Source organism: Zalophus californianus, chromosome 5 (assembly GCF_009762305.2).
Source record: "Zalophus californianus isolate mZalCal1 chromosome 5, mZalCal1.pri.v2, whole genome shotgun sequence".
Lineage (NCBI taxonomy): Eukaryota > Metazoa > Chordata > Mammalia > Carnivora > Otariidae > Zalophus > Zalophus californianus.
The window spans coordinates 79,263,896-79,404,074 of record NC_045599.1 but is presented as its reverse complement, the minus strand read 5'-3'; the positions used below and the strand labels follow the sequence as shown (position 1 = coordinate 79,404,074).

At 35.7% G+C, this 140,179-nt stretch overlaps 1 protein-coding gene and 1 pseudogene across 4 annotated transcripts; one reads left to right on the top strand and one right to left on the bottom strand.

Moving 5' to 3' along the window:
* The first annotated feature begins 26,907 nt into the window (after positions 1-26,907).
* On the top strand, positions 26,908-137,760 carry SLCO6A1 (solute carrier organic anion transporter family member 6A1). Of its 4 annotated transcripts, none has more exons than XM_027606060.1 (13): positions 26,908-27,429; positions 35,811-36,071; positions 38,997-39,182; positions 41,231-41,327; positions 47,945-48,066; positions 48,908-49,017; positions 61,566-61,710; positions 75,210-75,405; positions 97,269-97,422; positions 109,417-109,604; positions 132,108-132,172; positions 134,488-134,625; positions 137,516-137,760. In XM_027606060.1, the coding sequence occupies exons 1-13, from the start codon at positions 27,114-27,116 to the stop codon at positions 137,650-137,652; spliced, it is 2,115 nt and encodes a 704-aa protein (XP_027461861.1). In that variant the 5' UTR covers positions 26,908-27,113; the 3' UTR covers positions 137,653-137,760. The 4 variants fall into 4 exon arrangements, 3 of the variants coding, with proteins under 3 accessions (XP_027461861.1, XP_027461862.1, XP_027461863.1); XM_027606061.1 differs by having other exon boundaries at positions 134,488-134,615; positions 137,516-137,742; XR_003522151.1 differs by lacking the exon at positions 132,108-132,172 and having other exon boundaries at positions 137,516-137,639.
* Positions 88,027-92,439, bottom strand: LOC113929179 (annotated as a pseudogene).
* Positions 137,761-140,179: the final 2,419 nt, after the last annotated feature.

Genomic DNA, 140,179 nt, shown 5'->3' with positions numbered 1-140,179 from the left:
CCTGGGTGTGGAGCCTGCGTAAGATTCTTTCTCTCCCTCTCCCTCTGTCCTTCCCCTCCACCTCCCTCCCTCCTTCCCTGGCCTGCCCCATTCACTATCTCTCTCTCAAAACAAAACAAAACAAAAAAACGATTTTGAGTAGTTAAAAAATAAAAACTATCTGAATGTAAGTAATTACATTTGCAAGTCTTATAGGCAAATGGCATTGAAGGAAAAGTATGCTAATTTCAGTGAACTGACTTGAGTGGCAGAAACATATACATAAAGTTGTCATAACAGAAGGTTATTGATGCTGATTGTGTGTTACAGCATACTCATGTTCAACATACAAAGCAATGTGCTGTCATGATAGTGTGAGGGTGCATAAAATGAAGGTAAGTCCCCAGAGCAGCAATTCTCCTTTAAAATTTGTATCTGGCTAACTTAAAGCAATACTTATTTTAATACTTTATAAATATAAATAATATAAATACTTTATACAGATTTTTAAACCTGTGCTTCTATCTGTATATAGGGAGATTTGACATATCTTTGAGGTATAGATGTTCTAACCTTTAACTATGTAATATTTAAGAAACAATTGATTAAACCTTTTCAGAGAAGATTTTATACCTTGGTCATATACAACATGTGGGGTTACCAGTTCATGTATTTGATATTCTTAGGAGCTGTTCCTAATCCTCAACTGTTGAAAAAGGTGATTTCTAGCAGTGTTATCTAGTAGTTAACAATTTTAAGAAATTCAGGGCCATCTTTGCACAAAGTTTGCTGATATTAAAAGACATACACATTAGTGAACTGGAGGGAAAATAAATATTAAGATTCACCTGAGATTTAAAAATAATAGTTAAAAAATGTAACTTTTTCGAAAGTCTAGGAAGAACATTCTTCCTCCCCTGGATAACTAATTCTAATTTGGAAAACTAATTTGTGAGTTAAGAGAAAAAGTGAAGTATACTTACCACCTGTCACCATACAAAATTATGACAGGCATTGTGCAATGTATAGAATTGTTGAATCACTGTGTCATACACCTGAAACTAACATAACATTGTCTGCCAACTATAATTCAATAAAAAAAAGAGAGAGAAAGTGACAGAGAGGAAAGCTGGCTTTCTTTTTTACTCTCCTCAGTCCATGAAAAAAAATTAAGTGAAACTGACAGCTGCATAACCTCATATTTTGTTTCTCTTTTGATGTGGATTTATAGAAACCACCTAGAATTTCACATTTATAATAAATACTAGTTCTTTTAAAGTCTATATATTTCCTTATGAAGAAACTCTTCAGATACATAAATGTGCTTTTGCAGTCACATGGACCTTTAAAATTATTTTATTTTGGGTGATGCTTCTAGATCCATCTAACTTAAATAAATTTCTTAAATATTCATGATTAATCTATTGAACTAGAAATTATTTTCTCCCAATAACTTTGTGAGATCTTATCAGATTACTTTGGTTCCTTGGTAGCTACAAAAAAAGGAAAATGAAAATTTTAAAAAAAGTATATTCCATATACTCTTCAATGATAACACTGATAATGTAGTAAAATCTATTTTAAGATTATATAAAATATAATTAGATTGTTTATTAACTCACTGAAATAAGTCTTTCCTTTTCTTTTTTTTTAAGATTTTATTTATTTGTCAGAGAGAGAGAGAGCACAAGCAGGGGGAGTGGGAGACGGAGAAGCAGGCTCCCTGCTGAGCAGGGAGCCCGATGCGGGACTCGATCCCAGGATCCTGGGATCATGACCTGAGCCCAAGGTAGACGCTTAACTAACTGAGCCACCCAGGCATCCCTGAAATAAGTCTTTCTAATCAATAAATTAAATTATCAGGTTACATGAATATTGTATTCAACAAATATTTATTGGGCTCCTATTTTGTGGTAGGTGCTATTGATGTGCTGGGATCACAGTCCTGAGAAATCTGTTGTTGCGGATTTTACTTTTCCAGATGACAGATAAATGGATAAATAAGATACTTTCAAATGATGATAAGTGCTATACAGACGATCAAACTGAGTAATGGGATAATGTGTGCTCATGTTTGAACCTCAAATCCTAAGCTAAGGAAATGAGATGACTTTAGATTGGGATAGGTCATTCAGAAAGGCCTTTCCAAAGCATTAACACCATCAGGAATCACATAATTTACTCTTTCATTAGTATTTTGGAAAGTATAATGTCTATATCCAAAGAGGAGATCAGAAATGTAGTTAAAGATTTACCACTGAAAAAATCAGCAGGCCTCGATGAGGTGGTGATAAGGCTCAGTTCTGTTTATAGTGAAAAATGACCCTGCCGACAGCTAGTTTGTGACAGTAGAACCGAGAACTGAAACAGAAACACAACTTCTTGAAGGATATTGCACCGTGCCTTGCAAAGCAGATAAGTTTTGCTTATAAGTGAAACCATGATGTCCAATATAGATACAAAACCAGTTTTTTCAGACCCATACATTTCAAGGTAAGGCCACAAACTGATCCAGTAGTAACTCCTCAGGGATTCTCTAAAGAGACCGCTGACTGCTTTAGTAGTTTCTAGTTTCCGACTTGACCAATCCTGCTTACACCATCCTATTTCTGATGCCAGTCTCCCATCCTGTAAAATTCTTTCCCAACTCCCTCCTTTTGATAGATCCATTTCCGCACGGTAGGCAGTCTTCCTTGCTGTGACGATAAACCTACCTGTGCTGAATATAGGTGATTTTTGACAGTTGGGTATTGACAAAAGGTAATTCCTATATTGTTAAAACTATCCCAGATCATATACCATCTTTCTTTAGAAAGTAGATGTTCAATAGGTGGAAAGTGGTTAGAATATCTCAAAGAATTTCCTTCTGTTAACCACATCCCTGAAGAAATTAGAAAGGATATACTTTTTCATTTCAGTTTTCTGAAACAATAAACAAGTACATATGATAGTGGAAATACTGCACTACCATCGTGTATGTGAAATGTTCAAGATTCTGCAGAAATTACATTAAAACTTGAGGAATTATACCATGATTATCTTATATCACAGGCCTACCATTTACCAAATTAACAACTCATGGAATCAATTAATGTGCATTAGATAATTATAGAGATGTAGAAACTTCAACTTTTAGAACATAGCCCTTTGTTTTGAGAAACCCAGGTGTTGAAACTATATGATCTCCCCCTTTATCATGATTTTTGTATTTAGGAGACTTATCCCTAGTATCCAGTTTATTCTGAGGAATACCAGCTGACTGCTTTAGGTGGCACTGGAAATTGGTAGAATGCTTGTTTGATGAGTAAAGCAAGGTTGCAAGCCATTTGATCTCCTGTAAGTGAAGCAGTGCCCATCTCTGTGAAGCCCCTCTGGGACCAAGGCTGAGCAACTGCTGGTGTGTTGCACGGAGCAGCAAAGAGGGCAGGAGCTCTGCAGAGTGTTTAGCTCCTCACATCTACTTGCAGAGCAAAGCTGAGTCACCCGGAATGTTACTTTTCTTAGAAAAGCCAAGCCGTACAAACGTACAAACGTATGTGAAATGTCTAGTTCTTACAACAGGCCTTAGGACGATGGTTCTCAACCTTGGCTGCACACTGGACATATCTGGGATCTTTAAAAATTCCTGATGCCCAGGGTGCCTGGGTGGCTTGTGGGTTAAGCCTTCAGCTCTTGATTTTGGCTCTGGTCATGATCTCAGGGTGGTGAGAGCCAGCCTGGCATCAGGCTTTGTGCTGCTTAAGATTCTCTCTCTCTCTCCCCCGGCCCCTCTCCCTGCAACCCCTGCTCACTCTCTCTCTCTCTCTCTCAAAAAAAAAAAAAAAAAAAAAAAAAATTCCCCAATGCCCAGATCACACCCCACACCAATTAAATCACAATCTCCAAGGATGGGACCCAGGCATTTATTGAAGTTCCCTAGACGATTACAGTATGTGGTCACAGTTGAGAACCACTGCTTTAGGAATAAACTGAGTTACGTACAGTAGTATGTCACTTAGAAAAACAATAAGGATTCCAGAAATGGATAGTACATACAAATACAGCCCCCCTTTCCCACCCCCCCCCTCCCCCCCAGCAAACAGGCAAGCAGCTTCCTATAGCTTTGTATTAAATAGCGTATTTCTGTGTGGTGGTGCTAAAGGTGAAACCATCCTATTAGTCAAGATTATGTTTAATGCCCCACCAGTTCTACATTTGCCCTTTTCTCTCTGCCAGAAACAGTTAATTTTGAGCTTGAAATTTTGTGAAATTTCTAACATACGAAACATCGACATTGATTAAGCATGTTGAGTAATCAGTATTTATTGATTTATTTTGAATTTTTCTTATTTGAGTATAATTGACACACTATGTAACATTGGTGTCAGGTGCACAACCTAGGGATTTAACAGTTGATACGTTATGCTGTGCTCACCACTGGTGGAGCTGCCGTGTGTCCTCTTACATTGCTATCATAATGTCATTGACTGCATTCCTTATGCTGTGTCTTTATTCCCAGGACTTATTCGTTCCAGAACTGGAAGCCTGTTTCCCCTTCACCCATTTCCTTTTCTTCCATTTTGCCAAACCTCCCACCGCCCTCCCCTCTGGCAACCATCAGTTTGTTCTCTTATATTTATAGTTCTGATTCTGCTTTTTATTTGTTTCTTCATTCTTTTTTTTTTTAGATTGCACTTGTGAGTGAAATCATATGGTATTTGTCTTTCTGAATCTGTCTTATGTCACTTAGTATAATACCCTCTAGGTCCCATCTATGTTGTCTCAAATGGCAGATCCCATCCTTTTTATGGCTGCATAATATTCCTCTGTGTGTGTGTGTGTGTGTGTGTGTGTGTGTGTGTGTGTGTGTGTGTATCACATTTTCCTTATCCATTAATCTATAGACAGACACTTAGGTTGCCCACATCTTGGCTATTGTAAAGGATGCTACAATAAATATAGGGGTGCATAGATCTTTTCAAATTAGTGGGGTAAATACTCAATAGTGGAATTATTGGATGATATGGTATTTCTATTCTTAATTTTTTGAGGAACCTCAATACTATTTTTACAGTGGCTTTACCAGTTAACATTCCTACCAACAGTGCATGAGCATTCCTTTTTCTCCACTTAATAATCAGTATTTATTAAAGAACAGAATTTCTGATTAATTTGACAGGATTTTCAGCTTATATTATTAGAATGCTCTTCTAGTGGTTATCACTGAGTCCTTTTTCATTAGAACTTGTGTTAAGTCTTTAACCAACTAGTAACTTAGTGATATTTATAAGTATCCATTTGATTAATAGCTTGGGTGTTTGTGTCAGACCTGTTTGAATTCTGGCTAGCTGTGTCCTTAGTAAATTAGGTACTTCTCTTGCCTCCTTTTCTCTGTATCTGTAAAATTGGGATATGTGTGCCTAATTCATAGAATATAGAATTAAATGATAAGCACGTGAAAAGTGCTTTGCCAAGTGCTTGACAAATAATAAGTACAAGTAATGGCTATTGTTATTTAATTTTAGTAATACTGTGCACATTGCTATAATCGGGAGTAACTAAAGGTTCTCATTTCTCTATATCAAAGAGAGGACTGAATATTTATTACATATTTTGAGTAACTAGAATATATAAAACTTTGGGCCAAGAGGCTTATATAGATTTCTCATTTAGTCCTCTTTGTGTGAAGTAGATCTTATCATCCCAGCTTTACAAATGGAACCCTGATGGCAAGGGAGATTAACAGAGCATCCTAATTTTATTTTCGTGAGCACGTTTATTGATAGTAGCATCCACCTTAATAATGAATCCCCACAAACCCTTGCCTTCATGATAATTTAAACAATAGAAAATAGGAACAATAGAAAATAGATGGTGTGGAATATTTCTTATGGTTCTCTTTGTGATTATTTAACCTTGGAGCCTAAGACAAAGAAAGTCCAGCAAATGTGGGAATATCTCCATGAGCAGCATTAAGGTGTTTTCCCCCTTAGGAAAACAGTGGGGAAAGTGATATGGGGGACGTTCAGAATTCAGGAAGAAATAGACCTGAAGGAAGTAACACTGTGTTGGCCAAAATGACCTAATCAGAGAAACAGTTTGATTTCTCACTTGGTCAACTTTTTTCCTAAGAAAAGTAATCCAATGGACAACTGGGTCTTAAACGAGCAGAGAAACACCAGTCCCTTTGTACCCTGGCTCCATTTCTCCCCACTCTGCCTCAGGGGCGATGCATCCCAAGCAGGTGTATTTTAATTAATGGGAGTTGGGAGACTGAGTATGTGCAGGGGCAGCACTATGTGAGTCTAGAGGTGGTGGAGCAGGTATAGAGAATATTTTGCTTGGATCTAATTATGCTTTGAGGCCCTACTTGTATGCCAGGAGAGTATTCTCTGTACAAACAAAATAAATCATTAATATGGAAGCCCAGTGGAGACTGGGTTTTGCCTAAGAGGCTCATAAACGCAATGTTCATCACTATCCCATCCATCCTGAGTCAGAATATCCAGATGGTGAAATTCATTCTCCTGTGACGAGAACTGTGAGTATTTTCTGCCAGTTCTTTTTATTTAAAACACCTAAAATAATAAGGCTCTTTTTTTTTTTATTAGTGCCTGATATTAGTGTTCTTAATTTGGTTGAAACTTGATCTTCTAATAATTCTTCAGTTAATCCATATCTTAATCTGAGATCTTCTAAAAAGCATAGTGTAAAAAAAGGATTTGTGTGTCAGTGGTTATTTGGGAAGCAGAATGATAGCAGCAAGGGTGATATCAAACAGGGAGGCCGGGGAAGCCAAGACAGAGCTAAGCTGGTGAGAACGTCACTGCTACAGGTCACAAGGGCTCCATCCTTTCAGGGAAGTGTAGAATACCTCAGCACTGTCTATCTGAAGGCGCACAGGATAAAGCATTTTTCCCTTTGCTCTCCCATTGATTGATTGACTGATTGAGAGTTATCCGGTGTTATGACTCCCCAGCTACACTTGGGTGTGTGCTGGATGGAATCCTGCAGGACTCTCAGGGCACAGAATTGGAAGGCCCTGAGGCAGTTGCTTGAGGCAAGATGTTGTCAACATGAGTGAGTCAAAGCAAACCCTTAACTGATCCCTAGAGCCAAGGCTGCAATCAGAGGTGAGGCCTGAGGAAAGTGAGAAAGGGCATCTGGATTAGGCAAATAAACTTTTATGACAGTTCAAACTGGATTTGAATCTGGACTCCATAACTTGCTCTGTGAGTCATTTGGATCCATTATCATTATTATGTCTCAGTTTACTTATTGTAAAATAGAAATAGGTTACGTGTTTCTTAGCAAGGAGCTGCTTATTAGCACCACTGTTGGAAGTGTTTGATGACTATTGCCTGGAAGATTCTAAGTCATGTAGAAGAGGTGGTTTGCAATCACATCACATATCTTTAAAAAGGCCGATCAAAATTATTTCTGTTGATCCATACAGGAATCCTTGCCTTGAGTAGGGAAAGTATTATATTTATTTCATGAGGCTTTTGAGACACAGAGAAGTTATATGATTTAACTAAAATCTCTTACCTAATAAGGGACAATGCTGGTTTTCTGCCTCTTCTTCTAAGTGTTTAGTTGTTTTTTAAATTTTTAGTGAATATTAAAATTGCTAAGTTGATCTGCAATTTGCAGATTATAATTTACTTACAAATACAAGTTATGGATCAAGGCTTAATTGCAGTGGACTAATATCTGTTTACTTACTGAACTTAGTGAGTAGCTCCTTCCCTGTCATTGATTTTACTGTTGAGAATTGGGCAGGGCCTTGCCAAATCATTTTCCCTGTCAGAGTTCACTATGGAAGGACTGGTGTAATTACCTCCACTGACTTCTGGGTCTTAATTGAATTAGTGATTACTGTAGTCTGCCTTAAATGAAGTTCTTAGGAAACAATTTAGTTGTCAAATGATTCAGATTAAGTATGCACATTTGGACGTTAATTTTTTTGAATACCTCAGTAACTAAAATGTATACAAAACAGGTTATAATTGAAAGAGAAACAGTTATAGAAACTTCATTAGTCCAAAATTCGCCATTTAACAGAAACGTTAGTGAACACAATTAATTTTATGAAGATTATTCTTCCTATTCATTTCTTTAATACAAAAATGTATTGCAGTTCTATACCACAGCTTAAAAAGATGATGCTACCATCATCTTCTTTCTAAACATTATATGTTTATTATATGCCCAGTCTTGCTCTAAGACTCTTACATTTACCAACCTATTTAATCTTTATAATAGCTTTATGAGAAAGGAATAATTATTTTTTTTTTTTGAGAGAGAAAGAGAAGGGGGAGGGGCACAGGGAGAGGGAGAGAATCTCAAGCAGACTCCCTGCTGAGCATGGGACCCCCCCCCCCCCAACCAGGGGCTTGATCTCACAACCCTGAGATCATGACCTGAGCTGAAATTGAGACAGATGCTTAACTGACTGAACCACCCAGGTGCCCTGAGATAGGAACAATTATTATACCCATTTTATGAAAGAGGAAACTGAGGCACAAAGAGTTTAAGTGACTTGGTGAAGGTCACATAGCTTTGAAGTGGCAAAACTTTGTGGTAGGGATTTAAAATCTATTCCCTTAATCACCTTGCCTGTTTCCTCAGGTGATTCTTGGAAGAAAAAAAATCAGAGTTTCTATTGAGTTTACTAAGCACAGGTGATTCTAATTAGGGATGGGGCTTTTTGTTTGTTGATTCTCCCAAGACCCTTTTAAGTAAACATATGTAGTAAAACTTTTTATTGAAATGTTTAACAAGATACATGAGATGGACCACCACAGATAAAATATGGTGAGATGCCTGTGTTTCTTTTATTTTTATCTATTCAGTTGTCCTGATCACAATTTTCTTTTTTTTTTTTAAAGATTTATTTATTTATTTTGAGAAAGTGAGAATGAGAGAGATAGAGAGAGAGCGCACATGAGACGGGGGAGGGCCAGAGGGAGAAGCAGGCTCCTCGCTGGAGCAGGGAGCCTGATGCGGGACTCGATCCCGGGACTCCAGGATCATGACCTGAGCCGAAGGCAGTCACTTAACCAACTGAGCCACCCAGGTGCCCCCCCTGATCACAATTTTCATATTCTAGATCATCTATGTCATCTGTGGGTTGCTATGGCCAGAAGTTCCATTAACTTGGTTTAACAAGAAATGAAATTTATTGGCAAATTTAACCGATAATCCTAATGGTTAGTGCTTGTTTAGGACTTGATTCTGTGCAGGGCATCTTTTTCTTTTTCTTTCTCCATCTCTTGGCTCTGTCTCTATTTTTCCTTTCAGGCAGGGCTTTTTTTTTTTAAGATTTTATTTGTTTATTTTAGAGAGAGAGAGAGAGAGAGAGAGAGAACACGAGCGGGGTAAGGGGCAGAGGGAGAAGCAGACTCCCTGCTGAGCTAGGAGCCCGATGATGAGCCCAGGACTCAATCCTGGGACGTCAAGATCATGACCTGAGCCGGAGGCAGATGCTTAACCAACTGAGTCACCCAGGCACCCCAGGCAGGCTTTCAACATGTGATGTCAATGTTGACCCTGGAGATACCAGAGGTATATAATCAGGAGGAGAGCTCCTATCATCCAGAGTTCATATTAATTTACAGAAAAGAACTGATTGGCTCTACTTGGGTCAAGTGTCGGTTCCTGCAATAGTCATTAATTCCAGAGGCATGTGGTGCTTGCTCGACCAACCTGGGTGGGTTGGGATTGACACATTGTTGGAATCACATCAAATAGGTGACATGCAATTCCCCAAAGAAACAGAGGATTATTTGCCAGAGGAGGAAAACCATCTGTGTCGCTCCTAAGTCATAGTTGTTTGCAATTCCAAAATCTTCAGGTCCTTTCCAGCTATTTCGTGACAGCGGCAACTGTAATAGACATTGTTGGACCCTGTTTCCTTTTTTTCCCAGAAGGCAAGATAGTGAAGAGGAACAATAGATACTCTGCTCCTTATTTATCATCTTCATTAAAAGGACAAAATAAAAACATGCTTTTTGTTATTTATGATTGGTCTTAATTTGCTTCCGGTGATCAATAAAAGTAAGCCATGTAAAGTTCAAGTAGTATAAAGCTCTCACTGTATATCGGCATGCGTTTATGTGCTGCTCTCTTACTGAAATGCCAGCCCTTATCTGCCAAACATACTCTTGATTCTAAGGAAATCTACCCAGGCCACAGCCCTTACAGCCTTGCATTGACCTAACTGCTATTCTTATTCCCTCCTGGACTGTTCCAGCAATAGCTTTTTTAGACAAGGGAGAATGCATGTCTCAATTAATACAGCAACCTCCCTATGAGAGTGTAGTATTGTTAACCTTAAATTACATTTAAGGAAACCGAGGCGCTGAAACATTGCAGAGTTGGTTATTGATGGAGTCAAGACACAAATTCAGGTAGCTTAGTGTCAAAACCCATATTTTAATCACTATATTCCCTCTCATTCAGGACGCTTATTGAGTGGATGGATTAATGGTTATTGAAAACCAGCCCTAATACTATGCCATGACTGACTAGAAAAATTAAGAGTTAAAATTTTTTTTAAAAAGGAAAAAAAAAAGGGGGGGTGCCCGGGTGGCTCAGTTGGTTGAGCGGCTGCCTTCGGCTCAGGTCATGATCCCACAGGGTTCTGGGATCCAGCCCCATGTCGGGCTCCCTGCTCAGAGGAGAGCCTGCTTCTCCCTCTCCCTCTGCCTGCCTCACGGCCTACTTGTGCTCTCTCTCTCTCTGTCAAGTAAATAAAATCTTAAAAACAAACAAAACTGCTATTAGGTTCACTTAAAAAGGAAACAGAGAAGCCAATCCTCCCACATTTTGTGAATGCAATGTTGATTGATCAAAGCTTTTAGAATAATGTGAGGTATTTTTATAGTTTCTAGGAGAAAATTTTGATCTATTAGAACCAAAGCGTTTGATTTAAAACACACATGCACACACACACACACACCTTCCTAGTATGATCTATAAATTCAATATATACATTTAATATATGTAATTTTTTCCTTGAGGCAAGAGTCAAGCTTATGGTAACGTACATATGATTACTTTTTCTTTCACAAAATGTCACTTAATGTTTGTCCTTTGACATTTCAGGAGCAAAGGCTTCTGATAGTGCTCCTGAATCAGTGACTGCTTTGGTTGGAAATTCAGCTGTGTTTAGTGAGTTGTGATACATAGCTAACTGCTGAAAACCGGCAGTGTATGGTTACTTTTGCCCGAATAGCAAAAGGCAAACACTTTGAATATACTGGAAAATAATAAGATAGGGAATGGAAGTAAAGAAGAGTTGATGGATTCATGCAAAACCAAATCAAACCTACAAAACCGAACAATTCTTAAAAGCAATCATATAGTCTCTGCAGGAGCAGAATTTCTTTCCAAAAATTAATAAGTTTTGACCACAAATAGCAGAATAGTCTCACCATATTCCATATCCAGGAGAACCTTCTTGGATACCCATTTAACAAGTATCTTTATAGAATTCCAAATTTAATCTCCTCTTTTAAAAGATCATTATTAATTCTAATTTATTGGTCTCTCCCTAGATAATACTAAATGTTCCTATTTTTATCTGAACGCTGCCAATTACCTGATGAATCTTTGACTGTCACTTCAATTCTATTATTCACTACCAAGAATTTCATTGCCTTTCCTTTATTCTTTAAGTAAATCACTGGTTTTGCCTTTTCATATTATATATTTGAGGATCAAATATATTGCAAATAAGTAGTCACAGAAAAATAATTTTACTTTTTTTAAAATTAGGTACTTTTTCACCATCTTGATAAAATACGTAACAGTAGGTTTTTAGAATCACGTTTCTAAATCCTTAACATGTTAAAATTCCTAAACATTTAAGCTTTCTTCAATTTGTTCACTTTACAGAAAATACAGAGTAATGAGAAAGACCCATGGAGAATTGTCTTCCAACACTTGGGACTCTTTTCTCCAGCGAATCCCCTATTATTTTGACTAGTTCACCCCACTGAAAAAATAAACTAGTATTGGCTGTCTGCGGTATACTCACACCCATATTCCTACTTTAGTGGACTTTGCTCTCAGCTCTTTAAAACTGTCTGTCACAATTCTGCCCACCACCTGGCTTTTATTTACTGGACTACTCTTAAACCTTGCCTTAATCACATCATCATTCCTATCTTTATAGTGAGGGATGTAGCCCCGCTTCTGGTGATCTGCGCATGCACAAGAATGCGCGTAGGAGGGAATTGGCAAGGTGGGAGAGTAAAACTACCTTTCTTTCCTTCACAAAAGAAAGATGCTTTCCTACACATGTGTTCATGTGCGATATAGCCTATGCATCCAGCTTGAATAACTGGAACAAGAAGTACTCTGCCTATGGAATAATAATAACACCTTATGAATTACAACGTTTTGTGTTATGTACTGCATGAGGTACTTTGCCGATGAATTTCGAGTTGACCCTAGTAATGACCATCGTTTTCATCATTTACCAAGTACCTACAGTGTGTTTGCACTGCAGTAGGTTTTAATACACTTAATTTTAATTTATACCTAGGACAGAATCAGGTATTATTCTCCACATTTTACAGATAAGGAAAGGGAGGTTCACGGATATTAAATATTTACGTTAGCAGGGCAGGAATTTTGACTGACAAGATTAATGCTGTAGCAATCTAGGACAAAGTTATAAACATAAAAAGACAAAAAAAGAAATTCAATAAATAGAAGTTTCTGTTTAAACTGTAGTCAAAGAGATTTATTGCCCTTTAGGATATATTAGTGAGCAATACTACCTCAAATCTGAAAGTAATAATGAGCCTAATTCTTTTTACATGTAACTTACTAAACTTTTAACAATGTTTTCCTACTTCCAGCTCAAAATGTTTCTGTTTCCCACCTTCCTTCCCTCCTTTTGTCCAAGCATGGACATGGCCTGAAATGTCAGGAGAACAGGCAGAATGTACGAGCAATCCCACGTGCTCTGTGGCTCATGCCATTACTGTACATTTCCCACCCATCATTTCAGACAAGTGGGTCTATACTGGAACTCTAAGTGAGAACTGATTTCTAACAAAATTTTGCAATAGCCTGTTGAATTACTATTGAAATGCAATGGACTGTGGCTAAATCTACTGTTCCTGAGATTGTAGAAAATGGAGTTTCCTGAAGCTCAAGGTTAATATTACTTGCAGTAAGAAGATTTCCCCAGAGGTGCTTTTTCACTGTGGAATACCCTAGATTTATGGCATGGTTTCAGGCAAGGTTCTGGTTTCTTTCTATCAACACCCTCTTAAAATTTCATGAATCAAGGGCACCTGGGTGGCTCAGTTGGTTAAGTGACTGCCTTCCGCTCAGGTCATGATCCTGGACTCCAGGATCCAGTCCTGCATCAGGCTCCCTGCTCGGCAGGGAGTCTGCTTCTCCCTCTGACTCTCCCCCCTCTCATGCTCTCTCTCACTCATTCTGTCTCTCAATAAGTAAATAAAATCTTTAAAAACATTCATGAATCAAAACAAAGATTCAGAAATTAATGGAAGCATGAACCTTAAAATCACAATTCCAAAAGCCAGCTTGGCTTTTATTGTCATGCCGGAAAAAAATACTTTCCTTAAGAACTTAGTTTAATTAACTACACAAATATTCTATTCTAAGGATTATTGACACTTTAAATGGATTCTTTCTGAAGTAGTTAACAAAAACTTTTGTTGGGAGATTGTTAAGACAAAGCAATAAATTAGAGCTGGTGAAGTGTAAGTAATTTGGTTATTCCTTATTTGAGGGAAATAAATGGCAAGGAGCTGATCCATTCCTTTTCTTGTGAGCAAAAGAGAAAAAAAAATCTTCCAAGATCTGCAGTAACATTGATTCAGGGATTTGTATCTCCCAAAGACACTAATTGCACACTTTCTTTATCTCTGCTCTTGAGACAGTGGAACAAATGAGATTTTAGAGCAAGAACTAGAAAAGAGAAATGCTGATTGGTGTTTATGTTTTCCTTCCTGACTGCTTCTTCCTAATACCAGGAAGATTTTAGCAAGTAGATAAACTGTAGGATCTAAAAATTATTACAGAATGGTAACGCTAGATAAACAGAAAATGAAACCAAATGATGTAATTCTTCCATTGGTTATAAGTTTCTAGGAATTAAATATTAAATACATAGTATTAGACATTTAGAACAAAGTAATCTTTGAGGGCATAAGTAATTTCCTTTATTCTCATTTAACATTTACTTCCTTATTGTTTTTTTCTGATATGGGACTTCAAAGTAAGATGGTGTATATATGTTTATATTTGAATTTACAGTATGTATAAGAGGGTATACAGGATAGTGCCTAAGACTGTGGGCTTTAGAGACAACTTGGATATGAATTCCGATTGTGCTGGTTGGTAAGTCTAACCTTGGACAAGTGATATTACATCCCTTTGTCCAAATATTCTCCTGTATAAATGGGTCAATAGTAGCTACTTCATCATGTTGTTCTAAGAATAAAATGAGTTAATATGGTGGCCTAAACCAGGTACATGAACACTTTAAAGGGTAGGGAGAGTTTTAAGGGAATCCCCTTCTAGATCCTGAAGTCCACATGCATTCTCCCTGAGAACTGGGGAAGGGATCATGTCGGAGAGGTCATGCCTATTTTCTCCTCTCTTTTCATCATTCTTTTTCCCCAAACTTTACAGTAAGGTGCACCTCTTACCCAACCAGAATCTTACTCTGCTGCTTTCGCTTAATGTAGAAATTCTTTAGTGCCAAATAAAGGGACTGTCTGAAATAGGGTTGTCAGTGTTGAGATGGGGAGTGACACTAATGAGTTGAATTATGTTTTTCTGCAAGTCTGGTGATTTCTAATTCTTTACTTTCAACAAAATTGAAGGAGGACGTAGCTGAGTTTTCAGCTGATAGATCATTAGAAATAACTAAGGATGATAAGAAGAGAGGATTCTGCCTCTATTGCTATCTACCTCTGTATGTGAACAAGTTTTTCTTTTAACTTATGTGTCCCTGGTCACAATTTAAAAATTATTCATATATGTATGATATATACGTATATTTATTGTTTGCTTGTTTTTGTTTTTGTGCTGGGGAGTAGGTATAAAATTATGACCTAGTATCAGAAGGCAGAAGGCATTACTTTGGTTGTATTTCCAGGCCCACTCACGTTCAAGGGGAAGACACAAAGACCCCACCTCTTGGTGGAGAGCTACCAATGACATATTGTGAGAGTTTGCTGGGTGGGAAGCATTATTGCAACCATCTTTGAAAAATATAAAATACTCTACGTTATAAGAAGGGAAAATACTACAATTTTAAATTTGCAAGCAGGTTTTTGTTTCTATAAGTGGGGAAGCTTGAATTTGCCTTTAGGATCAGCTATTTCTTTTGTTTTAGGAAAGAAATCTAAACAGTTTAGTAGGGCTTATCCTGTGGTAAGCCAATATTGCATTCTGAAATGAAGGGATATAGTATAGTGAGGAGTGAAATTACACTGCATTCTAAAGAAAAGTTTTTCCAACCAAGAAATGGAGCCATATCTCTGAAATTTGTTCCCTTTCAAAATTAAAAACTCTCCACTTTCTCCTCTAATGGAGTCCTTGAGGGAGTCCTGGTCCTGAATTCTGAGCAGGACGGTCATGCTGAAGGACACTCATATGTGTAGGAGCTAAATGTAACATGGCAGGATCCTGGGAACTAAGGGTAGACATGTTCACAAGCAGTTATGTTGGAATGGTTTGGCCAGGGGATTCTTGGAGTGATTATGTGTAACGTCCAGTTTTGAGAGTTTTTTACTTTTATTTTTATTTTTGGTAATGCTGTCTTCTAATATGCTGGAGACTTCAGTAGAATTTTGGTTTACATTACATTAGATTGTCTTTTTTTTTTCTTTGTGAAATTAAGGAATGGGCTTTTGTTAGGATAACCAACTTGTCCTGGTTTGCCCAGAATTTCCTGGTTCTACTACTGCTGAAGGTTCTATATTCCAGGAAATCTCTCTGACCCAGGAGAACCTGGTTTGTTGGTCACTGAAGTTGAATTCAACACTGGAGGTGAACTTGTTGGGAGAGGAGGGTGACAGCTTGGGGAAAGCTGGTTTCAGGTCAGTTAGTGGCAACCTTCAGAAGAGATTGGCCATCCTTGAATCAGGAATCAGTTCAGATTTCAAGCAAATATTAAGAAAAGGTATCCAAATCTTAGAAATAGGCAAAAGAGATTACTGGCCATCATTTCAGTGTCATGCTAGATACTGAAGTTCACAGAAACATTATGTAATTCTCTAGGGGTGAGTACCTTTACTTGACTTACTGTTTTAATAATGATTATGAAATCTTATATCTCTGTAAAGGTTGTTATTAACTTGTAGAAGCTGATGCTCATAATTATTTTCTGATAGCAGTACAAATGAATTTTTTTCAAGAGATGAAATGATTTCTGTCCCATAAAAAGAAATGAACCACGGAGGTTGTAGTTTTAGTGCTTTGCGGCATATTAACAAGTTTTATATTTTAATTAGTATTCTTATTCTACTACCCTTTCTTTAAGCCACTGTAAATACTTTGATTTTTGCACCATCTTACTGGTTTCCCTCATTACTGAGATAAATATTTGATGCTGCTAACTTTGTTCGGGTGAGTGATATTTTCATCTTGTTGAAAATCATATTTTGACATTAGAGATTTGTGGAATGTACTAATGTTTCCTCAGAAACAGCCCAGAAATTCTTGGAGGGAGAGAACCTCCAAGTAAAAAGTAAAAGTCTGGGTTTCCTACATCCTCTCTCTCTGCCAGAGCTGGGGAGACAACATGAGATAATAAAGAAGAGATTAGGTGTTCCTCGAGTGAGGAAGTGTTCCCGTTTCTCCTTCATCCTCAGTGCCAGTGCCCCCCAGGACTTCATATTTCTCCCCACCTGCAAGTCCCCCCTCTAGAGGATTCTAGGTGGAGTCTGGGGTGGAGCACGTTCTTCTGAGCACACAAACCAAAGCAAGTGTATGTCAAAACTTTCTATCATTATGGACCTCTTCTTAAAGATTAATTATACCACATCACATAATGATCCTAAAAGAATCTGTGTTGCTTTCCTCAGTCTTGCCAAAGATCCTTTCCTAGGAAGGTGTTGGAGATGGAATCAGAATCAGACTAAAATTATATGGACACATATAAGCATATGTGTGTGTTGTGTATATTGTCAGGGTCCTAAGAGGAACACACAAACCAGGGACCACTCTACATGTTTTTAAAAATGAAGTTAATACCAGGAATTGGTTAAATAGATAACAGAAAGACTGAAAAACCAAGTAGGGGACAGAGAGGCACTCCAGAATTAGCAAGAGCAGGAAACTGCTCCACCCCTCCTGCTGGATGGCAGAGAAAAAGAAGGCAGTGTTCCTGAAACTGACTGGCTGGTGTTGAATGGCAGGAACTGGATCCATGGGGAAGATGGAGCTGTTGGTAGAAAAACTGCCATGGCAGAGAAAGGGGACAGAAGCACTCTGATTTCTTCCTTCTTTCCACCTTCCCACTGGCCAGGCTAACAGGGAGGGGTTGATTACAAAGCCTGGGAACTGCAGTCTACAGGGCCAGCCCCTTTGCTCGGAGAAATGAAGAGCAGAAGGGGGAAGAAGACTAAAAGGTGCGCCCAGCATACGTGCATTATTTAGTGGGACACATAGTAGATCAATAAATCTTAAATTCCCATTTCTTCCCGTTTCCAATTTCATTGGCCATTTAGATTCTTTATCTGATTACTAGGGATGTAAAGAAATCTTCCCCCCCCACAAAGATTTATTTATTTATTTGAGAGAGAGAGTGCGTGCTTGCTTGCCTGCAAGATTGCAGGATTGCATGCCAGCTAGCACGCATCCATGTGTGGGGAGGGGCAGAGGGAGAGAATCTCTAGCAAAACGCCTGCTGAGCCAGGATCAACCGGGGCTTGATCTTACAACCCCTGAGATCATGACCTGAGCTGAAACCAAGAGCAGGAGGCTTAACCAACTGAGCCACCCAGGCGCCCCCCCAAAGTCCTTTTATATTATACCCCAGGACCTTGACTTAGTCGAAACTTTCTATGGAGACGAAGGGCTGTCCTGCTTTGAATTTCTTGAAACTACCCCCCTTTGAAGATAATCAGCTTGGTCAAGCTCAGTAAGCAGTCACTCTCTCAGCTCCGGTACTTCAATACTTTTTCGGTATCTCTCTCTTTTGCCTGGCCTCCCAAAGATCTTCCCTCCCGGTTTATGATGCATCCCTAAATCCCACAAAAAACCCCCCAGATCTTTCACTGTTTATTTTACTTCTAATTCAATTGCTGTCCTGCTTCACACATACATATACAAAATACCGGAGTTCGTGGTGGTCCTAATTATACCTCTTTTTTTGCTTTGCGTTCTGAAAACATTTACAAAGTAGCCACAGAAGGGAGGTAAGGAGTAAAACATCAGCCTACTGCTGGAAAAGCTAGATCAAAGAGCTTAGCTGGCACTTGAAGGTGAAATACACATTTCCTCCCACTGAATCAAATTTACCACTTTGTCAGAGGGAAAGAGAACTGATAACTTGCAGGTCCGGGTCCTGCATGCTCAATCCTGACCCACTTTCGCCAATTTGATAAATCAGTCCTTCTTCCTGGGGTCTGTTCAAATAATGAGGTAGAGGGCGGGACCATCAGAAATCATCCCCATTGTTCCTTTCTGGGTAATATAGGAGAAGGCCTTTTTCCTTGCAGAAATGAGAGAAGTAGATGTCTCCCTCAAGCAAACTACTACATATGTAAAATGTCAATCAATTTGCTAAAACCTAACTATGGGCCAGTTTAACCCCTTTGGTTACCAATTTGTGTGTAATCAATCCTGCCCTCAAAAATTCGCGAATCAGGCATTCCTGATTCCTAATTAAGAAAATTTTAAAATCTGGGCGCCTGGGTGGCTCAGTTGGTTAAGCGACTGCCTTCGGCTCAGGTCATGATCCTGGAGTCCGGGGATCGAGTCCGGCATCGGACTCCCTGCTCAGTGGGGAGTCGGCTTCTCCCTCTGACCCTCTTCCTTCTCGTACTCTCTGTCTCTCATTCTCTCTTTCTCAAATAAATAGGTAAAATCTTTAAAAGAAAAGAAAATTTTAAAATCTGATTAAAAGTTTAAAATTTTAAAACTTCTGTGTTGAAACTTGTTTTATAAATATATTGTGCGCTGTTTTAAAAGTTAGCACATCATAAAAAATTATACACTATTGCGCACCGAATATAGTCAGTGACTCCAACTCTCACAGAGTAGTGGAAGCCTAAATAATTCTGTATTTGATAATAACTGAAAATATTTTCCTGAAAGAAAATGTAACAAATGTAACAGCGTATGAACTCTATTTTTAAAATGTCTAAATATATTTCTTTTAGATTTAATATAAAAATGAAAGTATATGCCCACTAGATGGCGGCAAATTAAATCTTATAAAACTACCTCTGATGAAGCAGGGCCTGGTCATTAAGTTGGAAGACGGGAACTAGGAATTTAGACAAAAACCATGATTTGCAAAATACACTGGCAAATCATAAAAACTATCAACCAAATTGTGAGTACAGACTATCTACATTGGCTTCCTAATGTCAAACTCTTTCAACACCAATTCCTTTGGACTCGTATGTTCTAAGATCACACCACAGATAAACTGATTCAACATTAACTCCTCACAGTCTGATGAGTTCTGAAAATACCATCGTTGACTGTGACAGAGACTGGCCTAATTTACAAATTCTGACCAGTCTTTGCCAAGACCACCCTGTGACTAAGTCTAGCACCGAACCCTTTCAGTACCCTTCCTTCCCTGACTTCCTCCTATGGTATTCATCTGTCTTGCTGGAGGTGTTAGACTCATAAAAGTATTGGACTTGTAGAGGTGTTCCTAGTTGTGTTGATTGTGAGCTTCAATACACCAATGAAACATTCTGTTTTCAAACTCATTAAGGGATTATCTTCAAATTTCCCTACAATATTAAAATAGATTTATTTTAGGGGAACCTGGGTGGCTCTGTCAGTTAAGTGTCCAACTCTTGATCTCAGCTCAGGTCTTGATCTCAGGATTGTGAGTTCAAGCCCTATGCTGGGCCCACACCTGGCATGGATCCTACTTAAAAAAAAATAAAATACAATAGATTTATTTTAGGTAGTGTAAGTCAAGTGTTATCAACAGTACAGAAGCAAAGCATCAAATATCCTGACAAAGACTTTCTTCTTGATCAAACTTTAGACAGACCCCCCTCGAGCCCTCTTTTCAGCTGGTCTAAACCAGTCTTAGCAAAGAATCCAGCTAAGGCATCATCCCCCTATCCTTGATACCGGGTCACCTTTAGTATCTGATCAAGTTCCTCGTCCCCACCTTCGATCTCTAAGTCCTTGGTTTGATTTTAGCAAGAGTCCTGTTAGCAAGAATCCCCTCATGCTTGATGTCTCCTCTTAGTACTTTTCTATCTGCTGACCCCCTCAGTCTGCTCTTTAGCTATAAATCCCCACTTGCTTTGCTGTATTTGGAGTTGAGCACAATTTCTCACCCTTATTGCATTCTTTTTTTTTTTTTAATTTTAAAGATTTACTTACTTATTTGAGAGATACAGAAAGCAGGAGTGGGAGGGGCAGAAGGAGAGGGAGAGAGAATCCCAAGCAGATTCTGTGCCAAGCATGGAGCCCATTGCAGGAGTCATTATCATAACCTGAGCCAAAACCAAGAGTTAGTTGCCCAACCAACTGTGCCATCCAGGCATCCCACAAAGTCTTGAATAAAGTCCTCCTTTTCATTTTAATAATTTCTGTTTATCTTTTTAATGTTTTACTTGTTTTTAAAACATTAACATGTAATCCAGCAATCATTCTGAATGGCTTTAAATTTGGAGTTATTTATTAAAATGCATTATCTCTAACAGGAATTCATTGCTAAAGGTCTTCTTCACCATCCATCTTCTTATTCAGCTGCTTATTACTTCATTGATTGACCTAAATAATCTACTGTCTCCAACTCCAATACACTCAACCATTTTGCACACTGAATTCCTAGGCTTCACTAGCTAATGAGTAAAAATTACTTTATGTTTATTTCAACATCATACATTCTTTTTATTTTAAGTTAGTGGGGTTAGGGTCTATTCTTATTGTTTTCTTCCTCTTCTTTTTAAAATATTTTATTTATTTATTTGTCAGAGAGAGGGAGAAAGAGAACGCACAAGAAGGAGCATAAGGAGAGGAAGAAGCAGGCTCCCTGCTGAGCAGGGAGCCCAGTGCGGGACTCGATCCCAGGACCCTGGGATCATGACCTGAGCTGAAGGCAGACGCCCAACTCCTGAGCCACCCAGGTACCCCAATGGAGGGTCTAACATATAGAGGGCTATGCATAGTAGGTATTTTTTCATATATAGGTTTATGATTGTAATAATTTGATAAGTAATTATCTTTGTTTAAGTATCTACTATATACCAGGAACTGTGCTAGACACTCTTAGCATATTACTTCTAACCCTCACAATAATCTTTCAAATGAGTTACCATTATTTTCATTTTACAAATGAAGAACCAAGGGTGAGAATGTTTAAAAGAATTCTCCAAAATCACATAATAACTAAGCAGAAGAGCTGGATCCAAAGTCTAGGATCTAGATCCAAAGTCTAGGTTGAAGTCATCCACGTGTTAAACTACATTACAGTGATTTGTACTATCATGTTGTTTTTCTGCTTTATTGATGCATTTGCCAAAAAGAGTTATATCAAATACACTCAATAGGTTAACTTTAGTGAATTTTTCTTCCTACATACATGTTTAGAGGTTTTAGCTGAAATGGATATCATATGGAGGATATTTAACAGCACCTCATAAACCTTAATTGTTTAATTCAAGCTCGTCTCTTGAAATGCCTTAAGCTCTTGAATTGCCTAATTTCTTAGGGACTGCTTTAGTTGATAGCTATATTCACTGCCCACATTGAAATTTTATGTGATAGTCACTTGTTAACTTCCGGAAAACATGCAAAATTATTTTAATATCCATGCTTACAGATTCAAAGACAGTTTTTTTCTACATTTAGTATTTCCAAAATTGGGATGTGTTTTATAACTTTGTTTACATTTTCTATGAAAAGTTTTAAGTTCTTTTTTTTTAAGATTTTATTTATTTATTTGACAGAGAGAGAGGGTGATAGAGGGAACACAAGCAGGGGGGAGTGGGAGAGGGAGAAGCAGGCTGCCTGCTGAGCAGGGAGCCCGATGCGGGGCTCGATCCCAGGACCCTGGGATCATGACCTGAGCCGAAGGCAGACGCTTAACGACTGAGCCACCCAGGCGCCCTTCTATGAAAAGTTCTTTTAAATCAGTGACCCATCTTTCAGAAAAATACTCTACCTATGAAGATGTCCATTTCTGTATTGTCAAAGTCAAAACTGGAAACAAGCCATACCATCAATAGGGGAGTGGCTAAATTATAGCAAATCCATACAGTGGGATTTTATGCAAACCTTGTACCATCAAATAAAGATAGCCTACATGGATTGTTCAGTGTGATGTTTACTAAGGTTAAACGTGCAAGGCAAACAAAGGTCTGTTATTTCTTCTTAAATACTTAGTCTACAATCCTTGTGGTGGGATGGCAATACCCTCTATTATATCATAAAAACCTTGTAGTTAGACATTTCTCCACTCAAATAAATGCTATTATTAAAAAAAAAAGACACAATGAAACCATTTAGCTAGCTTTAAAAAATTATTATAAAAATGGGAAAACATGATTTTATTATAAAATAGAGTAAAAGAATTGCTATTAATTCTGTGATTTAAACACATTTTAGCCCCCAAATAACTTATAAACTTTTTCAAACTGAAAAGGAGCCTCTATAATCACACTCTTCATTATGGTAGCCACTGGCCCCATATGGCAATCAAGCATTTGAAATGTGGCCAGTCTGAACTGAGATGTCCTGTAAGTATAAAATACAAACTAATACTAAAGACTTACTGGAAATAAAAGAATATAAAATAGTCCATTAGTAATTAATGATTTCAAACATAATAATTATATGTTGAAATGCTAATATTTAGGATATATTAGGTTAAATAAAATATACTACTCAAATTAATTTTGCCTGTTTTTAATTTTTTTTGTGGTGGGGACTAGAAAATTTTAAATTATGTATGTGCTGACATTTTATTTCTATTGTACAGTACTCCTCTATAACTTTGGTTTCTTACAGACTCTAAAACTTCAAAGGTCTAATTTCTGGCTAAAACTGAAAAGAAATTAGTGAGGCACCACTTATGATTTCATTTTCACTCTCCTTTGGGCTTTAAAAATTATTTTTGTGATCAAAACAACAACCATAAAAAAAAAAGAGCCGAATTTTTACATGGGCAGAACTTCCTTTAGGACCTCATCTTTTTATCAGCAGGGAATTATATTAGTAAACAACACCACAGGTGTGGTTGCCCTGATCTTTTAGCTCATACTCTTTGTTACAGTGAAAAGGACATATCTTTTCATGACTGTCACTTGCTGCTTCCAGTGGTGATTTCCAGACTTACTTTCTTAAAGGACTAAATCATCTTTTTTCTCCATGGGTATTTTTTTTTTAAGATTATTTATTTATTTATTTATTGAGAGTGAGAATGGTAGAGAGAGAGCATGAGAGGGAAGAAGGTCAGAGGGAGAAGCAGACTCCCCGCTGAGCAGGGAGCCCGATGCGGGACTCGATGCCGGGACTCCAGGATCATGACCTGAGCTGAAGGCAGTCGCTTACCCGAGTGAGCCACCCAGGCGCCCCTCTCCATGGGTATTTTAAACATTGGCTACTGGCTACTGAAAATATGACTATACTTTCATACAGTTGTTTCTTATATAAAGGATTACTCAAATAACCCTGGAAGCAAGTCAGAGGTCAATAGGTATGATACTATTTATCAGTTTGTGGTAGTTCCCTTGTATTCTTAATTGCTTGTGTGTTTTTACCATGAAAAGGTGATGAATATTTTCAAATGCTTTTTCTGCATCTATTAAAATGATCAGGTAAATTTTGCCTTTTGTTAATCTCATGTATTACATTAAATGATCTTCAAATGTTAAACCAACTTTGTATTCCTGGAATAAATTCCACTTGATCATGGAATATAGTTCTTTTTCATATGTTGTTGGGTTTGACTTGCTAATATTTTGTGGGTTTTTTTTTATTTTTTTTACAGTTCCTGACATCTTTTTGAAAGATATTTTGATGGATAAAGAATTTTTGGTTGGTGACTTCTCTTTTATATTTTAAAGATAGAGTTTTATTATATCCTGGACTGCATAGTTTCTGATAGTATAATTCACTATTACTTATTTAATTTTTAAAGTTTTTATTTATTTATTTTTACATAATTTACTTTTAAAATTTGTTTATCAAAAATTATATTTCTCTTTTCTCTGACTTCCTTCAAACTTCTCTCATTAGGCTTGATTTTTAGCAACTTGACTATGATATGTTTAATGTGATATGTTTTCCTTTGTATTTATCTTGCTTGGGATTTTCTGAGATTATTGATTATGTGGTTCTACATCTTTCATTAGTGTTGTAAAATTTGTGACAATTGAATCTTCAAATATTTCTTCTACCTCATTATCTCTCTCTTGTACCTCAATTATACATGTGTTAGACCGCTAACTACTAATTTTCAGACATTGTATATGAATGTGTATTGCAGACCAGTGTATTTACACCTGGAAGTGATGATTCTTCTGTCTGACTGTTATTGTAGGTTTGTCAATGTTGACAGGGGTAGAGATGGATTTGGGTTTTGTTTTTGCTCTATTTATCTTTAGTGCACCACAGGCTTAAAATTCTTCTAATGGGGATTGAAACTTCCTTATGCTTGGTCTGAAACCTGGGGTGCTTGAGAGTCTTTTGTCAGTGTTACTACTCTACTCTCAGCCTTCAGTAGGGCTAGTATGCCTGCACCACAGAGGGGTTCTCCCTCAGGGTTCTCCCTCTGCTCTCTTGACCCACCTGTATTGGTACAGTGCAAAGCTCACAGTGGACACAGGACACAGGGCATAGGTTCCCCTGGACCAGCCCCAATCTTGGGCCCTGAGTGTCTAAGCCTCAAGGGTTGGACTTTGCTTGTTTTGGTGGCAGGTCTTGGGAAGGAACAATGTTCTTCCCTCTTTGTCAGATGATTTGTATTTCTACCCTTCCCTCTGGTGGTAGCCAAACTTTGGGGGAACCACAGAACAGGATGTTTTCCTGACTCTCTTTCAATGACAAATGGCTTTTGCTCTGTTCCTCTTGCTTTGCAAGTGGTTAGGGGGCAGGAGAGTTTCCTGCCTCAATCTCAGAGGCAGAACTGCTTTGGCTTTGCTTGTTAAAAGGCTTGGGAACATAACACTTTAGAGTAGGAAGTTAAGCAAGAGTCCCTGCTTCTCCCTCAGTATCAGCCCACTGCCACCAAATGCATTCCTCATTAAGGAGGGCTCTCTTGCTCTGTCAAATGGCAGAGATCTGATATGTGGGTGTGGATTCCCCTTTGTTTCTGAGGTTCCCAGGGTTTCTAAACTATTATGCTACCCCTCACTTGTCCTTTAAGAATTAAGATTTCAAATGTTTTCTTTTTATCTTCTTTTATGGTTGCTATCTCCTCCTTCTGAGAAAAGTGAAAGAGTTTGTGTTGTCTCATCCTTCTTCCTAGGGGTTTGCTTTCCTCTGGAAGCAATTCCCCTGGTTGCTTTGCAAATGTAGCTCTCCAATGGGCTTAAAAAGTGATAATTTTTTAAGATATCCAGGTTTTTTTTTTTCTTTTGGTTATTGTTGTTAGAGTCAGGTAACATTCTGTTTGGCTCTCTATATTCTGAGTAGAAGCAAAAATCTTAGAATAATTTCTCTTGAACAGAACCATCTTTTTCTCCCTGCTCTCATGCACTGCCCAGTTGGGTACCGAAGCACAAGAATGAGTCCCCCCACTTTCCTCTGTCCTATGCATCCTGTTTCCTTTATGCTTATTAATGTCATGAAGCAATGTGAGGGGATACCCTAGTTGAGTATGATGAATATGGAAAAACTAGGGCATTTTTTCTTCTTATGTAGTGAGCATATATTTGACAAACTGGGTCTCTTAAGAAAGGCAAAATAACATTTCTACCTACTGATTTGTATATAGTAAGGCAAGCTGAGGGTTCAGGTTGGAGGTATGTGATACCCTCCTTCACAGCTCTTCTCAGTGGTTTTTCTTCTGGTCTACCAGCTGTAGCACTTGCTGGCTGCACAAAATTTTGTTAAAGACCTGGGTTGTTTTTAGTAACATACCTCCCTTCTATTGGAAGGAAGATAGTTTCATTTCTCCTGTAAAGTCATCCAGCCTATTTATATGGAAAGCCAATAAGGTGAATTTTTACCATAAAAATATTCAAGTTTCATATTCTACTACTGTTCTCCTATATTCTTTCTTTTCAGTAAACTTTTTATACCTGAGAAAGTAAAACACACCCTGGGTCCCATCCCCCTTGTTAGGGAGGAAAATAATAATCCTTTCTATTCTTGGTTAAGGATAGTTTCTAGGACAATAATTTCTATGTGTAAAACACTTAAGAACATTCATTGGGGTATTGTTTTGTGATCTTTGCTGGTTTCTCTAAATATGGTAGAAGTGTCGTTTTCATGTCTCTGATTTCTCCTGGTCCTTCAACAATTTTCAGGTTGTTTATAGTGAGATCATCCAGTTCAAAAAACATTACAATAAGGTAAGTCTCGCCTCACTGCACATTTCTTCCTTGCTTTCTAAGAAAAAGTATTAAATCTAGCATCTTTTGACTTCCATTAGAGTTACTCTGGTGCCCCCGGCTTGTGTTAGCAATGTCAGAATCTAGTAGTACTAGCTTCCTTCCCTCCCCACCCCCCACTCCTCTTCCCCACGTGGAAGCAGAGAAGGAAACAGCCTTGGAAGTTCTCCCTGGGCAACTGTCAACCTTTCAGGGACGTTTGCTTTCTGCTCAAGGAGAAACGTTCGCTCTGGAGGCTTGGGCTGGAGGCGCCTCTGGTCCAGGCCGGCTGGCCTTTCAGTAGAGCTGGTAGAGGAGGAAGCCCCTGGAAACAACAGGGCACGCCTCCTCTGGCTCAGTGCCGCCCACCCTCTGTGAACCGAGACCCCAGCCTCCGCAGGCCATCAACCGGCCATGCCAGACGCCCTAGCGGAAGTGGAGCCAAAGGCTGCCCAGCTCCAGGTTGCTGAAAATACTTTGACTACCGAGGCGGAGAAGGGCAAGAAAAAACCCCGGTTTATGAAGACGGTTCCCCTTAGCCTGATCAAGTTCCACACTTTTCAAAAAACAGAAAAAGGTCAGGCTGGGGCCACACCCCCCGTCGTGAAGAAGACAAAAGAAAATTTGGAGGGGCCCTGGGGCTTGGGCCGTATAGTTTTTCCCGGGTGTCAGCGGCTCAACAACATCCATTGCTTCCTGGTTTTCTACTGCCTCCTGATCACCTCTCAAGGTGAGCCTGAGAGGGGGTGGAGGTCATTCTGGGGAGTGCAGCCCCGGGGCACGGTGGCGTTGCTGACGTGGCAGAGGCGGGAAAGGGACAGGCGTGAGTGGGGGACTCCCTGGGGTGACCCAGCTTGAAGCAGCTGTTGTCTCTCACGTTCTCAAGGTCTGTCTGGAATCAAAACAGGTTAAACGGGCCGTTACCTTGGGTGTGTGCTCCTGTCATTGCTTCACCTCAGCAGGCCCGTGAGTGACACAGTCCACCTTACACAGTGTTGGTGATAGGGGCCTGACCTCCAGATAAGAAGGTGCTGCAGAGTCATTTAATGTTGTTTGGTCATGAATCCTGGGAAGTTCAGGGTTGAATTATTTGGGGGGATTAAGATAAAATGGAATCCGATGTCTGTGATCACCAGTTTGTTTCTGCTTCTGCTCACAATTTTGAGACTGGCTGGCCAAGCTGCTCCCTGCCTGGATTTGGTGTCCTCATGTGTGAATTGAGGAGGTGAAGTGGGACCTCAAACAACCTATATCAGAGAACCCAAATTGGCAAGTGTTTATCTTTGCCCACACAGTTAAACAAAGAATGTGAATTTGAATGCCTTTAGAGCGGGTATGCATTCTTTACTTGGATTGGCACTCACTACTCCCCTTATGCTTCAGATTCTTTACTATCCTGTTTATACTGATGGCATTGAAGTTTGTCAGACATGATCTCTCTTTTTGCTCTAAAATGTTTTTTCTAAATAAGTACAATAAAAAGGCTGTATGTGATAAGAATCACATGAGAGGAACACATAAATAATGATCATTTTATCTTGATTTTATCAAAGAAGTTTCTTGGGGAAGAGGCATTTGAATTATGCCCTGATAAATAGGGTACAGTTGTGATAGCTGGAATGTAGCTAAGGAGTATTTATTGTATAAGGAAATGAATGAATGAATGAATGAATGAATGAATGAATGAATGAATGTTTGGATAAATAAACACTCAGAAACAGGAAAGCCTTGTTCCAGAATGGTGAGTGATGAGTTTGGCTTGGATGATGGTTTCACCTAAGCACCAAGAGGAGTAATTATATTTGTTTTATTCATTAATTATAGTGACTAAGATAGAAAAGACACTCATTAAGCATGTATTGGATGCATAAATGAATAGGAAAAGAAGGAAAAGACAATTTTATGAAGGTCTTTAAGTGCCAGACTGAAAATTTTGAGAGGATACTAAAAGTTGTTCACTTCCTACTAATGTACTGGGTGATGAGTAAGGTCCTTTACAGGCATTGTCTCACTGATCTAATCTCCTTACTAGGTTGGTAATGAGCCATTGAAAGTTTTTAAACGAGTGATTCGCAGTCTATGTTTTCAGCTCCACTACTTTTTAACTGACTTCATATAGATCATTAGCTTATCTTGGGTATAACATTGGGTCTTCCATTCATAAAAATGATTTATCCATGTATTTATCAGCTGATCTATTTATTTGTTGTTACATTTTAAACAATTTTGAAATAATTTCAAACATACAGAAAGGGTGCAAAGCTGATACAAATAATTCCTGCATCCCCTCACCCACATTCTCCGGTTGTTTATATTTTACCACATTTGTTCCTTCACCTTTTCTTAATACATGCAGACATTTTCAGACATGGTGCCCCATTACTGCTAAAGGCTCCAGTGTGCGTTCTTCCAAAGTGAGGACACTTTCCTACCTAACCATTATACACCCTTCTCAGTCAGGAATATCGGTGCAACACTACCATCAAATTAGGAATTGGTGGCCCCACTCAGATATTGCCAACTGCCTCAATATTGTCTCCTTTTCCTTTCTGGTCCCAAATTCTATCCAGGAACACACAATGGATTTAGTTGTCATGTTTTAGACTTCTTTAATCCGCAGCCGTTTCCCCACTTTCTCCTTGTTTCTTATGTCCATGCAAGTCTTTAGGCATATGGGTCTTTCATTCTGTATGTTGAATTTCAACCTGGGTATATTTGATGTGTCCTTATGACCAGACTCAGGTCATGCCTGCCTGATTGGATTCAGAGTATTATGAAATTGGTCTCAAGCATAGTCCCAGAAGATATATCCATAAAGATGGGATTTTAGTGGGAGATGGGCAATCATTTTTGGCATGTAGTGGCATCATAATGAATCAAGCTATCACTTGTGTTTGATCAGGATGAAATACCAAGTCTTAAAAGCCCAAGTGGCTCTACACTTTACCTGATGGTAGTGATAATGACTATAAGAGGGATTTGATATATGACCTTATGACCGGACTCAGGTCATGCCTGCCTGATTGGATTCAGAGTATTATGGAATCTTTTGAGTGCCCTTAAGCACTTAGGAAAAGAAAATGACAAATTCAGTTCTCTTAACTCTCAGCTCAAGTCCTGTCTGAAAATTCTGGAGCTCCCATCACAGCCCTAAAAGAAATTCTCATTTCTTTTAACTGTAGATCTTATATTTTTGGAAATCAAACACAAAATTTAAGTGTATGGGTTGATGAGTTGTAATGGCAGTTGAATGCACCGTCTCATAAAGTTTGTCCTGCATCTTCTCTTCTGTTACGTATCCAAAAAGAGTTGTTAATTTTTTAGTCTGTTAAGTTTGTTACTTGTTAGGACAGAATGGTGACTTCCAAGCTCCTTACATGTAGAACTGGAATGGTATATAAGTTTTTGTATGGACACATACTTTCATTTCTCTGGTTTTATACCCAGAAGTGGAATTGCTGGGTCCTATAGTAGCTTTATGATTCACTTTTTAAGTATTGCTGTAGGTTTTTCATACATGTTTTATCAGTTTGAGGAAGTTGCCTTCTATTCCTAGTTCACTGAGTATTTTTACTAAGTGTGTTGGGTTTTGTTAAATGCTTTTTCTGGGGGTGCCTGGATGGCTCAGTGGGTTAAACGTCTGCCTTCAGCTCAGGGTCTGATCCCAGGGTCCTGGGATGGAGCCCCGCATTGGGCTCCCTGCTCAGCGGGAAGTCTGCTTCTCCCTCTCCCTCTGTCTGCTGCTCCCCCTGCTTGTGCTCTCTCACTCTCTATCAAATAAATAAATAAAATCTTTTAAAAAATTAAAAATATGCTTTTTCTGATTTTTTTTGTGTGTGTTTGTGTGGTTTTTGCCCATTATTATATTAATATAATGAATTACATTGATTCACTTTCATATTTTGGTATGAAATTAAGAAGTCCCATGGCTTTGCACATTTGAATTTGGTGAAACATTCAAAATAATCATAAACAGAAACAACTTATTTGAAGAGTTTTGTCTTATAAGGTATTTGTCAAAAATTATCTGAATGGAGTATTTTGGCTGAAATATTTCAATAGAAAAAAAAGAACTTCATACATTATTTAGTAGCATTTTCCTTGGGCTTACTAGATATTTATGCACCTGTAGAGAGTGTTTTCTCAATTAAAATGTGACCTACAGTGGAGACTCATTTGGAGGCTTCACATTTATTAACTATTACGTTGGAGGTCCCTAAGACCTCATTCAGGCTGTATGATTCACTAGGAGGATGTGGGACTCAGAGAAAGATGTTATATTCATGGTTATGAATCATTATAATAAAAGGATACAGATTAAAATAAGTAAAGAGAAAAGGCACATGGGACAAAATCCAGAAGAAACCAGGTCCAAGCTTCCATGTATCCTTTCCCAGTGGAATTGCATGGACATGCTTAATTTTCCCCCCAACAATGGGTGATAACACATGTAAACAGTTGCCAGACAAGCTTATGTGAGCCTTGGTGTCTGGGTTTTTTTGGGGTGATCAGTCATGTAAGCACGCAGCATCTCTGTGACTGACCTTAGCTACTCAGACTCCATTACCCCACTCCTACATGCACAACAAAATACACGTTTAGCAGAAATGATGTTGTTAGCATAAATTATCTGATCAAACTGATACATGGCCCAAGGCCTTAGGCATATAACAGATGTTCACCTTAAACCTTGTTTAATATAAACTGTTAGATCAGACTGGTTCTGTGTGGTCCATGGCCTCAGGCAGAATATTCCAAGGGCTCAGAGTCATCTTCCAGGAGCCAACCAAAAGCTAGTCTTGAAGATAGGCATTTTTTAAGCAACCAAGGCCTGCTGAGTTAACACTTCACTGCAAAACTATACAAAGCAACATGGATCAATTGCAGCTAATTTCATGGGAACAATTAGGAAAAAAGATCATACTAAAAATCTATTCTTCAGAAAAAATATGAATAACATTTTATTAGAAGTAAGTATGGCTAAGAAATTAAAGTATGTGAGTGCATATCAAGAATCGTAATCTTTTATTTTTTCAAAGTTATGATATATAATATAAAGGTGTTTGAAAAGTTTTTGAATAAGCTTTTAGCTTCACCAGTGTAGTAAAACTTGTCTATAAATGACAAAAATCTTAGGATTTTTTTTACATACTACTCCATTACCAGGCACTGAACCAGGAAAAAAAGAAAGCATCAAAGATGGAATCTGAAGTTGGTTATCTGACCTGATTGGGCTTGAAAGCAATGAAAACAACAATATTTGTGCCTGTGGAAAATAGTATACTGGATGTTTTTGTCATGTAGTGATGTTATTTAAAATGTTACCTAAAATCAAGTTCTCATTGAAGGCACGACTTTGGGAGATGGATGGCTTCTCCAGCTGACTCCTATGGTAGAACTTTCAACTAGGAAGATTTTGGTGTTGATCAGTTGCTTCTGATTGTTCTGGAAAGTTTACAGAAAGAAAATAAGAAGTTTAAGGCATGATTAGGAGAACGTGTGAGCTTCTCTGATGGTTCTATGAGAATCTCATCACTTTTAGCTGCACACTGCGTATTTTGAACAGTTCCAACTCAGAATTACAACGTAAGTTCAATGCACAGATTCACCAGATCACTTTTGTTAGAGTTGAGGTATTGAGTGGAGAAGAGTGGAACCTTAAGAATTGGGATGAAGGCATTTGGCTAGAATTCAGTGAATCTGAGGACCATAAATCCCAAAATCCTAAACCTCCTTTCCCAGTAAGAGCAACTATATCTCCTATGTCAGAAGAAAAAGCAATTTCTTTTTTGAAGACACTGAACTTCTTCACTGAAGTTAAGGGAATGCTGATTGCCCTTATGATCCACGCTACTACCCCTTATTGCTGCCAGACTCATAACTACAATTAGATCCCAGCCTTCCCAGAATGACTAACATAAAGTCTACCCTGGGAGATACGATACACCACAAATTTGCCTGCCACTGCACTGATGTCTCTAGAGAACAGCTGGTTTGGAGTGTGAGGGCTACCTCTTCTAAAATGAAGGAAAAGTTTCTTCACTTGTTCCATGCACAATTAAGAGACATAATCTTCAGTGAGCTTGTGTTTTTTTTGTTTTTTGAAGATGGAAGTATGTTATGATAGCACTATAGCTCCCCTCACGGGGGGCCCTGAAAAAATAGAGGAAAAAGGAAATCTTTCCATTGGGCAGACCATTGAGCAATACATCTGATGATCCATATTGCCTAGATACCATGCTGCCGTTGCCTAATGGTTTGACCATTTGGTGACTAGAAGAGCTGGGTAAGTGGCATGTCTCTTTGAATGGGCAGAGTTATCCCGTGTGGATGTTCACCAAAAGAAATCCATTGCAGAGGAAGCTTTCAGTAATGAGATAGGTAACCATCCTGTGAAAATTCCCCAGTCATTATATGTCTTGTTCAATGGGCTCATGTTTATAGTGACAGTTGCCTCAAGAATAGAGGTTATGCAAGAGCTGAATGCATGGATTTATCTCTACCAGCGCTGATGTGGTTATTGCTCTTATTGAATGCCTTATACACCATCATGATCATCTTATTCATTATCACATTGCTTTAAATGAAGGAACTCCTTTTATAGGAGAAGAAGAATATCAGGAAATTCATGTTCATGAAATTCACTAATCTTACTACGTATTTCAGTGCCCAGAAACTCTTGGCCTTATAGATAATTATAATGTCCTATTGAAGACTCAGGTAAGGTCCAGCTAGGAGACAACAATTAAAAAAATGGGGGTGCTGTCCTGTAAGGTGAGGGATATGCTTGGAGATAGCAACCTACATATGTTATGTGTGATCAAGAAGTAGAAGAGGGAGTGAATAATTGAAGAAAGAAGTTATCAACTGTGTTTGCATAACCATTTAGAGAAATAGAAACTGCAGCAACTATGCATTTTTTTCTTATTTGTTTTATGTGTACACACACACACACACACACACACACACATAAACATATGTGTATGTGTGTGTATTCTGATTTTTTTTCTCATTTTCCCTTACTATTTTATAAAAGAGTACTGTGGGAGGTCATGTTACAAATTCATCTCTGGGTTGCAGAATATCCCTGAGGAGGGGAATTAATACCCCAACCCCAGAGCTTGACCTATTTAGTGACGTTTCTTTCCTTGGCCATTATCCTCTTTGGCCACATCTAAAATGAGAGTTGAAGAGAACTCTTCTCTTTGATGCAACAAAGTTTTTATATCTTGTTTCCTGCTGGTCTTGGTCTGTTAAACTGCTGTTGCTCCAAGTCTGACTTACAGCTTATTTTTCAGTACAGTTCCCTCACAAAATTAGTTAGGTCTATTTATACCTTTCATACCTTTTTATACCATTTATACCTCTGCAATTTACTTTTTTTTTATTAAGAAAATCCATTTAGGTTTATGATTGAACTAGAAGATGGAGTAAAATTACCTTGTGATGGATATGCTGACTGGTTGAACTCTGTCTCTGTGTTTTGTTTTTTTTTTTAAAGAGTAAGAACATCTTTGTAAGAATGATAATTGCAGAATGTTAGGCAGAAGCATGATGATGTTGCTCTTACTTTGGTATGCTAGTTTAAATAGAGGAAGAAGGGTGAAAATGAATCCTGAGTAGTCTAAAAGGTGAACTCTGCAAGTTACTTTTCTGTTGGCCATAGACTTCATTATTTGTGGTCTAGACTCACGCCTATTTAGAGGGGCCTAGGAGCCTGTAAACTACATTTCCAAGCCTTTCTTTCTCACTGGCTTCCTCTTAGGTGTTGCCAATGAGAGGCTATGGCAGTAGATTTGAAAAAGGGGCAGAGGAAAGCCTCTTTTTTTTTTTCCCTCTCTGTGGTGGTATTTTTGGCAATAGCAGCGATACTGGGTGAATAAGAACTCCTGGATTTATGCTTAGGCATCACTGCAGCTCCATCAGCAGCCAACAGTGGGTGCTCCAGCAGCCAATGCTTATGGCTCTGGCTCTGGCTCTGCAAATGCAAGAGCCGCAGAAGCAGTGGATGGCTATGAGTCGGCTCTCAAAGCATTAGCAGTAGTGTAGGTCCTGGCCTCCTGCAAAAGAGAGAGCAGAGCGATTGCAGTTCCAGGGGCAGCAGCCCATGCTCCAGCAACTTCTGCCTCATAGGTATCATGAGTTTTGATTGGTAACTCTTTCCCTTTTCACTCCAACAAATGTATTACTTTTTTAACCAACCTCTGTATTAATTTCTTTATGTTTCAAATATTTAGTACAATTGTTTTTTTCCTAGTTGGATACTAAGGGATAGAAATGCACCTATATGATACCCTTTACTTAATGTTTAGGAACATGACAATTCTCTGTATTGTTCAAGGATATACACATTGTCAAAAAAGAAGTGTTTAAAAGAGTCAGAAATTATAAACTTCAAATATAGGATATGGGTATGGAGAGAGAGAGAAGAATGCGTTTAGGGAGTTCATGCTGGGCTTCAGATATTTTGACGTTTTATTTCCTGTTCTGGGTGGTAGATAAATATTCATTAGATTGTTATTTATTCATTTTTTAAAAAAGATTTTATTTATTTGAGAGCGAGAGAGAGGAAAAACAGAGAGAGAGAGAGACCATGAGCAGGGGGGAGAGGCAGACTCCCTGCTGAGCAAGGAGCCCGATGTGTGCAGGGCTTGATCCCAGGACCCTGGGATCATGACCTGAGCCAAGGGCAGATGCTTAACCGACTGAGCCACCCAGGTGCTCCTGTTATTTATTCATTTTTATAATTGATCAGTACTAAGAATAAAATCTTAGTAAAGTAAAACTTCACTAGTTTTGCTAGTAAAACTTAGTAAAACTAAAGAAAAAAATCTTTAAAGATCAGTACTAAGATGACTAAAAAAGATCAGTATTCTCCAGTTAAATAGGTACAGAATAGGTATAAAAATTCAATTAGCAAATATTTTCATAGAGGTTAAGGCCTATTAGTATATTAGAAAACAAATCATGTGCTTATGGATCTTAAACAGTCAGAATAATGTAAAATTTAAATCAATGTAAATTGTTTTTGTTTGTAATGATTATAATGATGTTCTATTTTGTCTCTTAAAATGCATATTATCGCTTTCTTTTTTTCTTTTTACATTTTAGGTGTTGTGTTTGGTCTCATAGATCTGAGCATTGACACTTTTGGGAAGGACAATCATCTGAACGACGTGGGGAATTTATTGTTGTCTTTGACTTATGATATTTCATCTTGCCTGATAGTAGTGTTTATATCATACTATGGAGGGAAAGGAAACATACCAAGATGGATTACATTTTCCTCCTTTTTAGTAGGATTTGGATCACTTTTATTTGCTTTTCCATACTTTAGTGGTGGAGATCATAAAGCAAGTGTAGTCACTGGAGGTAAGATTATAAAAGGTGCATCAAATTATTATTCATTTAAATATTGGCTTTAGGAACTTAAAATAGACTGTAATACTTGTCTGTACATCCATCCATCTGTTTCTGTGTATATTACCAAGTTTATTAAGCTAATTAATTGTAGCTCCTTACTAACATATATATGCCATTCTCTTATTTTCTCATGATCATATATCCTTTCATGTAAGAGATAGGCATGGGAAGAAAAAGGAATATTTTGGGATCATTATTTTATGAAATTGTTTCTCTTTTGTCAGTTTTCGTATGTATTATAAATCTCTTGAGAACTTTGGTAATTCCTTATGTCTTCCACAATATGCTTTCCTTAATCCTTTATTCTGACCTCAACACACATATACAAAAGCACAGATAAATACATAAATAAACACACAGAAAAAGAAAGATCAGACTCCTACCATTTCAAAATGGGAGCTGCCCTTTGGCATAGGACTTGGAATCTAAAAAGATTAGTGGCTTCTTCACTTTGTCATTTTTAGAAAGATTTATTCTGGGCGCCTGGGTGGCTCAATCGGTTCAGTGTCTGCCTTCAGCTCAGGTCATGATCTCAGGGTCCTGGGATCGAGCCCTGCATTGGGCTCCCTGCTCAGCGGGGAAGCCTGCTTCTCCCCCTCCTTCTGCCTCCCCCTGTCTGTGCTCTCTTTTTCTCTCTCTGTCAAATAAATAAATAAATAAATAAATAAAATCTTAAAAGATTTATTCCACAACCTTTTTGCTATTGCCTGTAGATAAAGGCTATTTTGAAGTTTCACAGCACTATTCCGGGCACTATTGTGTTGGGTACTATTTTGCTGTGCATAGGTCATAGCAGTGTTAAAATGGATTTACCCATTTTGGCAACTTTAAACTGGACTTTAGTGAGACTTTGTGGAAAAAGCTATGAGGATGTCTCCATGTGTGTATGTATGTGTATATACATGCTTATGATATTTAAAAGTATGTTTATGATGTGTGCTCACAATTCAAAAAATATTTCATATTAAATACAATTTATATAACATTTATTATTGAATAATATGTTGATATATATCCTCAATATATGAACTATATAATATTCACATATATTTATACTATTTTATTCTCTTGGTGGAAAACATTTATTTTCAGATGTTGGAGAGCAGAAATCTCAGGACCATGATCCCTAGGAGAAGGGAAACAAACAAATTGAATTTTACAGGAGAAGGCAGGAGTAGCAGACTATGGACGTATTTGATTATCAGGAGGCTGAATGACCTCCTTGAGTTTAATAATTATGAATTCAAAGTGAGATTTGCATGGTTGTGTGTTTTCTCCCATCCATATTCAGCTTTACAACTATAAGAGCAGAGTAGGGAGAAGAGTTTAATTTGATGAAGTTTGCAATTTTACCAAGGGATTGCTTGATAAGAGAGCAAGGGATTTAAAAGTGCTAAAATGACAATGGGAGAAGTGAAGGACATGAGGTTATTGGGATGGCGAAAGGAGCAGTATCAAAATCATAGTGGGTTTTAAGGATTGTTGTAATTGGATTACTAGAAGTGAGCTGGAAAGATAGGGATGTTTTGAATGTGGAATGCTTGAAATTGCAACTAAGAAAGGTTTGTAGTTATTGTTTTTGAAAGTTTAAAATTAATTAAGTGGGGTACAAGTACATGGGAGGAGAAAAATTCAAAGGACTAAGAGATCAGGGTATTTAAAATATCACATTGATACTGATGTCACCACAAGTTAACATATCTGATATAATTGAATCATCAGTATTTTGAATCACAATTCCAAAGACCTCCTCCCACTTGACATGGAGTCAACTAGCATTTGATATGGATACTGACCCGGATGAAAATTTCCATTAGTGTACTATATTGCAATCTGCACTCTAGCCAGTTTTCCACAAAAATACTTTAAGAGCGTTTGTTAAATTCCCATCAAAATGGACACAATCAGAACGATCTAATAGCATTGCCTGGATCTACCAATCTAATAACAAATGCGATTCCAAGAAACATTTACTTACTATTGTTTTACAACCATGTGAATAAAAAAAGTATAAGAAATAGACGGCCACCTAAAGGAATTTAAAATCTAGTGGCTTGCCATATAATGACTAACTTTAATGGAAATAAATTTTTATTGTATAATGCCTCCTCTTTATGAGAAGAAATTAGTGGGTCTAAAAAGAGAAATTATTAATTAATTAATTAATTAATTATTTTTAAAAAGATTTTATTTATTTGAGAGAGAGTGAGAGAGAGGGAAAGAGAGCATGAGCAGAGGAGAGGGAGAAGCAGACTCCCCACTGAGCAGGGAGCCCGATGCGGGACTCGATCCCAGGACCCTGGCTGGGATCATCACCTGAGCCGAAGGCAGACACTTAACCGACTGAGCCACCCAGGTGCCCTAAAAAGGGAAATTATTTAAACAGAGTGACACAAAGTTAATGTGAAGATTGCTGATGAAGTAGATATAGAACTAAACTCAGAAAATAATCTGATAATACAGATAATCTAGAACATTAGAAATACTTTTTCCTGGGCGTCAAAATCAGGGATACCAGTTGCCAAATTTAAGAGGAACATATGTATGTTGTGTATGTGTGTGTATGTATATACACCTATGCACACATAATTGTGTATATACTTGTTATTGTGCATACACATTTATATTTGGTTTATAATATATGCATCTTTTCCAGTATTCCCACAAAATTCCTTTTATAATTACACTTTTATGAGCATATAATGACTGATTTTAGAACTGCTACCTTCAGTGTAAATGAAATGTTTGTGGAAAAAAAGGCACACTGGTGCAAATAACTTTGTAAAAGGTGAAATATTTCATGAGAGATACTGCATATTTGTTGTGTGTTTAATTTTTGATTCGTTTAACAAAAAATAATTATCTTTCCAAAAGATATTTGCCAAGAAATGAAGACTAACAAGGTTTGCAATAAAGCGGTACCATCATTCCAAACAAAATTTATATCTTCCTTCATCCTGGGGCAGATTCTGCAGGGAGTAGCAGGAATGCCTCTTTATATCCTTGGAGCAGTCTTTATTGACAACAGTGTTACCACACACTCAGCTGGTATTTATCTAGGCAAGTTTGTTTTCCTCTCTCATATGGTCGACTCGTTTTGAATTTTTATTGAGCGTTTACATCTTGGTGTGCATATCTAAACTGATACTGAGTGCTAATTATTGGCCCTTATAATAACATTGTAATAAGTTGATAAGTGGTATGTTTGATTTCAAAATCACATTGAGCTGCCTAATTCTGAGGAATTGCTTAAGATTTGAAATCGTAGACAAGTCATCTGAAAGTCATCAAAAAGATAAAGAGAAATAGGGCGTCTGGGTGGCTCAGATGGTTAAGTGTCTGCCTTCAGCTCAGGTCATGATCCCCGGGTCCTGGGATCGAGTCCCGCATCGGGCTCCCTGCTCCTTGGGAGCCTGCTTCTCCCTCTGCTTCTCTCTCTCTCTCTCTCCCTCTGTCTCTCATGAATAAATAAATAAAATATTAAAAAAAGAATTAAAAAAAGATAAAGAGAAATAGGAAAAGGACATACTTTCTTAAGTAATAAAAACTATACTCTTTCTAAGTATTATGTCTAATACATATAATACGTATAACATTGATATATATGTTGTATCAAACTATGTAGATTGCATTTCATTTCTCTAGGAAAAAGTCTCAAATTATTAGATTTAATTGTTTGAATAGTTGTATGTTTAAACTTTGGGGACATAGGGGAGAAGTTGCTGCCATCATGTTCATAAGGGAACAAAAAATTTGTTTCCTGCCTCCTCCGTACTTGATTCAGTGTGGTGATGAAATCATCACCATCATTGTCCTAAACTCTTTACATGCATTAACTTACTTCACCTTTTGTGGGGCTCAGATATTTTGAAGTTAATGAAAATATAATCTTGTTCATCCTACCAAGGAGAGAAGTGATATGCTATTTAATTGACTACAATGTAGTACCTTCTATTTCTAATCTTTTATGCCATGGCACCCTACAGTAAGTGACCAAGGGTATATCTCATGATAAAGCTATATTTCTTTATGTTGCAATAGCTATGGTCTTGGTAGATCATCTATCTGTACAGAGTTATCTATCATATTTTTTTTTAATTTAAAAAAAATTTAAAGTGTTGTGAAGGTGACTTTATCGAACATAGCATTTTGCACCAAAATAATTATTTTTTCCACCAGAGGTAAGGAAAATTATGTCAATAAATTAAAATAGATGATATTCATATTTATGTCTGCTTTTAGAAAAAAAATTGCAGTGATTTACTAGTGTTGGCTGAGAGTGGCAACGAATCTGTTTGTTTTATATTTGGTTCTACCGAATGGTAATTAAAATGCACATCTACACACTGCAAAAAGTTGCCACCTCCTGCCACCATGGCAGCTAAGGTGAAGTATACAAAGCTACCACAAAGTGTAATCAGGTATATTGAATTTATATTTATATTAAATGGTATTATATTTATATTAAATATATAGGTGAAACAAGATACAGTAAATTATATAATTACCTTATCAAAGTTTCTTTAATATATGCATTGGATGATATATGTATATACATGATGGTTAATTTTATGTGTCAGCTTTGCTAGATTTGTTTGGTCAAACATCAGTCTAGATGTTTCTGCTATATTTTTTAGATGTGAGTAATACAGTCAGTAGACTGAGTAAAGCGGATTACTCTCCTCTATGTGGGTGAGCCTTATTTAATCAGTCGAAGGCTTTCATAGCAAAACTTAGGTTTCCCAAAAAAGAAACAATTCTTTCTCCAGACTGCTAGATAGAAACTCTGCCTGAGTTTTTCCAGCTTCCTGACCTACCCTGTGGGTTTTAAGCTTAAGTATGGACTCAAAACTGTAATATTAACTCTTACCTGGATTACCAGCCTGCTGGCCTGCCCTACAAATTTGGACTTGCCAGGCCTTATAACTGTATGAGGCATTGCCTTAAAAATCTCTCTCTCAATATCCTATGGGTTCTGTTTCTCAGGAGGACCCTGACTAATGAAGTATGACATGAGGCTTTCAGAAGTAATCTATTTCAGTGATATAATTTTTATCATGACAGAGCTCGCTTATATAGTTGTTTGATGTTCAGTATTCATTTTATAGGCATAGTGGAAGCTTCAGTAGTACTCGGATATTCTTTGAGTTATGTGATAGCAGCAACCCTTATTAAGGGCTCTGAGAACAGAACTTCTGGAACTAGGTAAGCTGTTTTATTTCCTTGTTTGTTGTTTACATTGTGTAAAATATTTATTGGATAGATACTGTAGACTGTAAACATATATATTTAATTTGTAATAACCATATTTTTAGGAAAAACGTATGTAAATGTGACTGATATGCACATATATGTACATATAAATCTAGAATATATACTTTTATCTTTACTGTTTGAAATGTAATTTTAAAAACACTATTTATAATGACAACCTTATTACTAATTCTACATGTAGTTTTTTGAAAAATTGTGGAGAAAACACATAACATAAGATTTACGATCTCAACCATTTTTATGTGTATAGTACAGTAGTGTTAACCATGTGCACATTGTTGTATAACAGATCACTGGAACTTTTTATCTCGCAAAGCTAAAACTCTATATCCATCACACAATAACTTCCATTTACCCACTTCTCCCCAGCCCCTGAAAACCACCATTCTACTTTCTACAATTTTCACTACATTTTATACTTCATATAAGTGGAATCACGCATTTGTCTTTTTTGTGACTGGCTTTTTCACTTAGCTTAATGTCCCCAAGTTTAATCCATATGCTATAGCATATGCTACTATTTTCTTCCTTTTTAAGGCTAAATAATATTCCATTGCATGTAAATACCATACTTCTTTATCCATGTACCTGTCTATGGGCACTTAGCTTATTGTGTCCACCCCTTGGCTGCTGTGAATAATGCTGCAGTTAACATGGATAAGCAAATAACTCTTTGAAATTCTATTTTCAATTCTTTTGGATATATACTCAGAAGTGGGATTACTAAATCATATGGTAATTCTATTTTTAATATTTTTGAGGAACTTCCATTCTATTTTCAATAGAGGCTCTACCATTTACATTCCCACTAGTAGTACATAAGGGTTCCAATTTCTCAACATCCGTGCTAGCACTTGTTATTCTCTTTCTTCTTCTTCCTCCTCCTCCACCTTTTCTTTCTTCTTTCTTCTCTTTCTCCTTCTCCTTCTTCTTCTAATAGCCATCCTGACAGTTATCAGATAATAGCTCATTGCAGTTTTGATTTTCTTTTCCCTAATGATTAGTGATGTTGAGCACCATTTCATTTACTTGTTGCCTATTTGTCTATCTTCTTTGGAAAAATGTCTAAGCATTTCGTCTGTAACATCTGCGTATAGTGCTTCTTCTAGCAACACCATTCAAAGACTTAGAGATGCTATATTCATCCCTGTGGTTTCTCACACAATACTGCCTCTGACAAGGGAGCATCTGATAAGACAAAAAAGTGTGACAGTATGGCAACTACAGATCTCACTGGTCTTACTCTGTAACCCATTATCCAATAATAGCTAACTTGATAGAATGGTGTCATGGCTTGGTACCCTCAACAGTTTTTTGGTGGAATCTTTAAGTTTTCTATATTTAGGATCATGTCATCTTCAGAGACAGTTTTACTCATTCCTTTCTGATTTGAATGCCCGTCTTTATTTTTCTTGACCAACTGATCTGGCTAGTACACCCAGCGCTGTGCTGATTAAATGTGGGCATCCTGCTCCTGCTCCTGATCTTACTTTGTCATATATTCTTGGTGTCCTCTTCAATTTCTTTCATGAGTGTTCTATGGTCTTCTGAGTACAGCTCCTTTGCCGCGTTGGTTAGGATTATTCCTAGGTATCTTACAGTTTTTGGTGCAATTGTGAATGGGATCGACTCCTTAATTTCTCTTCTGTTTCATTGACAGTGTTTAAAAATGCAACTGATTTCTCTGATTTTATGTCCTGCCACTTCGCTGAATTCCTATATGAGTTCTAGAATTGGTGGAGTCTTTGTTTTTTCCACATAACGTATCGTGTCATCTGTGAAGAGTGAGCATTTGACTTCTTTGCTGATTCAGATGTCTTTTATTTCTTTTTGTTGTCTGATTGCTGAGGCTAGGATTTATAGTACTACGTTGAACAACAGTGGTGAGAGTGGACATCCCTGCTGTGTTCCTGCCCTTAGGGGGAAAGCTCTCAGTTTTTCCCCATTGAGAATGATATTTGCTGTAGGCTTTTTGCATATGACTTTTATGATATTGAGGTATGTTCCCTCTCTCCCTATTCTCTGAAGATTTTTAATCAAGAAAGGATGTGTACACTGTCAAATGTTTTTTCCGCATCTGTTGAGGGGATCATACAGTTGTTGTCCTTTCTTTTATTAATGTAGTGTATCACATTGATTGATTTGCAGATGTTGAACTATCCTTGCAGCCCAGGAATAAATCCCATTTGGTCATGGTGAATAAGACTTTTAATGAGCTATACTATTGGCTAGTATCTTGGTGAGAATTTTTATATCCATGTTCATCAGGGATATTGGTCTATAATTCTTTTTTTTGGTGGGGGTCTTTGTCTGGTTTTACGATCAAGGCAATGCTGGCCTCATAGAAAGACTTTGGAAGTTTTCCTTCCGTTTCTATTTTTTGAAACAGCTTCAGAAAAGTAAGTATTAAGTCTTCTTTAAATCTTTGGTAGAATTCCCCTGGGAGGCCATCCATCCCTGGACTCTGGTTTGTTGGGATATTTTGTTTTAAAAGATTTTATTTTTTTGCTCATGCATGAGAGAGAGAAAGCACAAGCAGGGGGAGCTGCAGGCAGAGGGAGAAGCAGGCTCCCTGCTGAGTGAGGAGCCCAATTCGGGACTCGATCCCAGGACCCTGAGATCATGACCTGAGCCAAAGTTAGATGCTTAAATGACTGAGCCAGCCAGGTGTCCCTGTTGGGAGATTTTTGATTACTGCTTCAATTTCCTTGCTGGTGATGGATCTGTTCATATTTTCTAATTATTCCTGTTTCAGTTTTGATAGTTTATATGTTTCTAGGAATGCATCCATTTCTTCCAGATTGCCTAATTTGTTGCCATATTGTTGCTCATACTATGTTCTTTTTTTAAAGATTTTATTGATTTATTTGACAGAGAGAGAGACAGTGAGAGAGGGAATACCAACAGGGAGAGCGGGAGAAGGAGAAGCAGGTTTCCTGCAGGGAGCCCGACACGGAGCTTGAGCCCAGAACCCTGGGATCATGACCTGAGCCGAAGGCAGACGCTTAACAACTGAGCCACCCAGGCGCCCCCATAATATGTTCTTATAATTGTTTGTATTTCTTCAGTGTTGGTTGTGATCTCTTCTCTTTCATTCATGATTTTATTTATTTGGGTCCTTTCTCTTTTCTTTTTGATAAGTCTGGCTGGGGGTTTATCCATCTTATCAATTCTTTCAAAGAACCAGCTCCTAATTTCATTGATCTGTTCTACTATTTTTTTTTTTTTGTTTCTACTTCATTGATTTCTGCTCTAATCTTTATTAATTCTCTTCTCCTGCTGGGTTTAGGCTTTATTTGCTATTCCTTCTCCAGCTCCTTTAGGTATGAGTTTAGGTGGCGTATTTGAGCCCTTTCTTGTTTCTTGAGAAAGGCTTATATTGCTATATACTTCCTTCTTAGGACCGCCTTTGCTACATCGCAAAGGATTTGAATAGTTGAGTTTTCATTTTCATTTGTTTCCATGAATTTTTTTAATTCTCCTTTAATTTCCTGGTTGACCCCTTGATTCTTTGGTAGGATGTTCTTTAACCTCCATGTATTTGAGTTCTTTCCAAATTTCTTCTTGTGATTGAGTTGAAATTTCAAAGCACGGTGGTCTGAAAATATGCAAGGAATGATCACAAACTTTTGGTACTGGTTGAGACCTGATTTGTGATCCAGTATGTGATCTATTCTGGAGAATATTCCATGTGCAGTTGAGAAGAATGTGTATTATGTTTCTTTAGGATGGAATGCTCTAAAAATATCTGTGAAGTCCATCTGGTCCAATGTGTCATTCAAAGTCCTTGTTTCCTTGTTGATCTTTTGCTTAGATGATTTGTCCATTGCAGTGGGTGGAGTGTTATAGTACCTTACTATTATTGTATTATCATCAATATGTTTCTTTAATTTTGTTATTGATTGGTTTATATAATTGGCTGCTCCCGTGTTAGGGGCATAAATATTTACAATTGTTAGATCTTCTTGTTGGATAGACTTCTTTACTTATGATCTAGTGTCCTTCCTCATCTCTTATTACAGTCTTTGGTTTAAAATCTAATTTGTCTGATATAAGGATTGCCACTCAGCCTTCTTTTGATGTCCATTAGCATGGTAAATGGTTTTCCACCCCTTCACTTTCAATCTGGAGGTGTCTTTGGGTCTAAAATGAGTCTCTTGCAGGAAACATATCTATGGGTCTTGCTTTCTTATCCATCTGATACCCTCTGTCTTTTGATTGGGGCTTTTAGCCCATTTTACATTCAGAATAACTACTGAAAGATATGAATTTAGTGCCATTGTATTACCTGTAAACTCACTGTTTCTGTATATTCTCTCTGTTCCTTTCTGGTCTATGTTACTTTTGTACCCTCTCTTTGGTTAAAGGATCCCCTTTAATGTTTCTTGCAGGGCTGGTTTAGTGACCACAAATTCTTTTAGTTTCTGTTTGTTCTGGAAGCTTTTTACCTTCCTTCTATTTTGAATGACAGCCTTGCTGGATAAAGTATTCTTGGCTGCATATTTTTCTCACTTAGCATCCTGAATATATCACGCCAATCCTTTCTGGCCTGCTAGGTCTCTTTGGATAGCTGTTCTGCCAGTCTCATGTTTCTACCCTTGTAGACCTCTTGTCCTGAGCTGCTTTCAGGATTTTTTCTTTGTCTCTGAGATTTGCAAGCTTCACTGTTATATGTTGAGGTGTTGACCTATTTTTATTGATTTTGACGGGGGTTCTCTGTGCCTCCTGGACTTGAATATTTGTTTCCTTCCTCAGATTAATTATGTTCTCAGCTATAATTTGCTCAAATATACCTTCTGCCCCCACCCTTTCCTCTTCTTCTAGGATCCCAATTATTCTAATATTGTTTCTCTTTATGGTATCACTTATCTCTCAAATTCTCCCCTCATGATCCAGTAGTTGAGTTTCTCTCTTTTTCTCACTTCCTTATTCTCCATCATTTTTCTTCTATATCACAAATTTCTCTCTTCTGCTTCATTTATCCTAACAGTTAGTACCTCCAATTTTTATTGCATCTCATTAATACCCTTTTTTATTTTGACTTGATTAAATTTTAGTTCTTTTATTTCTCCAGAAAGGGATTCTCCTTGTGAAAATATTCCACTAAGATTATTCCTAGTAATTTAAAGTATTTTTGTTAGTATTGTGCATGGAATCTTTATATTATTAGATTTCTTAATTATTTCTAGTAGGAGAAAAATCTATTGATATATAGGGCATTGTATTTAATTCCGCTTATACTTTGTTTTTTCTTTGTTCTTTGCTTACACTTTTAGTTAATTTCCTCAGTCTTCTTGGTTATCAATTATTTACACTTATGTAATAATGCAGCATAAAGCACATGGTTACAATACATAGCTGGATTCAAAAGCAAAAGGAGAAAAAAAGAAAATTTCTAAATATTATAGTCAGTGAGGGAACATGTAGCCCTAGTGACAATCCAGTTGAAACTCCTTGTGCATAACATGTTCAGATGTATATACCTATTGGATAATGGAACTCAAGATTGCAACCTTGTAGCATTGCAAGTTGGAATTTGTACCCCTGAATAATGCAGTAATGGATAAAGAGTTGTCCCATTAATGAATAAAATGGAATATTCTCCACATTCTATGAAAGGCAAGGTCTATATGCAAGCTCCTCACCAGGTCTCTGTTGACAACAGAATTTCCTGTGAGAAACCAGCACCTTCAAAACTGTGGTTCTTGAGTATGTAGGTATTTTTCCCACAACAGATGGTTGGACAAGGTGTTAGATATCTGTGGAACCGAAGACAGTGGTAGCTGTATGGTAATGAACACCCCAAATCTTCTCCCTAAATGATACAAAATAACTTCACAACTATGAAAATTTTCCCAAGATCATGGCCTTAGCATGACTGAAGACAAAGAATGCTGAAACTGCAAAATGAACAGTGAGTAAAAAGAGACCCAGCAGAGGATCTTTCATATTCCCATCCCACCCTGCTTACAGCAAAGTCTGAAAAGGCAGACCAAGAAAAACTGCAGGAGGAGGAAAGACAAAGCCTAACAAAGGGTCCTATGGGTGATTAGATATGATCACTAGAAGGGTAATTAACACTCGATCTGAGTTGAGTCCGAGAAGGAACTATAAGAAAGAGATTTCCACGTATAGGTGATTTAAAGGGTCGGATACCAGATAAAGGGTTAGTTATGTACCTTAAAGGGCCAGGCTTGCCCTAAAGGGTGTGCATGATTTAAAGGGGCAGGAATGATTTTGAAGGAGAGGTGAGATTTAAAGGGATAGTCTTCCAAACACATGGCTTCTGCTGGAGAAGAAAGGTTAAACAGAACAAAGAATTACTTTTGCCACCTGAGTGGACATGGTAAAAGAAAGAAAAGGGAAAAATTTAGAATCCTGCAGGATAAAAGAAAACTACATAATTGGAGGACTCACAATCAGCAAAACAAAACAATAGGAACAAATTAACAGAAAATGTTCCATCTCTCTCTTTCTTTCTTTCTGATTATGGCATTGTTGTAATGAAATACACAAGGTTAAAATTTTTAATTTTTTCTCTGTTAAAGTGTTGAAGACAGTGATGTGATTCAAAGCTGGCTGCAGCATTGGTGGATTTATTTTGGTTTGGTTTCACTTATTGCATGGTCTACATTAATACCATTGTCATGCTTCCCACACAGTGTACGAGGTGACTATAAAAATATAATTCATTTAATTAAAAGACAATAGATTCCTTGCCCCCACCCCCATCTCCCAATGTCAGAATATGGCTGAACTACATTTCTTTTTGTCATGGAGTTATGGTGACATATGCTAGTGTTATTTGAGCAAATGAAGCTGGATCTGGCCAGATATTATGTTATTTATGTGCCAGACTTTCATTAGTACGTATTTCTGCTTTTTGTCATTTTTATAAAATGCTAGAGTTCATAACTTTCTTTAAAAAGAAACATGTTTAAATCTATTTACCTAGCATTATTTAATACATGTACTACCTGAAATAATTATTGTAAGATAAAATAATAAGTACTAAATTTCTTTTGAAAACACTGAAAAATAACATGTAACATTAGAGAAATCAAATACTTTCCTAACGGTAGTACATTTTATTGTCACAAAATATTTTTAGCAATGTCAAATATTACTCTTTTACATTTTAGGGCTGTGCCGTCAAATACTATAGTCACTTGCCACATGTGGCTATTTAAATTTCAAATTAAATTAAAATTAGAAACGCATTTACTCAGTCACAGGAGCTACATTTCTAGTATTAATAGCTACATATAGCTCATGGCTACAGTATTGGACAGTACAGATATGGAAAATTTTCATTATCATAGAATGTTCTTTATGAGAGCACTATTTTAGGAGAATGTGCTTTTTACTTAATTAGATTGACTTTAGCTTGTTCACAAATAGCTCACTTGTCATTTCAAGAAAAACTGGGTTTATTAAGATGTGTGCATATATTTGTATATGTTTTAATTATTCAAACATGTCATAAGATTCTTTTACTTGTCATCATATAGGTACAGCAAAGATAAAAGCTGAGAAGCGTAAACATCCTCATCCATTTGATGGAAAGATTAAAGATCAGGAATTTGGAATTAGTATCAAGGATTTATTTGCTACTATTTGGGTAAAGTAAAATATTTTACATGAACAAGCCAAATAAATTGACCTGTAGTGGATTTAAGAAAATAACGATAAAGTGTTCATCTTAAATCTGAGTGGGACTTTCGAAGTCTTAATTAACTTAGTCATTTTATAGATAATGGAAAATAGGACCCACCTTACCTAAGTGGCATTTGCAGGAACATGGCTTGTATCAGAGGATGGTACTAGTATTTTCCTTCTATTTCTTTTAATTTTACTTTTGTGTTACTTTTGTTTGTTCTTTCCATGAAGAAATAAATAAGACATTTAATGAAATGACTTATAAGTATTAACATCTTTTTGTTATGTTTAAATGACTTAGCAGAGAACTCCAAAATTTAGCAAATATTCTTGCAAACATATTTTATGGAAAATATCTCAATGTCAAATGGAGAAGAAACCTTTGCTTCTCTAGGTGAGAAACAAGGCCTACAATACGGAGTGGGGTTTAAAAACCCAACTTCTTTTAAAAAAATTTTTAAGATTTTATTTATTTATTTGAGAAAGAAAGAGAGAGTGTGTGAGTACAAGCAGGGGGAGGAGCAGAGGGGGGTAGAGAGGAAAAGAATCTTAAGCCTACTCCACGCTCAGTGTGGAGGGGACCATGGAGCTTGATCCCACGACCCTGAGATTATTACCGAAGCTGAAACCAAGAATCAGATGCTCAAATGACTGAGCCACCCTGGTGCCCTGAAAAAAACCCAGCTTCTAAATAGTGATTCTATATTCAATTTGCTTCCTCTTCTCTTTTTCATAATTTTATCCTTTATGTTGTGGGCAGAATCGCATTGAAGATATAATACTAACACCCATGCCTTTATGGAGCTATGTTCTTGTGTGGATCTCGTATCTTAAAAAAATACAGATTAACAATGAATCATGGATCACTACATCAAAAACTAATGATGTATTGTATGGTGACTAACATAACATAATAAAATAAAATAAAATAAAAAATACAGATTAAAAACAAGTGATTAACAAATGTGTAGAGAAAATTCCATGTAAAATGTACTTTAGATATGGGTCAAAGTAGACTTCACCAAACAGCGAGCATTTAAATGGAAAACCCTAAAGCAAGAGAAGGAATTATGAATGGTCATTAAGAAAATTCCAGGCATAAGAGACACATGTGGAAACACCTTGAGGCAGCAAAGTTTTAGCTATATTCAGTTTAGAAAATACTTGTATGTTTAAAGCATAGTTGCTTGGTGGGGAGAGTGAAAGAATATACGAGGTTGGAGAGATAAGCGGAGGCTAGCTCTTGAAGGTCATTGTGGGACCTGGTGAGAACTTTAGATTTTGTTTTTAATGCAATAAGAAGTCACTAATATAAGTAAGGGAATAATGTTTTAAGAGCTTTAAAACATGATCTTTTTGTGTAAAAAACGGATTAGAGTGGGGTAAGAATTGAAAAGACAGTATGATTTGGGTGTTGTTACAGGAAGTTTTCTCTTGGTATTATAAATGGTTATTTTTTTCTTCAGCTGTAGTATATGAGACCCAGTTGCAAGAACCAATTAAATAATTACTTGGCATTTATAAATTCAGGGCTGTTGACAATGATTTGTATAAGAAGAAAAAAGTAAACCTTTCACATTACAATATGATTTGAGCTTCTGGAGCCTTAAAAAAAAAGAAAATAAATTAAAACCTAAAATTTGGGGAAGCAAATATTCTAAAGTCTACATATAGACATGTAATATTAAGATCCAACAGAAAGCTTATGTATCTAGGCTCTTGCCTTTAACCATGTACCAGGCTGAGTTCAGAAAGAAAACAGGGATAATGGGCCATACTTTAGGGAGCCAACTACATTAGAAAAATTCCAACTCTTTGCCTTGTTTCATGGTTTAGCACCTGCCAAAGCTGAGTTTCTCAGTAAAATGTATCTATTGAGCCATGTTGGTGAAATTATTTTATTTTTCATTTTGGTGAAATTTAAGTAGGGCATTTCTTATCTGATCCTAAGGGAGTCAGCCAGTGTTTTCTATTAGGTTGGTGGTTACTTGTGAGTCGTTTAAGCCATGCAGGTTATTAAATTCATGCAAGGAAGAGTGGAGTTGAGCAGTGGGTAATGGTTATAATCCCTCATCAGGTAAGGGCTAGAGATGCTATGACATTCTGGGAATGAGTAAAAAGTGAACGAAAGGTAAGTGATTGCTTCTCTTTGGTAGATCTCATAGGCAGAGAGATTTTCTTTGTTACGGTCTGTTACTTTTCACTTAAGCCCAAAAGTCAGATTGCATGCTAGAGACTCTGACCACCCAAGAGTAGCATCCTATTCTTCCTTGGTAAAGTTTTAGAGAGAGTAAGTTGTAGCCTTCTCTTTGTGCTCTGTGGTTATCCAAGGGGTAAAAGGCAAATGATGCATCAGATCTCTCTTTATCCACAGGTTCTGATTTGTTAGCAGGCCTAACTACTAGTAGGACTACACATCGGGGACATTATATAACACTCACTACTGGTGATACCTTATGCAAATTTCCATATTTCTTTGATTCTGAGACATACTTTTTTCATTCACATTTTAACATCTTTAAACTTGGGTTAGTATTAAATTGATGAAGTCTTGGAATAACTGTAAAGCAGGATGTAATTGTGACATAGTACCTGAGTATGGGTAAACTTGGTCATGGCTGTTCATATTATCATTACCTTAACTGAGTTATATACTTTAGTGATGCTTTCCATATTGAGTGAGACTGCTGGGTTAAGTTTTCACCCAAAAAGATGATGCAGTATTTAAGCATGGGATTATAAAGTTATTATATAAGTATAATATATATGCAAATATTTGGTGTTGAAGGAATTTTCTTGCAAAATAACATCCAATTATTTTATGAAATTTAAGTAAAGGAGTCCCACAAGTAGAGATAGCTTTATTGTTCTTTTATTGAGATACCTGCAAAAGGACTGACTAGACTACATGCCAAGCTGTGCAACTGAGTCAGGAAAAACTGGCAAGTCCTTCTTAATAGATCTAATATATTTCAAAAACTGGTAAGAGTAAAATCTGCATAGTATAGGACCTTCCTTAAAGCATTGTATCATTATGTCAGTGGCAGTGATTTTGTTTTTCTTAGTGGTACATAGAATAATGGTATTTCTTACTGTTGATAGCATTTTAGATTCAATAAAATATAGTATTTTAACCTTTCTGAGTCTCACTTTCTTCAACTGAGAAATTGGTACACTAATGGTACCTTCCGCAGAAGAATGCAGGGTATATAGATTACTGCATAGCCCATAACAAAAACTCAAATACATAATTAATATGAATGCCTACTTGAGATATCTCTGATTTTAGATTAGGGAAGGAAAGTGCACCAAAAAAAATAGGAGAAAATGTCATAAGATTTTCCTTTCATCTTGATAAGAAGAGTGGGTTATCAACCGAAAATAAATTTAAAAGACTAGTGTGAGGAATTTGATTGACTAAAGATCTATTGTCTTCCCACACTACTAACCCTATAGTTCAGTACCTCCTAGTTCATGACACTTAATTGGTGTTGTTTGCTTGAAGTTCAATGTCTGATTACAAGCTCCTGTTTTAAGGACTGACATAAAATCATTCCAGCAAGCAAATTATTCCAGTCAGTAAAATGTATCACCATCATTATAAAACTTATTGACTAATAACTAGTTAAAAAACACATCTCCTGATTTTTTAGACATGGATTTTTTTTTTAAATGTCTTCTTCTTCTTCTTCTTTTTTTTTATTAAAAGGAGCCAGAGAAGTATCTCTTTTTAGGAGCCAGAGAACTATCTCTTTTTAGAATCTCTACTATTACCATATTTCTTGCTGGTCCTTACTTATATATTTTAGAAAGTTCATCAGTTAAGGAAAGAAAGAGTTATTCAAATGCCAGTAAAGATAATTTTAATTTTAAAATAGATAAAATGGACATAAATAAAAGATAAAAAGCCAGAACAGAGGCAAAATATTTAACATATTAGTAAGTTATGATATCCATTGCAAATCCTTAACAAGATATTAGCAAATCAGATCCAACAGCACATTAAAAGAATCATTCGTGGGGCACCTGGGTGGCTCAGTCATTAAGCATCTGCCTTCAGCTCAGGTCATGATCCCCAGGTCCTGGGACTGAGCCCTGCATCGGTCTCCCTGTTCAGCGGGAAGCCTGCTTCTCCCTCTCCCACCCCCCCTGCTTGTGTTCCCTCTCTCGCTGTGTCTCTCTCTGTCAAATAAATAAATAAAATCTTAAAAAAAAAAGAATTATTCACCATGATCGAGTGGGATTTATTCCTGGGCTGCAGGGGTGGTTCAATATTTGTAAAACAATCAACATGATATATTACATTAATAAAAAAAAGATAAGAACCATATAGTCCTCTCAATAGGTGCAGAAAAAGCATTTGACAAAATACAGTGTCCATTTTTGATAAAACCCTCAACAAAATAGATATAGATGGAACATACCTCAACATTTTAAAGGCCATGTATAAAAGACCCACAACTAATATCATCCTCATTGGGGAAAAGCTGAGAGCTTTCCTCTAAGGTCAGGAACAAGACAGAGATGTCTTTTCTCACCATTACTATTTAACATAGTACTAGAAGTCTTAGCCTTGGCAATCAGACAACAAAAAGAAATAAAAGGCATCTAATTTGATAAGGAAGAAGTAAACTTTCACTACTTGCTGAGGACATGACACTTTATGTAGAAAACCCAAAAGACTCCACCAAAAAATTGCTAGAACAAATAACATGAATTCAGCAAAGTTGGAGGATACAAAATCAATGTACAGAAATCTGTTGCATTTCTATACACCAATAATGAAGCAGAAGAAAGAGAAATCAAGGAATTGATCCCATTTACAACTGCACCAAAAACCATAAGATAGGAATAAACCTAACCAAAGAGGTAAAAGATCTGCACTCTGAAAACTATAGAACACTTATAAAATAAATTGAAGATGACACAAAGAAATAGACATTCCATGCTCATAGATTGGAAGAACAAATATTATTAAAATATCTGTCCTACCCAAAGCAATCTACACATTTAACACAATTCCTATCAAAATACCACCAGCATTTTTCACAGCGCTAAAACAAACAATCCTAAAATGTGTATGGAACCACAAAGCCCCCGAATAACTAAAGCAATCTTGAAAAAGAAAAGCAAAGCTGGAGGCATCACAATTCCAGACTTCAAACTATATTACAAAGCTGTAGTCATCAAGACAGTATGGTGCTGGCACAAAAACAGACACATAGATCAATAGAACAGAACAGAAAACCCCCAAATGGATCTACAACTATAGGGGCAACTAATCTTCAAAAAAGCAGGAAAAAATATCCAATGGGAAAAAGATAGTCTCTTCAACAAATGTTGTTGGGAAAACTGGACAGCAACATGCAGAAGAACGAAATTGGACCACTTCCTACATCACACACAAAAGTAAATTCAAAATGGATGAAAGACCTAAATGTGAGACAGGAATTCATCAGAATCCTAGAGAACACAGGCAGCCACCTCTTTGACATCAATGGCAGCAACTTCTTACTGGACACTTAAGGCAAGGGAAACAAAAACAGAAATGAACTATTGGTATTTTGTCAACATAAAAAGCTTCTGCACAGCAAAGGAAACAATAAACAAAACTAAAAGCCTATAGAATGGGAGAAGATATTTGCAAATGACATATCTGATAAAGCATTAGTATCCAAAATCTATGAAGAACTTAACAAACTCAACACCCAAAAACCAAATAATCCAGTTAAGAAATGGGCAGAAGACATGAATAGATATTTTTTCTAAAGAAGACATCCAGATAGCTAATAGACACATGAAAATATGCTCAACATCACTCATCATCAGGGAAATGCATATCAAAACCAGGACGGGATGCCACCTCACACCTGTCAGAAGGGCTGAAACTAACAACACAAGAAACAGAAGATGTTGGTGAGGATGTGGAGAAAGGGGAAGCCTCTTCCACTGTTGGTGGGAATGCAAACTGGTGCAGTCACTCTGGAAAACAGTATGGAGGTTCCTCAAAAAGTTAAAAATAGGGGTGCCTGGGTGTCTCAGTCAGTTAAGCGTCTGACTCTTGATTTTGGCTCAGGTCATGATCTTAGGGTCTTGGGATTGAGCCCCACATTGGGCTCCCCACTTAGGGGAAGTCTGTTGTCTCCCTCTCCTGCTTGTTCTCTCTGTCTCTCTCTCTCTCTCAAATAAATAAATAAATCTTAAAAAAAAAAGTTAAGAAGAGAACTACCCTATAACCCAGCAATTGCACTACTAGGTATTACCCAAGGGATAAAAAAATACAGCTTCAAAAGGGCACATGCACTTCGATGTTTATAGCAGCATTATCATCAATAGCCAAAATATGGAAAGAGGCCAAATGTCCATCAGCTAATGAATGGTAAAGAAAATGTGGTGTGTACACACACACACACACACACACCCACGCTCAGGAGTATTACTCAGCTATCAAAAAGAATGACACATTGCCATTTGCAATCACGTGGATGGTGCTAAAGTGTTTTATGTGATGTGAAATAAGTCAGGCAGAGAAAGACAAATGCCATATGTGGAATTTAAGAAACAAAATAGATGAACATATGGGAAAGGGAAAAAGGGGAGAGAGAGAGAGAGAAAAAAACAAATCATAAGAGACTCTTAATGATAGAGAACAGACTGACGATTGATGGCGGGAAGTGGGGAGGGGATGAGTTAGATGGGTGATGGGTATTAAGGAGGGCACTTGTTATGATGAGCACTGATTGTTGTATGTAAGTGATGAATCACTGAATTCTACTCCTGAACAAATATTGCACTATATGTTAACTAACTAGAATTTAAAGAAAAATGTGAAGAAAAAAAATAAACAAGTAAAAAAAAAGTTCCATGAGGTAAAAAGTTATAAATAAAAAGTCAATGGGTTTAAGCTTAAGAACAGAAAGTTGAACAAAGAATAAGAACAATAACCCTCCATAGCTCTCAGAATACAAGGGGTTAAAAATATATTTTAAAAGAATATAAATAGAACGCTTGGAAATTAGGGAAATAAATCAGGGAAAAGAAAATAAAACAATGAAATTAAGACTGGCTAGAAGCAGGCAAGGAATAAGATTTTATAGGAGAAAATGTATGCAGCAGAGATATCAACACTTTTACCTTCTTTTTCTTCATCTCATGCTTAAGTCTCATACCTTATAAACAGAGAAGGCATTTATATACTAGAACCCCAGTGAACAAAGAATTGTCAATGAATATTATGTTATGAAAGAACTTTTTTTTAATAGATTCTATTTATTTATTTGACAGAGAGAGAGAGAGAAAGTGGAAGCAGGGGGAGTGGGAGAGGGAGAAGCAGGGTCCCTGCTTGAGCAGGGAGCCCAAAGCAGGGCTCGATCCCAGGACGCTGGGATCATGAGCCGAGCCGGAGGCAGACGGTTAACGACTGAGCCACCCAGGCGCCCCAAAAGAACTTTTTGAACTATAAAGGACCAATTGAATTTAAAGTGTTATTCATTACTTGTGTCACTAGAAATGGACGACAGAATATATCAAAGGAAGCTAGTGTCTAAATTATTTAGATATTATACCATTGGTAGTCAAAATACTGAATTGTCTTTGAAAGCAGGTGAATTACTGTCATAGAAATTAGAATCAATATACATTTGACAGAAGGAATATGATTTTTTAAAATATATTTATTTCTAGTATTTATGTCAGGACATCATGTACTATTTTCAATCTCTGAGTTGTCTACTAGGTGTGATGAAATATATTGGTGTTTGTAGAAGCAGAGTAAGTGAGATTTCAGAATAGAGGCCTGAAACATTTTTAAACTTGAAAAAGCAGCACTTTCTAGGTGGAATATTTTACTCTTACTGACAGATTTAATAAAGATAACCATCACTTATTTTCTATGGCTGATTATAGACGTTCTTCACGAGGAACCAAGACCAGAGCAAGGGAGAAGTTATATGATCAAGTAAAACACTTGAGAAATTAGAAGAAGTTTATCGATATCCTCTTCAACTTATGTTTTCCTCCTATTTGTCTGTAGACACCAAGGCCTTTTACTGCCAGGATCATTGTCTCCTGTCATGCTACCTTGATTAGGGTAGGAAGTAGATTAATGCTTCTACCACATGAAAGAAAAAGTTCCATAATGGATTGGGACACTACACACCCCATCTTCAATGAATCTTGGCTGGGTGTTTAGGAGCTCTTTCCTTCCTGCAACATTCCTCTGCATCAGTTTCCTCATTAACATTTGTTTCCCACTGCTACTTGAACCCTGTCCTGTATCTTAGTCTACTTGTCTATGTCCACTATACTCTTACTTTATATTTTGCTGATCCTGTCCTTGTTTCAGACTCCTACTAAGTAAGTATATGTTGGAATACAAATGGTTGGTTACCATTTGAACCAACCGTACCTCCCAGACCAGCACGAACCTCCTCTGGTATGGTAAAGACAATGATTTTAGATAAAATCTGTGATGGAGTAGGGCTGAAAGCCACAGTGCTACAAGAAATGGCTGTTGCATGAAATTATCTGCTACTGTGCAGAACTAATTTGATTTCTCCTTTTCTTTTTCAACACCTACCATAATTAAGCCTGGTTTTATTACGTAAAATCCCTTGAATACTGATTTTATGTCTGGCCTTTTTCTTTGCCTCCCATATTTACATTTAAGGAAAAAAATAGATTTTTTTTTTAAAAAGAGGTTTTGCCTAGACATTTTTCCGGAAAGGTCTGTTGTACTCTGAGTGTTTGCTATGCTCACAGTTTCTAAGTAAAGTACCCATAGCCCTTTCTGAATAAAGTGCCCAGGAGTGTTTCTTTGTGCATGAGTTGACATGCCCTATAGGATATAGTTCAAATGTCCTAGTTAAAACTAGATCTGGGATCAGAACTTGAACCTAAGATAGCAATCCTTAGATTTCCCAAAAACCTATTAAATAGCTTGAGAAAATATCCAATAGGGAGACCTGCTATAAACTGACTAATTTCTCTTTCTTGGGAGAGTATATATAGGAGAAAGCCTGGGAAACTTAAATGACACAGCTTTAATAAACTGACATAGAGAAAATGAGTGTGCAAAGGCCATTGAGATAGAGAAGCAAATGGAGAGACAATATAGTGAGTAGCTATAATAGAAGTAGATAATAGGCCCAGTAAGCTGACAGAAAGAAGCTGACTATCTGGGCCTTTGTAGTAATTAAGACAAAGCAATGGAAGGCCCACTAGTGAGCAGACCAGATAAGCTGCCATTTGCTTCTGAATCTTTTTCTGTTTCTTTATGAGTGCTGAATTATTCAACTACTTAGAAAGTGTTTTTGGCTTTCTTACTTTACTGTGTAACATTATAATAAGTTCATCAACTGGATTAACCTATGAGTCTGTTCATTTTAATTCTAAAGAGTCCATACACAAAAATTATCTAGTGCAGTGGTTCTTAGTGTAGCTCCTAGGCCATCATCATCATCATCATCATCATCATTGCCTGGGAATTTGTTAAAAATGCAAATTCTTTGGCCCTGCTCTAAACCTACCAAATCAGAAACTCTGAAAGTAGGACCTGGCAATCTGTGTTTTCCACCATCCAAATGAGTCAAAGCACACTATAATTTGCAAACAACAAATCTCATAATCTAGTGTGACTCTCTTATTTTATCAATTATGAAAATGATGTGTATTCTTTCCTGGGTACCTTCTAGATGCCAGAAATTAAATTATTACATATATTCCATTCTCATGATCACCTGGAGATATAGATATTATCATTTCTATTTTATAGATCATGAACCAGTAATTTAAAGAGGATGAGTTATTTTTCCAAAGACATATATATCTTTGGAGAGACACACACACACACACACACACACACACACACACACACGTAGCTGAATTGAGGCTAAGAATATAAAAATATCTCATGTGCCTGACTCTAACACCATTACTGCATCTACTATTATATAATACTCCCTAAAAATAGGATATGTGGAGATATGATTTGCTAATTGTTGTTCCAAAAATCAGTTGCAGAGCCAAGATAAAAAAGCTAGGTTTTTGTTCCTTATTCTGCCTGTTATATCTAATACAGATTGCCATTTCCTATAAAATCATGGTATAGACCGGTGAAACAGAAGACAGAACTCAGCAACAGATTAATATATATATAAACTTGCTATATGATAGGGGAGGCACTACCAAGATAATTGTTATGTAAATGTGATAACAAATTTGGTTCTCTGTATGCTGAGATGAAGTTGGACCTCTACTTCGTATGATATGCAAAGGTATTTCTAGGTTAATAAAATGTGACTAGAAAAAAAACCCCAGCACAGTTAATGCTAAACCATGAAAGAAGTATCTCATGACATAGACGTAGGAAAGGTTAAACAAGTTTGTAATAGTGTAAAATACAAAGTAAAAATGAGTGGATTAAATTATGACAAAGATTTCTGTTCTATGAAAGAAACTAAGACAATGTTAAAAGATGAGTAACAGATCTCTCAGTCTAACAGGAGATTGGTATTTAGAATAAACAAGGAGTTCTTGGAAAATCTATACAGGAATTTCAGGATGCCTAATAAAAATATGAATAAGCAGTTCACACATAATAACCAAGCCTAAATAGCCATGAATTACATGACGAAATGTTCGGTTGGATTTGAATTTAGAAAAGTACCGTTATAAAGCGTTGGTGTGTGGTATGACTTTACATCCATCAGCGTGGCAAAATTTTAAAAGCCAGCTAATAATATCAAGTATTTGTGATTATGTGGGGTATAGCAGTTATCTACTGCTATGTGACAAACCACCCCAAAACGTAGTGGCTTAAAATAATAGAACATGATTTTGCTCATTAATCTGCAGCTTTGTCAGGGTTTACTCTGCTCAGCTCTACTTGTCAACTAAAGTGAAGTCTGGGGGATAAAATCCTCTGAAGGCTTGTTTACTCAACTATGGGCTCTTGATACTGGCTGTTTGCTGGAACACCCACACATGGCCTCTCCATCTGGCCTTGACTTTCTCACAACATGGTGAAAGAGTCCCAAAGCCAGAGTCCTGAGAGAGTGAGCATATACAGAAGTCCTATTGTCATTTTATGATCCAACCTCAGAAGTCATGCAGCATCTCTTGCTTTGTTGAGACAGTCATAAAGGACTTTCCCAGTTCAATGCCTCCTGATGGGAGAATGGCAAAGTTCTGGAAGGGTACGTGGAACTGAAAATATTGCTGTGATGAATTTTATAAGGAATAAGTTGCTACATGAAGAAAATAGGACTCTCTTACATTATGATGGGATTGTAAACTGATACATTTTGGGAAAATTTTAGAGGAATAATGGAATGAAGTATAGTACATCTTAATGCCCTAGCAATCCTGTTCTGGGATATATACTTCCAAAGACATTCTACCCTAGTCCTTAAGGGTGCATGCACAGGGATGTTTATTTTTTTTTTTTAAAGATTTTATTTATTTATTTGAGAGAGAGAATGAGAGAGAGAGAGAGAGAGAGAGAGGGAGAGAGCACATGAGAGGGGGGAGGGGCAGAAGGAGAAGCAGACTCCCTGCTCAGCAGGGAGCCCGAGGCGGGACTCGGTCCTTGGATTCCAGGATCATGACCTTAGCCAAAGGCAGTCGCTTAACCAACTGAGCCACCCAGGCGTCCAGGGATGTTTAATATAGCCTTGCTTGTGACAGTGGGAGTTGAAGTGAGCCTAATTTGTGGGAGTGGATGAATATGGTAGAATCACACTATGTAAATCTAGATAGCACTCAAAAGATGAATTAGATTAATATAGAAAATACATTTAGATTTTCAAAAATGGTGTTTAGAACTAGAAAAAAATTAAGTTAATTTAACAATGTACAAACATAAAACACCACTGAAGTTTTCAAAGATAAATACATATATAGGAAATACAGAAATCAGTTTAAAAGTTGATATTTTAATGTTAATTATTGTCATGTTAATTACTACGTATAGTGTAATAGTATAATAGTAAACCATCACTATACATTCTCGTAAGGCTTCTGAATAAGTTCAAAATATTGACTAAAATGCAGCATTTAAGTGACTTCACTGTATGTGGAATTCCCAGGAGTAAAATACAGAATCTTAACAGTAATACTATTGATTTTCCTTGTGTGTTGCTTAAATTATCTTCGCTTTGTTTTTTAGTTAAGTAAAAAGATTTAAGGAAAGAAATAGACTAAGATAAAGGGACATTCGAGACACCTGGTTAATGATATCTATTTTTCCTTAAGTTTTCTAGAAAACTGCCAGACTCACAAATAAAAATTATAGGTGGTATGGAGGTCAAATAAAAATGGTTCAATCACTACATGTCTTTAATACTATTTGTATATTGGTGAATTGCAAATTTTGATATATTTATATATATATTCACTTTAGATTGGGAAAGGTAAAATTTTTGCTGATTGGTCATTAATGTGTGAGTCAATAAATCTATTCTTATTTACCTAACAAAATAAAATAATTTGTGTGTAACATTTCTGTTTCAGGTTCTGTTGAAGAATCCAATATTTACATGCCTAGCTCTGACCAAAGCTTCAGAATCTTTAGTTTTTATTGGAGCTTCTGAATATTTGCCTATATATATAGAAAATCAGTTTTTATTAACACACGCTACAGCAACTAAAATTGCAGGTAGACCTTTTCTGCTTATTGTACTCATTTTGAAGTTTTTTATATAAAGTTTTCTTACATGTATTTATGAAATATTTCATAAATTTAAATTAGGAGTAATAGCATTTGCTCAAGTTTCATTTATCTTGTTTTATTTTATTATTTTTCAATGATTCTATACATTACTCAGTGCTCATCACAGTAAGTGTGCTCTTAATCTTCTTTATTTTACCTACCCCCACCACCATACATACATACACCATACATACACCACCATAAATACAGCTTGTTATCTGTATTTAGAGTCTGGGTTTTTGTTTGTCCCTCATTTTCTTTGTTCATTTGTTTTGTTTCTTAAATTCCACATATGAGTGAAATCATATGGTATTTGTTTTCTCTGACTGACTTATTTCGCTCAGCATTATACCCTCTAGGACCATCCATACTGTTGTGAATGGCAAGATTGCATTATTTTATTCCATTGTATATATATTCCACACTGTCTTTATCCATTAATCTATCAGTGGACACTTTGGCTGCTTCTATAATTTGGCTTTGTAAATAAAGCAAAAAGCATAAGGAGGCATATATCCCTCTGAATTAGTGTTTCTATATTCTTTGGAAAAATTCCTGGTAGAGGAATAACTTGATCACAAAGTAATTCTATTTTTAATTTTTTGAGGACCTCCATACTGTTTTCCACAGTGGCTGTACCAGTTTATATTCTCACCAACAGCGTACAAGGGTTCCTTTTTCTCCACATCTTTGCCAACACTTGTTTCTTGTGTTTTTAATTCTAGCCATTCTGACAGGTGTGAGGTGATATCTGATTATTGTTTCAATTTGCATTTCCCTGATGATGAGTGATGTTGAACATCTTTTCATGTGTCTGAAATGTGTCTCTTGTAGGCAGCATATAAATGCTATTTTATTTATTTATTTGAGAAGGGGGGAGAGAGAGAGGTGGGGGGAGGGGCAGAAGGGGAGAGAGAGAATCTTAAGCAGGCTCCATGCCCAGTGTGGAGCCTGATGTAGGCTTGATCTCGTGACCCTGAGATCATGATCTGAGCCCAAATCAAGAGTTGGACACTTAATCAACTGAGTCACCCAGGTGCCCCCCCCTTTTTTTTAGAGAGAGAGAGATACATGCTATTTTTAATCCATTCAGTCACACTGTGTCTTTTGATGGGAACATTTAGACCATTTACATTTAAAGTAATTATTGATAGGTACATACTTATTACCATTGAGTTTATTGTTTTCTGGTTATTTTTGTAATTCTCTGTTTCTTTCTTTTGTAATTGATGACTTTCTTTAGTGTTATGTTTGTATTGCTTTCACTTTGTCTTTTATATGTCATTATAGGTTTTTGGTTTGTGGTTACCATGAGGTTTATATTAACATCCTAAGTATGCGACAGTCAGTGTTTGGTTGATGATTACTTTGGTTTGAACACATTTTAAAAGCTCTATATTTTTACTCTCTACCCTCCATGCTTTATATATATATATGCTTTTGCATTTTTAAATTTTATGAAACCCTTAACTAATTTTTTGTCCTTTAACCTTCATACAACTTTGTAAGTGATCTACTAGTTTTGCTATATATTTGCTTTTACCAGTGAAATTTTTCCTTTCATAATTCCTTACTTCTAGTTATGGCTTTTTATTTTTCACTAAAGAAGTCCTTTTAACATTTCTTATAAGGCTAGTTTGGTGGTGATGAATTCATAACTTCTGGGAAATTATTTTTCTTGTCATCAATTCTGGATGATAATCTTTCTGGGTAGAGTATTTTTGGTTGTAGTTTTTTCTTTCAACACTTTGAATATTTATGCTACTCCCTTCTGGCCTGCAAATTTTCTGCTGAAAAATCAGCAAATAGCCTTACAGGGTTCCCCTTGTATGTCATTAGTTGCTTTTTCTTGCTGCTTTTGATTCTTTATTGTTAATTTTTGACATTTTAATTATTATGTCGTGGTGTGCACTTTCTTGGATTCATCTTGTTTTTGACTTCTGCTCTGCTCCCTGTCCTACCTCTCTTCCTTTCCCTTTATGGAGAGCCACTATTCTAAAGTTAGAGTGCATTCTTCCCAAACATGTTTGTGTATTTTTGCTGTTTGTAGGCCTGAGTAATCTGTTTCTAAAATTCACATATCATTTTGTTTATATTCTTCTGCTACTTTCATCTGAAATTATATCCATCAGATTCATGTTATTATCTATCTATTTAATGCTATGGAATTCTATTTTATGAATATACCACTGTTTATTTGTCTATTATCATACTAATGGACATGAAGTTGCCTCTAACTTTTCACTCTTCCAAACAATGCCATAATGAATAGGCTCATACCTGTCTACTTGCATACATTTGTAAAAGTTGGTCTAGGTTTAGACATTAAAAGTGAATTGCTATTGTGCATCTCTTCAGTTTTACTAGATACTAAGAATTGGCTCTCCAAAACAGGTAGCAATTATTATTAAATGTTTTAAGGTTCTGGCATTAATGGGAAAGTTGTAAATATTATCACTTATTTTATGTTGTAAAAAGTCAAGGATGCATGCAGTAACTTTTAGGGTAACCAGTAATAGTAAAAAAAATAGTAAAAGAATATATTAATTTGAAAATTTTGGTTAATAATTTTAAAAAACAAGAAAGGAAGGAAATAACATAAAACATGTGGGACAAATAAAAAACAAATGTTGAGATATGCAAAAATTTTGGCCATCAACCTATTATGGAGCAAACTTTATGAAACAGGGCACACCATTGTCAGACTGCAAATAGTCCAAAGTAAAAAAATATGGCAGTTTTAAGGGCCATAATGACAATGTTTTTCCATGAGTCCACCATGTTGTTTGCCATTCTGATAAATCTAACCAAGAGATTGAGGCTAAATTCATTCAATTTGTTTAATTATAGTGTTTATTTATTTATTTATTTTTTAGATTTTATTTATTTATCTGACAGAGACACAGAGAGGGAACACAAGCAGGGGGAGTAGGAGAGGGAGAAGCAGAATTCCCGCTGAGCAGGGAGCCCGATGCAGGGCTGGATCCCAGGACGCTGAGATCATGATGTGAGCTGAAGGCAGACGCTTAATGACTGAACCATCCAGGCGCCCCTAATTACAGTGTTTAATTAAAGGATAATATCAGCAAAACTCCAAGCAACAGGGTAAGGCCACATGCAGTATTGGCGTCAACCATGCTGGCAACGTCTTGTACCCAACCAGCTAAATAAATACCTTGGCCCTCATGGTCTACCTTAGAAAGCAAGATGGCTTTCTCCTTAAGTTTCTGTATTAACCTTTTTACTTAGCCTGAATTATTAATCCAGATATAACAGGAAGTATTAGCAATTGCATATATTCTACCTTGGCCTACAAGGATGAAGTTTTGGGCAATTCTATCTGAAATAGTGCTGATCAGTGGCAGAGGCTGATCAGAATGCTTTCTGAGGAAGAGGTGTGGTGTCACTGATTATTTCAACTAAAGTCAGGAACAAATTTTGTACCACCTTTTCTGAGTGTATTACTCTTATTATAGTGATAACTGCCTTCAGGGTGCACATAAATGTGTCAATAATCCCTCCAGGAAGCTCCTCTGAGAAAGATTTCCACAGTCTTTGGTGGGCTATTTGATCTACTAATGGTGTTTCTTTAAACACTTGAAGATCTCTTATGAATATCCCTATGGCCTGAATATACCATTTTCACTTGACAAGTAAGGCTTGTCAGATAGTTGTGAATGGGATTTGGTGTATCCCAAAGTGAGAATATCAGTCCGCAGTGTCACAAAGCCTCCTTTGGGTCAGGGCTTCAGTTTTGACAAAGGCCAGTAGTAAGCTAAGAGTTGTTTTTCAAAACTAGCTTTTTAGGGAGTCAGTGAGTCCAAACCCCAAGGGATGCTTCTGAATGGAGGCTGGCTCCCTCTTCCAGAATGCTCCAGTACACAAAATCATCAGTTATAGAGACTTGTAGCTCAAATGGGTCATTAGGTGTGTGCTGCCTCAAAGCAGGAAGTATGCCATAGCCTGTTGCTTAGCTTCAAATGTAGATCTGGATTACACCCATTGTGGGTTAGCTAATCACAAAGACCACTAAAACCGAATATCTATATGAGTCATCTACTGTCTGTAATCTCAGAGTCCAAACTGATGCTACGCGGCCTCTTGGTCAGGGGGAAGAGGGACAACAATTTGTCCTTAATTTCCAGAGGGGTTGAGCATTGTGAATCTGTCTGCATAGTTCCCCCAAAACTTGATGAGCAGGCTTCTGGATTTTGGTGGGCAGTCTTCTGGATTTTGTTGGGCTTTATCAGTCATCTTTGCTGATGAAGGTGTGGTTACACCAAAGTCAGAGCCTTTGAGTCTGAGACTTCTGACCCTCCAACCAACTGAATATTTATCATTGAAAGCTTTTGGCATCAGTGGGTAATGGTACTCACAATAAATCCTGATCTACGCCCTAGTAGTAGTAAATGTCAGGGGAGTTTAGGAAATACTTCAAATGTATATTTGTGGACTTGCAGCATGAATGAGAATTGGTCTTTGTCTTTGGTTGCTAATAGGATACCAAAGAAGATTTTGGCAATATCCAAGACAGCATCTCAAGTGCCATTCATGTGTGCCATAAATTTAGTTACTTCACAATGTCTGGGACTTCAAGGGACATAGAAGCAATAACTAAATTTAATTGGTGGTTAATCTGCTATAAATCTCAATTCCCTGATAACTGTTTTCACTGGGCATAAGGCCTGTTGAATTGGGTTATTGCACAATTCTTATTCTCTTACTACCCCTGCTTCCTTTAAGTCCATAATCAAGGCTGGGATTTTCCTTTCTCCTCCCAGGAGTCTATGTTATTTCTGTTGGACCATAAAAGAGGAGACAGGGACACAGGTTTGGATATTGCCCTCTTCTTTTTTTTTTTTTTTAAAGATTTTATTTATTTATTTGACACAGAGACAGTGAGAGAGGGAACACAAGCAGGGGGAGTGGGAGAGGGAGAAGCAGGCTTCCTGTTGAGCAGGGAACCTGACGCAGGGCTCAATTCCAGGACTGTAGGATCATGACCTGAGCCAAAGGCAGATGCTTAATGACTGAGCCACTCAGGCGCCCCTGGGTATTTCAATTTATGCATTTCATCTTTACTTTTGGAGTTCAGGAGCATATGTATTACAAGTTTTTAAGTATAATTACCAATTATACATTTTGGAATTTAATATACAATTGAAAGCCACAGCATTAGTATATTGAAGCCACAACAAAAGTACGTTGAAGTTGTCCAAAGCCTCACCCACAAGGTCATTTTATCACCTTTTGTGAGGCAGTTTGGTCCAAATTCTATTCAGTGCCTCATCTATGGTTTTACACAGGAAAATGTCTTTTTTTTTTTTTAAAGATTTTATTTATTTGACAGAGAGAGACACAGCGAGAGAGGGAACACAAGCAGTGGGAGAGGGAGAAGCAGTCTTCCTGCCGAGCAGGGAGCCCAATGCGGGGCTCAGTCCCAGGACCCTGGGATCATGACCTGAGCCAAAGGCAGACGCTTAACAACTAAGCCACCCAGGCGCCCCAAGAAAATGTCTTTCTTAGGGAAATCTTCCTGAGAAGGTCACAATATTATAGCAAAACAACTCTGAGACATTTTACTTTTGTCTTAGAATGGATCCAAGGTTAGCATAACAGACTGTAGGAGGAACTAGGCCCTCAGACAGCCCAGTTATGACCAATTTACATTAACAAATAAATGTGCATTCTGCTGTCTCATCAACAAACCAAATCAGATCAACTTATTGATTCACTGGTTTCTGTCCATAGTGGTTTTAAATTTCCCTCTTTTCTCATGCATTATAGTTGTACACCTCTATAACTGTTGTTTGAAATCAAGAGGAATCCTCTGTCTAACCAGTATGAGTTGTAATAATAGTTGTTACAGTGGGGCAGACCTGGGATTTTTTATGGTTTCAGACCTCACATTTAGGTCCTTAATCCATTTTGAGGTTATTTTTGTACAGTGTAAGAAAGTGGCCCAGTTTCATTTTTTGCATGTCAATGTCCAGTTTTCCCAACACCATTTGTTGAAAAGACTGTCTTTTTCCCTATTGCATATTCTTTGGTGCTTTGTTGAAGATTAATTGACTATGTAGTTTTGGGTTTATTTCTGGGTTTTCTATTCTCTTCTGTTGATCTCTGTATCTGTTTTTGTGCCAGTATCACTGTTTATGTAAAACTTTGTAATATACCTTGAAGTCAGGAATTGTGATGCCTCCAGCTTTCCTTTTCTTTTTTAAGTTTGCTTTGGCTATTTGGGATCTTTTGTGGTGACATACAAATTTTAGGATTATTTGTTCTAGCTCTGTGAAAAATACGATTGGTATTTTGACAGGGATTGCATTAAATTTGTAGATTGCTTTTGGTAGTATAGACATTTTAACAATATTTGTTCTTCCAATCCATAAACATGGTATGTTTTTCCATTTCCTTGTGCCATCTTCAATTTCTTAAATTAGTGTTTTACAGTTTTCAGAGTACAGGTCTTTTACCTCTTTGTTTAAGTTTATTCCTAGGTATTTTATTATTTTTGATGCAATTGTAAATGGCATTATTTTCTTAATTTCTCTTTCTGCTGCTTTGTTATTATTGTATAGAAATGCAACAGATTTCTATAGATTGATTTTGTGTCCTGTGACTTTACTGAATTTATTTATTATTTCCAATGATATACTTGGATTATTTTCTCTTTATTTTTGCATATTAGTGGTTTTTGATTTGTGGCTACCATTAGGTTTGTATATAGCATCTTCTTCATATAGCAATCTATATTAAGTTGATGGTCACTTAAGTTTGAGCCTATTCTTTACTTTTCACCCCTCCCCCTATGTTTTTAGGATATGGTGTCATAGTTTATGTCCTTTTATTTTGTGAGTTCCTTGACTGATTTTTTACAGATACACTTATTTTCACTGCTTTTTACACTTCCTATTTTTCTTACTCTTACTTATTTTTTTTCCCTCACAGAGTCCCCTTTAACATTACTTGTAGGGCTAGTTTAGTGGTTATGAACTCTTTTAGCTGTTGTTTGTATGGGAAACTCTATCTCTCCTTCTATTCTCAATGTTAGCCTTGCTGGATAGAATATTCTTGGCTGTAGATTTTCTTCTGGCCTGCAAAATTTCTGCTGAGAAATCTGCTGATAGCCTTATGGTGTTTTCCTTGTATGTAACTGTCTTCTTGTCTCTTACTGCTTTTAAAATTCTCTCTTTATCACTGCTTCTTTCCTTTTCAGTTACTGTGTGTCTTGATGTGGACATCTTGGGTTGATTTTGTTGGGAGATGTCCGTGTCTCCTGGATCTGGATAACTGATTCCTTCCCCAGATTAGGGAATATTCAACTATTCTTTCTTCTTCTGGGATCACTATAATGTGAATGTTATTATGCTTGATGGAGTCACTGAGTACCGTAAGTCTATTCTCATTTTGCATAATTTTTCCCCTCACCTGCTCAGCTTGATTTATTCCCATTACTCTGTTCTCCAAATCTCTAATTTGTTCCTCCACTTCCTGTAGCCTGCTATTTATTCCATCTAGTGTATTTTTAATTTCATTTGTTGTGTTCTTGGTCTCTGATTGGTTCTTTTTTGTGTTTTCTATCTCCTTTTTAAGGGTCTCATTGATACTCTCCACTCTTTTCTTAAGTCCAGTGAGTATCCTTATGATCATTACTGTGAATTCTCCATCAGGCATACTACTTAGATCTGTTTCACTTAGATCTCTTGCTGTTTTTTTTTTTTTTTTTTGTCCTGTTATTTCATTTGGGATGCATTCCTCTGTCTCCTCATTTTGTCTAACCCTCTGTGTCTGTATCTCTTTGTTAGGGAGGTCAGCTATGTCTCCTACCTTTGAAAGTATGGCCTTATGAAGAAGAGGCCCTGTAGTGCTCTGCAGTGCAGAATCCTCTGTTCACCAGAACCTGATACTTCAGGGGTGTCTCCTATGTATGTTGCTTGTGCCCAGCTCTTGTGTCCTGGCTGCTTTTTCCTTCAGTCCTTTCAACTGAAAAGGCTCTCTTTACCTGTTGTGGGCAGTATTGAGTCCCCAGCTGGGGTGGGGCACACAGTTTTAACGAGGTACACCTCAGGCTCCCACAGGGCCCACTCCTGCTGCTGCTGCCACTGAGGCCCTTAAAACATGTGAGTTGGGAGGTTTGGTGTTGGCAAGGTTGCAACAGTCTTCTGGGGGAAGACTTCTGCAGCACTGGGACTGAGGTAAATGTGACTGGGAAGGGTGGATCCATCAAAATCTGAGGGTCCAGGGCACAGTGTAAGCAAGTTAGGTAGTGAATGTGGGCACAACTCTGGGGGAACATAAATCTTATAATAGACAGTAATCAACTGTCTAAAGATAAATTCTATGTAGCGTATTTCTATTGAAAAATTGTCTGATCTGAAATTTAAGAACTTCTGTTCATCAAATGTCAGCATAAATCTTACCTTTTGATCCAGTAGAAGACATTATCTTTATTACACTGGACAGGAAATGTATCTTCTCTTAGTTCCAGGAAAGACACAATCTCTGTTTTACAAAACTGTAAGCAAACTTGCCGTCTGTTCTTGAGGAGAACACTATCTCTATTATCCAAGGTTGTTTGTTCACTATACAAATATCCTTGAAGAGATAGAACAAAAACCAGTCAGTGATTCTGCTGGCTAGATATGCAGAAACATGAGATACATGGAGAATTGCTGCCCAATAAATATGATAGTAATTTTATTACATATACATAAAGATTATCAGATTGAGCACACACTCTAGTATGTTACTTGCAAGAGGCACTCCTAAAATATGAGGACATGAAAAGGTTGAAAGTCAAAGGATAGAAAAAGTTCTCTGTGAATGCTAACCAGAACAAAAGATGGTATAAGTATAGTAATTTTAAGTATTGTATTCTTCAAAGCAAGAGGCATTACTTGTTATGAAGAGATCATTTACAATGACAGCAGAATCAGGCAGTGAGGTAGATAAAACAATTATACGTGGGCATGCCCTCAACAATGTAGCTTTAAAACAAATAGTTGGGTCAATTAGATATTGGTGATATTGAGTCAATTAGATATCCTTATGAAAAAGGTAAATCTTGACCTCTACCTTACTATGTACCCAACTACTAATTCTAGATATATTGTAGATCTAAATGCGAATGGTAAAATTATAAAGCTTTTTAGAATAAAACATAGGAAAATATTTGATGGCCTTAGTGAAGGAAGACAGATTTTTTTACATAGGACAGAAACCACATAACCATAAAGGAAAAAATAAATGGTATTACATTAAAATTTAAGAACTTCTGTTCATCAAATGTCAGCATAAAGAGTAAAAATGAGGGCAATCTTTTTTTTTTTTAAGATTTTATTTATTCGACAGAGAGAGACACAGTGAGAGAGGGAACACAAGCAGGGGGAATGGGAGAGGGAGAAGCAGGCTTCCCGCGGAGCAGGGACCCTGATGCGGGGCTCGATCCCAGGACTCTGGGATCATGACCCGAGCTGAAGGCAGGCGCTTAATGACTGAGCCACCAGGGCGCCCCAAGGCAGACAATCTTTTCAATAGAAATATTCTACAAAGAATTTATGTCTAGCATATGTAAAAATAGGGGCACCTGGGTTGCTCAGCCACCCATGGACGTGGAGTGGTAGCATTTCATCCCCTACTGGTGAAAGTGTAAATTGGTTTAACCATTTTATGAATCTGTTTAACAGTATCATGAAAATCTGAACATATACATATTCTCGTTCAGGAATTCCACTCCATGTTACATCCTCTTTTAAGAATATACCTAGAGGAAGTGCAAATGTTTACAAAAGGACATGTACATGAATTTTTAAAGTTGCACCACAATTCACAATATCACAGTGAGTAAGTTGTGGTGTGTGTGTATTCTAGAATGCTATTCAGCAATGAGAAGGCATCATCTATTGTCATATATAAAAACGTGGGTGAATTTTTCAAACATCATACAAAACAAAAAAAGCCTTAATATATACATACTTTATGATCCATATTTTATAAAATCCTATAAGTGCATGAAAGAGCCTTTGATCTTCTGGCAATGTTGGATTTTTGATCTGGGTGGTAGATTCATAGGAACAGTTACTTTGAAAAGTCATCAGTATGTACAAATGTGATTTGTGTACTTTTCTGTACACCAATGAAATCTTTACATAAAAAGTTGATTGGAAGTTCTGTGCATTGGTTGGATTTTCAACTGTTTTGTTTCCTTTTGGTGTAGCCTTCAAAGAGCTAGCCATTTAATTGTTGAACTCCCTGTGCCCACTGTTTTCTTATTGCCTAGGGCAATAGCCTGACAGCCAATATTTTCCTACCTGAGTTAGGTTCTCTGTTTTTGCTCACAAATGTTTGTGGTTTTCTGAAATCTGTAGTTGTTGGGTTCAAGCTGAATAAACCAAGGGCCTTTTCCTGGGTCAGTTATATGGCACAGGGATGGGGATAGACTCGGAGCTCAAACATTTTATATAGATTGCCATCCATTCCCCTTGTTTTTACCTTTATCTCACTCCTGCTTTTAGTGGTACCTATTGCCCTTCATTTCTGAGATTCTGGGGTAAAATGTGGTTTGCCTCTTCTCAACTTCCTTACCTTCAGGCTTACTTCTCACCCTCTGAAGTCTCCTGATTCAGTTCCAATTGCCACAATTTTCTTGATAAATATTGCCCCCACTCTATTTATTTGTACTGGTTTTGCTTTTTAATGAATTTGTTTGTGAATGTCTACCTTTTTTCAAACATTCATATGTTTACTTTGTGCCCAGACACTTTTCTAAGCAATTAAATATTGACTCATGTATTTCTTATAACAACCTTATCTTGGTGGTACAATTATTTATAGATTTTCCTTAGTAGTATCTCATACATTTAGTTGTAATTTTCATTATTTTTCTGTTCTAAGTGTTTTTTAATCATGATTCTCATTATATTTTTATTTAAGTCATGTCTTATTGAGAAAAGATTTTTATTTTTAAATATATGGTTTTGTTTCTCTTTTTAAATAACTGTTCACATCGAATAATACTTTCCATATCTTTAGTAATGTTGTAAGCTAAGTCTCTGTTTATGAGAAAGCAGAGTCAAAATACTTTGCTTATGGATTTTTAATTTCCTGGGCAATTTTAACATAATTTATTTTATACAATGTCATTAGGTATATACCTGTTTATGAACTACATTTCATGGCACATTTTTTTTAGTACTTTATTTTCAGACTTTCCTTTAAAAAATACCCAATTTGATAATCTTTTTAATAGTTAAGCTTTATCCATTTACCATTATTGTGGATTCTGACATTTTTAAGTAACTTTTAACTTCTTACTTACATTTCTTCGTTTATTACCCTTCAATTTGCTTCTTTTCCCCCCTACTATCCTGTCTTCTCTCAATGGACTCATTTTTTTTTTTTTTTCATTTTATCCCCTTTGTTTTGTTCAGGAGATTTCAACTACCCACTGTTAGTTCACTAGCCCTACTCTTCAAGAGTGAGTGCATGTATTCTTGTCTAGTCTAGATTATTAATTTTATCATTTTATGAATTAGCTAAATTATCATTCTTTTGCAAGTAAGATGCCATTTGGCAGATTTTACAATTTTTCTTTATTTTTGATGATATGAAGTTTTCTTACCTTATTTCTGTATGTCTTAGGATAGATTCAATTATTTATTCTTAATCCTTCTCTGTAGTTGGAGTGTTCTTTTATTCCCAGAACTAATTTTTTTTTAATGATGGAAATTTCTCATTCTCAGTTTCAATATTTCATGTATTATTTTTCTGGAATTTATTTCATTATACTTCTCACAAGTGCTGTAAAACATTTTGTAGTGCCTCTTATTCTGTTCCCACTGTGTTTTTCTTAGAGTTACTTTCTGATTAATTTTAAATTTACAGAAAAAATTTGAAGATAGTACAGACAGCTCCCATACACTGCATACCTGGTTTCCCCTTTTATTAACATCTTACATTAGTGTGGTAGTTTTGTTATAATTAATGAACCAATATCAATACTAACTAAAGTCAATATTTTATTCTTATTTCCTTTGCTTTTACATAAGGTCCTTTTTTTTTTTTTCTATCCCAGGATCTCATTCAGGATACATTATATTTAGTTGTCATATCTCTTAGGTTTCTATTGAGTTTGACAGCTTCTAAATCTTCCATTGTTTTTTATGACCTTGACAGTTTTGAGGAGTGCTGGTCAGGTATTTTTAGAATTTTCTTTAATTGGGAATTGTCTGATTCCCGCTCCCCCCCACCGTGATTAGACAGGAGTTATGGGTTTTAGAGGGAGGATTACAGAAGTAAAGTGGCATTTTCTTCAAATCATATCAAGGGCGCATACTATCACCATGGCTTACTACTTTTGAATTTGACCTTGTTCAACTGGGTAATGTTTATCATATTTCTCCACTGTACTCATTGTCTTTTAACTACTTTTCTTGGTTATTCTCCTTTCACTCTCTCTTTTTTTTTATTGCATACTGCATGATTTACACAATTCTCTTTTCCAATTTATTAACTTTTCAAATGTCTCTGGCCTGGGACTTCAGTTTTTCTTTTAGCAATTATATTTTTAAATGTCCAGGTTTATTATTTTTTTATTCATCTGCTCTTATTTAATTCCTTTATCTTTTTATTTTATTTCTTTTTTTGGAAGTTAAACTTTCATTTATTTTTTTGAGCATTCTAAAATTACTTATTTACAAGTCTCCCACAGACCCTCAATGATATAAATTTAATCTGATGTTAATGGGACTTTTTTTTTGCCTCATATTTCTCTTGTATATTTCTATCTAAATCTGCCACTTCTTTATGTTTGGAGCAAAGGAGATTACATCAATGTATGCATTTAATGTGCTACTTTCATATGACTGGGTACTTTCTAATTATGTTTCCTCTTCTTTCTCCTGCTTGCCTTTATCTAATCCTTTATGCTTGATTGAAAAGAAAACTATTTCTCATAATGACTATTCTGAAATCCCACTTTGTTGTGAGATTGTTGATATTGCACACCCATTCACAGAACCAGTGGGTGACTTAGTTTAATTTTTGGTAATGAATCTCTGTTTCTGCACTCTTGTCGTGGGCATGTCTCTTGCTGTAAAGTATAGATCCAGGCAACTATGCTCTGAATAAGACGGTTCTCATCTTCTGTTTTGAATGGATTAAGTTCTGGGTTTATCTTAGATGCCATTACCACATAGGAACAAAACTTCTCCATCATTCCATTAGGCCTATAGCTTTAGCCCTACTCCCAAATTTGTACTTCTCTTAAGTTTCAGGTTTGTTGAGATGTTTATCATGCCTTTAAATTTTCACTGTCTTTTTATTTAAATCTATGTTTGCTGTATGTTTAGAGCAGGGGGATTGCAGCAATGTATGAATTTTCTGTACTATCTTCAGCTGACTATTTTTTTTAACTGTTTTCTCCTCCTCCTCCTTTCTTTTAGGATTTGTTTTGCTTCCAGGAGGTGGACTTGGCCAGCTTCTGGGAGGTGTCATTGTTTCCACGTTACACATGTCTTGTAAAGCCCTTATGAGATTTATAATGGTTACATCTGTTATATCACTTATATTCTTTGGGTTTGTAATTTTTGTACACTGTGATCCAGTACCACTTGCTGGGATCAATGAAGATTATGACGGGTAAATATTATTTTGTATATTGGATTTTTACATTCGAACCAACAATGTATTTCTCAGTCAGTTACTAATTTTCTAGTAACCCTATAAGTTTATACCATTCTTGGAATTATTCAACATGTAAAATAAATATAATGCGTACTTTCATCTTTCATATTAAGGACAGAAATACCATGATGGTAGCTTGTGACATGGCTGCTTATGCATAAAGTATTAAAGAAAAAAAGGCATTGAAATGATTCAGAACCAAGAAATAATATTCTGTATTAAAGTGGCTAACAACTAAGACAGTACTGTCTATACGAAGGCTTACCTTGTGTTCCTGAATTGGTATATCTGCCTTTTTATAGACGTCAAAGAATAGAACTGAAGTACATCTGGAAGTATGTATAAGTAACGTCTCCTTTAAGCTAAACATGTGAAAATTCAAAGAACTTGGCAGAGATTGATACTAAACACAGGGGAACAGAATTTGAATAGAAAACCTAAGGACTGCGCAAGTAAAATAAGTAAAAAATAAGAGTTGCACTTCTACCTACAATGGAGTAGCTTGTGGCAGATCAATGCTCCCACTGAGAACAACTATAAAAAACTGAATCAAGTTTAAAAAATTTATCTCAAGGCATCAGTGGATTGTTTAGGCAAATAGAAATTCCCAAAGCCCAAAATTCTGGAATAAGGCAGACCCTTAAGAAGAGAAGGAACTTTTTGCAGTTGGACACTTTAGAGATATTTGCTAATTCTCGACATTGTCAAGAAGCTGAGAATTTTGGCAAAGGTCTGGGTAGAAAGCATCTAGTTAGATGACAAGAAATCAGCACATATTTGTGACAGATGCATCAACCTAAAGAGACAAAAATAGGGCTGGGCAGGATATCAGAGAAAAGAGAGAGAGAGAAAAATGAGACAACACTCTGTTGGGTTTTCACTCGGTACATTTGTTGAACTATGAATGTAAGAGGCTGAAATCAAGCAGGAATCTCATAAAAAGTAGAGGAAAAGTCTAGCAGTACTGTGAAACTCTGTAGATAAGAGTGAGTTTAGAATACCCTGGGGAGAGGAACTGTGATGAACACTACATGTTCTCTGATATCTCTGTAAGTCTACGACCTAAGAGTGAGGGCCTTCCAGAAGTACTGGAGCCTAGCCAGGAGTTAATTTGGTCTCTAATGGATTAATTTGGTCATCCAGCCCTCTAACTGGCAGCAGAAAAAACCAACACTCTAAAAAAAAGATAATACCAAAAATTATGAGAAAAAACCGACAATAGGACAGACCACAGGGGATCCAGATATCATCATTATCAAATAAGAGTGTTAAAACAATACTGATAAGAGCAATAATACAAATGACTATGAATTTCTCTTCAGAAACCATGGGTTCAGAAGAGAGTAAAACGATATCTTTAGAATCCTGAAAGACAAAAACAAACAAAACAAAAAAAAAAACAAAAAACAAAACCAAAACTGTCGACTCATAAATCATTATCCAGTGAAAATACCCTTCAAGAATGAGAATGAAGTAAAGGTATTCTCGGGTGAAGGATGACTCATAAAATTTGTTATTAGCTCTAGAAGAAATTATTAAGAATTTTTTCAGTCTGAAGCAAAATACTCCTAGAGGAAAACTTGAAGGATAAAGGAAGAGTAAAAGAAATGATAAATAGACTAGTAAGTAGACTAATTTTTCATCTTAAGTTTAAAATATATATAACTATTGAAAGAGAAGTATAACATTGTCTGGTGTAGTTTTTCAAAGGTTGTAGATATTATACATATGACAATTATAAAGGGGGAGAAGAAAAGGACCTCTGTGTTTATAAGACTTACACATTTTAAATATTGTGGTAAAATATCAACTTGAAGTAGAAAAGTAAGTATATATCCATATAGTTTAGGTATCTGTATTTCTTGTCTTTGTATGGTCTGCACACTAAGATGGTTTTTATATTAGTAAGTGTCATGAAAAACAATAAAGAACAATAGGACTTACGGTTTCTACTCCAGTATGTAAAGAGCTTGTAAGTCATCACTCCCATCCTCACATTAAGAGAAGGGTTGAACAAATAAAAAAATCAACAGCAGAGGGCAGACTGGGCAAACTGCTGCCACCAAAAGTGAAGAGATAGGCAAATAGAATTGTAGTTTACTGGGAGCAGAAGCCATTGGAATTGAATATTAAATGGCACTTGACTAATTGCTGGAGGTGGAATACGGAATAACTTGAGAGTTAAAATCTCCTGGGGACCCAGTTGTAGGAGGACCCCACACACTTTCATGACTAAACATCCAGGTGCTCTACCAGGTTCTCACAGTGGAAACTGAGAGAAAAATCCTCTTGTGTTTTGGGCAGAAGGAGAGGGAAAACAACCATTTGAAATATGCCCAAGAGAAGTCCGCTGTCTGCAACAGAAGCCTACCCTGTCAGAAACCGCTTTACCAGAGTTTCCCCTGCCAAACTTTAAAAAGGAGGACAATCAGACAAGTCAGTCCTTCTCCAACCTTCCTGTCTAACATAAGGGAAGGGAGAAAAAAAGCTAAGAAAAACTTCTGAAGGTCACAGCTTAGAGACTCGGGTGCACTGGGGTGGAAAGAGACACAAAATCTAAGATTTAATTGTAAGATTATAGAATGATTTCCCCCAACAATATCTTACCACCACACCAATAGATACCGAGGGTTGTAACAGAGAAGTGCAGCTGAGAGAGGTGCAAGGCACGCTCTATTTAGTAAAAAGATTCCAGGGAAACCCAAAGACAACCAGGAAGACAGAACAAGGATACCATGGGAAACTGAGGCCTTTGTCACCTACAGCTACAGCACACTGTAGACACAGCCTAAGTCCTAGACAGATAAACACAAAAACCTCATACTAAACGGCCTATTTACCTCTGTTTTTGTTAACATGATACATAACGTCTGACTTTCAACACACACAAGCTATTCTAAGGGCAAGAGAACACGCAAACTGAAAAAACACAGCACGCATCAGACCCAGACTCAGATATGGCACAGGTTTGGCAATGATCAGACTGGGAACATAAAATAGCTATGATTAATATGCTAAGGGCTCTAATGGGAAAAAGTGGGCAACACAAAAGCAAAACTAGGTAATGTAATAGAAATAGAAATTCTAAGAAAAAATCAGAAGTAAATTTCAGAAAACAAAAACTGTAAGTGAAATGAAGAATCCCTTTCATGGGTCCATTAGTAGACTGGTGAGAACAGAGGAAAGTATCAATGACTGTGAAGATATGTCAATAGAAACTTCTCAAACTGAAAAATACAGAGAAAAAGATGAAAAGAAAACGAACAGAATATCCAAGAACTGTGCAGCAATTACAAAGGTATAACAAATGTACAACACATACGACAGAAGGAGTGAAAGGAACAGAAGAGGTGAGTAATAATGGCTGAGAATTTTCCAGAATTAATAAACACCAAGCCACAGATCCAGGAAGCTCAGAGAACACCAAGAAGGAGAAAAAAAGTTACAACTAGGCATATTATATTCAACCTGTAGAATCAGGAAACAGTGACAAAATCCTGAAAGAAGCCAGAAGAAACAAAACCTCACTGATAGAGGATTGAGGATTATTTATCTCAGACTTATCATACAAACAAGAAGAGAATGGAATGAAATGTTTAAAGGACTGAAAAAAAACCATTAACCTAGAATGCTATGTGCAATGAAACTGTCCTTCAAAAATGAAGTAGAAATGAAGATATTCTCAGATAAACAAAAAATATGGGAATTGTAAACCTGCTTTGCCAGAAATGTTTAAGGAAGTTCTTCAGAAAAAAGAAAGATGGTATGAATCAGAAATTTGAGTCCACCTAAAGGAATGAAGAAACATGCTTTGCAAGTAACTTACTTTGCAAGAAATGTTTAAAGAAGTTCTTTGGAAAAAAGAAAAATGACATGAGTCAGAAATTAGAGTTTATATAAAGAATCAAAGAACACCAGAAAATGAGTAAATTAAGATATATTTCATTTTTATTTTTAATTGGTGTAATTGAGGACTTGTGTTCAAAATAATCATGGTGATAAGATGTTAAGTGTTTATGGATAGTGAAATGGATGACAAAAATCTTATAAAAGAGGAAGGAGGAATTGGGAATATTCTCTTATAAGGTACCTTCACTACTCATGAAGTGGTATAGTGTTATTTGAAAGTAGACTTAACTTACTTGTATACTGGGAATTCTAGGGAAATTCCTAAAACATTTTTAAGAAATATAATTAATTGCTGGTACAGCTGGGCAGCTCAGTCGGCTGAGCATCTGACTTGATTTTGGCGCAGGTCATGATCTTGGGGTCCTAGGATTGAGCCTCCTGTTGGGCTCTGTGTTTGGCAGGCAGTCTGCTTGAGGGTTCTCTCTCTCCCTCTGCTCTTCCTCCTCATGCACGTGTGCTCTCGCTCTCTCTCAAATAAATAAATCTTTAAAAATAAAAATAAAAAGTATAATTGCTATTCTAACAGATGAGAGAAAATAGAATCTCATAAAATAATTAAAACCAGAGTAGGCCAAAAAAAAAAAAGAGGGAAAGATGAAAGCAAGAAAGAACAATTAGTTGGCATGTAATTGTTCATAGTCATCTCCTATGATCTTTTATATTTGTGTTGTGTCATTTGTGATGTCTCCTCTTTCATTCATAATTTCATATGTTTAAGTCCTCTTTTTTTTTTCTTGGCAAGTCTAGCTGAAAGTTTATCTATTTCATTTATCTTTTCAAAAAACCAGCTTTTGGTTTCATAGATATTTTTTATTGTTTTATTAGTCTTTATTTCATTTATTTCTGTTCTGATCTTTGTCATTTCCTTCCTTCTACTAACTTTGGACTTAGTTTGTTTTTTTCCTAGTTCCTTGAAGTGTAAAGTTAAGTTGTTTATTTGAGATCTTTCTTTTTTTCTTAATGTAGGCTTTTATCGCTGTGAACTTCACTCAGAGTTTCTTTTGCTGCATCCCATAGGTTTTGGTATGTTACATTTCTACTTTTATTTATCTCAAGGTATTTTTAAAATTTATCTTTTGGTTTCTTCTTTGATCCATTGGTTGTTCAGTAGCATGTTTTTAAATCTCCACATATTTGTGAATTTTCCAGTTTTCTTCTTGAAATTGATTTCTAGTTCCATACTATTGTTGAAAAAGATGCTTGATAGGATTCTGCTCTTCTTAAATGTAGTAAGACTTGTTTTGTGGCCTACTGTATTATCTATTCTGGAGAATGTTCCATATGTTCTTGAGAAGAATATTCTGCTGTGGATGCAATATTGTGTAAATGTTTGTAGGTCCATCTGATCCAATGTGTAGTTTAAGTCCAGTGTTTCTTTACCAATTTTCTGTCTGGATGATCTATCCTAGTTGAAAGTAGGGTGTTTAAGTCCCCTACTATTATTGTATTGCTGTCTGTTTTTCCTTTTAGGTCTGCTAAAATTTGCTTTATATATTTAGATGTTCCTCTGTTGGATAAATAAATATTTGCAAATGTTATATTCTCTTACTGCATTGATTCTTTTTCATTATAAAATGATATTTGTCTCTTATTACAGTTTTTGATCTCTCCCAGCATTTTTTTGGCTTCCATTTGCATGGAATCGTTTTTCATCTCTTTACTTTCAGTCTGTGAGTGTCCTTACATCTGAAGGTCTCAGTAGGCAGTATATATATCGGTTTTGTTTTGTTTTATCCATTCAGTCATTCTATGTCTTTTGATTGGAGAATTTCATCCATTATATTTAGAGTAATTTGAAGTAAAGTAAAGTAAAATGAAAAGATAGGTATGTACTTACTGCCATTTTGTTAATTGTTTACTGACTGTTCTGTAGTTCCTGTTTCCTTTTGTCTTCTCTTGCTTTCCTTCTGTGGTTTGATGATTTTCTGCAGTGGTATGCTCAGATTCCTTTCTCTATATCTCTTGTGTGTCTACTATAGGTTTTTGGTTTCTGGTTACCATGAGGTTTACATAAAATATATTTTTAATGATCATTGTTAAGCTGATAACAGCTTAAACTTGAACACATACTAAAGCTCAATTTTTTTACTCTCATCCTACATTTTATGTTTTGATGTCACAATTTATGTCTTTTTACCCTTTGTATCCATTAACAAATTCTTATAGCTATATTTATTTTTAATATCTATATTAACCAGATAAATCTTATCTATAACTATAACCTTACCTATAATTATAATTAGATGAAACCTATCATTCAGCCGAGCTTGGGCTCTTGGTTGTCTCTCAAACTTTTGTGATTGTCCAAACTACCTTCTTTGTTCTTAGCGGGTCCTATTGAATATGTGCTAGATCTCTCAGTGTCCCAAAAGGGAGAATAACAGTCAATATCTAGATTTAGGCTGATTGGAAGCTAGACCTTCAGGCAGTAGGTAAGAAAGAGGTGGTTTGGACTCTTCCAGGGAGAAACTGGGAGTTGTGCTTTTTTTTTTTTTTTTTTTTTTTGCCTGTTCCCTCTTTGCTGGAGTTGAGTGTATAGCTGCAGGAGGGTACTCCTGTGCACATTAATGACTGCTTTTTTGTCTGCTATGGTCCTGTGGGACTCATCAGTGTAAGACCTTTTGGCTATGAGAGCCATACAATCCTGAGACCCATCCTTTGGGTGGCAACCACAAAAAATGGGGATGCCAGCATATGTACAAGCTGCTTCTAGGGAGACACTGGCAATTTGTAGTGAGCTGAAATGAGAAGGCAAAGGTGACGTCTAATGGTTTCCCTGATCTCTGGGGAGGATTGCAGTCAAGCCCTACATGCCTTCTAAATTAGAGACCTGACCCTCAGACAGCTGGTTTTTAAAATATTCAAATGGGCCTCTTTCAGGGAAAATGTGAAAGATGGGAGTTTTTTGCTTGCTCCCTCTGCACGGAGCCCTGTGGGAATAGCTGGTAAGAACTGTTTCTTTGTTTGATAACAGTATTATAGAACTCTGCAAGCCCTGTTGGTTATCAGAGTCAGGCCATCAAGGGGCTCTTTCACTGGGAGGATTGTGATACAGGTCCCTGGATACAGGTTAAACTAGAAGTCTGACCCTCAGGTAGTGACTTTTAAAATATGCAGCTAGGCCTCTTTCAGGCAAAGATAGAGATGAGCATTTTTTGCCTTCTCTTTCTGTGCTGAGCCCTGGGGAGATAGCCATGGTAAATCTGCAGAGCCCATTAAATGTTTCTTCTTTGCCACATCTCATGGATCTGTGGATGCAAGCCCCATTGATTTTTGGAGCTAGGTGTTTTGGGTGCCTACGACTCAGGTGTAAGTGTTAAAATTTGGCACACTAGATGTGGGGTCCATACTCTTCACTACTTAGGGAGAAGTTGCTAGTTGGGCGGTCCTTCCTGATTATCAGGCATTGTGCCTGGGGTAGAGTTTATGGTAGAAGTGTGTCTCAGGTTTTCCTAACTGTTTCAGTGTGGGTGATAGAATTTTCTCACTTTCCCAATGGATAGGAGGTATTCAGCTAGTTTTTGGATTTCTTTCTGGGGGAATTTCTCTGTGTGGCTGTAGATTTGGTGTCCTTGGGAGAAGGTCAGTTCTGGAGGCCCCTATGTCATCATCTTGGACTGTAGCCAAGATAATCTCTTCAACAAATGGTGCTAGAAAAACTGAATATGTACATGCAAAAAAAAAAAAAAAAAGGCAAGGAAAACACCTAGAGACAGAACTGATTTACATGCTTCACAAAGATTAAATCAAAAATTAACTCAAAATGGATTATAGACCTAAATATAAAACACAAAACTATAAAACTTCTGGAAGATAACATAGGATAAAATCTAGATAACTTTGGGTTTTGTGATGACATTTGGTGATACAACATCAAAAAAAGAAGTATGAAAGAAAAAAATGATAAGTTAAATGTCACTAAAATTAAAATTTTCTCTCGTGAAAGACACTGTTAATAGAATTAAAAGACAAGGCCCAAATTGGGAGAAAAATACGTATTTGATACAGAACATATCCAAAATATTTAAAGAACTCTTAAAACTCATCAATTTACAGAGAAACAACCCAATTAAAAATGGCCAAAAAGTCTGAACATTCACCTCACTAAGGAAGATGTACAGATGCCGATAAGCATATGAAAATATGTTCGGTATTATAGCCATCAAGGAGTTGCGACTTAAAACAACAACTAGATACCACTACACATCTATTGAAATGGCTGAAATCCAAAAAACTGACAAAACCAAATGCTAGCGAGGATGTGGAGTAAAAAAGACTCACATTTGCTGCCACTGGTAATATAAAATGGTAAGTCACTTTGGCAGTTTGGCAGTTTCTTACATAGCTAAACATAGTTTTGCCATACAATTCAGCAATTGTGCTTTCAGGTATTTACCCAAATGAATTGAAAACTTATGTTCACACAAAAACCTGTCAGTGAATGTTGGTAGCACCTTCATTTATAATCACTAAAATTAGAAACAATCAACATACCTTTAAGTAGGTGAATAGATAAACTGTAGTGCACCGTACATGGAATATTATTCAGTGACAAAATGAGCTACCAATTCACAAAAAGACATGGAAGAACCTTATATGTATATATTGCTAAGTGAAAGAAGGCAGTATGGAGGCTACATATTATATGATTCCAACTATAAGACATTCTGGAAAAGGCAAAATTATTGGCAAAATTGCATATTGAATTTGGGCCTTTAAAAAATATCTTACAGGGGTGACTGGGTGGCTCAGTCAGTTAGGCATCTGCCTTTGGCTCAGGTCATGATCCCAGAGCCCTGGGATCCAGCCCTGCATTAGGCTTCCTGCTCAGTGGGGAGCCTCTTCTCCCTCTCCCTCTCCCCCTGCTTGTGCTCTCGCTGTCAAATAAATCAAATTTTAAAAAACCCTTCTATTTGACCTTTTGAACATATGGAATACCAATGTAATAACTGATATAAGTTCAGTTGTAAAAAATGTACCACACTAAGGCAACTTACTAATAATAGCTGAAACCGTGTGTAGAAGGAGAAAGAGGTATATATGGAAACTCTGTGTATGCTCAATTATTCTGTAGACCTAAAATTGTTCAAAAATATAGTTTATAAATCAGAATATAATAATTTAAAATGATTTTGAGCTGTAGGTACTTTTAAAAATGATTAATAATATAAAGTAAGACCCTTTGGCTTCATTCTAAATTTATATTTGGAAATTGTTCTGGGCTTTCACTTCCAGCCAAGATGGGATAACAGATTTCTTCCTACCAAAACAACCAAAAATTTGACAAAAAATTGAAACAGTGGTTTTCAAGACATTGGAATCAGTCATTGAAGGACAGTGGTACATGACATGAGAAGCATTCAAGGTGAGCCCTGCAATTCCTCCAGCTTACTGCCTTAGTAGAGTTTTAAGGTCATAACACAGGGAATGGGAATGAGACAGATTCTGGCTGATTCCCTGAGTTGAGGAAATTGAGCTGCGGGTTCAGAGAGACCAATACAACTAGGGTTCACAGGATTGTGTACTAGAGGACATATCTGCAGAAGACCCCTTTAAGTATCCAGCAAAGTAGTAACTAGCATATGTGTGAAGAAAGTTATTGAGTCTTAAGTCCACCAAAAGAATTAGAATTACAGTGTACACCTCTCATACAGGATTGAGAATAATACGTTTTCTCATCAGTCAAACTATGAAACCTCAAAAATCACAGTACGTAAAGTAAACAGAAGGATCTTGCCTCAGCAGTGGGTAATAATTAATTCTAAACTGAGTACTACTCTGGCTCTTCCTATCAAATCTGCCTATCAACTAAGAAAGATAAAAGTATTTCTGAGCAAATTAGCTGCATTTCAGAATAAAGCTTAAAAATATTCACAAAAATACAAAAATATTCAACATCTAATACTGAAATTTCCAAGGTCCAATATCCAGTAAAATGTTATAAGGAATTCAAAAAAGCAGAAAAATACAACCCATAAAATAAGAAGCTAAATCAGTTGATTAAAACTGACCCACAGCTGACACAGATGTTAATATTATCATAGTTTACACAGTTATTATATTAGTATTCCATATGTTCAAAAAGTTAAGTAAAAGATATATTTTTTAAAGATTTTATTTATTTATTTGACAGAGAGAGACACAGCGAGAGAGGGAACACAAGCAGGGGGAGTGGGAGAGGGAGCAGCAGGCTTTCCGCCAAGCAGGGAGCCTGATGCGGGTCTTGATCCCAGGACCCTCGGATCATGACCTGAGCCGAAGACAGACACAACGACTGAGCCACCCAGGCGCCCAGTAAAAGATATTTCTTTTAATTTTTTATTGTTATGTTAATCACCATACATTACATCATTAGTTTTTGATGTAGTGTTCCATGATTCATTGTTTGTGCATAACACCCAGTGCTCCACGCAGAATGTGCCCTCTTGAATACCCATCACCAGGCTAACCCATCCCCCCATCCTCCTCCCCTCTAGAACCCTCAGTTTGTTTTTCAGAGTCCATCGTCTCTCATGGTTCGTCTCCCCCTCCGACTTACTCCCCTTCACTCTTCCCCTCCTGCTATCATCTTCTTTTTCTTTTTTCTTAACATATGTTGCGTTATTTGTTTCAGAAGTACAGATCTGTGATTCAACAGTCTTGCACAATTCACAGCGCTCACCGTAGCACATACCCTCCCCAATGTCTGTCACCCAGCCACCCCATCCCTCCCACCCCCCACCACTCCAGCAACACTCAGTTTGTTTCCTGAGATTAAGAATTCCTCATATCAGTGAGGTCATATGATACATGTCTTTCTCTGATTGACTTATTTCACTCAGCATAACACCCTCCAGTTTCATCCACGTCGTTGCAAATGGCAACATCTCATTCCTTTTGATGGCTGCATAATATTCCGTTGTGTATATATACCACCTCTTCTTTATCCATTCATCTGTCGATGGACGTCTTGGCTCTTTCCACAGTTTGGCTATTGTGGACATTGCTGCTATAAACATTGGGGTGCACGTACACCTTCGGATCCCTACATTTGTATCTTTGTGGTAAATATCCAGTAGTGCAATTGCTGCATCGTATGGTAGCTGTACTTTCAACTGTTTGAGGAACCTCCATACTGTTTTCCAGAGTGGCTGCACCAGCTTGCATTCCCACCAACAGTGTAGGAGGGTTCCCCTTTCTCCGCATCCCCGCCAACATCTGTCGTTTCCTGACTTGTTAATTTTAGCCATTCTGACTGGTGTGAGGTGGTATCTCAGTGAGGTTTTGATTTGGATTTCCCTGATGCCGAGCGATGTTGAGCACTTTTTCATGTGTCTGTTGGCCATTTGGATGTCTTCTTTGGAAAAATGTCTGTTCATGTCTTCTGCCCATTTCTTTTTTTTTATACTAATAGGTGCTTATTATTTTTAATGAATATTTTATAATTTTTTATTTTCAGTATCATATATATTATCCACATAAACAAAAGTTCTTGAGACCAGAAGTTTGAGAACTGCTCTTTCCAGCAGACACCCAGTACCCTGTGAACATTACTGCTGATAGGTATGGCTCCTTAGTTCCTTGGCACATTCAATGTAAATTTTGCTTTAAATAAGATTCAGTAAATAATTTGCAAAAAAAAAAAAAAAGCTTTTTAAACTTATCTTCAGGCAAGGGAATTCAATCTGACAGTGAAATACAGAAGTCTAACCAGTTCAAATTAAAAGATTAAGATACAAAACATGATTTCCTTGGTGGCATCAGAATGTAACAAATAATCCTTTAATGTATACCCAGGTTGACTCTGATATATGGAATAGAAAACCATACTTTATGTGATGCATTTAAAAAATATTAAATAGCCATGTGCCAACACAAGCATTAGATTCTAAGTGAACGGTAGCAAATGAAAGGCTTACTCAAAAATGTTAGTTAAAAACAAATCCTTAGTTTTCAAAAGAATAAATAAAGGATGAACTCGGGTTCCTGGACAGAAAAGAAATTTTTAAAAATTACACTTCCTTAAATGTCGAAATGTGAATAGGCAGATTAATATTGACATTGTACTAAGCTGCACAATTTTATCCTTAAAATACATTTTAGATACTGTGCCAAAATAATATGAGTATAACTTGCCATTAGAAAATAAAAATGGAGAACACTTGGAGGTTCAGGCATAGCTGGGGTGAAAGAAGTTCCTTCTAGCCTTCTGACTGTATCTCAGATGTAAAATAATTACATTGATGTTTTTTAACCTGTCATGTATAATTTTCTTAATATATTGCTATTTAAAAAATCTGAGACAGCTAACATCTAAACAAACCACTGCTCGTTGGGAATATTTGAATGAATGATGCTGTGAATACATTTGCTAATTTATACCACATTAAGATTCTATATGATACAGCGATTTAATATGTCTTATTGCTGAATAACTGGTATTTGAAAATAAGTATAGTTTTCTTTCTGAGTAGTCTTTTGGAAGAAGTGCATTGAATATAGTTTCCAGTCATAGTTCACTTTCCTAACTTGTACTTATTTAAAAATCTTCTCATCAGGAGGGAGTTAAATCATGCCTGAACTAAAAGGCCAGCGAATCTGACTTCCTTTCCCTCATTTTGGTTTGCATGTTCATTTACAACCATCATTTCTCTTCAAACTTTCCACTTAGTGTATCAAAAATCGATGTTATGAAAGTTCTCTGAAAGGTTCAGCGGTTTTTTGGAGTCTCTGAATGACTACAGCATTCTGTAAATCTGCTTCTTCCAATGTGAGTGTTTCATCTAGCAATTTGAGGAAAGGAAGAGCTGTGGCCAGGGAAAAGGGAGGACTTCTTTGAGATCCTTGGTATTTTTCGATGAAGTCTTTGGTGTGGCTTATCCATGAGAAATGTTAAATTTCTGGACAATCCTTTTTTCCATTGGCTAACCAGATCTGTACATTAGTGATGGGTTCCAGATTGTTTAGTTGAACAACAGACAAATTATTTTTATTCCCAACTTCAGTACTCTTTGCCTTAGAAACAATTTTTGGTGTGGCACTTCCTAGTCTGTGACCCTGTCCTGAGAAGGGTTGGAACACAGGCTTCGTTGACATACATACTTCATTTTTTTTGTCTTCAACTTTAACATCCACTTCCTCTTTATCAAAAATTCCCTGTAATTCCAAAGGTAATTCCCCTTTTTTGATGGAGTTCAGAAACTGCTGACTTGCACCATCAGAGTAACTTCTGAAATTATCATTGACTGTGAATCCATTTTCCCATAATTTTATACTTACATCGACCATTCTTCTTTTATACTTTCGAGATTATCTACTTCTTTCATTCTTTTGTCTTACTCTTAGTTACAGTGATTCCACATGACAGTTGAGTTTACTGAGCAGTCCACCCTCTGGGCACAGCCGCGCTGCTGCCTTCCGGCCTGGGCGTCCGTTCGCTCAGGGGCCACGGGCGCCACCGCCGCTGTCGGGCTGGAGCCCCTCAGATGAGGAGCACTGCCGCCCCCAGACTCGCTGAGGCTCGTGGGCCCCGCTGCTAGGACCTCTTCTGCCCATTTCTTGATTGGATTATTTGTTCTTTGGGTGTTGAGTTTGAGAAGTTCTTTATAGATTTTGGATACTAGCCCTTTATTTGATATGTCATTTGCAAATATTTTCTCCCATTCTGTCGTTGTCTTTTGGTTTTGTGGACTGTTTCTTTTGCTGTGCAAAAGCTTTTTATCTTGATGAAATCCCAATAGTTCATTTTTACCCTTGCTTCCCTTGCCTTTGGTGATGTTTCTAGGAAGAAGTTGCTGTGGCTGAGGTTGAAGAGGTTGCTACCTGTGTTCTCCTTTAGGATTTTGATGGACTCCTGTCTCACGTTTAGGTCTTTCAACCATTTGGAGTCTATTTTTGTGTGTGGTGTAAGGAAATGGTCCAGTTTCATTCTTCTGCATGTGGCTGTCCAATTTTCCCAACACCATTTGTGGAAGAGACTGTCTTTTTTCCATTGGACGTTCTTTCCTGCTTTGTCAAAGATTAGTTGACCATAGCGTTGAAGGTCCATTTCTGGGCTCTTGATTCTGTTCCATTGATCTATGTGTCTGTTTTTGTGCCACTACCATACTGTCTTGATGATGACAGCTTTGTAATAGAGCTGGAAGTCTGGAATTGTGATGCCGCCAGCTTTGCTTTTCTTTTTCAAGATTCCTCTGGCTATTTGGGGTCTCTTCTGGTTCCATACAAATTTTAGGATTATTTGTTCCATTTCTTTGAAAAAAGTGGATGGTATTTTGATGGGGATTGCATTGAATGTGTAGATTGCTCTAGGTAGCATTGACATCTTCACAATGTTTGTTCTTCCAATCCATGGCCATGGAACGTTTTTCCATTTCTTTGTGTATTCTTCAATTTCTTTCATGAGTATTTTATAGTTTTCTGAGTACAGATCCTTTGCCTCTTTGGTTAGATTTATTCCTAGGTATCTTATGGTTTTGGGTGCAATTATAAATGGGATTGACTCCTTGATTTGTCTCTCTTCTGTCTTGTTGTTGGTGTATAGGAATGCCACTGATTTCTGTGCATTGATTTCATATCCTGCTACTTTACTGAATTCCTGTATGAGTTCTAGCAGTTTTGGGGTGGAGTCTTTTGGGTTTTCCACATACAGTATCATATCATCTGCAAAGAGTGAGAGTTTGACTTCTTCTTTGCCTATTTGGATGCCTTTGATTTCTTTTTGTTGTCTGATTGCTGTGGCTAGGGCTTCTAATACCATGATGAATAGCAGTGGTGATAGTGGACATCCCTGCCGCATTCCTGACCTTAGGGGAAAAGCTCTCAGCTTTTCCCCATTGAGAATGATATTTGTGGTAGGTTTTTCATAGATGGCTTTTATGATATTGAGGGATGTACCCTCTATCCCTATACTCTGAAGAGTTTTGATCAAGAAAGGATGCTGTACTTTGTCAAATGCTTTTTCTGCATCTATTGAGAGGATCCTATGATTCTTGTTCTTTCTTTTGTGAATGTATTGTATCACGTTGATTGATTTGCGGATGATGAAGCAACCTTGCAGCCCACGGATAAATCCCACTTGGTCATGGTGAATAATCCTTTTAATGTCCTGTTGGATCCTATTGACTAGTATTTTGGTGAGAATTTTTGTGTCCATATTCATCAAGGATATTGGTCTGTAATTCTCCTTTTTGATGGGGTCTTTGTCTGGTTTTGGGATCAAGGTAATGCTGGCCTCATTAAATGAGTTTGGAAGTTTTCCTTCTATTTCTATTTTTTGGAACAGTTTCAGGAGAATAGGTATTAATTCTTCTTGAAATGTCTGATAGAATTCCCCTGGGAAGCCATCTGGCCCTGGGCTTTTGTTTGTTGGGAGATTTTTGATGACTGCTTCAATTTCCTTAGTGGTTGTAGGTCTGTTCAGGTTTTCTATTTCTTCCTGGTTCAATTTTGGTAGTTGATACTTCTCTAGGAATGCATCCATTTCTTCCAGGTTATCTAATTTGCTGGCATAGAGTTGCTCATAATATGTTCTTATAATTGTTTGTATTTTTTGCTGTTGGTTGTGATCTCTCCTCTTTCATTCATGATTTTGTTGATTTGGGCCATTTCCCTTTTCTTTTTGATAAGTCTGGCCAGGGGTTTATCAGTCTTGTTAATTCTTTCAAAGAACCAGCTCCTAGTTTTTTGATCTGTTCTGCTGTTCTTTTGGTTCCTATTTCATTGATTTCTGCTCTGATCTTTAGTATTTCTCTTCTCCTGCTGGGTTTAGGCTTTATTTGCTGTTCTTTCTCCAGCTCCTTTAGGTGTAGGGTTAGGTTGTGTATTTGAGACGTTTCTTGTTTCTTGAGAAATGCTTGTATTGCTATATACTTTCCTCTCAGGACTGCCTTTGCTGTATCCCAAAGATTTTGAACAGTTGTGTTTTCATTTTCATTGGTTTCCATGAATTTTTTAAATTCTTCTTTAATTTCCTGGTTGACCCATTCATTCTTTAGTAGGATGCTCTTTAGCCTCCATGTTTTTGAGTTCTTTCTGACTTTCCTTTTGTGATTGAGTTCTAGTTTCAAAGCACTGTGGTCTGAAAATATGCAGGGAATGATCCCAATCCCAGTAAAAGATATTTTTAAAAACCCAAGTTGAGCATATAGAAATGAAAAACCAGGAAGAATGAGGAAAATACTATGTATGAGATTAATGACAGATTAAACATTGCAGAAGATTAAATAAACTGGAAATTCATAACAATAAACATCCAATGGAAAACACAGAGGAAAAATAATGAACAAAAATGAAGCATCAATGAGTTGGACAACTTCAGGTGGCCAACCATTTGTATAGTTGGAGTCCCCAAAGGAGGGGCCTTGGGGAAAGAAAAATAGTTGAAGAAATTGTATTCAGGTTTTAAAAATTTCATGTAAGCTGTAAACCTACAGACCTAGGAAACCAAGGACAAGAAACATGAAGAAAATTACACCATGCTACATAATAATCAAATTGCTCAAAATAAGTTTAAAGAAAAAATCTTAAAAGCAGTGAGAAGTGGGAAAAATACATTATATACAATTGACCAAGGGTAAGAGTAACAGGGTTGTGGAGAGAGAGGTGGGTGGGGGGATGGGGTAACTGGGTGATGAGCATTAAAGAAGGCACATGATATGATGAGCACTGGGTGATATACTCAACTAATGAATAATTGAACATTATATAAAAAACTAATGATGTACTATACCTTGGCTAATTGAATTTAAATTAAAAAAACAATGCAGATAAGAAGACAGTAGGGTAATATTTTAGAAGTACTGAAATAAAAAAGTCAACTAATAATTCTGTACCAAGTCAGAATGTCTATAAAAAATGAAGGAGAAATAATTTTACACAAAAAAATGTAAATAATATTTGAACAACAGACTTACACTACATGAAATGTTTAAAAATGTCTTTCTGGCTGAAATAAAATGATGCCAGATAAGAATATGAACTACACAAAGCAAAGAAGAGCAAAGGGAATGGTAATTTATAGGTATTTGTTCTTATTTAAATCTTTTTAAAAATAATTGTTTAAAACAGATAAAGATAATATGGGTTTACTTGAAGTGCCATATATCACATGTTGGTAGACTGTTAAGTTAAAGATGTATAATATAAACTCTGAAGCACCATAAAATAACAGAGTCACAACTAATAAGCCAAGCTGACACATGAATTAAAATAGAATTTTATAAAAACATTTGTTTAATCTCGAATTAGGCAAAAAAAAAAAAAAGAAAAAAGAGAACAAAGAAAAGATAAAAAAGAAAATGAACAGAAAGGATAGATTCAAACCTAATTATAGTAGTAATTGCATATAATGTCAATGAAAAGACAGAAAATTTCCAATTTGATTTTTTAAAAAAAGCAAGACCCAACTATATATGTTGTATAAAAGAAATGTGCTTCAAATATGGACACAAGTAGATTATGAGTAAAAGGATGGGAAAGGATGTATCATATTAATAGTAATTTAAGAAAGTCAGAGTATGATAGTAGACCAAGTAGATTTGTGAGCAAATACTAGCAGGAATAAAGAAGGTGAGTATGTGATGATAGAGTGGTCAATTCATCAAGAATTCAAACAGTTCTTAATGTTTATGAGCCTAATGAAAGAGCTTTAAAATATGTGAAGCAAAAACCTAGACACTACAAGTAGAAATATAAAAATCCACAAATATAGTCAGATATTTTGATACTTTTCTCTTAATAATAGAAGTAGGCAAAAAAACTCAGTGAGGATATGAAAGATTTGAATAACATTAACAACCAACTTGACATGATTGATATTTGTAGAACATTTCACTTATCAAAGAATTCACATTTTTTTTTAAAAGCACAGGAAACCCAAAGTAAACCATATTCTGTAAAGCAAGTCTCAGTAAATTTAAAGGATTAAGTCATATAATGGAATTAAATTTTCTGACCATTATGAAATTAAGTTAGAACTACATTAATAAAAAAAGATTTCTGAAAAAGCCCCAAACATTTGGAAACTAATTTCTAAATAACTTGTGTTCAAATAATTTCTTCAGAAGAAAAATTGTAAAGTATTTTGAGGTGAATGAAAATGAAAACAAGTAACAAAACTTATAGAATTTTGCTAAGATAGTACTTATGGGAAAATGTATATAACCTGTATTAGAAAAGAAAAAAGTTTCAAACCAATGACACTTGCCTCTACCTTAATAAACTAGAAACATCAAAGCATATTGATCCCAAAGTAAGTACAAGAATGGAAACGATTGAGATTAAAGCAGAAATCAATGAAGTAGAAATGAGAAAAACAGTGGAGGAAGTATAATCAGGTCAAAGTTTGAGGAGATTGATAAAATTGCTAAACCTCTAGACAGAGAAAACTACCAATATCAAGAGTTAGAGTTCTGATGTGATGTTTTTATAGATGCCACCAATATTAAAAGGATAGTAAGGTAATGTTATAAACAACTTTATGCCCATAAATCTGACAGCTTCCGTGAAATGGGTAAATCCTTCAAAAGACACACAAACTCATTTAAGAAAAAAAAATATGTGTCTAGTAAGTAAATCAAATATGTACCTAAAATATTTTCTGAAAAAGAAAATTCCAGGCCCAAACGGTTTTACCGGAGAACTAAACCAAATATTTAACAATATCTGACTTTACACAAATTCCTCCAGAAAATTGAAAAAGAGTGTGTACTTTCCAACTTATTCTATGAAACTTGCATTATCTTTATATCAAAACTGGACAAAAGACATTGTAAGAAAAGAAAACTATAGACCTATTTTTCTCATGAACATAGATTCAAAAGCGATAAACAAAATTCTGGCAAATTGAAATGAATAGTATATTAAAAGGAAAATAAATTATGATCAAGCAAGATTTATCAAAGGAATGCAAGGTTGCTTTAATATTTGAAAGTCAATCGATATAATCCACATATTAATAAACTAAAAATGAAAAAACCATAATCACAGTAGATGCCAAAAGTCCATGATAGAGTGCAACATCTATTCCTCATAAACTAGGAAACTAGGAATAGAAGGGAACTATGAAAATATACAGCTAACACTATACTTAGTGATTATTATGGAATGAATGTGTTTACCCTCCTACTAAATTCATATGTTGAAGCCTTAATGTCCAATGTGATAGTATTAGGAGGTGGAGCCTTAAGGAGATCATTAGGTTTAGATAAGATCCTGAGGGTAGACCACCATCCCCCTGATGTTGGAGATTAGTGTCCTTATAAGAAGGGGAATAAACCGAAGACTTGACTCAATTTGCCACGTGAGGATACACTGAGAAGGTGATGGTCTGTAATCTGGGACGGGAACACACCAGACACTGTGGGAAATAAATATTTGTTGTTTAAACTACCCAAGCTATGATATTTTGTTACAGGAGTCTGAGCAGACTAAGACAATGATGACACATTGAATGACCAGGAGTATAATAAGGATACCTACTTTCAGTACTTCTATATTAACATTATTGTGGATGTTCTAACTGTTACAATACCGTAAGAAAAAGAAAGAAAAAGCATCCTGATAAGAAAAGTAGAAGTAAAATTGTGTTTATTTGAGGGTGACACAATTGTCTATACAGAAAATCCAAAACCCACTATAATTAAAAAAGAAATGCATTTGGGGCACCTGGGTGGCTCAGTGGGTTAAGTGTCTGCCTTAGGCTTGGGTCATGATCCCAGGGTCCTGGGATCGAGCCCTGCATCTGTCTCCTTGCTCAGCGGGGAGCCTGCTTCTCCTCTCTCTTTGCTGCCCCCCTTGCTTGTACTCTCTCTCTCTCTCTCTGTCAAATAAATAAATAAAACAAATCTTTAAAAAAATGAGTTTAGCAAGTTTGCAGGACACAAGATCGACATGCAGGAATTTACAGTATTTTTACATACAACCTACAAATAAGCAGAAATTAGTGTCAAAAATAACACTGTTAACACTATTAAGAAAAAAGGAATATTGTAGAAGAAAAGATCATTATACAAGAAAATATGGTGTTTTTATATACTACCTACAAACAACTAGAAATTGATAATACAAAAATGCCATTAGCAGTAGTATCAAGAAGAAGAAATACTTAAGGGTAATATAATATAAGATGTGAAAGCCCTATTCATAATTACTACAAAATATTCCTGTACCAAATTAAAGACCTAAATTTTTAATTAGAGAGATATCCCGTGTTCATGGGTTGGAAGACTCAATATATTAAGAAGTTAATCCTCCCCACATTGATGTATGTATTCAATGCGATCACAATCAAAATCCCAACAGACTTTCTTTTTTAAAAAGATACTATACAAATAACTTAAATTCATACAATATACCAAGGATCTAGAAAAATCAAAAACAATTCTGATGAAGATGTAGAGTAAAAGTGGAGGACCAACACTATTTGATTTCAAGAGTTATTAGCTAATGCAATAAAGAAAATAACATCGGTATAAATATAGACAAATATATCAGTGTAAAGAGTAGAGAGTCCAGAAATAGGCCCACATATAAATGGATAATTTATTTTTGATAGAATGCATGGGCAATTTAGTGAAGAACATATAGTCATTTTAAGAAATGGTGATGGAGCAAATAGACGTCTATATGTAGGTAAATGAACTTTGGTCCATATCATGTAGCACATAAAATAGTTAAAATGGATTGTAGATGTGAATATAAAATATAAAGTACCAAGAATATAGGAAAATATTTTGTAAACTTGGGTTCAGCAAAGTTTTCTTAGGTAATGTCACTAAATACGTTATCCATCAAGAAATACATTGACTAATTGGCCTACATCAAAATAAAATATTTCTGCTCTTTGAAAGACCCTGTTAAGGGAACGAAAAAACAAGCCGTAGATTGTGAGAAGATGTTTGAAAATCATATATCTGTTGAAGGACTTGTTTCCAGAATATATAAAGAACTTTCAATGCCTAATAATAAGAAAATAATCAATAAAAATGGGCAAAAGGTTTGAACAGACATTTAACCAAATATATACAGATGAGAAATAAGCATATGGAAAGATGACCAACATCATTTGCCATCAGGGAAGGGAATATTAAAAGCCACAATATGAAACTACTATATCCTTGTTAGAATGTCTAAAATTAAAAAACTGGGGGCGCCTGGGTGGCTCAGTTGGTTAGGCATCTGCCTTCGGCTCAGGTCATGGTCCCAGGGTCCTGGGATCGAGCCCCGCGTCGGGCTCCCTGCTCGGCGGGGAGCCTGCTTCTCCCTCTGCACCTCACCCCACTTGTTCTCTCAATCTTTCTCTCTCTCAAATGAATAAATAAAAAATCTAAAAAAAAAAAAAGATTGATTCTACCAAGTGTTGGTGAGGAATGTAGAAAGCAACTGAAATTCTGACACACTGCTGATGGTAATATAAAATAGCACAACCAAACTGGAAAAGTGACAGTTTCTCGAAAAGTTACGTGAACACCTACTGTATGATCCTATTCCTTAGTATTTATGCGAGACATTAAGACATATGAAGACCATATAAAGAATGACTGCATGAAAGAAGCCAAAGAAAGTGTACATACTGTACGATTCCATTTCTAAGATGCTATAAAATTCAAATTAAAGACTAATGGCAGAAAACACATTAGCAGATGCCAGGGGACAGAGGTATTACAAAGGGACACAAGGAAATTTTGGGGGTGATGATTATGTTTGTTGACAAGATTGTGGTGATGGTGGTGATGATTTCACAAGTGTATACATATATAAAAAAATTCAAGTTGATTACTTTATTATATATATGAGTATACTTCAATAAGCCTCTTAAAAAGAAATTATATTTCAATAATCATATTTTTATGGATTTCATTGATATTCTGATATATACACAAATAAGTATAATACTGTGGTATAATTACATTAAATCTCTTTTTTTACAGAACAGGACAGTTGGGAAACCTGACAGCTCCTTGCAATTCTCACTGTAGATGCTCATCTTCGTTTTATTCTGCTATCTGTGGAAGAGATAATACTGGATATTTTTCTCCTTGCTTTGCAGGCTGTACACAATCCAAAACATTAAATGGCCGCCAGGTAATTATATTTTTATTATGCTTCTCCCTCTCTAATATGTTCAATTTGTAGTTGATATTTACATTTTACTCCTAGTTCTCTATTAAAGCTTTTTTACCCATAATTTTCTTTTTTAAATGGGAAAAGAAGATTTGCTTTTGGTGGCCATAATGCAAAGGGCTTATGGGAATTGGTGGTGGAAAAAATACTTCTATATTAAAACATGCCTCAATCAGTAAGAAAATTATGAAAGGAAAAAAACTCACAGGTAAATAAAAACATAATAAAAGTAGTAGATTAATCAGTTATAAAAGCAGGATGGAGATGAAAGCACAAAAGCAGTAAAATCAATTATATTTATAAAATCAGTCAAGGTATTTACAAAAGGATGCTAAATATAATACATACAATGGGGGGAGAAAAATGTAGTTCTTTTAGAATGGTTTCAAACTTAAGTATCTATCAACTTAACATTGATGGCTATATGCGTAGGATGTTATAGATGAACCTAATGGTAACCACAAATCAAAAACCTAAAATAGATATGCCGAAAATGAAGAGAAAGGAAGTCAAGGATATCACTAAAGATAGGCATCAAACCACAAGCGAAAAGAGTGCAAGAGAAGAAAGGAATGGAGAACTACAAAAACAACCATTAAAAAAAAGTAACAAAATGACAGTAAGTAACAAAAGGCATACCTCTATAACTACTTTAACTATAAATACACCACATGCCAAATGAAAGACATAGGATGACTGAATGGATAAAAAAGCAAGACCCATCCATATGTAGCCCCCAAGAGACTCACTTCAGACCTAGAGACATGCAGACTGAAAGTGAAGGGATAGAAAAACATTTATCATGAACATGGAAGAGAAAAGAAAGCTAGGTAGCAAGACTTATATCAGACAAAATATACTTTAAAACAAAGACTGTAGCAAGGGACAAAGAAGGACACTTCATAATGATAAAGAGAACACTCCAACAAGAACATAAAACAATTGTAGATATTTATGCATTCAATATGGAAGAACCCAAGTACATAAAGCAACTATTAAGACATAAAGCAAGAAATCAATAGTAATACCATAATAGTAGGGGACTTTTACTTACATCAATGGACAGATCAGACAAAAAAAATCAACAAAGGAAACAGGGACTTTGAATGACACATTGGAACAGATGGATCTAACAGATATATTCAGAACATTCCATCATAAAACAGAAGAATACATGTTCTTTTCAAGTGCACATGGAACCTTCTCCAGAATAAATCACATTGTAGGCCACAAAACAAGTCTCAACAAATTAAAAAAGATTGAAATCATATCATGCATTTTTTTCTGACCACAATGATATGAAACTAGAAACCAATCATAAGAAAAAATCTGGAAAGAACACACATATATGGAGATTAAATAATATGCTACTGAACAATAAATGAGTCAACCAAGAAATCAAAGAGGAAATAAAAAAATTACATGGAGAGAAATGAAAATAAAGATCTGAAATCTTTGGGATGCAGCAAAAACTGTTCTAAGAGGAAAGATCATAGCAATATAGGCCTACCTCAAGAAGCAAGAAAAATCTCAAATGAACAACATAACCTTGCACCTAAAGGAGCTAGAAAAAGAACAACAAAACCCAAAGTCAGTAGAAGAAAGGAAACAATAAGGGTTAGAAATAAATAGAAACTAAAGAAACAATAGAACAGATTAATGAAACCAGGAGCTGTTTTTTGGAAAAGATCAAGGAAATTGATAAACCTTTATCCAGAGTCACCAGAGAGAGAGAGAGAGAGAGGACTCAAATAAAATCAGAAATTAAACAAAAGAAATAACAACTGGCATCATAGAAATTGTAAGAAATTATACACCACAAAGGATTATAAGAGAATATTATAGAAAATATATGCCAACAAATTGTATAACCTAGAAGAAATGGATAAATTACTAGGAACATATTACCTCCCAAAACTGAATCAGGAAGAAATAGAATATTTGAACCGACCAGTTACTGGCAATACAATTGAATCCATAATTACATAGAGAAAAAACTGATGGTTACTAGAGGAGAGGTGGGCAGGGGGATGGGTTGAGTGGGTGATGGGGATTAGGAAGGGCACTTGTGATGAGCACTGAGTGTTATATGTAAGTGTTGGCTCACTAAATTCAACACGTGAAACTAATATCACACTGTATGTTAACGACCTGGAATTTAAATGAAAACTAGGGAAAAAAAAAGAACTCCCCCCCACCCCACAGAAGAAGTCCAGGGCTAGATGGCTCCACAGGTGAGTTCTACTAAACATTTACAGAAGAGTGAATGCCTATTCTTAAAATTTTCCAAAAAATAGAAGAGGAAGGAAAACTTCCAAATTCATTCAATGTGGCCAGTATTACCCTGAACCAAAACCAGATAAAAATACTACAAAAAAAGAGAACTACTGGCCAATATCTCTGATGAACATAGAGACAAAAATCCTGAACAAAATTTTGGCAAATTGAATGCAACAAAAAATTACAAAAGTCATTCACCACAATCAAATGGGATTTATTGCCGGATTGCAAAGGTGATTCAATATTCACAATTCAATCGGTATGATACATCACATCAATAAGAGAAAGGATTAAAACCATATGATCTTCTCAATAGATGCAGAAAAGCATTTGACAAAGTACAACATCCATTCATGAAAAAAACCCTCAATGGAGTAGGTTTAGAGTGAACATACCTCAACATAATGAAGGCCGTATATGAAAAACCCACAACTAACATATTCAGTGGTGAAAAACTAAGAGCTTTTCTCTAAGATCAGGAACAAGACAAAGATGTCCACTTTCACCACTTTTATTCAACACAGTATTGGAAGTCCCAGCCACAACAATCAGACAAGAAAAGAAAAGTCACTCAAATTGGTAAGGAAGAAGTAAAAATTTCACTATGTTCAGATGATGTGAAACTACATATAGAAAATCCTCAAGACTACACCCAAAAACTGCTAGAACTGCTAAATGAATTCAGTAAAGTCACAGGACACAAAATTAACATACAGAAGTCGATTGCATTTCTGTACACTAATAATGAAGTAGAAAGAGAAATTAAGAAAACAATCCCATTTACAATTGCACTAAAAAGAATAAATACCTGCTAATAAACTTAACCAAAAAGGTGAAAGACCTATACTCTGAAAACTATAAAACATTGATAAGAACAATTGAAGACAATACAAACAAATGGAAAAAATATTTTCTGTTCATGGTTTGGAATAACCAATATTTTTTAAATGTCCATACTAGCCAAAGAAATCTACAGATTTAATGCAATCCTTGCCAAAATGCCAACAGCATTTTCTGTAGAACTAGAACAAATAATCCTAAAATTTGAATGGAATTACAAAAGACCCCAAATGGCCAAAGCAATTTTGAAAAAGAAGGACAAAACACAATCCCAGATTTCAAGATATACTACAAAGCTGTAGTCATAAAAACAGTGTGCTGCTTGCACCAAAATGGACAAATAGATCAATGGAAGAGAACAGAATCCAGAAATATACCCACACCTTTATGGTCAGTTAATCTATGACAAAGGAGGCAAGAATATGCAATGGGAAGAAGTTGGTCTCCTCAATAAATGGTGTTGAGAAAACTGGACAACTACATGCAAAAGAATGAAACTGGACCACTTTCTAACACCATATACAAAAGGAAACTAAAATGGATTACATGTGAGACCTGAAACTATAAAATTCCTAGAAGAAAACATAGACAGTAATTTCTTTGACATCATGTGTAGAAATCAGCCATTTTTATAGATATGTTTCCTCTGGCAAGGGAAGCAAAGGAAAATTAAACTATTGGGACCACATCAAAATTAAAGTCTTTTGCTCAGTGAAGGAAACCATCAACAAAACAAAAAGGCAACATACTGAATGGGAAAAGATATTTGCAAATGATATAATTGATAAGGCATTAATAACACAACTCAACACCAAAAAAACCAGTCTTATTCATGAGCAGAGGACATGAATAGACATTTTTCCAAAGAAGACATACAGATGGCTAATAGACATGTGAGATACTCAGCATCACTCATCATCAGGGAAATGCAAATCAAAACCACAATGATATATCACCTTACACTTGTCAGAATGGCCAAAACAAGAAACACAAGAAATAGCAAGTGTTGGCAAGTATGTGGAGTGAAAGGAACCCTCATACACTTTTGGTGGGAATGTAAATTGATGCAGCCATTGTGGAAAAGAGTACGGAGCTTCCTCAAAAAATTAAATATAGAATTACCATATGATCCAGTAATTCTACCACTGTATATTTACCCAAAGGAAATGAAAACACTAATTGGAAAAAGTGTATTCACCCCTATGTTTATTGTGCCATTATTTACAATAGCCAAGATATGGAAGCAACCCAAGTGTCCATCCAAAGATCAATGGATAAAAAAGATGTGTGTGTGTGTGTATACACACAAAGTGAGTGTATGTATAAATATATATGTATACCCACATACAATGGAATATTACTCAGCTATAAAAAATGAAATCTTGCTATTTGCAACAATATGGATGGATGTAGAGGTATAATGCTAAGTGAGATGTCAGCCAGAGAAAGACAAATACCATATGATTTTTTTCATATGTGGAATTTAAGAAACAAAACAGTCAAGAAAAAAAGGACAAAAAACAATAGACTCTTAACTATAGAGAACAATGTAATGGTTACCAGAATGGAGTTGGTGGGGGGACGGGTGAAATCGGTGAAGGGGATGAAGAGTACACTTATTGGGATGAGCGCCGAATAACCTATAGAATTGTTGAATCATTATATTGTACACCTGAAACTAAAATAACACTATGTTAATTGTACTTGAATAAAAAAATGCATCCAGGTATTCCATCATCCCAAATTTATAGTTTAAAAGCCATAGGTTACTATCTCCCTCTTGCAGTAGCAAGGTTGAAAGAAGCAATTTAAGAGAATATTTTATCTTCTACTTATGTCATTTATTTTGGTTCTCCCCTATCTGCAGCACCCATCCACACCAAAATCTTGAACCACAGGCTTTCTCACAGAATTGGGTTGGCCAATACTATCCTTCTGTTCACCTTTGACTCAGTTTTTTCTTCTGCTGAGGAATTAGAAGTATCTATACTGCACTTTCTTGCTGTTTCTATTTCTGTCCCCATTAACTCAGATGTGAAAATTAGTCCCTTTATTGTGTGCCAGAGATTGCCATACATACAAGGCCTTTATGAGCATATCAGACTCCCCAGAAAGACAAGAGAACACTTGTATGGCAGCAATACAAATGACTTACAATCGAACATATGTTACTCCTGTTTGTCTTTTGTCATTTACATCTATCAGGACTCATTTTAAAATATCCCTATTTCCTCATATTTGGGCCATAACCATCAGAATTCCTTATTTCCCTAGGCCTCCTACCAACCTCGAGATAAATGTTCTTATTTTGGCATGTAGTGTTGACTACTCTTGTTACTTATTTGACGCCAGGTTTGTTTTCTTATGTCCAAAGTTGCATAAATCTGCTTTTAGCTAAACAATGCACTATAACTTCAGCTTCTTCCTTTTGAGTGGCACCAAAGTAGGGACACAGTCTTTAAAAACTCTATATTTCGCTCTCATCTTTTCTGGCTAGTCTTTGTGAGGGGGAGAGAGCAACAGAGAGCTTTATTTATCCTGACCAATGGGCATTATGCCACCCCCATAGCAAGCAATAAAGTCCTTTGTTATTTATGCACCTACATAATAATATGATGTATTATTATTATCTGTATCTTTATCTGTATGATCACTTTTTTTTATAAGATACTAGTAGCATACCTGACCAACTCCAGTTCCTCATAGTCAGGTTTTCACTAGTGTATCATTTAATAATATATCTTCAGTTGTTTTTAATGAATATCAATATAAAAAAGATTGCATACCCTTTAAAAATATTTCTTATTAAATGTTACAGGATATATTTTAAATGATACTTAAAATCTTTTTTTTTAAAGGTTTTATTTATTTATTTGAGAGAGAGAGTATGAGAGATAGAGAGCATGAGAGGGAAGAGGGTCAGAGGGAGAAGCAGACTCCCCGCTGAGCAGGGAGCCCGATGCGGGACTCGATTCCGGGACTCCAGGATCATGACCTGAGCCGAAGGCAGTCGCTTAACCAACTGAGCCACCCAGGCGCCCAATGATACTTAAAATCTTTAAAATATGTTACTGTGGAAAACTTTAAATGTAATAGAAAATAGAAAAGCGTAATGAACTCCTATATGTCCATTACCTCTCTTCAGCAATTTATCTTACGAAAAATCTTACTTTATACTCCTACTAACTTTCTCTCTCCATTTTAATTTAAAATAAGTAAATGACCTTTTTTTTTTAAAGATTTTATTTATTTGAGAGAGAAAGAATGAGACAGAGAGAGCATGAGAGGGGGGAGGGTCAGAGGGAGAAGCAGACTCCCCGCTGAGCGGGGAGTCCGATGCGGGACCTGATCCTAGGACTCCATGATCATGACCTGAGCTGAAGGCAGTCCTGAGCCACACAGGCGCCCCATAAATGACCTTTTTAAATGCTCATGTTTTCACCACAGTATGAAGCATAATTGTTTGACCTTGGTGTTTTGATCCCATGTGATACTCCTGAGCTAAAACAGCCATCCACCATATAGCTCCTTCTTTCCTTTCTTGGGAGATTCCCTTTTAGAGAATCCTATTTTAGGGATTTTTTTTTCTTTTTCATAAAAGTCCTTATAATTTTCTTGCATTTGTCTAAGGAGTAATTAACTCAATGAGTAACAGTGACAGAAAGAATCCACAGAATAGTTACTCAAACTGTGTGGTAACATTTGATACTGAATAAAAATTGAAAGAAGAATAAAATATTTTTGACAAATATTAAATATTAGACCTGTTAGAAATTACCCAGAATTAGCCTTGATAGAATTAATGGCTCTGAAGGAAAGTGGAAACTAGCAGAAGCTAATTAATACAATTTGATTAATACAATTTGATATGGATAGAATGATTAATAGATGATTAATGATTAATACAACTTGATATGGATGGAACTGATTAATAGATAAAATACGCTTTAATTTCAAGTGGGGAAGAATTGATACCAATATAAATAATTTTATTAAATGATTAAATAAAAGGAATAGGATATATAAAAAGTAATTATGCATCTAAATGATGTTAATGGAATTCCCTCCATTGAAAATATTTTTTCGATCAAAACATGTCAACTTTGACATAATTCTGATTAGGCACCTGGGTGGCTCAGTCGGTTAACTGTCTGGGTCTTAATCTCAAGCTCAGGTCTCCAACTCAAGGGTGTGAGTTCAAGCCCCATGTTGGGCTCCACACTGGGCGTGGAGCCTAGTTAAAACATAGTTTTTAGCTCTGAAATAATTCTGATTAAATGTTTATATTTAAAACATCAGAGTAAAAGTGAATTATAATCAGATGTTCTTCAATTAACTCATACAAAAGTTGAGTGGTAGAAAATACTTTATCTCTGAAAATTTCTAAATTTCTATAGAAAATTAGAGCCTTACTAAAACTCAAAATAGGTATCTCTTCTTCATACTGCTAACATTCCTGGGCAGTTTTGTCTCATTGACACCCACATGCATTTTTACTATCTGTGCTAAACCAAAGATCTTCAAATTTCCTTAATATAGATATTAGAGAAATCTTGGGCTTTACTTCACAATCTCGTCACTGAGACTAGTTCTTTTGCAGCTGATATAGCTTTCATTTTAAATATCAGGATCATGGTGCTTTTTCCAAAGGTTGCTCTATTACAACAGAAGCCTCATTTTAATTATCTATGGAGGGGGATGTAATCTCACCCAAAACATTAAGAATTACAAGAAACCAGGCTTCAAAGTCTCCTTCCATTTACACATCCTTAGAATATTTTGACTTCATTTACTCACTTCCCACCTTAGTGTTATTTTTATCATATACTGTATTTCTTCATGTATTTTAAATGACATGTACTGTTGTTGTTTTGTAAAGTCAATATACACTTACATTTACCCATTTCCTTGTGTTTCCATGTTTTCATATGAGATTACTTTCTTTCTTCCTGAAGAACCATATTTCACCTTCATTTTTGAAAACAAAACAAAACAAAACAAAACTGTTTCACTGGGTCTGGAATTCTATATTGGCAGTGATCTGCCCACCCCCAACCCTGCCACTCTGGCATTTAAAAGACACCATTTTGTTGTCTTATATCTCTTACTGCTTGGTGGCTATTAAGATTTTCTCTTTGTTTTTGGTTTTCAGCAGTTTTACTTTGATAGGCATAGATTGGATTTTCATTACATTTATTTTGCTTGGTTTTCACAGAACATCTTTAGTCTGTAGATTTATGTGAATTTGTTTGAAAATTCTCAGCTGTTGTTTCTCCCTTACTCTCTCTTCTTCTTTTTTGGGGAGAGTGGGGTAAATTTACTATTGCTACCTGACAAGTTACACAGGCTTAGTGTCTTTAAATAATTCTATTTATTTCACAGTTGTAAAGTCATATGTCCAGATGCCACAATTGGGTCCTCTGTTGAGTGTCACAGGCTGAAATTAGGGTGTTGGCTGGGCTGCACTCCTTTCTGTAGGCTCTGGGGAAGAATCTGCTTCCAAGTTCATTTAGGTTACTGGCCATTCAGTTGCTTGGGGGTGTAAAAAAATGAGGTCTTTGTTTCCTTGCTAGCTGTCAACTGAGGACCAATTTTAGCTCTTAGAGGCTACCCGCATTCTTTACTGCGTGATTCTCTTTGTCTTCAAGGCTAGCAACAGATAATCACTCTTATGTCACATGCTTTGAATCTCTAATTTCAGAAAAATCCCAGTACTTTTTAAGGCTCACCTAGTTAGATGAGGTTTATCCTCTCTCTTTTACATAACATAATTTAGTAAGGGGAGAAAATTTCATCAATTCATAGTCCTCAGAATCATGCAGGCTTATGCAATAGGGGGTGGGAATCTTGGGTGGCATCTTAGAATTCTGCCCCGCACCCACTACAAATAGGCCTTTTGGCTGTGTTTAGTCGCCATGTTTTTCAGTTCTAACATTTATATTTTTGTAGGATCCAAACCCCTGGTGAAATTCCACATAATTTAAAATATTTTATCCATTTTCCCCACTATTTCCTGGAAATTATTAATCATCGCTATTTTAAAGTTCTTGCTATTAGGTGAATCATGTGGATCATCCACGAGTCTTACTTGTATTTGTTCTTCTCTTAATTATAAGCCTATTATTTTATCTCCCAATACAATTTTACAATTGTCTATTTCTCCCTTTGTTTCGGCTTCATGTATTTTTAGACTGTTATGTGTGTATACATTGATAATTGTTACATCTTATTACTGAGTTCTTTTCACCTTTATAAAGTGTCTTTTTCCATCACTGGTAATTGTCGTTGTCTTAATATCTACATTTTATTTTTAAATTATTTTAATTTTTTAAAAATTTTTATTTATTCATGAGAGACAGAGAGACAGGAGCAGCAGGAGAAGTAGGCTCCCCATGGAGCACCCCACAGAGTCCCCAATGCGGGACTCAATCTCAGGACCCTGGGATCATGACCTGAGCCGAAGGCAGATACCTAACTGGCTCAGCCACCCAGGTGCCCATTAAATAGTCACTTTAGCTTTCTCTTGCTGACTGTTTCCATGTGTATCTTATTTCTATCATTTTATGTTCCAACTATTTGTGTCTACATTTAAAATGTTTCTTGTAGTCAGCATGTAATATGGTTTTGGCTTTTTCTTCAGTGTTGCTAATCTCTTCTTTTTAAAGATTTACTTATTTATTTGAGAGAGAGAGTGTGTGTGCAAGTGGGGAGAGGGGCAGAGAGGGAGGGAGAGAATCTCAGACTCCCCGCTGAATAAGGAGCCTACCTTGGGTCTGATCTCACAACCCTGAGGTGATGACCTGAGCTGAAATCAAGAGTTGGACGCTTTACCAACTGAGCCACCCAGGTGCCCATCTGCTAATCTCTTTTAATTGGAGTTTTTGACTACTGAAATTTTTTGTAATTATTGATATAGTGGATTTAGATCTAACTTCTTTTTTTCTTATTTGAATTGAATATATTTTACTATTTCATTTTAATGTAACTTTTGGCACTTTGGTTATATTGCTTTCAATATTACTCCACAGTCCTTCAACCCTTCCAGGGCCTAATATCTTGATTCTACCATTTACTCACTAAACCTTCTTCATATTTTCATTTTCCCCTTTGTCAGCCCAGGTTCTATTGTCTGCAACCATTTATTATGCATTTACCTTTTGTCTAATCTCCAGGTCCACTTTTCATTGTTGTCTACATTCCTCGTTGTTCAAGGAGACTGAACTATAGAATGAGAGCTTCCTTGGCTTCTGACTGGGTTAAGATAATAAAAAGGCCTACTAGAAAATCAGCTCAGGTCCTGATCTCAGGGTTGTGAGACCAGACCTATGTCAGGCTCCTCACTCAGTGGGGAGTCTGAGATTCTCTCCCTCCCTCTCTGCCCCTCCCCCTACTTGCACAACCCAAGGCTTTTCAATTTCTGAGTTTTTTTTTTTTTTTTTTCCTGACTGGAATATACTTTTTTCAGATAAGCACATGATTCACTTCCTTACCTTCTTCAAATCTCTGCTCAAATATCACTGTATCACCGAGGCATTCCCTAGTCATGCTAAATTCACTTCTATAGTCCCTATATTCTTTTCCTTGCTTTATTTTTTTTCTCCAAAGTATATGTCACCATGTGTTTCATTATAAAGTGTTTTTTTTTTTTTAATTCCCTGTCTCATCCAAGTTATCTACATGATGGCAGGGAGTTCTATTGTATTGTTTACTGTGTTTTCCCAGCACCTAGAATGGTGTTTGACACAAAGGCACTAAAAAGAATATGGTGGAATGAATTAATTGCAATTTGAATATTTGGATATTTCCATTTGTTATTTAACAGATCTAGTAATCACATAACAACTACCCCAAAGAAGCCGACATGAATTTGGGTCATGATTTTATGAATCACTCAAATTCAAGTCATCTTTGTTTCCTCTTATTCTTTAACTAGGAACCCAGTTCTATATTTCTGGTGAATTTATTATTATTTTTTTTAAAGTTAGAATATTTTCAGTAGATTAATAAGTTTATAACTAGTCTCTGTATCACCAAACTTTGTTTAGTTCTTCTTAGAAAATATCACCTATTCATCTTCTTTGATTTATCAACCCTACAACAACAACCGCAAATTTTCATTCAGGGCTACATTGTGACTTTAATTGACTCTAGACTCTTTTGCCTTTGTAAGCCCCTTCCCTCACTTAAAAAAAAAAAATAGTGTAAAACTTCACTGGTATGAAGACAAGTATGATCCCAGCTGGATTCATTATTATTTATTCATTATTATTATATTCAGTTTTCCATTAATTTTAGGAGGCACTGAAACTAAAACATTTAAAGGAGCTCTTAAAGTATTGTGGGCCTTAGGCATTGTGCCTACTTTGCCTAATAGGTAACAGCCCTCATCATTACATACAAAAGTCTTATCTTTTTCTCATGGCTCCAAAACCTTCTACAGTTGGGTAACTGTCCATTTTTCAAGTCCCAGCTAAAAATCCACTTTATTCATTATTTTAATTGTCCTCAATTTTTACAGCTCTCCAACAATTATTTGTGCAATTGAAAGTAAATATCTTTGGTGAAATTTTTTAAATTAATAGAATTTATCTGAAGTAACTCTAGTTACACACACACACACACACACACAGACACACACACACACACATTTTGTTACACAAAATACCTATGGCTTATCATTAATATTTCATTTCTAAATAATGAATGGCAGAGTTAATGTAAGAATATTGACTAATAAAACTAGCTAATGTCCCTGCAGTTGTTGATTTTATTTTATTTTACAATAACAGGAGTTTTGTATTTCTAAAAGATTGTTTCTTATTTTCATTTTCCTAGGCATACTACAATTGTTCTTGTATCCAAGCAGGATTAGCAACCTCAGATGATCAAGGTGATTTTATTGATGCTAGACCTGGGGCGTGTGATACAAAGTGCTATAAATTGCCTTTGTTCATTGCTTTTATCTTCTCTACAATTTTATTTTCTGTTTTTTCTGGTATACCATGCACCCTGACCATCCTTCGGTATGTATATATTATTCAAAATCATTGTTCATTTAAGACATGAGAAAGCCAATTTTAGGAAGATTTTAGAATATTGCTATAAATGATTTGTTCTTTTGTTTTGAGATAGCAATTGCAAGACAGGAAATTGCCATATTGTCAAAACTCATATATTGGCTTATTTCTCTGTTTTAACTAATTTTATTTGCTTAAAGTTTCTAACTATCACACTTAGTTTTAATTAAATTTAACTTATGGTAATTTCGTATATAGGAAAATTGTTACATTGTCAAAATTCATGTATATGTTTAATTTTTTATTTTATCTGATTTATTTACATAAAACTTATCGATAACACATTTAGCTTAACTTTAAAACTAAATTTTTAACTTAATTTAATACACCTGGAAAATTCATAAATAGAAAATTCTTAATTATAACACAAATGTGATTATGTTGATTCATTAGTTACAGGTATTTATTGAATATTTGCTTCTATATTAACCAATTTGACTATGAAAAAAATCCGTGTCATTAGCAAAGAACACGATAACTTAAAAAATTTTAGAAAATGAGTACACAAGATTTTCTAAATTAATGCAACATTTGCTATTTATTTGTTCTTTCTGAATATGTGAATACATTTAATATTTCTTTTTATGATATTAGGAAAATAGTTATTATTTTCAAGTTTTTTTCAAGAGGTTAATATAATTTAAGTCATGAGGAGCAATTTGTTGTTGCCTAGGAAAGCAGACTAGAAAACCTGAATAAATGTATGCAAAAACAATTCTGAGAACTTGGGAATATGTGGTTTCTGCTTTCCATTAACCTGCAATTTGGATGGTAGACAAAAATTGGACATATCACTACAGTGAAGCAGCTTTTTAATCCATTCATCTGTGTCTGGACTAAAATTGCAAGGACCAGTAAGATACATGCCCTGCCTTCAAGTTGCTTAGAGTATAATAGTGGGAGAAGAACACATAGTACAGTGGATACTTAGAGGTGCTTTGATTAAAGCTTGGAGAGTTTGACCCAGGAAAAGGTGGAAGAAATGGTAATTTTTATCTAGGATTATTTGGAAATGCTTATAGAAGGTAGGGTACTTGAACTGAATTATGAAGATAAGTGCTTTGTCATAATGCAAACAGATCAGTGTAAAGTTCTTAACAGGAAAACGGAGCAGTGAGAGTAGAGGCAAAAATGTATGAAATATCTTGGCAAGGAGTTTGTTATGACTGGGGTAGCATGATGGTAAATGGGACAGGGAGATTTGTATTCCATAAGGATCTGATCGTGGAAGGCTTTCTTTGCCATATTAACATAAATGATGTTATCCTGTATGCACCTGGAGGCCATTGAAAACAATAAACCTCAGAATTAAAAGTGACCAACTATGAATTTTAGAGAGAATACTTAGGAGATAGTGTAAAAGATGAAGCTGAGGGGAAAACTAGAGAAAAAGGAAGGTACTTAGGATACCATTTTTGAATTTAATAGTGGTATTTAGAGATAGAGGTGATGGAATATATTTGAAAAACATTTAGTTTGGATATAAGGGCAAGATTATTACTTTGATGTGACTCATAAAAAATATAAAAAGAATTAGGATTATGTGCAGATTTCCAGTCCAGGGAGCTAAGTGAATGACAATCCATTAACTGAGATAGAAAATTCAAGAAGAGAATGCTTAGATCAAAGATAATCAGTACAATGTTAAACATGCCTTATGTGAAGTTCATGTGAAACATCCAAGCAAATATTTCCAGGAGTGAGATGAGATAGATGATAGTAATATTCCAGAAGTTTAGTTCTGAGTCTTTTCACTTCTCCTTTTAACTATACAAAAACAATAAGGAAAATAAATAACATAAATAAGGAAAATAAAACACACATGCATGTGTGCATATGCATGCACACACATATACTATCGTTTTAATCTAATTATGAAATAGATAAAAAATCACAAAGTAGAAATTGCATGTAAGTATTGCCAAAATTGAAGCAGAACTGGAAGCCAGCATGTAGATGCACAAAGATGTTACAAAGACTGACATGAAATGTGGAGAGGCTCTCAGGATTGACAGATCTCCTATATCTCCAGCATATTATTTCTGCTTAGAAGGAGAAGGCCCCACCTTATAATGGAAGTTTTGGGAGCACAACCTAGGTAGATAGGTCAAGGTAGAATCTCTCTGGAAAGAATGAAAGAAAAGGCTTGGAAAATGCCCAGGAGGTCCAGACATAGCAGATCTCAAAAAGTGCCAGCAAAATATACCTTCTATAATTGAATACATAACATTAGAAAAAAGAAATGTGAAGAGATCTCAGAAGCCCATGGCTTGCAGTGGAAGTTCTTTTGAGGCAGACCAGAATTGGAGAGGCAGAGGAGGTAGAACCACACATAGGAATCATAGTTAAGTCCTTCCCTATATCAGCAGAGGAGGTAAATTCAGTTTTGAAGCTTGGAAGCCCTGCCTTAAGTTCCATTTTCATAACCTCCCTCTAATTTAAGAAAATTCATCTTATTGAATTTTCTCATGAATAAGCGGAAAAGGAAAAGTTTCTGCCTACATACAAAATAACTATAGTAAAAGAAATGAAAGTTATTCAACATTACTACACACAATGAAAACTCAATAGAATATTGTTACTGTGAATCAGATAAAAATATAAATGCAGCTATATGTAAGTTTAAGCTGAAAAGAATTAAACAATTATGGCCACAAAATGAGAAAATAGCTAGATGAAGGAGGCTATGGAATGCAAACTAACAGAACTCAGGAAAGAAATTAAAAGGAAACAATTGAAAACTAAATTATAAAGCACACAGGGAAGAAAAGGTAACATAGAAACCAACTGTGGTTGAAAGAGAAGGAGGAAGAAATGGAGAAGATAGAATAAAAATAAGAAAAAAGTATTAGAGAAGAGGGACAAAAATAGAAGATAGGAAAAGAAGATCCAACATACACACAATTGAAGTTCCCAGAGAAGAAAACCAAAACATTCCAACAATAAATATCTAAATCTCTAGTTAAACTTTCCTGAAATAATGATATTTAATAAACACTGAAATAGTATGCAATAATAGTGAATAATGAATATATACGGAAATATAAAAGATTTGCATTTACATACTAAAATGGCACATCATGTATCTAGGGAAACTGACCCAAAACAGTCAACACTGAGATATATAATAGTAAAATTGTTATATTTAAGGATGAGGAAATAGTCCTTTTGCCATCTAGAAAAAGAGGAAAGCAAAAAAGTTTGGCACTGGATTTCTCAACAGCAACACTCACCTCTAGAAAACTAGAGAGACACTCTTAAAAGATTGCCGAGGAAAGACAATATGCGTTAATTATTGTATCATCAACAAACTGCCCTACAATTATAAACAGTTTTGATGTGGCAGAGCACAGGAAATGTTGTTATGAGATACTTCTTAAGAATTGACAGCAAGATGAGTTATAAATAGCCAAGATATAATTGGGAAAACTTTGATAAAATGTCCATTGGTGAGCATTAGCTATGTTAAACTAAACAGATTTAACTACTTATATTTAACTACTATATTTTCTAAATATAATTAATTTATGCTAGAACTAAGACAAATACTAAGCTGAGCATAAGGGTGACAAAATAGAATGCAATGTAATATGATTTGAAAAGTAGAAATTATAAAACAAAAATGAGGGAAGAAAACAGATCAAAAGAAGGACAAGCTTATTGGATGCCTAATAGGTAATAAATGGGGAGTCAAGGGAAATCATCTTTATAGACAGTTTACTGAAGCATAATATATATACAGAAGAGTGCACATATCACTAGTATACAGTCTGATGCATTTTTACAAAGTGAAGACACTAATGTAACCACAATCCAGTTGAAGAAATCAATAATTATAAGTATTCCAAAAATCCTTCCAATAACTCCTTTCTTGTCACCAAGTCCTTCATTCCTTAAAGTTACCACTATCCTCACTTCTATGCTGGATAGGTTAATTTGTTCTGTTTGTACTTTATGTGTATAGGAGATTATGTTACATAGTCATTTGTGTTTGTATTGTGTTACTCAACAGTGTGCTTCTAAGAGTCAATATTGTTGCATATAAAAGAAATTCATTTTCATTGCCCTATAGTAATGCTGTCTGATCACATTTTCTAAAATAATGAGATGTTTTATATATCTGCTTTCCAAAATAGTAGTCTCTATCCGCATGCGCACGTTGATATTTGAAACGCAGTTAAGTGTGAATGAGGCAGTGGACTTTAATTTTTATTTAGTTTTAATAGATTTAAATTTAAGTAGGCACAAATGGTTAATGGTTACCATATTGTATAGCATAGTTTATAGTAGTCCATTGTACGAATATACTAAAATTTGTCCATTTGTTCTATAGTTAATGTTTTCATTAAGGGCTGTTAGGATTGCTGTTTCCATAAGCATTTTTGTACTTGTCTTTTGGGAAAGATTTGAATACATTTCTATTGAATACATATATAAACAACAGAATTGCTGGGTCATAGGGTTTACATACATTAAGCTTTTTAATTTTAAAAGTTTTTGCACAAATTCATTCTTCTAGCAGTCTGTTATTGTTTTTTTAACTTGAGCAATTTTGTTGGGTGTGTGTTAATATTTCACTGTGATTTTAATTTCCTTATTCAGAGGACCGATATGATTGAATACATTTTCCTATACTTATTAGCCATATGAACACGCAATTTTGTCAAGTATCTGTTTGGTTCTTTTGTCTATTTTTATATTGGTTTGTCTATTTATTACTGATTTGTAGGATTCCTTTGTATACTGTTTATATACCCCAAGTCAGGAATTACTTGTCGTATATATTCATAACAAATATATTTTCCAACTCAATGGCTGCCTTCTCAGCTGTGATAATGTCATCTTTTGAAGAAAATAATTTTTTGATTTTAATGTACTATTTAAGAAATATTTCCATAAGCAGAATCATGAGGACATTTACTACCTTATTTTAATAAAAATTATAAAATCAATAATTCAGCTGGAAATGTTTTTGATATATTGTAGGAATCCAGTTTCATTCCTTTTTTATATAAATACTAAGAGACTCAACTGCCATTTACTTAAAGGCTATACTTACCCTGTAGCAGTGTACCAGAGACTCTATATATGTGGACCTATTTCTATATCTGTTCTGTTCCATTGGTTTATTTATGCATCCTTGCACCAGTATTACACTGTCTTAATTGTTGTACAGTTATTGTGAATATTTATATCAGTCTTTGTCGAAGACAAAGTCCATCTTCGAAGTCCATCTTGAGACTTTCTTGGACATTCTTGTATTTTGAGGTGATTGAAATCCAGCGAGTCAATGTCTATAATAAGGTGATGAGATTTTTTTTGGGGGGGGGCTTTTTTTTATGTTATGTTAATCACCATACATTTCATCATTAGTTTTTGATGTAGTGTTCCATGATTCATTATTTGCGTATAACACCCACTGCTCCATTCATACGTGCCCTCTTTAATACCCATCGCTAGGCTAAATCATCCCCCCACTCCCTCCCCTCTAGAACCCTCAGCTTGTTTCTCAGAGTCCATAGTCTCTCATGGTTCATCTCCCCATTCGATTACCCCCCCTTCATTTTTCCCTTCCTACTAACTTCTTTTTTTTTTTTTTAACATATAATGTATTATTTGTTTCAGAAGTACAGGTCTGGAATTAATCAGTCTTACACAATTCACAGCACTCACCATAACACATACCTTCCCCATTGTCTGTCACCCAGCCACCCCATCCCCCCCCACCACTCCAGCAACCCTCAGTTTGTTTCCTGATATTAAGAATTCCTCTTATCAGTGAGGTCATATGATACATATATTTCTCTGATTGACTTATTTCACTTAGCATAAAACCCTCTAGTTCTCTCCACGTTGTTGTAAATGGCAAGATTTTGGTTTTTTTGATGGCTGCATAATATTCCATTGTATGTATGTATATATATATATATATATATATATATACCACCTCTTCTTCATCCATTCATCTGTTGATGGACATCTTGGCTCTTTCCATGTTTGGCTATTGTGGACATTGCTGCTATAAACATTGGGGTGCACGTACCCCTTCGGATCACTACATTTGTATCTTTGGGGTAAATAACCAGTAGTGCAATTGCTGGGTCCTAGGGTAGCTCTATTTTCAACTTTTTGAGGAACCTCCCTACTGTTTTCCAGAGTGGCTGCACCAGCTTGCATTCTTACCAACAGGGTAGGAGAGTTCCCCTTTTTCCACAATGTTGCCAACATCTGTCGTTTCCTGACTTACTCATTTTAGCCATTCTGACTGGTGTGAGGTGGTATCTCATTGAAGTTTTGATTTGAATTTCCCTGATGCTGAGTGACGTTGAGCACTTTTTCATGTGTCTGTTGGCCATTTGGATGTCTTCTTTGGAAAAATGTCTGTTCATGACTTTTGCCCATTTCTTGATTGGATTATTTGTTCTTTGGGTGTTGAGTTTGAGAAGTTCCTTATAGATTTTGGATACTAGCCCTTTATGTGATATGTCATTTGCAAATATTTTCTCCCATTCTGTCGGTTGTCTTTTGGTTTTGTTGACTGTTTCCTTTGCTGTGCAAAAGCTTTTTATCTTGATGAAGTCCCAATAGTTCATTTTTGCCCCTGCTTGCCCTTGCCTTTAGTGATGTTTCTAGGAAGACGATGCTGCAGCTGACGTTGAAGAGGTTGCTGCCTGTGTTCTCCTTCAGGATTTTGATGGACTCCTGTCTCCATTTCGGTCTTTCAACCATTTGGAGTCTTTTTTTGTGTGTGGTGTAAGGAAATGGTCCAGTTTCATTCTTCTGCATGTGGCTGTCCAATTTTCCCAAAACCATTTGTTGAAGAGACTGTCTTTCTTCCATCGGACATTCTTTCCTGCTTTGTCGAAGATTACTTGACCATAGAGTTGAGGGTCCCTTTCTGGGCTCTCTATTCTATTCCATTGATCTATGTGTCTGTTTTTGTGCCAGTACCATACTGTCTTGATGATGACAGCTTTGTAATAGAGCTTGAAGTCTGGCATTGTGATGCCACCAGCTTTGCTTTTTTCTTCAATGTTCCTCTGGCTATTTGGGGTCTTTTCTGGTTCCATACAAATTTTAGGATTATTTGTTCCATTTCTTTGAAAAAAGTTGATGGTATTTCAGTAGGGATTGCATTAAATGTGTAGATTGCTCTAGGTAGCATTGACATCATGACCATATTTGTTGTTTTTCCAATGCATGAACATGGAACGTTTTTCCATTTCTTTGCGTCTTCCTCAATTTCCTTCATGAGTATTTTATAGTTTTCTGAGTATAGATTCTTTGCCTCTTTGGGTAGATTTATTCCTAGGTATCTTATGGTTTTGGGTGCAATTGTAAATGGTATCGACTCCTTCATTTCTCTTTCTTCTGTCTTGTTTTTGGTGTATAGAAATGCCACTGATTTCTGTGCATTGATTTTATATCCTGCCACTTTACTGTATTCCTGTATGAGTTCTAGCAGTTTTGGGGTGGAGTCTTTTGGGTTTTCCACATACAGTATCATATCATCTGCAAAGAGTGAGAGTTTGACTTCTTCTTTGCCAATTTGGATGTCTTTTATTTCTTTTTGTTGTCTGATTGCTGTGGCTAGGACTTCTAGTACTATGTTGAATAGCACTGGTGATAGTAGATATCGTTCGTGTGTTCCTGACCTTAGGGGGAAAGCTCTCAGTTTTTCCCTATTGAGAATGATATTCGCTGCGAGTTTGTCATAGATGGCTTTTATGATATTGAGGTACGTACCCTCTATCCCTACACGCTGAAGAGTTTTAATCAAGAGAGGATGCTGTACTTTGTCAAATGCTTTTTCCGCATCTATTGAGAGTTTCATATGGTTCTTGTTCTTTCTTTTATTAATGTATTGTATCACATTGATTGATTTGCAGATGTTGAACCAACCTTGCAGCCCAGGAATAAATCCCACTTGGTCGTGGTGAATAATCCTTGGATCCTGTTGGATCCTATTGGCTAGTACTTTGGTGAGAATTTTTGCACCCATGTTCATCAGGGATATTGGTTTATAATTCTCCTTTTTGATGGGGTCTTTGTCTGGTTTTGGGATCAAGGTAATGCTGGCCTCATTAAATGAGTTTGGAAGTTTTCCTTCCATTTCTATTTGTTGGAATGGTTTCAGAGGAATAGATATTAATTCTTCTTTAAATGTTTGGTAGAATTCCTCTGGGAAGCCATCTGGCCCTGAGCTCTTGTTTGTTGGGAGATTTTTGATTATTGCTTCAATTTCCTTAGTGGTTATGGGTCTGTTCACATTTTCTATTTCTTCCTGGTTCAGTTTTGGTAGTTTATACATCTCTAGGAATGCATACATTTCTTCCAGATTATCTAATTTGCTGGCATAGAGTTGCTCATAATATGTTCTTATAATTGTTTGTATTTCTTTGATGTTGGTTGTGATCTCTCCTCTTTCATTCATGATTTTATTTTTTTGAGTTATTTCTCTTTTCTCTTTGATAAGTCTGGCCAGGGGTTTATCAATCTTGTTAACTCTTTCAAAGAACCAGCTCCTAGTTTCATTGATCTGTTCTACTGTTCTTTTGGTTTCTATTTCATTGATTTCTGCTCTGATCTTTATTATTTCTCTTCTCCTGCTGGGTTTAGGCTTTCTTTGCTGTTCTTTCTCCAGCTCCTTTAGGTGTAGGGTGAGGTTGTGTATATGAGACCTTCCTTGTTTCTTGAGAAAGGCTTGTATTACTCTATACTTTCCTCTCAGGACTGCCTTTTGCTGCATCCCAAAGATTTTGAATGTTTTCATTTTCATTTGTTTCCATGAAATTTTTTAATTCTTCTTTAATTTCCTGGTTGACTCATTCATTCTTTAGTAGGATGCTCTGTAGCCTCCATGTAATTGAGTTCTTTCCAACTTTCCTCTTGTGATTGAGTTCTAGTTTCAAAGCATTGTGGTCCGAAAATATGCAGGGAATGATCCCAATCTTTTGGTTCTGGGTGAGACCTGATTTGTGACCTAGGATGTGATCAATTCTGGAGAATGTTCCATAGGCACTAGAGGAGAATGTGTATTCTGTTGGTTTGGGATGGAATGTTCTGAATATATCTGTGAAGTCCATTTGATCCAGTGTGGCATTTAAAGTCTTTATTTCCTTGTTGATCTTTTGCTTAGATGATCTGTCCATTTCAGTGAAGGGGTTTTAAAGTCCTCTACTATTATTGTATTGTTGTCAATGTATTTCTTTGATTTTGTTATTAATTGGCTTATATAATTGGCTGTTCCCATGTTAGGGGCATAGATATTTACAATTGTTAGATCTTCTTGTTGGATAGACCCTTTAAGTATGATATAGTGTCCTTCCTCATCTCTTATCATAGTCTTTGGTTAGTCTAATTTGTCTGATATAAAGACTGCCACCCCAGTTTTCTTTTGATGTCCATTTGATTTCCACCCCCTCACTTTCCATCTGGAGGTGTCTTTGTGTCTAAAATGAGTCTCTTGCAGACAGCATATCAATGGGTCTTGTTTTTTTATCCAATCTGATATCTTGTTTCATTTGATTGGGGCATTTATCCCATTTATATTCAGGGTAACTATTGAAAGATATGAATTTAGTGCCATTGTATTGTCTGTAAGGTGACTGTTACTGTATATTGTCTCTGTTCCTTTCTGGTCTATGCTGCTTTTAGGGTCTCTCTTTGCTTAGAGGACCCCTTTCAATATTTCTTGTAGGGCTGGTTTCGTGTTTGCAAATTCTTTTAGTTTTTGTTTGTCCTGGAAGCTTTTTATCTCTCCTTCTATTTTCAATGACGGCCTGGCTGCATATGGTATTCTTGGCTGCATATTTTTCTCATTTAGTGCTCTGAATATATCATGCCAGTCCTTTCTGGCCTGCCAGGTCTCTGTGGATAGGTCTGTTGTCAATCTAATGTTTCTACCATTGTAGTTTACAGACCTCTTGTCCCAAGCTGCTTTCAGGATTTTCTCTTTGTTTCTCAGACTTGTAAGTTTTACTATTTTATGTTGGTGTGTTGACCTTTTTTTATTGATTTTGAGGGGGTTCTCTGTGCCTCTGGATTTTGATGGCTGTTTCCTTCCCCAAATTAGGGAAGTTCTCTGTTATAATTTGCTCCAATATACCTTCTGCCTCCTCTCTCTTTGTCATCTTCTGGGATCCAATTATTCTAATATTGTTTCGTCTTATGGTATCACTCATCTCTCGAATTCTGCCCTCGTGATCCAGTAGTTATTTCTCTCTCTTTTTCTCAGCTTCTTTATTCTCCATCATTTGGTTTTCTATATCACTAATTCTCTCTTCTTCTTCATTTATCCTACCAGTTAGAGCCTCCATATTTGATTGCACCTCATTAATAGCCTTTTTGATTTCGACTTGGTTAGATTTTAGTTCTTTTATTTCTCCAGAAAGGGTTTTTCTAGTATCTTCCATGCTTTTTTCAAGCCCAGCTAGTATCTTTATAATCGTCATTCTGAACTCTAGTTCCAACATCTTACTAATGTCCGTATTGATTAGGTCCCTGCAGTCGGTACTGCCTCTTGTTCTTTTTTTTTTAGGAGAATTTTTCCGTCTTGTCATTTTGTCCAGAGGAGAATAGATGAATGAGAGAACAAAATGCTAACAGCGTAACAACAACCCCAGAAAAATATACAGCAAACAAATCAGAAGAAGCCTGAAACTGGGGGAAAAGAAAGGGAAAGAAAGAAAAAAGAAAAAAAAAGAATACAATCAAATATGATCAGGCTGGTGAATAGATCAGTATCACACATTAGATTTTGCACATATTTTGGTCTGTTACAAGAAACTTCTTCCCAAAATTTTAAAGAAAGAAAAACTTATATATGTACAAAAATAAGGGTAAATATAATGAAGGCATGGAATATGACTGTAAAGATGAAAATTATAAAAGATTTTATAAAAGGAATTGATAAGAAGTTGTTTGAAAAAAGAAAGAAGAGAAATTAAAAAAAAATAAAAGCAAGAGAATGTGATCAGGCAGGAGACTAGGACAAAGCCATACACTAGAGACTTAGGGTATATTTTGGTCTGTTAGAAGAAACTGTATCCCAAAACTTTAAAGACAGAACAATTTACACACACACACACACACACACACACATACACACACACACACACACACACACACACACCAAAAATAAGGTTAACTACTATGAAGTGATAGAATATGACTCTAAAAATGAAAAATAAAAATGTTTTTTTAAAAAGGGATTGATAAGATGTTGGTTGAAAAAGGGAAAAAGAGAAATTCCAAAATAAAAATAGAATAAGAAAATTAAAAAAATTAACTTTGAAAGACTAAAGAATCAGGTGGGAAAAAGCCATGAATTCTATGTGCTGTATTCCCCTAGCGCTGGAGTTCTGCCGTTCTCATGGATCGGTAAACTTGGTCTTGCTTGGCTATTCTTGCTGATCTTCTGGGGGAGGGGCCTGTTGCAGTGATTCGCAAATGTCTTTCCCGGAGGCGGAATTGCCCGGCCCTTGCTGGGGGCCAGGCTAAGTAATCTGCTCGGGTTTGCTCTCTGGAGCTTTTGTTCCCTGCACACTTTCTGTACAATTTGGAGGACGACAGTGAAAATGGTGGCCTCCCAATCTCTGCTTGGAGGAGCCGAGAACTCGGGGCCCCACTCCTCAGTGAGCCCCCAGAGAAAAGCAGTCAGTCACTCCCGTCTCCCCAGTCTCCAGTCGCACTCCGTGCTCAACCAGCCTGTTACTGAACATTTCTATCTCTGGCACACGACTCGGTGTAAAGTCTCCAAACCCAGCAGATCCCTGTGGTGCACTCCTGTAGAGCTCCTCCCGGGCGAGGAAGGGGAGTCTTCCCAGATCTGCCGCTTGTTGGGTCCCTGCTGGAGGAGCAGTGGCCCGACTGTGCCGCGGATCACAGTTTATGGCAACCCTGAGGTGAGAGCCCGCGCCTCGGCTCCGTCTCTGCAGCCGGTTTCCCTGTTTCAATACCTGGGAGCTCTGCCGCACTCAGGCATCCCCAGTCTTCCTCTGACCCTGAGGATCCTGGGACCACACTCTCCCAGCAAGGGTTCCACCCCTCTCTTAGCCACTGGCACGATGTCCCTCAGCAGAGCAGACTTCTATAAGTTCTGATTTTGTGCTCTGCTGCTCTAACACTTGCTGGTAGCGGCTGACGGAGGCCCCCTCCCCCGCCGTCTGTCCTCCTGAATATTGCCTCAGATTCACTTCTCTGCACGTCCTACCATCCAGAAAGTTGTCACTTTTCCGTTCAGAGTGTTGCTGCTAGTGTTTTCTTTGAGCTCTTTTTGAGTTCGTAGGTGTTCAGAATGGTTTGATAGCTATCTAGCTGAATTCCTAGGACCAGACAAAATTTAGGTCTCCTACTCCTCCACCATCTTGCTCCTCCCTCTACATGATGAGATTTTTTAAAAAGATTTGTTTACTTGAGAGAGAGAGAGCATGGGCACAGGGGGAGGGGCAGAGAGAGAGAATCTTCAAGCAGACTCCCGCTGAGCAGGGAGCCCGATGTGGGGATCAATCTCATGACCCATGAGATCATAACCTGAGGTAAAACCAGGAATTGGATGCTTAACCAACTGAGCCACCCAGGCACCCCTAACATGATGAAATTTTAAACAGAATACCTTTAAATCTACTTGAGAGAATTGCTATACTTACCACACTGAGTTTTTTGATCGATGAGGTATAGTTCCTTCATTTATTTAAATCATTTATTTCTTCCAAAAGTTGTTCATAATTTTCATTTTCAGGATAGAGGTTTGAACCTCCTTCATGATTCGTTCCTAGGTAATTAATGTTTTTCATACTTAGTATAGCATAGTATAGTATAGTTGTTTATTGTTGTTACGAAGAATGCAATTCATTCTTGTGCTTTGATCTTTTATCCTGTGACTATGCTTATATTAATTTCTAGTGGTTCATTGGTATTTTAACTTCAGATTTTCTATGTACATAACCCTGATCTGCAAAAAATGATTTTTATTATTTTCCAACCCTTATACCTTTTTTCTTGCCTGATTAAGCTATCCTTTACAGTGCCGAGTAGAAGTAGTGATAGTTACTATCCTTGTTTTTTATGTGCATCATGATGATGGCTTTTGATATTTCAGTGTGAGATATGAAATTTGCTGTAAATTTCACCATTAAGTGTGGTATTGATAACGTCTATCAGGATAAGCCAATTTTTTTTCATTCCTCATTCACTAAGACTTTTTTTCTCTAAGACATTTTTTAATGAATAAATTTTGAAATACATTTGATGCATATATTAAGATGATCACAATATCATATTTCTACTTTATTCTAGGAATAAGTTGAACTTGGTCAGTTGCTTGATTCATTTTCCTAATATTTTATTTAGTATTTTTGCATCTGTCTTCATGACTAAAGTTACCTTATAATTTTCCCTTCTTATTAATGTGCTTGTCAGGTTTGGGTCTTAATGTTGTTCTGGTCTCATGAAATGAGTTGGGAAATATTTCCTCTTTTCTTTGTATCTGGGCTATTTTATGAAGGTGTGGTTAAATTTATTTATTTATTTATTTATTTATCAAATCTTTGGAAGAAATTACTTCTGTTGTCACCTGGGCATGGAAGTTTCTTTGGGGGGTTTTAAATTAGAAATGGAATGCGTGTGTGTGTGTGAGAGAAGAGAGAAAGAAAGTGAAAGAGAAAGAAGCTAATCAAACTTTTTGCTTTAAATTTTTAATTTCTATCATTTCACTTTTATGTTTATTATATTTTTATTTTATTCACATATATCTTCTGTATATATATATATATACATATATATATATTCCTTTTCTGTCCATATGTGAATATAGCTGTATTCCAGAAGTCTTAATATGTATTTTTCTCATCCTTTCAATTCAAATATGCCTTTTGATGTATTATTTTATTTTATTTAGAAGTGTATAGTTTAATTTCTAAACATTTGAAATTTTTTGTTATATTTTGTTATGTATCTTTTATTTATATATAATATAAACATAATTAATATTCCATTTATTTTTAGATGGAGTCCACTATGTTCAGGGAACATACTTTCATGTTTTCTTCTTTGAAAACTTCTTTGGACTTACAAATTATTTAAGATCTTTTTTATTATGGTGCATTTGTCCATTATTACATCATTTTTGCTGTATATATTTTGAGGCTATATTACTTGAAAACAAATTTCGAATGCTACAACTTCTTGCTTTATTGACCCTTTAGCCCTTGAAATATTCTAATATTCTTTTTTATCTCTAATAACTTCTTGTCTTAGAATTACTTTTTCTCACTTTAATATTGTTTTATCAGCTATATTTCTATTTGCATAATATATACTTTTCCATTCTATTACTTTCAATCATTCTCTGATTATACATATTTAAGGTATATCTAGTAAGCAGTCTATAGTTGCCTTTAAAAAAAATCCAGTCTAATAACTTAGTTTTTAAACTAGACTATATAGACTATTAAATTAAAGATAATTGCTGATACGTTTGGATTTTTGTCTCATTTTAGCATTTGCTTTAAAATATTTTCTACTTGTTCTTTCAGTTCTTTACTTCTTTTACATTGATTATTTTTAGTTTTCATTATTTTCCCTTTATTATTTTGCTAATTATATATTATTTTATTCTTCTTATAGTAGTTAAGACATTATAAGAGTATATATCATTCATTAGAGCCAAGTTAAACTAGTACTCTTACCACTTTCTGGATAATTCAAGGACCTAAGAATACTTTAACTCCATTAACTTTCTTCCAAACTTTTCATATATTCTGATGCTACACAAATTTTACAACCTAACAGATATAATTTTATGTATATTTGATATCATATTATCAGAATCTCTTTCTATTTTCCTGCATTTTTTTGCTTTCTTCAGAGATAATTTCTTTCTTCAAAAAAATTTCTTTTACTGTGGCTCTGATAGAAATGAATTTTTTTCATTTTTTGTTTGTTTAAAAATATGTTTAATTCACTTTTATTATAAAATTATACTTTGGCTGCTTATGGAATTTCAAGTTTGGTGGTAATTTTAGTACTTTAAAAAGAAATATTTAACTGTTTTCTTGACTTATATGAGAATGTTGTATTACTATTCCTTTGAATGTAATATGCCTTTTTCTCTAGATGTTTTTAACATTTTTCTTGTCTTTGGTTGTCAGTAATTTTACTATGATGTTTCTTAATATGATTTTGTTTGTGTTTATGCTGCATAGAGATTAAAATTTTTCTTATGGCTTTAAAAGACAGGCTTGCTGTCTTTTCCTGTTATCTACTATGATGGTAAGTGTATTAGTTTGCTAGGCTACCATACATAGAAAGGTACCACAGGATGGGTGTCTTAAACAACAGATATTTTTTTCTCACAGCTCTTGAGGCTAGAAATCTGAGATCAAAGTGTGGGCAGTCTTGGTTCCTTCTGAGGGCTGTAAGGGAAGATCTATTCCAAATCTCCTTGGCTCGTAAATGGCCATTTTTCCTCGATCCTTTACATTGTCTTTGCTCTGTACATTTCTGTGTCCATATTTTCTCTTCTAATGAAGAGACCAGTCATATTGGATTAGGCCCACACAACTGACCTCATTTTAACTTAATTACCTCTCTAAAACCTATCTTCAATATGATGGCATTCTGAGGTACTAGAGGTTAGGATTTCAGCATATAAATTTTGGAAGGAACACAATTCAGCCCATAGCAGTAACAAACCATCCTAAATTTATCACTTAATGACAACACTTTATCTTTCTCATGGCTCTGTGAGTTGACTGAGCTCAATCGGGTAGTTCTTGATTGGGGTTTCTCATGAGCTTGTGGTCAGACGCCACATGACACTTAGTCATCTGATTAGCATGACTGGGCTGGATTTCCAAGACCACTGACAATTTAGGCTAACTTTTGCTGGGAGCCTAATTGAGGTTGATTGACCATAAGTAGCCTCTTTATGTGACTTGTACTTCTGCTAACAAAGTACAACAGTTCCAAAAGGAAGCGTCCAAAGTCCTAGTGTTCCAAGAGACCCAAGCATAAGCTACAAGGCAGAAGCAACAAGGCTTTATTTGACCTAGGCTGGATGTCCAAGAATGTCACTTTTCTGCATTCTATTAGCTAAAAAAAAGTCATGTTTCAGGAAGAGAATCATTAGGTTCCACTTTTTGATGCCAGGAACAACTAGCATGTACAGAAAAGAAAAAAAAAAAAAAGGAATTGATGCCAGCCATCTTGGGTGATTATCTAGCACAGTATCTTTCATTAATTCAGGAAAATTCTTAAGTGTTCTTTCTTCAAATATTCCTTCTGCTCCATTCTTTCTCTCCTCATCTTTGGGATCTTAATTACACATATTATAAACCTTTTACTGTGTCCATGTGTCTTTTACTGTCTTTTGCTTTCTATTTTCATTTGTTTGTATGCTCTGTGCTTTAGACTAAGTTTTTTCACTTTTCTAATTTTTGATGTATTAATCTTATCCCATACTGCTTTTCCATTTACCTATACTCTAGTTTACTAATTATATCTTCATCTGTGTCTAATTAGCTATTAAATTCACCTACTGAATTCTTAATTCTAATTAGCATATTTTTCAGTTATAGAATTTCATTTCTTTTTAATAGATACTAGTTCTCTGATAAAATTCTCTATCTTATCATTTGTTTTCTTGGATATATTAATTCCCCATATTTAAAATCTCTGTCAGGTATCTAGTATCTGAATATTCTATAGAAGTATTGTATTTTTTTCTCTTGTCTCTTTTATAGTTCCTATAATTATTTTTAATCATATGTGAGATTTTGTATACCAAAAAAAATAGAGGCTATAGACATTAATATCTCCAAAAATTTTTTTTACAATAGCTTTATTTAGATGTACAGAATTGGGACAGTTTCCTGTAATCCAAACAGAAATTTAGTTGGTTTGAGGGTAAATTTAAGTGTCTAAAAGACCTTACCAGTTTCCAGATTGCCCTTTATTCTAGGGCATAGTCTTTCAAGAGGTCCTGATTGAAAGAAAGCTAAACATAGGATCCTTCATTCCCTTCATTCTTGGTGAGATTTGAACTCCAGTGTTTATTTTTCTGTTACAATAAAACTTCCAAGAAAAATATTACCAGTTCTTTTTATGTTGTATTGGAAATAATAACTAATACATTTAGATAAAAATTCATTAAGCTCCAGGGTATAAAAAATAGCATACACACACTCATGCATGCATGTGCACGCGCGCGCGCACACACACACACACACACACACACACACACAAATTCAGTTAAAAATAATTTTTTAACCTACATTAACTGAAAAATGAAAATAGATTAAGGTCAGTAGTCTGGTTAACAGAAATAAGTCAATGTCATTTTCCTGGTTTTAATATTATATAATAGTTATATAAGATTTCATCAATGGGGGATGCTGGGTAAAGAACCCATGGTACTTTGTACTATTTTTACAAATACCTGTGAGTTTCAAAAATAAATAATTTCAAAATAAAAAGTAAAAAATAAAATTAAACACATACACACACTCACGAATGTCGTGAAAGCAGACTGACTTGAACAGTTGGGAAAGATATATCCCATATTATGGATTTCTGAAGGCCTAACATCACCAATATATCAGTTCTTAAGATAATTGATAATTTTAATGTGATAATGAAAATACCAATATAATTATTGTACTTTAATATCTGATTCTGATGTTCTTAGGGAAAAATAACAACAGTAGCTTGGGAATCTTAAACAAAGAAACACAACAATGGAGGCTTAGCCTCATAAGCTAAAATGCACCATAAAGTTTTAATTATTAAAACAATAGTATTGATTTATGAATAGAATGACAATAAGCCTAGAAATAGATTTCAACCTTTTTTATATAAAATGAAAGTGAAATCTTAAAGAAGTGAATCAAAGATCTTTTAGAAAGTGGTTTGAATATAATGAGATAGACATCAGGGAAAAAAAAAATATATCCAGAGCCCATATAACACACCAGGAAAACCTAACATAGAACAACAATTTAAATGTAAAAAAAAAATTAAGCAATATAGTGCTAGAAAAACAAATTGACCAATTTTAGTATGATCTTTAAAAGAGCAAGGTATTTCCAACTATGACTCAAAATCTAAAAGCAGGAAAGATTGATAAAATTTACTTCATAAAGTTAAAAATAATAACCAAAGTGAAAAGATTTCTGCACAATGAAATATCATGGAACTGAAAAAAATGAATAGGGAGAAAAAATGAATAGGGAGGAGCTCTATGTTCATGTAGGAAAGGATCTGAAGAATATATTGTGACGTGAAAAAATCAGGTACAGAACAGTGAATATAGTATGCTACTTCCTGTGAAGAAAGAAAGTAATATAGAGATATGCATTTACAATTATTTGTATTTGCATAAAGGAACACTAGATATAAACAAGAAAGAAATTAAAATGGTAACTTAAAGGTGGCCCAAAGGGATAGGTTAGAAATAGAGGTAGATGAAGGCAGGGGTAGAAGCAAGCAAGTTTCTCCAGCATATTCTCTTTATATTGTTTTGCTTCCGAAAGCATGTAATTATACTACATATTCAACAAATAAAATTTGATTTAAAAATACAATAAGATTCAAAGCCAAAGACATAAATTGTGAAATCACTGGCAAATAAATGATAATTGAAGTCAAGGAAGAGAGGGGTAGGATGGAGTACTTTGTAGCAGGCCAATGGTCCTACAGAGGGCAACTAGAAAAGCTAGATTAAATGATAAAAATTATGTATTTAAAGGCAGAAAATGGCAGAGGACTAGAGGGATTAAAATTCCAGAGAGAGCAGAAGTTTTTAGAGGTGAATTGGAGATTTAAAGCCGTCCCTGAGCTTCTTGCCAGGTCTTGATGAAGGATAGATGCTGACAATCTGGATGAGGTCCAGGTAGAGGGTCACTGCTGGGGGCAAGCTAACTGGCAGAGTTTTTGGTGATCACATGGGACTAAGAATGACAAAATTATTTTTTCTCTGGAGAAATTTGTTAAAATCTGAGATGTGCGAGGCTGAAGTCTAAACAGAAAAGTACCACGACTTGTCTGTATCTCTCCATCAAGGTGCTCATTAATAAAAATAAATAAGGGTGCCTGGGTGGCTCAGTCGGTTGAGCATCTGCCTTTGGCTCAGGTCATGATCCTGGGGTCCTGGGATCGAGTCCTGCATTGGGCTCCCTGCTCAGCGGGGAGTCTACTTCTCCCTCTCCCACTGCCCCTCCCCCTGCTCTTGTGCTCTCTCTCTCTCTCCTTCTTTGTCAAATAAATAAATAAAATAAAAATAAATAAAATAAAATAAAATGGTAAAATATATCAGAAATTTTAAAATGTAAATGGATTAAAATCAGGTTTACAAGTTTAACCAAATAAATAAATGAATAAATAAAAGTTGAAAATAAAAGACAACAAGAAAATAACTAAAAAGAAAAACTAGTTCTTCAGTTCTTTCCCTTCCATCCCACATTTTAAAAAAGTGTTTATGTCTTCTTAACTTGTGATAGTCACAACAGATCCAAGCGGGAAGGTAAGATGAGAACTTTAAAGAAAAGTGTAACATAAAAGAGAGATAAAATGTCCAGTTCCCTGCTGCACTGGTGGATGTTGGAGGGTGGCCAGAAAAACAGCAAAAAAAAAAATGTGTTTTTACTAATGAGTATTCAATTATAATACTAAAACACACTGCAAGGAAAATTCAGGGAAATGAAATGACAAAATTATAGGCCATCTGACTCAGTCTGAGGATTCAGAGAGGGTGTTCCTGAAGAACTGACTTTTAAGCTGAGCCCTAAAGGCTAGGGGCTGAGTATTTCACACAGTGGCAACATAGGCAAAGCTTCTGAGTGGGGGAAGCAGCTTCATAAGATTGCTGTTATTGAATGTCATGAATAAGGGGGGTGATAAAGGCAAAAATGCGGTGTGAGGTGGAGTGCAATGAGACTGATGTCATCAGGCTGACCCTTATAAAGTTTTCTGCAATTCCAGATGTTATCATAAGAACAGGAGAAGCTGTTGAAAGATCCTAGTGGGGCAGTGAAATAATCAGAATTTCACAGTTAAAAAAAAATCACTTTGGCTGTTCCATGGAGAGTGGACTGAAAGGATAAGAATGTTGGGAGATAAATTAAGAAGTCATTTCATGTTTTTTTTAAGGAGTAAGATACAGCCTTGGAATAGGCCAGTGGTCTTAGAGATAAATTTTTTTTAAATCAGAAAAAGAGATATGAAAAAGCTGTATTTAAAAAAAATCACAGTGTTTGGTTATTGAATCTGGTCAATGAGGAAACAAGGATGCCTCTTTTCACATTTTGGGCTTGAACATTGCATGATGGTGGATGAGCGTTCCACTTGTGAGAATGAACAACATTAGGGGAAGAGCGGCTTTTGTGCAAAACAGAAACTTACTTAAGTCTAGAACTGATGTCTTTTAAGAAAGATATGGAATGAAAATATAACTTTAAAAGTCATAAGAGATAGTGGAAGCTGGCTTTTTACATTTTGGAAGAGTACTAACAAATGTTTTGTTAATTCCATGAAATTCTTAAGTCATCCTATTATAGCTTTCCTTATTAGATGATGTACAAAAGATATTCACTTCCTTGTTAAATTATACTCATTTTTCATTAAATATTTTTAATACATATCTATTATTTATTTTGTTCATTCATTTAAGTGATTATGGAAAATCCTAAGAATCATTACTCTTTTTATCTTGTTTTATATATCAGAAAGATGGTTATAATCAAACTGAAGACACATAAATACATCTTAATGATTATACTTATGAGTTATGGTCAGCTCTATATATGCTTCAGAAAAACAATGATAAGCCATGTAAGAAAACTACCTGTGCTAAATGAAGCAGAACACACAATTATAGTTAGGCTTATTATTCATATTTCCACATTATACCAAGACCTATACAGAAGTGCAGTTCTCAAATGTGACACTTTCTTTTTCCTCCCTTAGGAATCTGCTCATTATAGAAGTGTAAATTATTTTTTTATTTAAAAATGTCATTCTCTTTTGAAGATTGGTTAATTTGTTTTCATTTTCCTAGTAGTAAACATCTGAGGAAAGAATATATATTTTCACCAGGTTGATATGGGTAGAATTACCTCACTTTTTGTAAAATAGTCACAAAATATTGTACATATGCTACATTTTAGTAAAGTGAGTCCGTTTTTTTTTTAAGGATTTTATTTATTTATTTGACAGAGGCACAGCGAGAGAGGGAACCCAAGCAGGGGGAGTGGGAGAGGGAGAAGCAGGCTTCCCGCTGAGAAGGGAGCCTGATGCGGGGCTTGATCCCAGGACCCCGGGATCATTACCTGAGCCGAAGGCAGATGCTTAATGACTGAGCCACCCAGGCGCCCCTAAATTGAGTCAGTTTGGATAAAAATATTGGTCATACTAGTTTATTGTTCAAGTTCTAGAGCAAGGAAAGAAAGGGTAAGCATAGAGTTTATTTAAAATAGAATGTAGTTCTTAATTTTTTACTTCCTACTATGTTCAAAGGTTGACTTTTTTTTATTATATTTTCATTTTCCAAACTAGTATGTGGTGTTATGCATTTTTTTGAACAAATACCTGCTTTGACCAATAAGAAATAGAGAGAGGTTCATTTTTTTCTATTTGGGAAAGTTATTTTTTGTTTATTTTAGCTTTTGAATAGTGAGGGTAACAGTCAAGAGGTCCAGTAGGAAAGAGAGGGCACCCTCCACTTAAGACAGTTTGAGCAAGGTTGAAGAAAGTGGCTATTTAAAATGTGGGTGACGTATAAGAAATCACATGGTACAATATAGTACCTCTGGTCTGTTACCACGTGGCCAGAGGAAAACAGGGGTAGGAAGGAGAGAGAACTGTAGAGGGGACTGCTTTGCCTAGGGACCCAGTCAACCTGATACAACTCTGCAGGGAGAGAGCCTGGGCATGAACACCTTGATCTCACTTTCCTTCCTCACTCTGGAGCACCCAATTCGCAAACCCTAACTAGAAGACAGAAAACAAGAAAGCCTCCTGATGTAGTACATTTAGGTCAGCCTTCCAAGACAGACATAAAGGTAGAGAAATGTAGGGAGTGGATCTCACAGGGGCAAAAAGGAGAAATCTAAAACAGTGGGTATGCACCTCAAAATGGAAAATGGTAAATGTGAAAGTTAGTGTTAAGTTTTTTCAGCAAAGGAAAAAGAGGCTGGGGCAGAAGGTTCGGTCCATAAATGCTTCCTCCTTGTGAAGAGCAAGAAGCTTTGGAATCAGTTGGCAAGGGGCAGGATATGAAGAAATTGAAGGAGTGGTGCTTCTTTAATTCATCCAGAATGAACTCTGTCAACTGGCTAAAGATTCTTAGTTTGTTTAATTGATGCACAGGAAAAAAAAATAACCTTGAATCTAGCAAACATTCTCTGTAGCTAATAATGATGTTTTGGTAATATCATTACCATTTGCTTGCAGGATTGTATCAGACAATCAACGCTCTTTGGCCTTGGGTTTGACCTATGTGATTTTGAGAATATTCGGTATGGACTTTTGGCAATCTTTTATTACACTGAATTGTTCATTTTTTGATATGTGTGTTTACATGTATATTTGGAATTTCAAATAAATAATAATGGTTAACTGATACAAAACAAGTGACTGGGGAAACTGCTTTGCAGAATTTAAGACAATATTTATGCAAAAAGGCAATCCCTAATGCAAAGCTTATCCTGTCATATAAAATATGTATTAATATTATATTTGATTAGGAAAATCTATTTGATTAGAGGTATATTCATCAAGTTCATACAAGTGGTTTGGAAAGCTGAAACAAAACACATAACCACAGGATTGCTTGCATGTTTGGAAAGTCACTAACCTAAACTGGTGCTTTTAAACATTTTCATTACCGAAGACTCTGACTCTGATGTTTTCCAGAATTTATGGCCAAAGAAAAAATTGGTCTTGCTGAGGGTAATGCACTGTGTACTTCAGACTTTCTTAAATAGCAAAAACTAGCTTTCAAATCTGCATTATGACTATTTTAGTACCTCTGGTTCAAAAGTTGATTAAAAATATTAATGGGGTAAGGAAACAAGATTGAACTGATTGAAGACTGAAAAACATATGATAAATGAAGTCAAGAGTATAAAAAATTTAAGTGTGGTTTTGATGGGGATCAGAGAAATAATTCTATAACTAGATCAATGTGTGGGGTTAAAATTGCTTTTTTAATCAGGAAAAATAAGAGCATATTTTTATATGAATAACGACCCACTAGATAAAGACAAGTTTTTTAAAAGATTTTATTTATTTATTTGAGAGAGAAAGCATGAGTCAGGGGAGAGAGAGAAAGGGAGAGGGAGAAGCAGGCTCCTTGCTGAACAGGGAGCCTGATGCGGGGGCTCCATGCAGGGCTAGATTCTAGGACCCTGGGATCCTGACCTGAGCCGAAGGCAGATGCTTAACCTTAACTGACTAAGCCACCCAGGTGCCGCAAGGACAGCTTTGTAATGGAAGAAGGAACATGAGAAACAGCAAGTATAGAAAGAGTTTCTGCATAGAAAGAAAGCCAGGGAGACTAATACATTTTTGATGGAAGAGGGTGGAATATTATATTTTAGATACAGACTGGGTCTTATATCTAACAAGATTTTGCCAACAGAGAATTTGAAGCAGAGGATAGAGATTATCTGATTTACACTTAAAAGATAACTCTGCTTCTGAGGGAGAAATACTTATAGAAGATAAATGTGGAGAACAAAAAGGCTTCTGCTGAAGTCTAAGTCAGAATTATATTAAATTGGATTTTGGAGGTTGTAAAAGAGACAGAGAAATCAACATATCCAAGGTATGTCTGGAGTTTAGAGTCACAGAGATTTATTATCGTGGATTGGAAAAATATGATGGAAAATAGAAAAATAATGAATAGTAGGCCCAAGTTTTTCACCTTAAGCAATTATAAGCAGAGTGCTAACACTCAACGAGATTGGGAAAATTGGTGATGGATAGTGATCTTTGGCAGCAATCAAGAGTCACGAAGCATGAGGGCCCTGATAGAAGGAAGATGGTTAAGACATGTTAGTTCTGAGATCCTTTTTCTAAAGCCTTTGAGGTGGCTTTTTTTCCTAAGATTTTATTTTTAAGTCATCTCCACATCTAATGTGGGGCTCGAACTCACAACCCCAAGATCAAGAGTCATATGCTCCACCAACAGCCAGTCAGGCTTCCCACTGGCTTTTTATTTAAGTGACTTTTACTTCAATTTTAGCTGAAATTGTTGCTGAGCAGGTGTTGTCTCTGAGTATATAGAGATTTACCTCAGGCAACACACAATGGTTCCTCTGGATTTGAGGTTCTCTGAATTTAGGGGTTGCTACAAACATAACAAAGCATTTACATTTTCAGTTTTTTCTCTCAATATCTTGATAACATATGTACATTGCATTATGAAACTAACTTATCATTGATTGAAAATTTCACAATTTGAAATCTTTGGAGGTATGCTGAATTCCCAAAAATAATATTTAATATCTCTCTCTTAAATACTTTCTTCTAAATTTTTAATTGAAAAATTAAAAGTTGTGAGAGGTCTACTACATAACAATATGTACATCGTTCTAAAAATATGAAAGATACCAATTTTTTATACCTGCAGAAATAAGGATTTTTTAAAAATACAGTCATTGTTTCCAGATATTAATAATCCTATTTGTAAGTAAATTCTTAGCTAATTTTAAGTGATATATGTAAATATGATGATGACTAAATATATGTTTGATTTTAGAATAAAAACAATCTTACCCTTACCTGAAGTGTTTTCATGGAGAATTTACAATTATTGCATTTTTCATAGGGACGATACCTGGACCAATACTTTTTAAAATGTTAGGAGAAACTTTTTGTATCTTTCGGGAGACTGAATACTGTGGAAAAAAAGGAAATTGCTGGATCTATAATAAGATGAAAATGGCTTACCTTATGGTAGGAATATGTAAGTGATACCTATTGAAGAAATATAGAAAAGTATAATTGTTTTAAAAACATATAGTTATTTATAGTAGTGTGCAGTAATAAACTGTGAACAAATGGATACTTTGATGATTAAAGAAGCCTTATTATATAGAAAATATTTTAAGAGTCTCATGCTCTACCAACTGAGCTAGCCAGGCATCCCCTTAGAAAATATTTTAGAAACTAAAATTTTATAGTATTTATATGAATATTTGAGTCACTCCACTAAATACACAATTGTTTTATGTTACTCCTGGGTAAAAGGTAGTAATTAGCAAAATTTCAATTTAGGAAGCAATTTTGTCCATATACATATACAACCAAGTTGCTTGACCTTGTGAGAATTTTTCATTTCCATAGTAAAGGACTGGATAATTAAAAAAATTTTTTTTCACCCCTAAAGAACATAAAGATACTTTTATCCTACTTAAATGTAAGTTTCACCGTTTCTTTTGCCTAATGATATAACAATCCACATAGCAGGCATTCATTATTTGTTGAATAAATAAGAGATATGGGGAATTGGGATACTATGGTGATATGAGCTGTGGTCAATGTTGAGAAAGTCTAAATAGGCTTGCATTACTTTAGAAAATTCCCTAGATCTTGCTGGGTCTCAATTTATTCATCTGTAAAATGAGAATGTTGGACTACATAATTTCTGAAATGTTAATCAGTACTAACATTTAGTGATTTTATTGCGTAGATGATGGTGGTATGATAAATACTTAAAAGTGTTTATATGTTTTGTGATTTTAATGAGTGGGTTCATTAATTCAAAGAAACACATAATAATAGACTCTAATATTTAACAGTAACAAATACCTCTGTGGATAAAATGTATAGTGGTGTCTTGTAATTCAAAAGTCAATTATCCAGCCAGCTTAGTCTACATGGAACACTGAGTAAAGTAAAATTTTAGAAAACAATTAAAAAGTAAAAAAGTGACATTTAAATAGTCAGAATTAATTTCTCAGAGATAATTCAACAAAACTAGGCATTGTTCATAAGTAAGTCCTCTTAAGACACTGCTGAGCCTTTTAATTTTTATTTTGGATATAACTAGCACACTTACCTATTTTCAAACAGCACGTAATTGAGAAAACTGGTGAACTGCTAGAGATCCTGCCAAGGAGCTACTAAGAGGAGATAACAATAATAAGGAAATAGGGAATTACGTCTGAAAAGACAAACACAGAAACTACAACAGGAATATGCTTTTGTGGCAATTTAATATCAACTAGTCCATTTTCAAGTTCTGACCATCAAAAGAAATAATTAAAAGATACACAGCCACAGTGTAGAAGGTAAAATGTGAGAAAAGAACCAATGTCCAAAGTATATGAGGCGCTCCCATGAATCAGTAATAAACAAGGATAGACATGGGAAAAGTAGACGAAGGGGGTAGACGAAGGACTTGAGAGAACTCGTCACAAAAGTGGATAATCAAAGAGTCAATAAATAATGGCTTGGATAGATTGTGATAAAATCAACAATGCAATAGTATACAGCAATGAAAATGAAATCTATACAACAGCATAAATAATGGATGAATCATACAAACATAACGTTGAACGAAAGAAACCAGAAACAAATGATTACGCAGTGTATGATTCCACTGACATGGTTTTGACCTGTTATAGATATACTTCAGAAGTGAACAAAACAAACCCTTTTGGGTTAGTGACTTTGACAAAACATGAAGGAAGGCTTCTGGGGTGTTGACAATGTTTTGTTCTTGACCCAGATGCTGGTCACACTGTGTCTAGTTGGTGAAAAATGTATCAAGTAGTAGTCGTAAAAATATTGAGATGTAATTAAGATACAATTAGCATAGATCTTAGGTGTTTAGTTTGATGGCCTTTGATAATTGAGTGCACCTATGTAACCAGCACCTCATTCAAGTTGTAGAAATTTCCCCCATATCCCTTTTCAGTCAATTTCCTTCCTCTACAGATAAACCTCTTTCAGATTTCTATTACAATATGTTGGTTCTGCATGTTCTAGCAATTTATGCAAATGTAATGCTGTATATAGTTTTTTTTTTTTTTCTGTGTTGCTTAATATGCTTTGGGGAGATTCATTTGTGTTATTCCATAGCAGTAGTTTGTGCTTTTAAAAGAAATCTCTGAATACTGCATCATTTTGTGAATATACTATACAGTTTATCCATTTTTCTTGTTAAAATTCATTTGGGTTGTTTACAGTGTTGGGCTATTAAAAATGTATGAAAATTATTGTGTCATTATAAATGACAGACTAATTAATGTTTCTTACTTTATCTTTTGTAACCACTATAATTGATATTGTTAGATAATTGATGTTGTTGCTCTAAAATATTTTTTACTTTAATTTTCAGGGTCATTTGCATCCTAAGCTCAAGTGCTTTTATATAATGCTTGTAATATATTTTCTGAAACATGAAACATGAAAATGAATAAAAACCCAATAATCAACTAATTTTTCTAAAATATTTGTTTTTATTTGGAAAATGGTGAATATTTCAAAAAGAGTGAAGCTTCATGAAGTGAATTTATGTTCCAGTTCTTATTGATATTTAAATTTTGAAAGCAGAAATGTATTTTTAAGCTTTAGAGTTAATACATTCTGTGAAATAATAACACATCTTGCATTTTTCTTGGGCTGTATCTTTAAGAAATCTAAAAGTTTTTGTAAACATTAAAAAAATCTCCTTTAAATAACTTGATATAAGTTTATGACATTAATTACATTTTATAATTGGAGAATTGATATTTTATAGAGATGAAATATACTTAGTTTTTCTTTGGTAATTGGCTTTCTTTCCATGAATATTTTTGCGCTAAATAGATGGATACATCTGATGCTTGTATTTTTTCTTTTAAATTTAGGTTCTGTTTGCAAAGTATTCACTATCTTCTTCACTGCTATTGCATTTTGCCTATATAAATGTTTATCAAAGGAGGACAGTGACATCCTGCATATACCTATAAAGAATCTAAAAGTAAAAAAAAAGAGAAAGAACTGATTTATCACTGGATCATCAATGTGGAAGAATTATACACTGTCAGTCCATCAATGGAATGCTGTATTAATAAAATTTGAAATAATTACACGTTTAATAAATGAATGTGATTCATGTGACCCCATAAGTTTTATTATAATTTGAGTACAAATATAATAATAGAGTCTCTGTGTTTTAGATTTTTAAAAGATATCGTAAAATACACATTTAATACTTTCAATAGAGAATACTTTGAAAGAAGAAGATGAAGCAGAAGTGGGAAAATACATGTAAGTTAATTCTGACTACAGTGATATCATATGTGTTGGTTATTAGCCTTTGGATACGTAGGACTACTTAGGTTTCATATAGTTTATTCTTATTACTTTTCATTTGGGCTGTGGATATTTGTTTCTCAATAATTTTTCAAAATAACATTAGATTTGTCAATCCAGTTCATATAATAAAAATTTAAATTAATGGCATATTTATTCTCCAAAAGAAGCTAGTTTTAAACCTTTTAAAAATTATCATTTTATTTATCTTTTATTTCACCATGGAGAGGTTTCTTTAGAAACTTTCTCTGGTCAATTGGCCAATTTGCAATATACATTTTTATGCTTCTTTAATTTTATTCGACACAAAATTCAATAAGATCATATATTTTTACTTTGACCTTAGTTTTATTGACAAAGACTATCTGATACCTGATTTTCTTTTTGTGCTTTTATATTTCATTGTATGATAATTATAATTATTCCATGTGAAAATATATTCAAATTTCAATGTAGAAAATGTGTCAACCATTTGTGGAATTTTTCTTAAGCTTAAATATGTTTCTTTAGAGAGTTTTTTTAAATAATTATTTCATACATCATTGTACATCCATCCAAATTATATAGCAGTTTTCTAAATATTGGAATAAAAATCAGATTGTTATAAAACAAAAACTTCTCTACATTGTTTCCATTGTTCTCTTGGGAGAAGAAACAACTGACAATATTTCTCCTTTATTCTAAGCGTTAGTCAATGACCCTGCATGTAAGGGTAGCCGTTGTGCTATTCTTTTTTTTTTTTCCTTTCTCCAAATTTTTATTTAAATTCCAGGTGGTTAACATACAGTGTAATATTAGTTTGTAGTGATTTCTTACTTACATGCAACACCCAATGCTCATCACAAGTGCCCTACTTAATTCCCATCACCTATTTAACCCATTCCCCCTGCACACCTCCCCTCCAGCAACCCTCAGTTTGTTGTTTATAGTTAAGATTGTTTCTTGGTTTGTCTCTCTTCCCCCGCCCCGTGCTCATTTGTTTTGTTTCTTGAATTCCACATATGAGTGAAATCATTTGGTATTTGTCCTTCTCTGAGTTATTTTTCTTAGCATAATGCTTTCCAGTTCCATCCACATCACTGCAAATGGCCTATTCATGGTATTGGCTGGCAGAAGGAAATGTGAAGCATAAGTATTCATATTTTACTATATATCTTTCTTCCTTAACTTCAACATGCTTTTATGAAAACCTATAAACTCGTCTTTATGTGAAAGACTTGAAAGACTTGACTGCTTGACTCTTCTCTTCGGACCAGTAGGATTGCAGAATATCTGTGGATCAGAATGTGAAAACAGGAGTTTCTCCTTTAAAGATTCTATGAGATCTGTTGCTGTGCCCTACATTCAGAAAAGAGAAATCACACATGATGTTTACCTAAGTAGTAGAAATGTATCTATGGTGATCTGTATTTTCATAATAGAATAGCTTCTTATGAAACATTTTTCATGTTTTTAAAGTGTAGAGGATTTTAAACATCAGTGTATAAAGGTTTCTCTAGGAAAATTAAGGTTTAATAGTTTTAGGTTATTCATATCCTCTCTTAATATTCTTCTGTCTAAAGATATTATCTAAAAATTTGTACAACCAGGAAATAAGGTAAAACAATAACACTCAGATCCATTTTGAAGGTGCTTGTTGCAGGTGTATGTGTATATGTATATATTATCTATAGATCTGTTTTCAAAAAACAAAGGTAAAACAAAAATTATAATAATTTGGGGAGCAGTGTTAAGACTTTAAATTTGATTATAGTTTTCTGATACAAAAGAACATTTGTTTCTGTCACAAGTGTATAATGGATTGGTAAATAGGAAAATGATGTAAGTATAACCCAGAAGTTTCATTGGTTAGCACCAAGTTAGCAACTTTTGAAACAATCAGGGGAATCTTTCTTACTATTAAACAAAAGCCTTAACAATAAATGAAATCTTAAGAAAAAACAGCTAAAAATCCTATAGTAGTACTTTCCTTTGGAATCAGTTTTGAATAGTTTGATGCTATGGATAATCATTATGCTTTTTACAATGTTAACATATCCAGTGAGGCTGCAAGTGCAGGTGAAGAAGCTGCAAAGATATTTCTAAATATTTTTATTTTTAATAAGACTGACCTCTATTGGGAATGGGTGGCCTCCAGGAGCTATTATCTCAATGGAAGAAGGTGAGCCGCAGTGTTTAAACCTACGAAAGATAACTCTGGTACTGGGTAAAAACCT

Excerpts from the sequence above, each read along its gene's own strand:
- SLCO6A1 (XM_027606060.1), top strand. The coding sequence starts at position 27,114 with ATGCCAGACGCCCTAGCGGAAGTGGAGCCAAAGGCTGCCCAGCTCCAG. Across the intron at positions 97,423-109,416 it reads AAACATTAAATGGCCGCCAG|GCATACTACAATTGTTCTTG; the intron begins GTAATTATATTT and ends TCATTTTCCTAG. Across the intron at positions 134,626-137,515 it reads TTACCTTATGGTAGGAATAT|GTTCTGTTTGCAAAGTATTC; the intron begins GTAAGTGATACC and ends TTTTAAATTTAG.